We start from the raw sequence: 133,815 nt of genomic DNA on the forward strand, positions 1-133,815 counted from the left end.
TTCTTTACTCGTAACAACAAAAAGTAATCTGAGTACGTAATGAATGTTGCTTGTAATGCATTTCTTTACTCGTAACATCAAAAAGTAATCTGATTACGTAATGCACGTTATTGTAATGTGTTTCTTTACTCGTAACATCAAAAAGTAATCTGAGTACGTAATGCATGTTACTTGTAATGCGTTTCTTTACTCGTAACATCAAAAAGTAATCTGAGTACTTAATGCATGTTACTTGTAATGCGTTTTTTTACTCGTAACATCAAAAAGTAATCCGAGTACGTAATGCATGTTACTTGTAATGCGTTTCTTTACTCGTAACAACAAAAAGTAATCTGAGTACGTAATGCTTGTTACTTGTAATGCGTTTCTTTACTCGTAACAACAAAAAGTAATCCGAGTACGTAATGCTTGTTACTTGTAATGCGTTTCTTTACTCGTAACAACAAAAAGTAATCTGAGTACGTAATGCATGTTACTTGTAATGCGTTTCTTTACTCGTAACAACAAAACGTAATCTGAGTACGTAATGCTTGTTACTTGTAATGCGTTTCTTTACTCGTAACAACAAAAAGTAATCTGAGTACGTAATGCATGTTACTTGTAATGCGTTTCTTTACTCGTAACATCAAAAAGTAATCTGAGTACGTAATGCATGTTACTTGTAATGCGTTTCTTTACTCGTAACAACAAAAAGTAATCTGAGTACGTAATGCGTTACTTGTAATGCGTTTCTTTACTCGTAACATCAAAAAGTAATCTGAATACGTAATGCTTGTTACTTGTAATGCGTTTCTTTACTCGTAACAACAAAAAGTAATCTAATTACGTAATGCTTGTTACTTGTAATACATTACTTTACGTGTTAGATCAAAAAGTATTCTGAGTACGTAATGCATGTTACTTGTAATGCGTTTCTTTACTCGTAACATCAAAAAGTAATCCGAGTACGTAATGCTTGTTACTTGTAATACATTACTTTACGTGTTAGATCAAAAAGTAATCTGAGTACGTAATGCATGTTACTTGTAATGCGTTTCTTTACTCGTAACAACAAAAAGTAATCCGAGTACGTAATGCATGTTACTTGTAATGCGTTTCTTTACTCATAACATCAAAAAATAATCTGAGTACGTAATGCTTGTTACTTGTAATACATTACATGTTAGATCAACAAGTAATCTGATTTCGTAATGCACGTTATTGTAATGTGTTTCTTTACTTGTAACATCAAAAAGTAATCTGAATACGTAATGCTTGTTACTAGTAATGCGTTTCTTTACTCGTAACAACAAAAAGTAATCTAATTACGTAATGCTTGTTACTTGTAATACATTACTTTACGTGTTAGATCAAAAAGTAATCGGAGTACGTAATGCATGTTACTTGTAATGCGTTTCTTTACTCGTAACATCAAAAAGTAATCCGAGTACGTAATGCTTGTTACTTGTAATACATTACTTTACGTGTTAGATCAAAAAGTAATCTGAGTACGTAATGCATGTTACTTGTAATGCGTTTCTTTACTCGTAACAACAAAAAGTAATCTAATTACGTAATGCTTGTTACTTGTAATACATTACTTTACGTGTTAGATCAAAAAGTAATCTGAGTACGTAATGCATGTTACTTGTAATGCGTTTCTTTACTCGTAACAACAAAAAGTAATCTGAGTATGTAATGCATGTTACTTGTAATGCGTTTCTTTACTCGTAACATCAAAAAGTAATCTGAGTACGTAATGCATGTTACTTGTAATGCGTTTCTTTACTCGTAACAACAAAAAGTAATCCGAGTACGTAATGAATGTTACTTGTAATGCGTTACTTTACTCATAACATCAAAAAGCAATCTGAGTACGTAATGCTTGTTACTTGTAATGCGTTTCTTTACTCGTAACAACAAAAAGTAATCTGAGTACGTAATGCATGTTACTTGTAATGCGTTTCTTTACTCGTAACATCAAAAAGTAATCTGAGTACGTAATGCATGTTACTTGTAATGCGTTTCTTTACTCGTAACAACAAAAAGTAATCTGAGTACGTAATGCATGTTACTTGTAATGCGTTTCTTTACTCGTAACATCAAAAAGTAATCTGAGTACTTAATGCATGTTACTTGTAATGCGTTTCTTTACTCGTAACATCAAAAAGTAATCCGAGTACGTAATGCATGTTACTTGTAATGCGTTTCTTTACTCGTAACAACAAAAAGTAATCTGAGTACGTAATGCTTGTTACTTGTAATGCGTTTCTTTACTCGTAACAACAAAAAGTAATCTGAGTACGTAATGCTTGTTACTTGTAATGCGTTTCTTTACTCGTAACAACAAAAAGTAATCTGAGTACGTAATGCATGTTACTTGTAATGCGTTTCTTTACTCGTAACATCAAAAAGTAATCTGAGTACGTAATGCATGTTACTTGTAATGCGTTTCTTTACTCGTAACAACAAAAAGTAATCTGAGTACGTAATGCGTTACTTGTAATGCGTTTCTTTACTCGTAACATCAAAAAGTAATCTGAATACGTAATGCTTGTTACTTGTAATGCGTTTCTTTACTCGTAACAACAAAAAGTAATCTAATTACGTAATGCTTGTTACTTGTAATACATTACTTTACGTGTTAGATCAAAAAGTATTCTGAGTACGTAATGCATGTTACTTGTAATGCGTTTCTTTACTCGTAACATCAAAAAGTAATCCGAGTACGTAATGCTTGTTACTTGTAATACATTACTTTACGTGTTAGATCAAAAAGTAATCTGAGTACGTAATGCATGTTACTTGTAATGCGTTTCTTTACTCGTAACAACAAAAAGTAATCCGAGTACGTAATGCATGTTACTTGTAATGCGTTTCTTTACTCATAACATCAAAAAATAATCTGAGTACGTAATGCTTGTTACTTGTAATACATTACATGTTAGATCAACAAGTAATCTGATTTCGTAATGCACGTTATTGTAATGTGTTTCTTTACTTGTAACATCAAAAAGTAATCTGAATACGTAATGCTTGTTACTAGTAATGCGTTTCTTTACTCGTAACAACAAAAAGTAATCTAATTACGTAATGCTTGTTACTTGTAATACATTACTTTACGTGTTAGATCAAAAAGTAATCGGAGTACGTAATGCATGTTACTTGTAATGCGTTTCTTTACTCGTAACATCAAAAAGTAATCCGAGTACGTAATGCTTGTTACTTGTAATACATTACTTTACGTGTTAGATCAAAAAGTAATCTGAGTACGTAATGCATGTTACTTGTAATGCGTTTCTTTACTCGTAACAACAAAAAGTAATCTAATTACGTAATGCTTGTTACTTGTAATACATTACTTTACGTGTTAGATCAAAAAGTAATCTGAGTACGTAATGCATGTTACTTGTAATGCGTTTCTTTACTCGTAACAACAAAAAGTAATCTGAGTACGTAATGCATGTTACTTGTAATGCGTTTCTTTACTCGTAACATCAAAAAGTAATCTGAGTACGTAATGCATGTTACTTGTAATGCGTTTCTTTACTCGTAACAACAAAAAGTAATCCGAGTACGTAATGCATGTTACTTGTAATGCGTTTCTTTACTCATAACATCAAAAAATAATCTGAGTACGTAATGCTTGTTACTTGTAATACATTACATGTTAGATCAACAAGTAATCTGATTTCGTAATGCACGTTATTGTAATGTGTTTCTTTACTTGTAACATCAAAAAGTAATCTGAATACGTAATGCTTGTTACTAGTAATGCGTTTCTTTACTCGTAACAACAAAAAGTAATCTAATTACGTAATGCTTGTTACTTGTAATACATTACTTTACGTGTTAGATCAAAAAGTAATCGGAGTACGTAATGCATTTTACTTGTAATGCGTTTCTTTACTCGTAACATCAAAAAGTAATCCGAGTACGTAATGCTTGTTACTTGTAATACATTACTTTACGTGTTAGATCAAAAAGTAATCTGAGTACGTAATGCATGTTACTTGTAATGCGTTTCTTTACTCGTAACAACAAAAAGTAATCTAATTACGTAATGCTTGTTACTTGTAATACATTACTTTACGTGTTAGATCAAAAAGTAATCTGAGTACGTAATGCATGTTACTTGTAATGCGTTTCTTTACTCGTAACAACAAAAAGTAATCTGAGTACGTAATGCATGTTACTTGTAATGCGTTTCTTTACTCGTAACATCAAAAAGTAATCTGAGTACGTAATGCATGTTACTTGTAATGCGTTTCTTTACTCGTAACAACAAAAAGTAATCCGAGTACGTAATGAATGTTACTTGTAATGCGTTACTTTACTCATAACATCAAAAAGTAATCTGAGTACGTAATGCTTGTTACTTGTAATGCGTTTCTTTACTCGTAACAACAAAAAGTAATCTGAGTACGTAATGCATGTTACTTGTAATGCGTTTCTTTACTCGTAACATCAAAAAGTAATCTGAGTACGTAATGCATGTTACTTGTAATGCGTTTCTTTATTCGTAACAACAAAAAGTAATCTGAGTACGTAATGCTTGTTACTTGTAATGCGTTTCTATACTCGTAACATCAAAAAGTAATCGGAGTACGTAATGCATGTTACTTGTAATGCGTTTCTTTACTCGTAACAACAAAAAGTAATCCGAGTACGTAATGCATGTTACTTGTAATGCGTTACTTTACTCATAACATCCAAAAATAATCTGAATACATAATGCTTGTTACTTGTAATACATTACGTGTTAGATCAAAAAGTAATCTGATTTCGTAATGCACGTTATTGTAATGCGTTTCTTTACTCGTAACAACAAAAAGTAATCTAATTACGTAATGCTTGTTACTTGTAATACATTACTTTACGTGTTAGATCAAAAAGTAATCTGAGTACATAATGCTTGTTACTTGTAATGCGTTTCTTTACTCGTAACATCAAAAAGTAATTTGAGTACGTAATGCTTGTTACTTGTAATGCGTTTCTTTACTCGTAACAACAAAAGTAATCTGAGTACGTAATGCATGTTACTTGTAATGCGTTTCTTTACTCGTAACATCAAAAAGTAATCTGAGTACGTAATGCATGTTACTTGTAATGCGTTTCTTTACTCGTAACAACAAAAAGTAATCTGAGTACGTAATGCTTGTTACTTGTAATGCGTTTCTATACTCGTAACATCAAAAAGTAATCTGAGTACGTAATGCATGTTACTTGTAATGCGTTTCTTTACTCGTAACAACAAAAAGTAATCCGAGTACGTAATGCATGTTACTTGTAATGCGTTACTTTACTCATAACATCAAAAAATAATCTGAGTACGTAATGCTTGTTACTTGTAATACATTACGTGTTAGATCAAAAAGTAATCTGATTTCGTAATGCACGTTATTGTAATGCGTTTCTTTACTCGTAACAACAAAAAGTAATCTAATTACGTAATGCTTGTTACTTGTAATACATTACTTTACGTGTTAGATCAAAAAGTAATCTGAGTACGTAATGCATGTTACTTGTAATGCGTTTCTTTACTCGTAACATCAAAAAGTAATCCGAGTACGTAATGCTTGTTACTTGTAATACATTACTTTACGTGTTAGATCAAAAAGTAATCGGAGTACGTAATGCATGTTACTTGTAATGCGTGTCTTTACTCGTAACAACAAAAAGTAATCTGAGTACGTAATGCATGTTACTTGTAATGCGTTTCTTTACTCGTAACAACAAAAAATAATCTGAGTACGTAATGCTTGTTACTTGTAATGCATTTCTTTACTCGTAACATCAAAAAGTAATTGAGTACGTAATGCTTGTTACTTGTAATGCGTTTCTTTACTCGTAACAACAAAAAGTAATTGAGTACGTAATGCATGTTACTTGTAATGCGTTTCTTTACTCGTAACAACAAAAAGTAATCTGAGTACGTAATGCATGTTACTTGTAATGCGTTTCTTTACTCGTAACATCAAAAAAAAATCTGAGTACGTAATTTATGTTACTTGTAATGCGTTTCTTTACTCGTAACAACAAAAAGTAATCTGAGTACGTAATGCTTGTTACTTGTAATGCGTTTCTATACTCGTAACATCAAAAAGTAATCTGAGTACGTAATGCATGTTACTTGTAATGCGTTTCTTTACTCGTAACAACAAAAAGTAATCTGAGTACGTAATGCATGTTACTTGTAATGCGTTTCTTTACTCGTAACAACAAAAAGTAATCTGAGTACGTAATGCTTGTTACTTGTAATGCGTTTCTATACTCGTAACATCAAAAAGTAATCTGAGTACGTAATGCTTGTTACTTGTAATGCGTTTCTTTACTCGTAACAACAAAAAGTAATCCGAGTACGTAATGCATGTTACTTGTAATACATTACGTGTTAGATCAAAAAGTAATCTGATTTCGTAATGCACGTTATTGTAATGCGTTTCTTTACTCGTAACAACAAAAAGTAATCTAATTACGTAATGCTTGTTACTTGTAATACATTACTTTACGTGTTAGATCAAAAAGTAATCTGATTTCGTAATGCACGTTATTGTAATGTGTTTCTTTACTCGTAACATCAAAAAGTAATCTGATTACGTAATGCATGTTACTTGTAACACATTACTTTACTTGTAACATCAAAAAAGTAATCTGAATGCGTTATGCATGCCCCAACACTGCTCATTTCAGATGAGATTGAAAAAAAAACTTATTGCTAGGTTTTCTCAGAAGAGGGCTATGCTCGAAATGTGTCCATCTTGAACATAATCAGAATTATCAGCTAATAAGGGTAAATTAACATACTCTGGTACACTAGAGGGAGCGTCTGAGTGGTTTCCACAGTTGTACCTTGACAGGCTGTCGAAGATTCTGATGGAAGCACGTCCTCATGTTCTGATATCAAAGATACACGAAGTGCAACTTGTATGAAGTTTAATTGCCTTTGCAATATTTCAGATTTATATTTTGTGTATATATTTTATAGTTTTCACATGATTTGATAATTGTATTGATTAGTTTGTTAAATACACATACTTTATCTGTTTGGTTATTGTATTATGTTTAATATAGTATCTCTTCAGTTTAAACCATAAATGCATGCTGTCCACTCAAGTGGATATCTGGAAATCTCTTAGAAAATTTTGTAAAAATAAAATAAATCAAATCTTGTTTTTCATGCCCTAAGAGCAATAAAAACACAGGGAAAAAAATCCTGAATGAGGTTATCATAATTCATGCATGAAAGGGTTAAACATTGATGTCTATCTTTTCTCAGCCATCGACTCATTTTAACACGTGTATGGCATAGCAGCAGCATTACCACATTGAAGCAATACTGCCATCTGGTGATATGAAAACAGTTAAGTGGATATTACAGATCCATTGCATTAATTTCACCACATATAATGTGTAAGTTTGTAATGTATAAGTGGTTTCATAATGATTCCTGGAACGTATGCAATTGAACTATTCTTAAACGATTCTACTCTTATTTTTTACTAACAACATCCTTTTTAACTGATCCACGTCAACTCACTATTTCCTGGTGTCGGTGCACCAGTCCCCGGGCTTCCTTCCTTCCAGAAATCTTTTTCTCACGGCCCGCGCTTAAAAGGTGCGGTCTGTCTTCCCATCGTGAGAACTTTCACACGCGTTTGTCTGGCAGCCGTCCGCAACTTACTCTCGCGATGACAAGGATCTCTCTCTCATCCGCTCCCATAATAAGCGACCTGGAAATCTCGCGTGACTTCAGAACTTTCCCACGCCTGTGCCACCCCCCCCCCACCTTCCTGCTTTATTTCTCACAGTGCCCCTCCCCCTCGTCTAAAAGCAGTCTGTTGCAATGTGGTGTGGAACGGGGGGAAATCTCGCGATTGTTGACGTTATTAGAGAGAGTTGGTGAAGATGGCGCCTGTTGTGACAGGGTAAGCAGCGAAATTGTTAACGGACGGGGCATGGAAAAGTAACAGCTAAAATAAGTTTTGCCCGTCTAGTCAGGATAACTTGCTTTGGTTTATTTATCTACACCCTGGTCGAGTGTTTCTGCTCTGGTTCCCCGTTTCAGCGTACTTTTGTCTGATTTTTGAGGTTTTCAACGATGGTCTCTTTTATTCAGTTAGCCGCTTAGCTTTTAGTTAGCTGATAGATTTTCGGCAGTTTTCCCGTAAACACTGAATGTTACGGAGAGCTAATATTTAACTGTAAACACAGTAAGGTTGTATTGACTGCGTCTTTTGGAACTTTAACATACTTTAAGCTTAAAAAATACATGTATACAAATTGAGCCAACTTGTGAGTTGGTGTACTAGAGAGAGAGAGAGAGAGAGAGAGAGAGGTTAGCAGATGTTAGCCAGTCTAGTAAGTCCATAACAGAGATTTGGAGCTTTCAGGGGATTAAAAAAATGTGTCTTTGTTTCATGTCAGACTTTTCAGTTAAACTACTTTTAGCTTAAAAAGTGTGTATTTGTAGTATCCCGTCACTGCTATTTAAAATGCTAGTGTTTCTTTTAATTTTTTGTTTTATTTTGTATCTCTTTAAAAACCTAGTGGGCATCTTTTGCACGTTTAAACTCGTTTATCTTGCCAAATATGCTGTCTTGGTAGGCAGATGACCAGGCTGTGTTCACCAGCATTGTTTGATAGAGTAACGTTAAATAATAAGTGATTTTTGAATTGTGTCTTAACTGTGTTGTATTTTGTTTTGTAGGAAGTTTGGGGAGCTCCCTCAGCCAAAGCGTTTAACAAGGTAAATGCACCGTGAAGTCCATGTGTTAAGTTTATCAAATGCATTAGGAAACTACAACTTAAATAAACTTTTCTATTGTATTGTGTGGTTTTGCAGAGAGGCGATGCGCAACTACTTGAAGGAGAGAGGAGATCAGACAGTGCTCATACTGCATGCAAAAGTCGCACAGAAATCCTACGGCAATGAAAAAAGGTGAGTGATAAGTTGCAGCTGTAAACATACAGTATATATGATTAGCTGATGCGTTTTAGACTGTAAAGTAAGTAAACATGAAGGTTAATACACATTTCTGGTCTTATTGTGAGTGATAAATCAGTGCCCATTATTCATGTTGACTAAATTAAGTTTTGGTCAGGTCCAGTTAAAGGTGCAGTAAGCAATTTCTGGTAAACCCTGTTGATATTTAAAATCACCAAAACAAATACGCCCATCGATATAGGGGTGTGATCCCTTTGGGTAGATCACACCCCTATCTCAATGCCTCTATCTCCACATTCACGTACACACTATGCAACACAGGCAACGATTATGGTGGAATCTGCTGTGCCTGGCTGCTGCCCGAGGGTATGATGTCATTAATAAGTAAAGGCAATTTGTGTTACTATTATAATACAGGTTGAGTCTCTAATTGTTATTTGTCTCCTCTACTCCTTCGATGACAAAGTCATACCTTCCATCCCAAAAAACAAACTCAGTTTTCACGAACGGCTCTCCACATAACACGATAGTCCAAGTAACTTGAATATTACAAATGTGACAAGATTAAGGGGTTATGGCTATCACTAAAAGGGAAACCAAAAGAAAAAACATATATTAGGAATATGTTGTCTTACTTTTCAGGCACACTTTGGGAGAGCGATGCTTGAAACGGGCGGTGGAGGAGGTTTAGACGATACGGGCTTTTAATAATAATAATCCAAATGAACAAACAAGCGAAGGTTCTGCTAATGTCTGTCTTGTGCACTGAGCTCGCTCTGCTCCCCATCACGAGTGTATACGCCCCTTACTGCTGATTGACTACAAGCGTGTTTTGATGCTCGGTCCGATCCACTTTTCAACAGTCACTTACTGCACCATTAATGCATAACGTCTGCACATTAAATGTAAAGTAAGGTAGGGAGAGTTATGTAAAATCAGATTTCTTATGAGAAGTGAATTGTTCTTTAATCAGTTCAAACTCTCTTTGATTTTGTTAGATTCTTCTGTCCTCCACCATGTGTGTACCTTATGGGTTGTGGCTGGAAGAAAAAAAAGGAACAGATGGAGAGAGAGGGCTGCTCGGAGCAAGAGTCTCAGCCTTGTGCTTTCATCGGCATTGGAAACAGTGAACAAGAAATGCAGCAGCTCAACTTGGAGGGCAAGGTGCTTTATGGATTTTATTATTGCAATGCATGCATATATTGTAAATGCTCTTTAAAATAACTTCATCCTGTCATCATTATCCTTGTGCTTTTCTTCTGCAGAATTTTTGCACAGCAAAAACTTTGTACATTTCTGACTCGGACAAACGTAAGCACTTCATGCTGTCAGTGAAAATGTTTTACGGGAATAGCGCAGATATCGGTGTCTTCCTCAGCAAACGAATCAAGGTCATCTCCAAACCTTCCAAAAAGAAGCAGTCATTGAAGAATGCAGACCGTGAGTCAACAGAATTTCTCATTTATGTCACTAAATGAGATTTGACCATAATTTTTGCTCAGCTCATTTTTTAATTTCTCCTAGTATGCATAGCTTCTGGGACGAAGGTGGCTCTCTTCAACCGCTTGCGGTCTCAGACTGTCAGTACGCGGTACCTTCACGTGGAAGGGGGAAACTTTCATGCTAGTTCACAACAGTGGGGAGCCTTCTACATTCACCTATGTGAGTCATTCACCACAACTGTCTATTAAACACAATATACTATATTAAAAATGGCAACAAGGCTTGATATTGAGCCCTAGTTGCAAAGTTCATTATGTCTAATGAAAGAATGTGTTAAAGTTATCTGTCTTTTAATTTTTTGAACCTGCAGTTTTTCTTGTTTGTTAATTATGAATTGGTAATAATGTGTAATTTTTAATTTCAGTGGATGATGATGAGTCAGAGGGAGAAGAGTTTACAGTCAGAGACGGGTACATCCATTACGGTCAGACGGTGAAGCTGGTGTGCTCTGTGACAGGCATGGCTCTACCCCGATTGGTGAGCTATTATCCACTTTAATGTTCATGATCATTCATGATTAAAAGGGCTGGGCTAAGAAAGTGTGTCCTATTCAATCATGGAATTATGTAAAGTTGTGTCACTGAATTGACGTCATATAATTTCTTTGTGCAAATATGTTTGTCATGCTGTGTACATTGCAAGTATTTTTTAGAAGGTGAAATGTTGCGTGTTTGTGTGTAGGTTATTCGTAAAGTGGACAAGCAGACAGCACTAATGGATGCCGACGATCCTGTGTCCCAACTACATAAATGTGCCTTCTACCTTAAAGATACAGAGAGGATGTACCTCTGCCTGTCACAGGAGAGGATAATTCAGTTCCAGGTAAGTCCATTGTTACAGAAACTTTATTAGATTCATACAGTTTTAAAATCTTTTAACTCAATCTTTTTAGACTTGCTTGGTTTAAAAAAAAAAAAAAAAATTTTTAGAATGTTTGGATGTGAAATAATGCACTATAAATGAAAACATTACATCTGTCTGTTTTAGAATTGCAATGAAATAAAACTTCCTCTTTTCAAAATTAGTCTTTTGAATTTTCATAGTCTTAATTGTTTGGAGGCTCTATGATATTTTTTTAATGGTAAACAATTCAAATATTTTTCTCTTCACTGAACTACTCTCAGGCCACACCCTGTCCCAAAGAAACAAACAAAGAAATGATCAACGATGGGGCGTCATGGACAATCATCAGCACAGACAAAGCAGAGTACACTTTCTATGAGGGCATGGGCCCTGTACCCTCACCTGTCACACCCGTGCCTGTTGTTGAGAGTTTACAGGTAATGCACAGTCACAATCAAGGCTTTAAAGGTGCTGTGAGCAATTCCAGATGTTTTTTATAATATCAACACATAACGTTAATGGCTTCATTACATTACAATTGTTTTCTATTAAAAGAGCATGGCAAATCTGTCATGTTATCTTGTAACCTTGAACCCTAAATGTTCTAGCTGAATGGAGGAGGAGATGTTGCCATGCTGGAACTGACAGGACAGAACTTCACACCTAACCTCAGAGTCTGGTTTGGAGATGTGGAGGCAGACACTATGTACAGGTAAAACCAACACACCAATCACAGTGCTGTACAGTTCAGCAAATAACAAAATATTTACCGTTAAATCAGGGCTGCCATAATTGAGTTGGATTCATGCGGTTCTTGAGGTGTAATAGGATTAGTATTATAATAGTACTTCTATTCACCTCTAAGCGAAGAATGAAAAAGAACTTTGCTCCGAGTATGTCAGGGCCTTAAGAACATATTCAATGTATAGGTTTTACTAGTATCAGCACAATAATCTGTTTATTGTCCTTCTTTAAACCCATTATTATTGTATCAGCAAAATCTAATATCGTTTGACCTCTAATTCATAAGTATTGATCCACATACATAAAGGAATTTCAATACATATGTACATACAGGGCTCTAGAGTGTGACCAAAGTTTGTAAGGGTGCGACTAAAATTTTTCCTAGGTCACACCGGTGCACCTAACGTCCTCGCATCCGATGCCTCTCCACGAACGAAGCGCTTGTTCTCCTTTGACAGAACTCTCACTCATGGTTGGATCATATCGTGGTCTAAACCAATCAGAGACAGAGATGGGGCGGGTCTTTGCCTCTAATTGGCTGTGGTCCAGATATTCCTGTAGGCCTACACTGCTCGTGCTCCGTGCTGTGTGATTGAAATTGCGACCTGAGCACCAGGGAATCAGGCCTCGTTTAAACTGTCAGTGAAATGTGACCCAATTTCGATTTTTTGCTCATATGTGACAGATCGGATGTGTTCTATGACCGTGTAAACAGGAAAAAAAACGCATGCATTCGGATATTTCGAGATTGGTTTCAGGCCTCGTTCATATGTGGAAATAAATCAGATATAAATCAGATATGTGCCAATGCGACTGTCATGTAAACGGGCAGATCGGATTTTCTGAGGCATTAGGCTCCGTCTCCGCGCTTTAATGACGAGCAACCCCAACACGCATCTGCAAAGGGACGGATGGCTCGACGAAACGTTGTGTCGTCGTAGGAGAGGAATGTGGACAAACGTTGACACAACATATCAAAGGTTGGCTTGCTCATCCTAAAATTTCGGACCCACTGCTCCTCGTTAAAGCCCGCCACGATCTCATGAAACTGCGTCTATTGCACGAATTTTATTTATCGTGCCATTTAGGCCTACGCCAAAAATAGTTTTTGCGTGCGTATGATACGCACTTTATGGCGTTTAATACGCACATTTACAGTGCTTATCATATTCACGCAAAAACTATTTTTGGTGTGAGAAATAAAATTTGTGCTATAGATACTCACTTTCATGAGATCGTCCCGAGATCTCTCTCGCTGCGCGTTCGTCCATCTGTGCAAGAAGAACCCCCTTTAAACATGTGCAATGTTTCAGATCTATAGCAAGTGTAAACACATGAATCGGATATGGGTCACAATTTAAAGAACGTGTAAACGGACGGTCAAAAAAATCGGATATAGGCAACAAATCAGAATTGGGCATCAAGACATCCAGTGTAAACGAGGCCACGGCAATCAGCATCAGCAAAATAAACACAAGAAAACAAACGACGAACAATGAAAAGATATAGACGCATATTGAGTGTTTTTTCTTTATGAAAAGTAGGCCTGTTCCCCCCAACACTCTCCCCGGTCAATGCTCCGACAACAGCCCAGTCATGGCACTTTTAAACAGTAGTTATTTCTATTTTGAAATGTTTTATTTTGCTTAAAATGTTTTATTTTGGCAGCTCAGTGAAGATTTTTATTTTTATATACAGTATAATTGTGCTTCAAAAAAAAAAAAAAAGTATTTACCTACACCTTATTCTTGTTTAAAATCATTTACCCGTATTTTCCGCACTATAAGGCGCACCTTCAATGAATGACCTATTTTAGAACATTTTTCATATATAGACCAATTTTCAGTTGGTAAACATGGTGACGTTTTTATGTGGGCGGAGCTTAGGTGGTGGCAGAACGATCCCTCTGGCCGCTTCACTAACGTAAAGTCTGCAAGTTTTGTTAGCTTGTTTTTAACAATGACTGGAGAAAATCCGATTTTATCTTAATGTGCAAGGTCACTCACTGTCCAGGACCGCGATTGTTATTTGCAAAAGTTAATTTTAACGGACGGAACCAGATTGGCTGACCCGTACACTCATTGAGGATCTGACAGGATTAACGTTAACGCTACCTCCGGTTGAGTGGCCTGACTTCTACACCTACCTGATAGAGAAACGGAGGGCATATAAATCTTTAGATGCCTATAACTATGTGCTGAATGGTGATGTGCAAGACGTGTGTGTACGATCCGCAGTTCTGCTAGCCAGCGCCATGAAGACGACAATGTAAAGAGTGACATTACGGTGCAATTTTAACGAGGTGAATATTTTCTAGAAATAAAAAATTGCAGATAAAGCATATTAATGTTTCATTGATTCTTGCACCCAACAACACAACAAGATGACATTTAATAATAATAAGAATAATTTAAGATCCTTATTTTGTAGGCGAATTTGTGCTGGTTTGTATTCACCGCCTCCAGTTTTCCCTTTGTTCTGCCACCAGCTAGCGCTGTGACGTAACTGTGACGTCGGCTGGAAATTGGTCTATAGGGCGCACTGGATTATAAGGCGCATAAGATACTGCAGTCAAACGTTTGACTGGGTTTGCATTATGCATCCACTAGATCAGTGGTTCCCAAACCTGTCCTCACGGCACCCCAACACTGCACGTTTTCTTTATCTCCCTAATCAAACACACCTGATTCAACTCATCAGATAATGAGCTGATGAGTTGAATCAGGTGTGTTTGATTAGGGAGATAAAGAAAACGTGCAGTGTTGGGGTGCCGTGAGGACAGGTTTGGGAACCACTGCACTAGATGTGCTAAAGGGAATGTCAACAAAACAGTCAGACAAAGTCAAACTTTATTAAGCGTTCTGACAACTCTGTTCACTCCCATGGCTACGTTGTTCAAACGTTAAAGGAGAACTCCGGTCAATTTTAACATTGAGCTAATTTTTTTGTCAATTTGGAGTGCTGTCAGTACAGATAACAACGACAAAAACCGGTGTTGCCTACACCGTGTTATCCTCTTTTTAAAATTTGCACCCTGTTGACTTAAACGGGACAAGTTTTAAACCTGCTTTTAGCCTCTTAACAACCTTAATGTGTCATTACAAGTGCACAGCCATGTGAGTGAACATGGTGAATTTGACTGCAGTAAATGTGAAAGATATGAATAAAAATGATTTTTATTCAGCCAGCTCACATACCCGTATTTTCTTCCTGTTTTCGGTCGAAGTCCACAGTAGTCGATTGTCGAGTGCGCGCGCGCGATCATTGATAACTAAGCAACAGTGGAGACTCAGACTGTCAGCCGATGACGGTGCTGTGTGGTGTTCTGAGAGTATCAGCTCAAATGGATAGTTCATCCGAATCAGATGTTGAACACACGGAGGAGGTTTGATCGCGCGCGAACTCGACTGTGGACTTCGGCCGAAAACAGGAAGTAAATACGGGTATGTGAGCTGGCTGAATAAAGAGATTATTCCTGCCTTCGTGAAAGCTCGGATCACAGTTGAGACTGATATATTAGCCCAGGCATTCACGATCCATTGGCAGATAGTGGCGTAAGTCGCCCGGCGCTGTCTCCCCGTCTTGTTGAACGTGTGTTCACCATCCACATATAAGGCGCTCCGGATTATAAGGCGCACTGTCGTTTTTTGAGAAAATTAAAGGCTTTTAAGTGCGCCTTATAGTGCGGAAAATACGGTACATAATATATATGAATATGTATGGAGCGTGATAAAAAGGTGACCTAGAAATTGTGGCGTTAAGGGCGACACGAGCCGAGGAATAAATAAATAAAAAAGTTAGGCGCACCAGTGCAACCAAGGCAAAAAGTTAGTCTGGAGCCCTGACATATTGAATAAAACATATACTTAACATACATAAACTTGCAGTTAGTCTGTTTCACTGATAAGCAGTATAATACTGTCCTCATTGAATGTGAGCCTCAGCCAGTTTAATTAAGTAAAATAATCTGTGATGCATAAGGTATTAATTTAAATTTGTGCATGTCTTAAATTTGATTTTAAAAACTTTGCAGATACCCTGTAATATATATCTCCTTTTGTTTTCCTGACTGCGTGATGCATATTGGCAGAAAAAACGTTCCAGATATATTAAGAATATTCGATACATAATTGTCAGTAATTCATACGTACTCACAATACAATCATGTACCGTTTCCTGCAGGTGTGGCGAAAGCGTGCTCTGCGTGGTTCCTGACATCTCTGCGTTCCGTGAAGGGTGGCGTTGGGTTCGGCAGCCGGTGCAGGTTCCTGTGACTTTGGTCCGTAATGACGGCATCATCTACTCCACGGCTTTGACATTTACCTACACGCCGGAGCCGGGACCGCGTCCTCACTGCAGCGCTGCGGGAGCCATACTGCGGGCCAACAGCAACTCCTCCACCTCACCATCTTCATCCTCCAGCTTACTGCTGCAGTCAGCTGTCGACAGCCAGGCGGGATACGCAGCAGGGAGTGTGTCTTCATCTTCCTCCTCTTCAGCTATGTCCGTCTCCTAACCTGGGAATCTTGGTGCGCGTTTGCGTGTGCGAGTAAGTGAACCTTTGTGAGAGATGGTGATTCATCAGTTTGTAGACTTCCTGCGTAGGTTCATGGGATACTGATCACAAAAACGGATAATGGTGCCACAGAGAGAGAAGCAAAGGAGAGACAAGACTTCACTCAAAGACTGGACAAAACAAATGAAGGCATCTCTTTTCTTTTCTCTCTCTTTGTTGCGGTTCTTGTTAAATCTGTTTCCTCATGTCAGAGGAAGTGGCAACAGAAGTGATGTGTGCCGTGGATCAAGATGCCACAGGATCAATGCATAGCCTTACATGAAAACAAAAAAAACAATCAGTCAAAAAAACAACACAAACAAACAAAAAAACAACACCTCTTCAAAACAAAGCCTTTTCTAAGTAAGTGCAGGACGGAAATGGCTTTGCGAGATGTTGTTTTCTACTAAAGGGCTTAATGCACTGTTTCGCCAGGCTTGGAAGAAAAGTTATCATAGTAATATAGTTTTTACGGACCAAGGAATATTATTATTATTATTATTATTATTTTTATTGATATATAATTTTATAAGCTTTAGCTAAGGTACATTTTTCACCTTTTTAAGTTTTATAACATATAGTAAACTTTTGTTACCAAATAGTTTTGTATATTTCTTATGAGCATTTGGGCTCAGAAGGAAGAGGTTCATGTGTTTTGAAAGCCTGAACTTATAGCTGCCTTTATCCGTCTTGGCAAATGCCTTAAGTCTTCTGGAGTTTTTCACCAGACCCTTGTCTCTTTTGTAATATTTTTGTCATGTATATTAGTCCTTTTTTTTCCCATTCTTTTTTTTTTCTTCACTAAACCGGTGTAATATTGATGCCATTTTTTGCGTATTTGGGAGAAGGTGACTCTTCTGCTTTGTTAAACTTTTCTCATATGATGTCTTTAACACAAAAGCTTTAACTGACTTTGCTGGTAGGCCTTATGTGCCATATCGTACTCAACAGATAGCCATTGATCTGGCCCTTTTTCATTGGCTATATAGATGTTCAAACTGCCAACATAAAAATATCCCACACCAAATGGATTACCTTTAGTTGAACATAAGCGCACAAAATCCCTTTGTTGCTTTGTTTGGGGGTCGGCGATTTCTAATTAATTGGTTTATTCAAATCCTGTGGTAGGGAAGGACTGTACCGGTCTCGATTGCATATCATTCATGCTTACAGTGTCATGATTATTGTTAGTATCATACTAAAATCAGTGTGTAGGAAAATTGCTGCTTTGTTGTCATGTGGTTAAACCATATAGAGAAGGGATTGTGGGGATTCTGTAAGTACAGTTACAAGTAGCCCTGTCTGTTTTTGTCTAGGAATGAATGAAAGTTTGGACTCTCTGTGCTTCTAGAAAGGCGTGTGCAAAATTACTTCTTTTCAGAACCAGCCAATTAGTGGTTTACCTGACTGACTAGTTGACTAATTGGTCTTGTAAAGCCTTGTAATTTGGTTGGTTTCTCGTTCACCTTACCCTGATCAGACGTTTTTCTTAGGAGTTTACATAAGGTGCACTCGTGTTTGAAAACGGCTAGATGGAGCACAATCGGAACAATTTTTAATTTATGTAGTTAACCACTTTTGTATTAAATGTGACATTTAGTTAAAAACAACACTCATACTGGGATGCTCAAATGGATTTTTTTTAAATGTGAATGGTGGTTGTACTAGAAATCTAGATAAACTAGTCATCCTCACTAATTGACTAGTTTGTCTTTGCTTGTAGTCAACTAGCATATCGGTGTGAAGCTGAATGGAAATAACCGTAAAAAGCACTTATCGCATTGCTGCGTGAAGATGTTTGGTTTGTAGGGTACAGACAACAGAATCTTATCCTACCTTTCATATGTTTTGATTTATGAAACCGCAGAAGTGACCGGCCTTAATGTACATAAAAAATGACCCCTATTAAATTGACAACACCATGTGTAATTTTTTTTTTTTTTTTCAATGTTTAGTACCAAATGTTCTCTTCTGTAATAGCTGTATCTAAAGCAAACTAAAAATGAGGCCTTAAACCACTACTGCTTAATTACTGGATCTGGTGGTAAGATATTACACTACAAATTATGCTCTTTTGTAAAAAGGGCATGATTGTTTTTTTTTTATACCTTTTTCAATGTCACAGAAAAAAAGTCATCTCAAATCTGTCTATGTGCATCGTTTGAACAGAGAGGAAGAGACACCCATGAAATAGAGTGCTCTGGAATTTGCTTTCAATCGGTATGGACTGCATTTTGTTACTGTTTGGGATTTATATAGGAACAGAAGTAGTTCCTCAATGGTTTTGGTTTTTAATTTATCAGTTTCTTCCATGGCTAATATTAATATATGAGTTTGTCTAAAAATTATATTGATCATTTTATATAATTTTTTTTATTGTATAATGGTATGAAATTATAATAATGGTTATGTTAAAATTTCAAAATTTCTTCCATGATTGAGGGAAAATTACTATGAAAAGTCTTTTGTATGTCACTTTTAAAATGATTATTATTATTATTTTTACATCTCTTTTTTAAACTGTCAGGCCTTGAGAAATAAAAGCCAAAACCCAGTAGTTCTTGTAAAGCCATTAACTTGTATCTATTGTGAGCTATTTCATTCAATTCCTCAATCAGGGAAGAATGTTAAACCATATCATCACGTGGAAGTGCCGAAATGGAAACTGCCAAATCTAAAGGTCAAATTGTGAAAGTAACACAACCTTTCCATGTATGTCTTCAGTGTTATTTTTTTGTCTTGTATCCCGCTGTCTTCCAGAGTGTTCGAATCAGAGGATCTGAATGGTTAATTTCAAGACTAACCAATGTTGACTTTCATTATCACTATCGCATAAGTTAGTTGCCTGTCACATGTGCCACTGTGCTTACATTGAGCAGAAACTAGTGTATTAGATCACTGTTATCTTTGTCGGTTTTGTCTGTAGAAAAAAAGGATGAAAATGTATGTGTTCTCAACCGTTTTAACGGATTGTTTTACATTTTGGAAGTTACCAGCCTTTGCCAAATGGCTACCAGCCATTCTGGTTTTGAGTGCATGCTCTAGCAGATTTGAACTGTATTGGTGCTGTCTAACTCCTAAAGGGCCAGTGTATCTATTGCTTTTGGAATGGATCACTAAACACTGTAATAGATTCAAAAAGTGTCAAGTTGTTCATTTATTTTTGTCTTTACTGCGCTAAATTGAGTGTATGATACAAAACCATCAAGGAAGTGTGGTACGAAGATTGCAATACTGTCATGTGACCACTGTGTGCTTGAGGGATGGTTCAGCCAAAAACAAAAAATCTTGACACTTTCCTCACACTCATGCCATTGCAAGCACTGCAGTTTAAACTGCCCTAATCAAACACAACTGATGCAACTCATCAGCTTGGCTTGTTAGTAAAGATTCCAAGGTTGCATTTAACACCACTCCGCTCACAAACTTCCCTAAGCACTTCCATTTTGAAGTGCGTTCAACTTCAAGTGGACAAGGGAAGTTTATTTTGACCGAGGGAGCGAGTGTATGAGTCTGGAGTGTACACTTCAGGCAGATCCATAGACAACAATGTAAAACTACACTTAATTTACCCACACACTTTACATGATTCAAACAATGGAGGGAAAAGTAGTTTACAGCTGTAAGTTAAGTTAGGCCAATTCAGCAGTTTAGAAGAGTTACACTGAGATAAAACACTACAGCATAGCTCCATAGCAGATTCAAGTGATCAAGGGCTTAGGGTGTCCCATTGCAAGGGTTCTGCCAGTAGTGGACACTCATGCAACATAAGCAATGACGTACATTCGAGTGATCAAGATGGAGGGAAGTTAGCTAGGGAAGGGCATAAAAAAGTGGACTTGAACGCAGCTCAATACCTTAGATGGGTGTGTCAGATAAGAGAAATATCCAAAATGTGGGGTACTTTTGAAAAACCAGGGTTAGGTAACACTGTCCTACAGAATTGCTTTTTGGTGTGGGGAGAATCCTTGGTTTAATCATGCAGTGCTGGAAACACTGTAATAGTAGTATGGTGGTATACCATTCCGAACATACCCACTGTTTACCATTCTCATTGGTCGCAATATAAATTGAGATGCAAGTCTTTTACAGTAGGGAAGTGGATTGACTTACATTGTGGAGTGCCAACAACAAATTGGCCCTCATTACTGCTAAGACTCTTAAAATGATAGTACCTCTGAACTCTCTTTACTGGTTATCAGGGATTCTGCAGTAAATATGATGGAATCCCAATCCCATATATTCATCTCCAAACACTAACTGTTGGGACAGAAACATCAGCACCATAAAGGACGCACAGCAGCTCAGAGGTTTCAAGAAACTGGAGGACGCTACTCAACCTGTTCTCCTCAACAAGAAATGTTAGCTTATTACACGCATACAACCAGACCCAGATTTTAAAAGCAACAGGACAATTGTGTGCCAAATTGTACAGCATATGAGAATCAAAGCCTAGAGAATTATTTTTTTTACATAATAGATTGATGACATCTATGCTGGCCACCAGGGGCAGAAATGAGATGATGTTTCTCTCATTCACTTTGAAGTGAGTTTGCCCTGAATTACAATGAGAGACACCTGTCACTTGTGCATGCTTTAAGTGCCAAATGTTTCCCCCACTGCTTGGCATCCACTCGCTCATGCCTCAGTTTTATTTTTAGACCTTATGGGGTTGTTGAGATGTAACCTGAAGCTTTCTTTCTGTTGCTGTGTATGAGTCGTGTATGAGTCTTCGACCATGTTAATCTGATAGGGCTCTAAATTTAATTCAGAGACCAATATTAAGTGTGTACTGGACCTATATGAGAGAGTAAATGTGTAGGGTTTGTTTTATTCAATCCCTCCAAATTGAATGCTCTTGATGAATGATTATTAATTAAGATTGGTTAATATTGTCTAACTGTCATTTCATAATTCTAGAGTCGAGTGTAGATTTGCCATAGCCGTAATGACGTTTTCCAAGCGTTTTCTTTAAAGAGATGTCAAATAAAAAAAAAGTTGAATTATTTCAACTGATTTTGTTCATTCAAATGGGAGTCAGTAGGGTCCAAAACAACATTGGACCATAAATAAATAAATGGTAACAGTTATATAAATTACAATAAAATATATCATAGTAGTCAAAACTTCGTATCATTTTTCTATTTTAATTCCAACAAATTATTTATTTTGAAATTATTCACAAATTACACGGTCCATATGTTCAGTGGATTCAAGCACAATTTTTTTGTATGAATTTAATTTTTATTTAGTTTTAAATGCACGTCATTTAGCCGTTAATAAATATTTTATTATATAGTTGAATTTGTTAATGCTCAAGTTTCTTTCTTTTTATGCTTTATTTGAACATTCAGTTTACACGGTAGCCTACAACAAAATTAGAACATCACAATAGTTAAGAATAACACCAATAGAGAGAGTAATGCTCAAGTGTCTTTTTGTTTTTAATGCTCAAGTTTATTGGTAATGTTCTTGGAGCGTTCAATTACGTAAACAAATTAATATTCATAATTCAAGTCAACGTCTACCTCAGCAAATCAGTTTACTTGGCAAGCGCCACGCAAGCTAATTAATATTCATGAGTCAGACGCCGTTTAAGGATTAGTAAATTCGCGTTTGGCTTTGGAAGAGCAGACGCATGCTAAATACGAGCTTACAAAGTTTGTGACATTTAGTAACTGGGACACTTTTATGGACACGTATTATCCAAACGTTCCCAGAGAGAAGTATACTATCTGAACTTTATTCATATCCAGGAACCTGACTTTCAGAAGGACTTCTATTCTTGGTCATCGTATTTTCATTCCAACGCCGTATTTTAAAAGTGGAACGTTCTTTCTTTAGAATCCGTTTTTCAAAGTCATGTTATATTAATCTGTTTACTTTGTTCCGCCATTTCTTTGGAATGTAACAACAAAACGTCATTGGCAAAACCAGATGTTGGGATGTATCTACCCTTTTAAACGTTGTGACTTATTCTTTGGAGTTGTAAACAAACATTTTGAACAGTTTTTCGGGGGTTTTTTGTGTGTGTGATTATTTTTTTTTTTTTTAAATGCCCACACTGTTGCTTTTCTAACCGGCGGACGATACCTTTTCTTGGAGCTGGAGCTGGAGCTGTTTATAGCATCACTATCACGTAACGTTACATTTGGACGCACATGTGTTTTTTAAATCATAGACAGTAAGTGGCACTTGAAGCCTGCGATGCAGAAGTTCTGCCTCACCGTCCTGCTCGTACTGCGCGGGCTGATCATCTGCGTCTGTTCCAGCGATGAGCAGCAGCACACTGGACTGTACAGGGACACAACTGTGACCTCAACAGGCACGTGTGCACGACCAGATGATGTTAATATTCATAGATATTTTTTGCTAAGCCTCAGAATGCTCCCTACATTATGTGATTATTTACAGCAGAAATAATATCAAGAGCAATAGGCCTAATATCAAAAGTTCAGGTATACAAAATAATTGCATATCTGGTTTCACAGACAAGGTTTAAGCTAGTCTTAGACTAAAATGCATGTTTGACCTGTTTTAAATGAAAGCTACTTGCACTGACATATCTTAAATTATGCCAGTGCCATTGTTTTGTCTCAAGATGCACACCAGTAATGTTTTTTTTATAGGGCACATATATAAAAGCTACTAAAAATACCCTTATTTATGTAACTAAGGCCTAATCCTGGTTTAATCTAAGCCCTAAAACCGGGCCTTTATGTTCTAAATCAGTCTCTTTTGGGAGATTTCACTGAGTAATAGAATATTAACATTAAATAATATGTAACTATTTTATGATGCTTCACTGTATTATTGCTATGGTAAAAAAAAAGAATACTCATTTGAGTATTCTTAATTCAGAGGGGGATTAAAAATGGACACATTAGACAATTTAAACAGTCAAAGTATTGAACTAAAAAATTAAGGTGTTGTCAGATAATTTTGTAATGGAAGACATTGTTGACAGAATTCATACTGAATCTGTGATTTGGCAAATTTTAACCCATTTGGGACATTAAACAGAGAGCAAATTTGTAGAAATCTTTACAATTTTATTACTGTTTTGGAGAAAAAACAGAGAAATGAAAGAGATGTTGTTGTCACTGTTGATGTTTCTTTCCTGTGGGAAAAGATAATGATGCCTCTTGATAACATGTTGACATTGCAAGTGTTTATTGGATTGCTTAACTCCTCTGTCCTCCTTTCACCAACAGATCCATGTCTGCAAGTGAGCCCTCCATGTGTGACGGAGGCTGACCGCTTCAGTCTGGAGGCTCTTCAACACATACACAGAGAGATGGATGACGATCAGGATGGAGGCATTGAGGTGGAGGAGAGTGTCGAGGTAATCAACAGTCACAGATGTCACAATCACAAGTCCGAAAAAAGTTTCCTCACACCCTAATGTAAATCCTGCGGGGTTTCCACAACTTCTGGCCAATCATTTTCCCTGAACTTTGCAGTCAAGTGGATAACGAAAGAGCAGTTTCTAGCTGATGAAATGTTCTATAGCTGATCATTAGATTAAATAATTGTGAAGATCTATAGAATTTCCATGACTTTTCCAAGCCTTTAAACAAGGGCTCCACGATTAAATTGAAATAAAACTGAAATCACAATATGGCTTAGTGCGATTATCAAATGATCTAATAAATAAGTAAATAAATATATGTGCTGCATGTTTAATTTAAGTGTGATTTGAAATATTTGAAAATGAAAAAAACAAGACCGTCATAAATATTAGTATTTTCATTTTGCAGGTGCACAAAATTCTGGGTTGTTTCAACCCGTGTTTGGGTGACATATGAACAAAACCAACCGTTGGTATACATATATATATATATATATTTTTAAACCCAATGGTTGGGTTTGGCCATATTTGACCTAAACATGGGTTGAAACAACCCAGCATTTTTAGAGTGTGTAATACAATATAAAATTATTATCATAATTATCATTATTATGTTTCTTAAATACTAAATTTTTTTTATTTTACAGTTAAATATTGCAAGAGTACTGTTTCTTATTTTGTTTTAATTTAGCAATTTATATATTTTTATTTAATGATAAAATAATAAAATATTTTATTTAATAATTAAAAGTTTTGAACAGCCTTACAAACAAGCACAGCAAACCTGTAATTTTTTTTCCCGTCATAATCTCAATTTTTATCAGCAAAATCGCAATTAGATTTCTTCCCCAGATCATGCAGCCCTAGTTGAAGCCACACTTTTAAAATTTCCCTTAAATATATATTTCAGATATTCCACAATTGAGCACTTCATTTTCTTGTTTTGCTGCTTATTCTAACAGATGGTCGAGTAGCACAAATGTAGTAATTATCAAGTCTGAGGATGTGAACATTCTAAACTCACACTCAAGATCAGCTTTACATTTTGGTATGTTTGTGTGATGTTTGCGTAAGTGCTAGAGTGTTATTCCAAAGCACCCGGCCTTGAGTTCCTCCCCCAAGCCTGTTGGTCAATTTAGAAACACATGTTTCCATCCAACACCTAAGACAAACTGTTCAGGCTTGGCTTTGGGAGAACATAGCAGAGGGGGATGAGTTACTAAGTAATGTCCTGAAGTGTGTCCATGTCTCTAGCATTGGGTTTCTTTTCCTTGTTGCTATAGAAAAGGTTTAGATGGATCGAAGCAGCGAAGAAGCCTGGAATCACGTGGTGCATCTGATTACAGCAGAGACAGATTCCAAGACACATTCACAGACACTTGAGCTCTTTTGAACTTGAATGTTTACTCAGCTGTTGTTTTATGTGTGGTGAGATTTGTACTAGTATTTGTGTAGAGTTCAATTTAAATCGGCTACTCTTTTGCATCTGCATCTCTTCTTATTGTAGTTTATCATAGAAGATATGCAGCAGCAACAACAGGCAAACAAGCACAGTAAACTCCATCAAGAGGACCAGCATATCACTTTGGAGGAGCTTTGGAAGGGCTGGAAATCTTCCGAGGGTAAGATGGTCTCCATCCATGATTGTGTGTTTCTCTTTTGGTTCTTTTTTTTACTGCTTTCTATCTTTCTCTCAGTTCATAACTGGACTCAGGAGGATGTCTTGAGGTGGCTAAGAGAGTTTGTTGAGTTGCCTCAGTATGAAAAGAGCTTCAGAGAGCTGCGTGTCAGTGGAAACACCTTGCCCAGGTGAGACAAAAACACTATAGAATCATTTCTAAATTTTTTCGTCTATTTTGGCAAGTGCCCTCTCATATCAGCCTGATTTCACAAGTTATCATAGGTATTTGTACATAAAAAAGTTTGGATATATATTGAAACTGTATGACTGATGTTCTAATTGCATCTAAAATGTAAATGCACAGCTTTAGAAATGTAGAAATATTTACTAATCCTTTTTTATTCTATTTATAATATCAATAGAATACAAATAAATTACAAATATAGATCATTTAGAGGCTCTAATCCCACCTTTACACTAAACCAAAGCACTCAACATTAAAAACTTAATAGGCATTATAAATTGACAGTGATAATGATATTTTTAACAGCACCAGAAGTCACACAGGACAGAATGAAACTGTTGTAATGTAAACATTTGTAAATGTGTTAAATAAATGTGATTGCATTGAAAATACACAATCGTTCAGAAGTTTGGGGTTGGTAAGATTTTTTAATGCTTTTGAAAGAAGTCTCTTATGCTCCTTATTTGATAAAAAAAATCACATGATCCTTCAGAAATCATTCTAATATGCTGATTTGGTGCTCAAGAAGCATTTCATATTATTATCGATGCTGAAAACGTGTGGTGCTTCATATTTTTTGTGGAAACCATGCTAAAAAAAAAAAATTCCCCAAGATTATTTAATGAATATAAAGCTCAAAAGAACCTTTTCATTTATTTGAAATAAAAACCTTTTGTAACATTATAGATGCCTTTACTGTCACTAGTGATGCATCCTTGCTGAATTAAAGTATTCATTTATTTTAAAAAAAAATTACTGACCCCAAACTTTTGACCGGTTGTGTATTTAGTTAATGTTATTGATTAAATACTGCATGCTCCAGCTAACAGTTTCTTACTTTGAATTTACAGGATTGCTTCCAATGAGCCATCCTTTATGAGCGGTTTTCTGAAGATCCAGGACCAGCAACACAAACAAAAACTCAAGCTCAAAGCCCTGGATGTAGTGCTGTTTGGCCCACCTACACGTATGTATACACTTCATATATATTAATGTAATGATTTTTGTATCAAACTCTGTGTTTTTTCAGTCTCTGAGCTATTGTACGAAACAGTTGTAGTCCAGTGGCAGTGATTTAATTGTAAATAAGATCATTAAATAACTATAATGAATTCTAATGCGAAATCAAATATCCATGCACGCCTGTTGAGAACGCAACAAATTCTTCTCTCACACTGTAAAATATATTCAGCAGATATCAAGTCAGCATGCAATATAAACACTCAGATGTCACGTCACAAAATGTTTCATTGGCTGTGTGACTAATATCCCTGTGTACATTTGCTCCAGGACCTCCACACAACTGGATGAAAGACCTGCTTCTGATTGTGTCAATAGTAATGGGGATTGGTGGATGCTGGTTTGCACGAGTACAGAATAAGACATCTAAGATTCATATTTCAAAGATGATGAAGGACCTGGAAAGCTTGCAGAGAGCTGAACAAAGCCTCAGAGACTTACAGGGGCAGTGAGTACACCTTCTTCACAACCTCCACATTCAACATCAGTTTAAATCATGTTTATTCACCTATATAAATAAACTTGTTTGATTCACACCTGATCCAACAATCTATATAATATAAGCGATATTTAAAGGGATTGTTCACCCAAAAATGAAAATTCTGTCATAATTTACTCACCCTCAAGATGTTACAAACCTGTATGAATTTCTGTCTTCTGCTGAACACAAAATAACATATTTTGAAGAATATTGGTAACCAAGCAGTTGATGGACCCCATTGACTTCAATAGTATTTTTTTTTCTATACAATGGAAGTCAATGGGGTCCATCAACTGTTTTGTTACTCATATTCTTCAAAATATCTTCTTTTATGTTCAGTAGAAGAAAGAAATTCAAACAGGTTTGTAACAACTTGAGTGAGTAAATGATGACAGAATTTTCATTTTTGAGTGAACTATCAATTTAAATGTCAGAAATATATTTATTTGTTCAATAAACATTGTGTTCTTTGAAAAATAAAAAGGTGACAGCTATGATGTCAATGACAGCTATAAATAGACTTATATATGAATAATTACCTTAAAAATTAATAATTCATTTAAATATTTTATTTTCACAATATTTAAATCAGCTACATTTGCAACAACAATGTTCAATACATCACAACAAGCCAAAAGTTTGCAAGGCATAAAAATTCATTTATATGTGATTAACAAACTTGAGACAGTTGACAACATTATAGGAATGGTAAACTTAACTGGCACTAAAACAATGAGGGTCTCAATTGTGTGACCTCATTAAACTTTAACATACATAAATATACTAAATAAAAATATAATCATTCGTTTTTATATAATTACTTTTTAAACCAGGCATTTATATCAGAAGTAACTAAGTCACTAAAATTAGACTTCCCATCAAAAAATACAAGAGAGGGGGTGACATTGGAGAGCATTTTTTCAGCGTCTTATAGAACAAACACTGCATTTTTTATGTTTTTGTAAGGTTGGAAAAGGCCCAGGAAGAGAAGCGCACAGTGGCGGTAGAGAAAAAGAATTTAGAAGAAAAGATGAGGGATGAGATTCAAGGTGCTCAGGATGAGGCCAACCGCCTGCACAGACTCCGGGATGGAGCAGTGAGTGAACTCAGCCGTCTTTGGTATGCAGAGGAAGAGCTTGAACAGGTAAACATCTGCAGTTCTCCCTGTAAAACATCTCCCAACAAGACTCCACTACACCATGGTTCTCTGTGCTCTTGGTACAGGTACGTGATGCATTGAAGAGGGCAGAGAAAGACATGCAGTCCCTCTGGGCAGTTCCTGAAAATTTGCAGCTGTGGCTTCAGCTCACCTATGAGGTGGAGGTCCAGTACTACAACATCAAGAAGCAAAGTGCAGAACAACAACTACTCACGGCTAAAGAGGAGGTATTTTAGAGATGAATGAGTCACCCGTTTCAAACCCATTCCCATGCATGGAATCAAATACAGAGTGAATCATTGTTTTGCCTTTTGAGTTAATGTATAGAATCTGTATAACTAATGAGAGGGCTGTGGAGCGTCTTGCATGAACTTATTTAATCACTCTGTATTTTTTCACAGGCTGAGAAGATCAAGAAAAAAAGGAGTTCGTTGTTGGGTACACTACATGTTGCACACAGCTCCTCACTGGATCAAGTGGATCAGAGAATTCTTGAGGCCAAGTAATTTGTGTTCATTCTCATTTAAAACTGAATAAATAATGCAATGAAATTCATACTATTTTCAATGTGGATCCAAACAGTTTGGGGGCTAATGTTTAAATCACGAGTACTTACATTGACCTGCATTTGTATTTTGTTAAAGGAATGCACTAGCAGATGTCACCGCTTGTCTTCGGGAGCGTCTGCACCGGTGGCAGCAGATTGAGAGCTTGTGTGGGTTTCCTTTGATGAAAAATACGGGCCTATCCAATCTCACCGCTACACTCTACCCAGACCCCAACTGGATGCTAATGCCCCGGGCTGCAATACAGTCCTATCAAGTGCCTGTTTCAGTGGAGGACATGGAGGAAGAAATGCCACAGATTATACCACAGATTCCTGGTTGGTACTTTTATTTTCTTCTTTCCTAGTTGAATGTGTTTTCGTTCTTCTGTTTTTATATCCATTAAGCAGAGCCAATCAAACATATAAAAAGTAGGGCTGTCAAAATTAACTCGTTAACGCACATTTTTTCAGGTTAACGCATTAAAAATATTTAACGCAATTAACGCAGCATCCGTTTTTTCCCTTCATCACTTGGTTAGCGTTACATTATATGACCATGCTCTTATTCACGTAAATGCTTTTAATCCATTCAAACGCGATAAGACACAAAAGAGAACGCAGTGCAGTACAGGCACGCGTCTGTGAATCTCCTGTCTGTGACACACACACACGACTCGTGAGCACAGACAGTGCTTGAACGGACAAAAACACACAAAATGATGCCAAAATGAAAGTTTTATCAAGTATCCTCGCAAGCACAGTCTTAAATAAGTTAAATGTAGTCTTAAATGAATGTAGAGTTGGGATTCGTGTCAGATCTACGCCATGTGTGTCAGATCTTAAAGTGACACCAGCCTAATAAACATGCCACTGTTTGTCATTAAGGATAATCAAAGAACAAAAGAAAAAGAGAAAAGCACTCACTGCTCTTGACTGAATAACTTTTTTAGCTTTAATAAGGATTTTGACAGGGCAAGTAAAAATCTGAACTGGTCTGACTTGGCCAATGAAAAAAATTGATCCCTGATACTGTATTTTGAAGGACACAGGTAAAAGTGACATTTATTGTAATGGGTTTATGTAAAGATTGTTTTAAGTTCACAAATTAAAAGTTCTTATATTTTTTATAATTAATGGCTAAAATTGAGGAAAAAAAAACATCAATTTTATAGAGACATCAGTAGCTGTTTTGGTATCGGGGATACTGGACTTCTTTCATAAAAAGATGCCATTAAACAAATATTTAAAATATAGGCTACTGTCTTTATGTTGTTTCTACATTAATTTGGAGATTAAATGTGAAATTATTACAGTATAAAAAATATATAAAACTTTAATGTTAGGTGTGATTAATCGCAATTCATTACAGAAAAATGTGCGATTGACTTGTTACATTTTTTTAACCGATTTGCAGCACTAATAAAAAGCATTGACTGTTTTCTGACTGGGTAAAAAAGGCGCACTGTTCCGTCGCCCCATCGTCGAATGGGATTTTTGGTTGAATGTCTGTGGCTGGCTAACATAAGCTAGATATTTTCACATTTTATTCTACAACATAAAATACATCAGTAACAGCTAACAGGGAACGGGTATTACCTATTTAGTTGTGATGTTATATCCAGTCCACTAGGGGGACTCAATGAGTACTGAAAGCTATAGAGATAGCGTCAGACGAGTACAGAGAATGCTTATGTAAACAAATGCAGTTGTTCCGTGTGGTTCTTCAATAAACTAATCAGAGACGACTAATGCCTCCTTGCAGATGTATTCAAGACACCCACAACTTTCACTAACGTTTTGTTAAGGTTATGTAAATGTTAGAACAAAAGTTCTTTAAAAATATTTTTATAACATTATATACATTCTAGTAATGCTGAGAGAAAACGTTACTAGTAGCCTACAACGTTCATGGGACGTCGTATTGATGTTATTTTTACTTGATGAATGTTCTCATAACATTGAGAGAAACGTTCTTTTAACAACATTCTCAGAACATCCTTATGATATTATTCATATTTGCTGAATGTTTTCATAATGTTATCATTTAACGTTTTTATTACAAATTTCATGTAATGTCCTTTCAATGTTATTTGATGAATGTTCTCATACTGTTGAGAAAACATTCTTAAAGCAGCATTCTTGTAATGTCTTTTTGCTGAATGTTTTCAGAATGTTCGCATAACATTGTTAGGACGTTTTATGAACTTTGTTCTCCCAACATTTTATTTGTACTTGATGAACGTTCTCATAATCTTTAGAGAAAACATTCTTAGAGAAAAATTCTTGGAACATCTCTATGATGTTATTAATATTTGCTGGATGTTTTCAGAATGTTAACATAAAACATTGTTAGAATAAAGTTCAAGGAACTTCTTTATGATTTTATTTGAACTTGATGAATGTTCTTGTAATGTTAAGAGAAAATGTTCTTAGAACAACAAACTTTCGTAGAATGATGATGAAATCACTAAGGTTCTGTGCGCTATATTAAAAGAACATCCTTTTTGTAGTAACACTCCCATAATAATTTACATACATAATGTAATTTGTTATGTAAATCATTCTCAAAATACATTAGAAAGATAAGTAATATATTAAAGGGCATAGGGTTGGGTTTCTTAAAGGTGCAGTAAACAGTAAACACTGTTGAAAGTGAATCCGACCGAGCACCAAAACACACTTGTAGCCAATCAGCAGTAAGGGGCGTATACACTCATGATGGAATATGGAATATTTCAAATGTGGTTTATTCAGAACTACCCCTTTAAAAGCCAAGCCACTTTTGCGCGCATGCGTGTGAAGATCGGTCGGGAAGAACGGTTGAACCTCGCCTCAGAAATCACTTGAGGTAAGTGTGTAAATTAATTGGTTACATTTTTATTTAGTAAATTATTTATTTAGTTAACTATTTTCTTTGATTATTACCAAATTAGGTTTATGTATTTTGTAGGGATGCACCGATGAGAACATTTTGGCCGATACCGATAATTCTTTATATTTGAAGGCCGGTAACCGATATATTGGCTGATAAATCTAAATACATAAATGTATATATTTTTTGAGAGCCTGATTACAAAAACAAAAGTCATGACCAATAAAAGCCATGTCCCAAGCACGCAATTCTAAAGTTCTGTTCTCATTATAATTTTACGGAGCCTATATGACAGATTTGCGCTGCATTTACATGTTGCATTTAACCGTATTTTCTTTTTTGAAGTGATTTCAATCATATTTCAAGCAATTTAAAACCATCATGGTGAATCTGAAGTGTCTCAGCTGAAGTAAATAATCCATTATTTATCTGCCTTAATATATCGGCCAAATTTTCTTATCGGGCTGATAACGATAACATTCAAAATGAACATATATCGGCCAATACCAATATGGTGGCCGATATATCATGCATACTTAGTATAGTATTTTGTTGTCTTAATGTATATTTTAATGTTTTAAAGTATACCAGGGCTGCCAACTCTCACGCAGTCGGTCTTTGTCCATCATGTGTGTTTATTATGTGCACCGGCATAACGTTATTATTATAAAAACGGCATTAAATGCAATTGTATACAAACCGGATGTTAAACTTTAAAAGTAATGACAGGGTTCCTTGTGTAGTTTACAGCATTACTTGAGAGAGATTTTTCTTCACTGATTCACATCCAAATTCTCCAATAGGGTCTGGCCGACTTTCACTTGCACTCTCAGATAATATATTAATATATAATTTAATATATATTATATAATATAATGATATTAACAATTTAACCAGTTTCTTAAGTGAGTTGCAGGCAGCGGAGATTGCAGGTGTTTAGGAGAGTGAGAGTACGTAGTATGTAGCCAGACCCTTCTCCAATGAATTGATATTGAATCTAGATCGCAATCGAATCACAAGCATATGAATTGAAATCGAATCGTGATTTCATTTGATAAGCTCGAAAATGTTTTGATTAATCTCAAAGGATGCGTTCGGTTGCATTCACCCTCTACCAAAGTGCCTCTACGTTAAATGCAACGCCCGGCATTATTGACTGTGATTGGGCTATTTGAAATAATTACGTTGATGATGATGAATTATTGATAACTTGCAGTGTTATTTTTTCAAAAGGAAATTAAAAAAATATGTAAAACTGCCCATAACTAGTAGCTGTTTGAACATTAATTTTATTAATTTTTCAATTAATCCAAATTACTTAGAGAAGATGGCTTCCTTCATGGTTGGATACATTAACCTTACCTGAGAGGAAAGTGATGTTTATACAACACGGTCTGTTGTGTAACATTTTCATGCATCACCATCACCAGTAAATATTCTGTGTAAGCCTTAAAGTAACAACAGGTAACTTTTCAACCTTCATAATATATTTCCAAGTCTCTTGTGATGGTACATCGACTTACAATAGGTTGAATGACACGTCTGCCATAGCCTGACGGGGTCTGTAGCGTTTTTAATCGTACTTTTAAACTTCGGGTTTCGGGTAGTAACCGGCGAACAAAGAGAACTACAAAATTCGACTGCTTTACGGCATATACGTCATTTCCACCACCCCTTCCTTAAAATCGGACTTGTGAGCCAAATGTTATAGTCATGGCCGAAGCAGCACAGAAAAACAAGAAAGCAAAGGTTTTATCGGAGCAAAGCAAAAAGAGAAAAAGAGAAAGTGATCGCGTTAAAGGCAGAACGAGGATCAACATTGCAGAGCTGCCAACTCTCACGCATTGGCCGTGAGACACCCGCATTTGATTGGTTCCCTTATCGAGTCGGTCTCTCGACATTACGTATGGGGAAATCCATTTTCCTCGAATCATGAAGTCTGATAGAATAACTCTTTTGCTTGCAAATAGCCAATGGCAGTCCCGCCATCACCTGATTGGCTGACACTGCTCAATATAGGTGACGACGGGCGCCAAAAACCTCAGAATCTTTTTTCTTCACTCGAGTCTGTTTCACCGTTTGATTTACGCATTCAGAGCGGAGTAAAATTAGGAGTTTTTATCCCCTCTCGCGTTCCGGTGGATTATACTATGTCTCTTTGTCGCACGTGTGGTGGACCCATCGAATTCCCGGATGCACACAAACTTTGTGTGCTGTGCCTGGGTCGGGACCACGCTGAGGCGGCACTTGAGGGATCGGGATGTCCCGCCTGTGAGGAGCTTCCCATCAAGATCCTTCGTGCAAGGCTGGCCGTTACACGTAACGACGACCTTGTGTCTCCTGCCTCTCTCCAGTCTGCCGCCGTCGAGCCGCGGACCGGGAGACAGCAGAGATTTCCATCCGCGGGTTCTGTTGAGGCGCTGACGTCGGCCCAAGGCCCACGCCATCCTCACGTGGCAGAGCCCGTGACTTACTCTGAGGCCTCTTACCGCCCTCCTCAGGAAGCGCGGGAAATGGTCTCGTTTGGATACGACGATGACGACGCCATGTCCACCAATGCCTCCGACCCAGGAGCATGGTCCGAATCTCCGTCTGAAGGCGCCCTCGCCTCTTTGGATGCGGAGCTTATGGCCATTCTTTCAGAGGCGGTGGCAGATATGGAGCTGGAGTGGACGGCGCCCAAGGAGCTGCCGTCGAAAAGATGGATGGACGGTTCCTTCCTCGGCGCGGGCCGTCAAGCTGAAGCCCCGCGGAGACCCGCCCCCTTTTTCTCTGAGGTCCACGAGGAGCTCACCAGATCATGGCGCTCCCCTTACTCAGCCCGAGCCCATGCACAAGGTACCCAGCTGCTGACTACAGTGGAAGGGGCTGAGAAATTAGGGTACGCTCGGTTGCCTCCCGTCGAGGATGCCATCGCGGCTCATCTGGCGTCTTCTCCTGGCTGGAAGACCGCCCAACTGCCTTCCAGACCATGTCGCGCTACTGCCCACATGGCTGAGAAGGCTTACACTTCTGCTGGACATGCAGCATCTGCCCTCCATACGATGGCAATTCTGCAGGTTTTCCAGACGCGACTCCTAGGGTCCCTGGATGAGGGAAGCCCGGACCCTGAGTTGCTCAGGAAACTGCGCACGGCGGCAGATCTCGCTCTGGCGGCGTCTAAGAAGGTCGCTCAGGGAATCGGCCGCAATATGGGCAGTCTTGTGGCCCTGCATCGCCATCTGTGGCTAACGCTGTCGGGGATGCGCGATACTGACAAAAGGCAGTTCCTGGACGCTCCGGTAAGCCCCACGGGCCTTTTCGGTGTTGCGGTGGAATCGTTATCCGACAAGTACGCAGAGACCGTCAAGCAGTCTAGAATGATGCCGCATCTGCTGCCGAAACGGTCTCAAGCCCCCCCCCGGCGGCGAGATCCAGATCTTCCTCTGCGCAGCACCCAGCGGGACCTACCAGACGCGCGCCTCCGAGCGCGGCAGAACGTCGCGAGCCAGAGCCCCCCTTCCGCCAGAGGCAGTTCAGGAAGCAGCCCCGCTTCGGTGCGAAGCCGGCCTCTAGTAGCCAAGGACGCCCGGCGGGCAAAAAAGAGCGGCATTCCTGATGCGTGTGTCAGGGAGGAGAGAGTCCTTGTGCCCCGTGCGTGCCCTGCGTGCTTATGTGAACAGAACTAGCCATTTTCGTACTTCAGAGCAGCTCTTCGTCTGCTACGCGGGTGCCAAGAAAGGCGGCGCGCTGTCGAAACAGAGGCTATCACACTGGATAGTGGAGGCTGTGCGACTGGCTTATACTTCTCGGGGAGCTGTTTGCCCTATAGGGGTGCACGCCCACTCCACTAGGAGTTTGGCGTCATCATGGGCGTGGGCGAAAGGCATGTCTATCCAGGACATTTGTTTCGCGGCAGGCTGGTCGTCGCGTAATACGTTTGCGAGATTCTATAACTTGAATATTCCTTCATTCACACCACATGTACTGTCAGTACAGGGAGAGAAAGCTGAGCTGTCATTGGACTAGGCTAGACATGCCCCTAATGGCGCACACTCTAGCCGCGGTTCCGACTAAGCGTGAGTTATTAGCAATATAAAGCTATCTGTTCTCTATATTGTGTCCTTATTATTATGCCCGCATTCATAAGCCGGCAGTGTATTCCTAAGCACCAATCACCTTGCTGCAATTCCCCATTCATTCAGTTCAGCATTGCTTAACTGTGTGGGAGGGGCCACGTTGGTGCGGTTGCCGACTTGGCTCTGTGCCAAGAGGTGGTTTCAACCAGGTCCGGTGGCGGTTTCCTGAGCTGTATAGGGATTAGCGCTTGTGCTATCCTCAGCTCGTTCTAGCTGGGCGGGGTTTTTCCCACGCGGCGGGGGTTTTATTGCTCCCCATACGTAATGTCGAGAGACCGACTCGATAAGGGAACGTCTCTGGTTACTCACGTAACCGTAGTTCCCTGAGAGGAGGGAACGAGACATTACGTAACCTGACGTGTGGGAAGGGCTCACAGTTCCTTACTCTCGTTCAGCTAAGATTCTGAGGTTTTTGGCGCCCGCCGTCACCTATATTGAGCAGTGTCAGCCAATCAGGTGATGGCGGGACTGCCATTGGCTATTTGCAAGCAAAAGAGTTATTCTATCAGACTTCATGATTCGAGGAAAATGGATTTCCCCATACGTAATGTCTCGTTCCCTCCTCTCAGGGAACTACGGTTACGTGAGTAACCAGAGACGTTTCACACGCTCACACGCCACACCCCCGGTTTCTCACGCTAAATTGTCAACCCGGTCGGTCAAATGCCTGAAAGATGAGTTTATCTATAGATCTCTACCTGTTGAGCCACTCGTGATCGACAAGTTATACCGCAAATTAGTTCAAATCTCCCGGAATCTAGAGCGAGCGCGCACGCGAGACAGAGACTGTGCTCCAACGCGCGCGGACGGCAGAGAGAGAAAGCGAGCGAGAGACCTTGCGTGTGCAGGGAGCATCGAACCCCCCATCGAAAAAAGAATGCCTCTCTCTAACCTCTCTAATTCGCTAGAGTAGTAGCGAATTATCAATCTGGTAGCTAGTAAACAATATTCTAGTTTTTGATGGTTAGCTATCGCTAGTATTCTCGTTCTGATTTGAACTTTGCAATCGATGAAATGCCAATAGCAAATGTTTGACCTAAAAAGTGTAGTCTACTCAACATGTACAAAGAAAGGAGGAAGATTATTAATAAAATCATATTTTAGGATACCTAACATGTCTGTGATATTTGTTTATTTGTCTTGCCTCAAGCTATAATGCAAATCGATTTGTAAAATTTGCAGATTCATTTATGGTAGCTTGATATTATAATATTGACGAAATATGGTTATTATCAACCACTCAAACATTGCATTGAAGTATCATATAGATTCAGTAAAACGGTAACCAATAGACTAGGCTACTATAATGACGCTGGCTTGTAAACGTGAGCATCGCGATCATTTGTCGTTAGAAAAAAAAAAATAAAACCCATGAAATTATATTCATATGACATGCTGAAATATATGCCACTGTACCTGAGATGAAGACATTTCACACGCGACGCAAGCAGAACACCTGCATGTGACCTCCTCCTACAGTGTTCAGGGCTATCATGGTTGTCAACAATTGCACGTGCATGTAGGATGACAGAGTTTACGACAGTAGTAGAGGACAATACTGTTTCCCAACTGTAGGGGGACCCCGAGAGCAAAAGTTATCTGTTGTTACTTTAATAATAACTTTGAATACTCCATTGAGCCTGATATTATCTTGTGTTCTTGTGCCTTATGTGATTCAAGTTCAGGTGTCTGAAGTAGCCAAACTAAAAATCTCTCATGCTCATCTTATAATAACAGTGAACTGGTCTGTTAACTTTTGCAGGCGGAGCATTCACCTTCTTTGCCCCTCTCTGGTGGAATGAGCTGCCAACATCTTCCGAGACCATCACATCCTTCAAGAAGCAACTGAAGATACATCTCTTTTACAAGCACTAAAAGGGATAGTTTACCCAAAAACCACTCACCCTCATGTCGTTTCAAATCCATAAGAATTTTGTTCATCTTCGAAACAAAAATTAAGGTAATTTCAATAAATATTTTAATTTAATTTTATCTTTAGATCCAAAAGAGTGATCAAGCCATTGTAAAACTTATCCAAATGAATCAAGTGGTTTAATCCAAGTCTTCTGCAGAGGTAATTGACACATACACAGAGTGCTTCAAATATGGTAAACGGAAGCTCAAACATGCTTGCTTGACACGGCAGACCAAACCTCATAGGTTCTTGCTCATCATGCAGGCACATTTGAGTTTCTGTTTACCATATTTTTTGAATGGGCCTGGACTGGCAATGGAGGTACAGAAATCTCTCGTTTCATTAAAAATATTTTCATTTATGTTTCAAAGATGAGAAATGATGAGACAAAAGTCTTACGAGTTTGCATTGACATGAGTAAATGATAGAACTACAATTTTTGTGTGAACTATCCCACAACACACACACACACACACACACAAACACACACGCGCGCGTTTACTTAGCTATCTAAATGGGGACATTCCATAGACGTAATGGTTTTTATACAGTGCAAACTGTATATTCAATCCCCTTACACTAACCCTACCCCTAAACCTTAACCTACCCATCAGACAAAACTTTCTGCATTTTTACATAAAAAAAACACAACCTTTAATTACTTTATTTTTATACAAGATTTACAAATAAGGATGCCCTTAAAGGGTGGTTTTTGAAGATTTTGTCAGGTTTTGGTCTCTTCTGGGTACAAATTTGTCCCCAAAATAGAGTTAAGTTGGTAGGTACATACACACACACACACACAGAATTTTTCTTTGCATTTAACCTCTGGTCTAGATTTTTTTTTTAGTCTAGCTTTCTAATAAACCTGGCATTGTATTTGTACACTATGAATATTGTTGGCTATATTACGAATTGCTTTTGTACCTCTATTGTAACTGGCTTTGGATAAATGCATAAATGTAAGTGTTATTAATTAATTGTAAAATTGAATTAATTCCCCTTAGTTTATTTACAGATAAAATTGAGATAATACTGACAGAAATTGTATCTTAACTCTTGTTTGTTATGCTTAAAAAGTTCTGTTCATGTTATAAAATGTTACAAATAAACATTAAAGAACATTAATTTGTGAGGAAGGACATTTTTAATAATACTATTGTAACCTTTAAATAATGTTCTAATAGTGAAAAGAAAACTGGCCATTTGAACGTTTTTAGAATATTACAAATAAACGTTCAGACTCGGAGAATGATATTTTTTGAGTAAATATAAGGTTATGAGAATATAGTGCTGAGATTGTTGTAACCTTTAAATTATATTGTTGTAATAACAAGAAAACGACATTTTAACCTTTTTAGAATATTACAAATAAATGTTCAGAGAACGTTGTATTTTGAGCACAAATAAGGTTAGTAGAATGTTGTACTCACTACATTTTTACCTTTAAATAACATTCTAATAACTCTACGTTTATAGTCTCATTGTGTTAATACTTGCAAAATAACTCAAACTTTCCAACTTGTAGATTTTAAATAGATTAAAAGAGTTATCATAAACTTAGTAGTGGTGATGTTGAAGTCTTGCGGCTGTGATGTCATTTGTTTATAGCCTAACTATAGCTTTTTTCTTCTGCTGATTGTATATAGGCTTCAAAATTCATAAAAGTTGTGTTAATTTATGAAGATCATCTTGATTAACAAATGTGTAGTAGGGACATTTTATGCATGGTATTGAAAAAACAAACAGTTTACAACACATTTAAGTAATTTCAGTAAGTGTTATTTCTTTTCACAGGCATTCATTATTCAAATGTTTTACTTTTCAGTCACAGTTGCATCTCTGAAATGCTCTCCACGGTCTCTGGTTCGCTCTCGCCGATCTGGGCATATTGGGCCATCACCGGTCATCGTATCACCTGATCCAGACCTCCTGATTCCCATTCGAACTTCAATACGCCGATATGTGGATGAGGAAGAAGAGCATATCAAATTCTCCACACTTGTAAAACAGTATGTCAGCCTGGCATCTTGCCTTTTGTTTTTGCATGGTATAGATACGAGCAGCTCAAAAATACTTAAAAATATTAGTAACACATTGCAATAAGCTTCAATTCATTAACATTAGTTAATGCATTAAGGTATTGTGAACTAACAATGAAAAACAAATGTTAAAGAATGTATTGCTCTAGGTTATGTTAATTAACCACAATACATTAAATGTTAATATATACAATGTTAAAAATCGTGTAGTATTTAAAGGTTTGGGGTTTGTAAGATTTACATTGAAGGTTGCATTTGAAGAAAAAGACAGTAAAACTGTAATATTGTAAAATATTATTGCGATTTAAAATAACAGTTTAGATTTTTGATCAAATTTCAAATGTAATTTATTCCTGCGATGGCAAAGCTGAATATTCAACATTACTCCACTTTTCAGTGTCACATGATCCTTCAGAAATCATTCTAATTTGCTGATTTGGTGCTCAAGAAGCATTTCTTATTAACAATGTTGACAACGGTTGTGCTGCTTAATATTTTTGTGGAAACTGTGCTAAATTTTTTTCAGGATTCTTTCTTTCATGAGGAAGTTCAAAAAGCATTTAAAAGTCTGGTAACACTTTACTTGAAGGGGTGTGCATAAGACTGACACGACACCTTCATAATCATGACATGACACATGTCATAAATATGAAGGAGGTTTCATGCATGTTTATGACAACTGTCATTAAGTGTCATTCGCTCAATTATGACATTTTTAATGCAAATATGACATTGTTTGAGATGTCTTTGTAATGACACCTTGACATAAACCAATACATCATAACCTGTCAGTGTCTTTGCCATGACAACTTGACATTACTAAGACAACACAACCTGTCATAAATATGACATAGCAGATTAATTATCAAACTTAAGAAACCACTGGGCTTTATGGGTTAACATTACATTAAACTGTCATGTGGTTGGTTTTGACAATGGCTGTCATGAGGCTGTAATGACAAATTCAATGTGTACCACTGTAGTTGAGGTCAAGAAAAATATTCATAACACAGTTATAATGCCTCATGACAGCCAATGTCAAAACCAACCACATGACAGTTTAATGTAATGTTAACCCATAAAGCTAAGTGCTTTCTTAAGTTTGATAATTAATCTGCTATGTCATGTTTATGACATATTTATGACAGGTTGTGTTGTCTTAGTAATGTCAAGTTGTCATAAAGACATCTCAAACAATGTCATATTTGCATTCAAAATGTCATAATTGAGCGAATGACACTTAATGACAGTTGTCATAAACATGCATGAAACCTCCTTCATATTCATGACATGTGTCGTGTCATGATTATGAAGGTGTCATGTCAGTCTTATGCACACCCCTTCAAGTAAAGTGTTACCAAAAGTCTTTACTGTCACTTTATAAATTATGACAAAATGTAATTTTTTTTGGGAGGATATTTGCTAAGTGTCCCTCTCTCTGACAGGGAGTCCTTGGAAACATCCTCAGAGTCTACAGAGTCAATGGGGTCATCCATTGGCAGAATGTACAGCAGCCTTGATGTCCCTTCTCGGAGAAAATACATTTTCTCTGATAAAATGCCCCGAAAGATCTCTTTGGATGAACAAGAGGACAGTCCCTCTTCCAAGATCTCACAGGACGAGATGGATGAGTCTTTGATGGTGAACACCTCAAGGAAAGTATCGCGAGAGGAATTGGACATCAATACTCTGTCAAGAAAGACATCTATAGATGAATTAGAGGCCTCCATGGACCCTCCTAGACAATTGACTAGAGGAGAAACTGAAGCTAGCTTTGATTCAAGGAAATTACAGCGGGATCTCCCTTTAGATTCCACAATGAGGTACTGCTCTTCTGAAAAGATGTCCCCAGTGGCGATCGGCATGGACAGTCAAAGACAGCGATCATTCAGAGACAGAAAAGATCACATGGACAGCATTTCTAGAGTTATACCAAAATCAGAGCTTGATTTAGATACCACGACTGGAACTAGATATTCAGATGCCTTAATGAACACTTCCATTAAACACAAAGAAAACCTGGACTTTCCACCCAACATCCAGCGAGGAAGAATAATTAGGGAAAATTCCTTTGATGCCACTTTTGATAGCTCAGTGGAAAGCTCCAAAAAATTTAAGATGTTAGGCAAAACCGATTTATCCAAAGACATCCTTTCACGAATAATGCCGCAAGATGAATATGATGTGTCCACGGATTTCGAAAGACTAAAAATGAGAGACATTGCCATGGACACTGCTTCAAGGACCATGATAAGAGATGAGTTTGAGAGAAGCAAGTCCTTTAAAGAGAACAGGGAGAGCCGCATGGAAATTCCCTCAAAAAAACTCTCGGAGCAAGAGTTTGTGATGGATACACAACGGATACAACGCAAGTTAGACGGCTCTGTGGAAACTCCCATTGGTAAAATACAGAGAGAGACTGTGGGTCTATCTGTGGAGTCTCCAAGGCGCAAGATATCACAGGAGGAATTTGTGGTTACAAACCCAGGACAGTTTGGTCCACCTGACCTCACCGCGAGCTCCTTGATGCTCCGGAAACCAGCCTCAGATTCGCTTAGCACGCTAGTGTACGACGGCATTCTAGAAAAGTCCTACGAGAACCCTCTCGTGGCTAGTTCTTGCGATCTCAGTCACGCAACTTCGATGTCTGGCTCTTCTCAAAGCCTTCTGGGAAATGAAGGTCAATCTGCAAATTCGTCTTCTTTGGAATCTGGGGGTAAAGACAAAGGCAAGAAGTCTTCTAAGCTCAAGAATTTGTTCAAGAAGAAAAAGGATAAGGAGAAAGATAAAGACTCATAAATGTCGACAGCAAGTTGGAATTTAGACACTTTTAAAAGGCCCGAGGTTCTCTAAATCTGCCTTAGAAACTATAACATAAGCAAAGCTAAACATGCTGAATGGAGTGGCCTTGGATTTTCTTGCAAAAGGTTTTTTCTTAAATATGGCATGCAGGAAGAAATTGAATCTTAGCATTTGAAATGGACCCTCAGCTCAATGGATACAATCTTGTGAAACAAAGGAGCAGAATTGCACTTGTCCAGCTTGGATTCAGTGATACTGTATTACAGAAGCTGTGTGAATGAGATATTAATTGAACATTTTTCTTTCTTTCTTCATGCGGTTGTGTTCATCATTTGAAATAACTTGCAATGACATGGAGGTGCATAATTCTTGCTCTGATGAACTGATGAGACTTTTGCATATTGACAGATCATTGTAGCATTGAAGAGACATTCACAACACGGTTAACTTAATTCTTATTTATTTGATTTACTTGTTTGCACAAAAATTCAGGGACAAAATTTAAGGCAGACAAAACAAACCCAAATAATTACTTAAGGATAATATACTGTGTTTACTAAAGGATGAGCTTAATCGACGTGTGTGCCAATGTGTTGGATTTAATACCAATGGAGCTTTAAATAACTATTTAATACAGACATACTGAATCCAATTTGGAGTTAGGCATCAAATAGAATTATATTCGATTTTTAAATATTTTCCTAGTTCTCATCACTCAAGTTAAAAAGTTGCATTTCATTGAAGGATATTTGTATTTATATTTGTCATCAAACACTGACAGTTCTTTTCCAGACTTTACTGACACTTTTGGCCGTACACAGATTTTGTGATGCAAGTATTTAAATTTTTCTCAAGTGTCGGTCTCATTTTAATGGAAGCTTGTTTCCGCCACAGAATAAAAAATAAAAACGGTAATTGTGACTTCTTATCACAATTCTGACTTTCTTTTCCCTCACAATTTTGAGTTTACATCTTGCATAATTGTGAGAATTGCGTGATATAAAGTGGCAATTGCGAGTTATTTTTCTCACAATTGTGAGTTTATATCTCGCAATTCTGACTTTATAACACACATTTGCAAGTTTATACAGTATCTCACAATTCTGAGAAATAAAGTCAGAATTTCGAGATGTAAACACAGTTGTGAGATAAAAAGTCGCAATTATCTTTTAAAATGTTTATTCTGTGGCGGAACCATAGATTTGACTAAAATATTTCAAATATTTGTGTGATCCTGCCCTTTTTCATTCTATATGTTGTTGTGCAAATATAAAGTATAAACCACATTTAAAATGAATGTAAATCAAAATGCTTAACCTTGCTGAAAATGTACATTTCAGGAGTGTACAGATATTTATAAACAGTCATAAATTACCCGACTGCCACAATAAATGCTTCAGAAGCTAAATCGGTGTCTGGATTTGCCCACATTTGCATGATTCAATACAGCAAATACATGTGAATAGATTAGACAATGACTATTACTGAACAATTAGATCTGAAACAATAGAAAATAAACAAGATTCACAGACACATGTAGGCCTATTTTTGTTTCGAAAGATGCTAATATGGTCTAATTTGAGTGTGAAATTTTTGACAACATCTACATTTTAAATTCATTTCTTAGTTGTCTAATGACTGCTGTATTGTTTTGAATGAGAAACCACTTTGGCAGCATTGTTTTTTTTTTAAGTGTCATGAAACCATAATTTCAGCAGGTTTTTTTAAGTGTCATGAACCTTTACCTAAATGTCATGTATACAAAAACAAACTATGGTTTGTTGTTCATAGGTCAGATGATTCTGACTAATCTAAGTAGTTCTCTATGTAGCCTAACATTGAGCTTCAGTGTGATTTAAACTCAGTAAGCCGTGTCTCTCGAAGGTTGCGTTTGCATAAAGGCTGCTTCATTTCAGTAAAGTAACCATTACATTCCAAAGTCATAAGGAAATTACAACAATTTGCACTTCACAAGGAATAACAATCAGTTTTATAATGGTTACTTCTCTAAAATAGCACATCCTTGATGACGTATGCATCTGACACGCGTGACCTCCGGAGGGACACAGCCTTTTAAATGAGACACAGCTATAGTCAAAAGTCTTCTGCTTTTCTCTAACTCATTTTAGAAATGTTTGATACTATCAAAAAGGGGGTTTCCAGTATGTTTTGATGATTTAGTACTTCTCACAGGTTCTTGTAAAGTGGTTAATCATGCTTTGATGTTATTTTTAACCACAAATGTTTCCAGTGTTAACTGTTTTCTTGAGAATTTGTCTGTTTAACTATCTTTGTGTGTTAATAGCATGGACGTATGGACGTTCATATTAGTTTAGACACGTAATCAACTGCATATTTGAGGTTACATTTTTAACCTACAGAAATATTTTTTTTCAAGTAAGCATGTCAAATGTAATCATGTGGAAACAGGAAAACCATAACCTTTAGATGATCATATTGTACCAGTGACTGCGCTTATTTGTTTAGACGACAAACAGGAAAGGAAAAATATGTGGTTAGACGCTGTTTATGTGGGGGAAAAATGACATCTTATCAGGCTTTGCAACAGCAATACACGTCACAAGCAAATATATTCTTATAAAATACACACAAAATATTCAGAGGCATTTACAGGCCAAAACAAATGTGACCTTTTTTGAAGAAAGAGGTGAATAAAGTACACAGTGTGTTAGATGTAACAGGATGTGACAATAGGTTTCCTGTTATGGCCTGCTTAAATGTGATACCTCTGATTATCTTCTAAAGGCTTTTATAATGACAGTTAAACCTCAACATTTTGTCGCCAGTTATATATCAACTCACCTTCGCTTAGACACGAACTGTATGGCACAATTGATCGGTGATGTGCTGAAAATAACAACATACTTGGTAAAAATGGTAAACATTATCACTTTATATTAGAATTAAGGTGCACTTTGACAATTTGACAATATCAAACTTTCTCTGAGTTTACAACCAGATTAGAAACAATGCATGCTATAATTAAAATATTTTGATAAAACCCTCAATGAAAGTCCCCCACCATGAAAGCTTTTTAGATGGGAAATCCCTCCCATCACAGTCAGCCAGGCGACATGCGCATTGAAGACCCTCGCTCTTATCTTATCAGTCACTGAGATGGAGCGAGCAAGAGTTACAGTCGTCATATTTGCGTGTAAGTTCATTTGTGTGTTTTTGAAATGTTATTTTGCACTATTTATAACGTAGTATTGATTTGATCGATAATCTTTTATTCGTTTATTTGCTTTTGCAGGTGTTTTGTTCTGTGAACACCAGAGTGTGTTTGGGACAGAAGTGGACATGAGAGTTAAAACAGGAGCCAGCATCACTCTCTACTCTGACTGTGACATTCCTCTTGGATCACACATTGTTTGGTTGAGAAACTGCTCACATGAGCATCAACCATTGCTGTTAATAGACTCTTCAAAACTGTTCCTGTGGACGTTTCCACGTTTCAGTTTTGTGCAAAACAGCTCCAGTAACTCCTATGATCTACATATAGAGAATGTCAGTGTCTCTGATGAGGGAATATATTACTGTGCAATAGATGAAAGAAAAGTAAATGATGTACATGGCGTCATAGGCTCACAGTACCAGTATGGAAACAGAAGAACTCATCTGTCTGTCTTGGGTAAGAAAATATTTCTACTTTTATGCTTGTCAATTTTGGTAAACTTTGCAGAAACTGTATAGGCCATATTTTTCTATACCTGTCAAAATGTTATGCTGAATTGTCATTTATAATGGAAATTTTTGCATGAAATTGAAAACATGCAAAATAGAAGAAAAATCACTTAAATCACACTTAAAAATCTCTAAATGTCAATGCCATAAAAAACATCAAGCAGCATCTGCAAATATATATATATATATATATATATATATATATATATATATATATATATATATATATATATATATATATATATATACAATTTTACAAATCAGCAGAATTTGAAACAACAATGTAGAATATATCACAGAAAACCAAAAATGTGGATTAAATATTTTACATCAAAATTCAACAGCAACGAACATTTGTAACTTTCTGTAACTGTAATCTGATGTTTTACAAAGTGTAAGCTATGTTCCACATAATATACTTTATTTTTTAAATGAATTAAGAATGATAGTTTCCCATCTGCTCCTGAATGATTTTGACCATACACTGTGACTAAATTAATTATCTTAATTTAATAAATAAAAATATATTATATTCACTTTTCACCACACAGAGGAATGGATTATCTGGATATGGTTTAAAATCAAAGACACATTTCACAGAACAGTTAAAGGGATAGTTCACCCAAAAATAAAAATTTCATTTACTCACCCTCAAGTTGTTCCAAACCTCTATGAATTTCTTTTTTCTGCTGAACACAAAAGAAGATATTTTGAAAAATGTCAATGACCAAACATTTGACTTCCATAGTATTTCCACCCTATACTATGGAAGTCAATGGAGACCTTTGGTTAAACCATATTCTTCAAAATATATTCTTTTGTGTGCAGCAGAAGAAAGAAATTCATAGAGGTTTGGAAAAACTTGAGGGTGAGTAAATGACAGAATTTTCATTTTTGGGTGAAGCATCCCTTTAATGCACGGTGGTATAATTAATTAGTATATTAATGTGAGGCAGTACAAATGTACTTACACAGGATAGGAACAATCGCAGGAAACATTTTTTTTTGTGTGTGCTTTATGTGGCAACATCTAAATTAACTGGTTTCATCCAAGTAAAAAAATATTTAATTGACTATATTAACTGGTAATTAATGATGTTTGATTCTTGGACGAATCATTCTTTTTAACGGGTAACCGGTCGAGTCGGTTCACAGCCAATAAGCAGTCCAGTCTATTTATTGAACCAATGAATTTTGGTTCAATAAATTAGCAAATCAAACCTGCAGGCTAAATTACAAAGTCAGATTTTCGGTCATGTTGCCCAACTTAAAAAGAACTGAAGGAGCCAGTTATCCTTGGAAAACTCTGACAGTTATAATCAGCTCATTTGGTTCTTTTTGAGTCGGTTCTTTTATTATTCGTTAATTTTGAACCGGTTCTTTGGTACAATAACCCGTCTGGACCATAGACTGTAAAAAAAGACGTGCTTATTGGCTCATTTGGTGCTGCCAAGGAGTGTGCGTGCTACTTCGGATATGCGTCTTGCATCATCAACCCTAAACTAAAATTTGATTTAGTTTGATTCTGTGAACCGAACGTTCACAGAATCAAACTAAACCGAACGTTCACAGAACCACTGCCAATAGATAAAAAAACATTGCTGTAAACGCGTAAGATATGCTGCATGAATAGACAGATCTAGGCAACTAGCCGGAGAGTTTCATAAGAACCAGACTGTTAAGCGAGCAATCTCATTGGCTGCAGGATCAGCAGAGGCCAATCAGCTTGTGCCATGTGGTAATGGTGTGATTGCTTGCAGATGCAATAAGCAATCATGACTAAACTACAAGATCAATGAATGTAAATTTTTTGGTAGCAACACACATAGATATCCATAATAAAGGCTAGATGTCTTACGGCGGAGTCTCCATCGTCATCACCGGCGGCCATCTTGTCACAGGCAAGCTTTCTGGCGGGCTCTGTGGTACCTGATGTAAGATGAGTGATCAGCACGAACACAAATACTCTTATCTCGTTGAAATCTTGACGGATTTACAAACGGTTTGGTTTCTTACAAATGTTATTAACGTGGCTATAATTCTGGATGATTATTTATTTATACACTTATTATTCATAAGTATGCACTGTCATAGCTACATCTCTAACAAACCAAACCGTTTGAAAATCGGTAGAAAATTGAGCAAGTTATGGATATTTAAAAAGTACATGTACCATTAAAACACAATGTTACGAGTGAGCGAGATGCCTGTGACAAGATGGCCGCCAGGTGTGGACGTGGACCTCCATTGGCCAGCAGCGCGGATGAGACATCTAGCCTTTATTATGGATATCTATGGCAACACAGACCAGGGGACACCCTTGAAAATATATAAAAATATTAACTAAGTATATGTATATTCAAAAATGCGCAGGTGATGACTTTGGCAGTTACTTTTGCTTTCATTTCATTTAGAGTCAAAGTCTTTTCACACCGAGACGTTCAACATCACCTCCACATTTCCTGTATCAGACCTCTACTCAAAGCTGCTGTTCAGTGTGTGTCCTGTGTGTGTTCTTCTCTTCTCCATCAGTGTGTACTGCCTCTGTCAGAGGAAAACAACAGGTGATCATTCACTCCTGAACCCATTTCCTTCAACAGAGCTACACTCACCTAAAGGATTATAAGGAACACTTGTTCAATTTCTCATTAATGCAATTATCTAATCAACCAATCACACGGCAGTTGCTTCAATGCATTTAGGGGTGTGGTCCTGGTCAAGACAATCTCCTGAACTCCAAACTAAATGTCAGAATGGGAAAGAAAGGTGATTTAAAGGGTTAGTTCGCCCATTTAAGACATGAAGTTGTATGCAATCCTTACCAGCACTATAGTGCATACACACTGACCCACTCTGTTGTCACCTCCCTGGTCAGAGTTCTGGCCGCTGGAAGTTTTTCAATAAAGTACTCCCGGTTATTTTCCGGGGCCACAAAACTGTGCGTTTTTACGTGAAAAAATTATTTGCGTTTCAAAGCTTGATTAATTTACCTCACAAAAAACACGCCGGTCAAAATTCATACTTCAGTTTTAATCGCCACTATTTTCGATCCATTTCTATCAATCCGCGCTGCTGTCAACGTCAACAGTGCGCACGTTCCGATCAGCTGTTGATACACGTCACAAGCAAATATATTCTTATAAAATACACACAAAATATTCAGAGGCATTTACAGGCCAAAACAAATGTGACCTTTTTTGAAGAAAGAGGTGAATAAAGTACACAGTGTGTTAGATGTAACAGGATGTGACAATAGGTTTCCTGTTATGGCCTGCTTAAATGTGATACCTCTGTTTATCTTCTAAAGGCTTTTATAATGACAGTTAAACCTCAACATTTTGTCGCCAGTTATATATCAACTCACCTTCGCTTAGACACGAACTGTATGGCACAATTGATCGGTGATGTGCTGAAAATAACAACATACTTGGTAAAAATGGTAAACCGGGAGTACTTTATTGAAAAACTTCCAGCGGACAGAACTCTGACCAGGGAGGTGACAACAGAGTGGGTCAGTGTGTATGTACTATAGTGCTGGTAAGGATTGCATACAACTTCATGTCTTAAATGGGCGAACTAACCCTTTAAGCAATTTTTAGTGTGGCATGGTTGTTGGTGCCAGACGGGCCGGTCTGAGTATTTCACAATCTGCTCAATTACTGGGATTTTCACGCACAACCATTTCTAGGGTTTACAAAGAATGGTGTGAAAAGGGAAAAACATCCAGTATGCGGCAGTCCTGTGGGCGAAAATGCCTTGTTGATGCTAGAGGTCAGAGGAGAATGGGCCGACTGATTCAAGCTGATAGAAGAGCAACTTTGACTGAAATAACCACTCGTTACAACCGAGGTATGCAGCAAAGCATTTGTGAAGCCACAACACGCACAACCTTGAGGCGGATGGGCTACAACAGCAGAAGACCCCACCGGGTACCACTCATCTCCACTACAAATAGGAAAAAGAGGCTACAATTTGCAAGAGCTCACCAAAATTGGACAGTTGAAGACTGGAAAAATGTTGCCTGGTCTGATGAGTCTCGATTTCTGTTGAGACATTCAGATGGTAGAGTCAGAATTTGGCGTAAACAGAATGAGAACATGGATCCATCATGCCTTGTTACCACTGTGCAGGCTGGTGGTGGTGGTGTAATGGTGTGGGGGATGTTTTCTTGGCACACTTTAGGCCCCTTAGTGCCAATTGGGCATCGTTTAAATGCCACGGCCTACCTGAGCATTGTTTCTGACCATGTCCATCCCTTTATGGCCACCATGTACCCATCCTCTGATGGCTCCAGCAGGATAATGCACCATGTCACAAAGCTCGAATCATTTCAATTTGGTTTCTTGAACATGACAATGAGTTCACTGTACTAAAATGGCCCCCACAGTCACCAGATCTCAACCCAATAGAGCATTTGGGATGTGGTGGAACGGGAGCTTCGTGCCCTGGATGTGCATCCCACAAATCTCCATCAACTGCAAGATGCTATTCTATCAATATGGGCCAACATTTCTAAAGAATGCTTTCAGCACCTTGTTGAATCAATGCCACGTAGAATTAAGGCAGTTCTGAAGGCGAAAGGGGGTCAAACACAGTATTAGTATGGTGTTCCTAATAATCCTTTAGGTGAGTGTATGTTTGATTTTTCTGATGTCACAAGATTTGCTTTGAATCATCAGTGTTACAAAATGAACCATGTATAATATTACAATTAGTTATGCAACCATGCATAAAATGCCTTTGGCTCTCCAGTTGAGTTTTGTGAACAATTATATGTATTTTAAATGTCATGCTGATTATATTTTCTGAATCAAGTTCTCTTATTTTAATATTTTGTAGTTTCTGCAGCAACACAGACTGAGAATAGCTTTTTTGAGGTACTGCAATACTTGTGCACATCCTGACAACCCATATCTCAAACATTTATCACATCAGAACAAATTAAATAGTCTTCATCTACAATTTGTATTTTGTATATTAATGTTGTTGATATTTTCCAGCGAGAAGATGAAGTTTGTTACGCATCATTGAACACGCTGTCCATGCTGAAGAAAAAGAGATTGCAGAGTTCAGACTTTACTACTTACACCGAAGTCAGAACCAAAAGAACATAAAAGAGGATTCTGTTGTAATCCTCAAAGATGCAATACAAAGTCTTGCTATTTACTATCATATAACAGGCATTACTCAGGGCTATTGTAAATTGAAAGGGTTTGACTTTGGTTACCTGTTGTTGTTGTTATTATTTGACGCGCTTCTGTCTGCTGTTGTATATATACACTAAGGGTGGAACGGTACATGTATTCGTATCGAACCGAAACGGTACGGGCGTCACGGTTCGGTGCACGAATTTACACGGAGAATACACGGTATAAAAATAAATAAAACTGTAATGCGGAACTACTGTTAGATACGCGGGTTCTTTAGGGACACATAATCTGTACCATCGGCTTAGCTGCTTAGCTCTGAACGCGCGTTCACTTCAAACGTTGGCTTTATACGCTCGTCCTATTCGCTTTGGACTAGCGTCGAACTAGACGCGAATTTGACGCTCTATTCGCGTTTGGTGTGACCGTGACCGCATAATGGACAGGCTGTGATGTCAAGATTGCAATGCTGGAGTGTGTGTGTGTGTGTGTGTGCGTGCGAGAGAGAGAGAGAGAGAGAGAGAGAGAGGCGCGCGGGCGCGATCGAACTGTGTGTGTGAGAGAGAGAGAGAGAGAGAGAGAGAGAGAGAGAGAGAGAGAGAGAGAGAGAGAGAGAGAGAGAGAGAGAGAGAGAGAGAGAGAGAGAGAGAGAGAGAGAGAGAGAGAGAGAGAGAGAGAGAGAGAGAGAGAGAGAGAGAGGCGCGCGATCGAACAGTGGAAACATAAAAAACATACTCCGTCATTTTGTTCATACAGATCATTAAACCTGCAAAGTGTTTACTTATATTTGTCTACACTCGCAATAAAACACAACATTGTGCTTTTGTCACACTCTAAAGTCTTGTCAAACTGTAACCTACAACTGTCACCCAACCAAAATCACACACACTGTTTTAAAAGCAAAACATATTTATCCAACTCCATTTCAAAACAGTCTGTGGGTCCCATCTTTTGGACATTCGTCATATTGCATTGGTTTTCATTTCTTGTCCTCGGAGCACTAATCTTACACATTCTACATTGATTAAAAAAAGAAAATCGAATGTGTAATGGTAGTATTATTTTATACAGAAATCAATTATTTCTAATTCAAATGAGAATGTTACATTGTTAATTAATAATGTTAATTAAAATTAAGGAAAACAAATTTATTGATCTGAAATATAGCAAAATAATTTAAAATTAATTCAGGTACAATTACCAAACGTATCGCAAGGTCTTTTTGTCTTTTTATTAATTTAATTAATAAACTAATTATATAAAACTATTGTCAGTGCGCTACAAATAAACTGGTTCTATGCCTTTATTAATAAAACTTATTTAAAAAATACAATGCCTTCTGCATTTTTGTTTTGCTTTTCCCTCCATTGTACCGAAATCGTACCGAACCGTGATGTCTGAACCGAGGTATGAACCGAACCGTGACTTCTGTGTACCGTTCCACCCCTAATATACACAGTTCAATCTGAGAGCCAATCCTGACTGTGTAAATGTAGCCATCATCTTGTGTGCACATTAGGGTTAAGAATCACTGTCTTGTTAGACTGAATGAACTAGTGTTATTTTACTTTAGGGAGGGTAAAGCAATGATCAGAATGTACTTATTTTTTTACATTAAACAATTCTGTAATCATGATTATTGTTAAAATAAATATTCATATTGTTTTGATGCACTGTCTACTGTTGTTTTATCAATGGACAAAAATAGTTCCATAACAAACAATTTGATCTTCAAACTAAATAAAAGTCACGCTGGTTAGTGAAAAGGAAAATATGTGCAAAGGAAAAAGATCAAGCACATACTGTCTCCTCTCTCACACAGAAACACATAGAGCTGCATGTTGTCATTCTTAATTTTGATGGCAATGATATTATTAAAATATTTTTCATGCTCAGTCATATCACCCTGTAGCCCAAGACTGGTTGCCCACTGAAGCTAAGCAGGGTTGAGCCTGGTCAGTACCTGGATGGGATACCTCCTGGGAAAACTATTGCTGCTGGAAGAGGTGCTCATGTCTGTGTGGGTCCTAATGCCCCAGTAAAGTGACGGGGACGCTATACTGTAAAAAGTACCGGCCTTCGGATGAGAGGTTAAACCAAGGACCTGACTGTCTGTGGTCATTAAAAAAAGAAAAAAGAACTCACGCAGACAAGAACTAAAATGTCAGAAACTGTTCTGCCTTTTGTTTAAACTGTCGGACAATGATGGAGAGACTCAAGAAGAAGTGACATGTAGAATGCAGCAGGACGTTTCTGAATGGCTAGTTGATGAATTTATGTTGCTGATGTGGAGTTAACTATCTTCAAGTCTTTGATTAGCATATTCTGTCATGATAATCTATAAAATCGCTGGTGTGGGAACTGTTGTAAGATGCCTACAGAGTGACATGCTATTGCATTTGTGTTACGTACTATTGCATGTGAAAAGACGGATGCGACAGCTTGAGCACAGTCCCAAATGTGCTTTACTACTACAACTCTTCTTCTCAACATGGACTGCGTGTTCCCGAGGGCGGGGTTTATGTAAATTTTAGGGTTGGTGATGTCACTAACCCGGGAGGAATGTCGTGTAGTCCCTACCAGCCGTTTGTTGTAGTCCTTAAAAAGCGATTTCTTTAAAAGCAAATATCTTCCTTTGCTTTAAACGCTGTAACTTTGCAGATGTTGTTTATGCTCAAACAGCAACATTACACACCAACTAAAGTTAGAAAAGTGAAATCATTATAAACCACCCCTTTAAATTTGTAATCCCACAGGGGTCATACAAATATGTAATTTAACAAATGTGAAAACTGGTGGGACAAATAATCTGTACTTGTTTAATTTTGATTATTCTCTCTCAATGTATTATTGAGATTCACACTGCCGACAATAATGATAATAAAAAGAAATAAATGAAATGAGAGTCACACAGTATTAATGCATAGGCTACAACATTATATTTAGCATAAAATAAATAAATACTTTTATTCAGCAAGGACCCATTAAAATTGATCCACCGTTACAAAAGCTACAAGACAAGTAAATGCTGCTCTTTTTCATTTTTCAAAAGAACGAAGAAAGAATTACGCAGCACAACCATTATCAACACTAAATGTTTTTTGAGCACCAAATTAGCATATTAGAGTGATTTCTGAAGGGTCATGTGACACTGAAGACTGGAGTAATGGCTGCTGAAAATGTAGCTTTAAAATTGTAAAATTAAAATTTTAAATATATTAAAATAGAAAAAAAATATGTAAAAATATTGCACAATATTTTGTTTTTTTTTAAACTTCTTTCATATGCATCAAAAATCTTACTGACCCCAAACTTTTGAATGGTAGTGCCTCCTGACATTCCACGACACATTCGTGTCCTCCATGGACGGTTCCACTTACTATGTAGCAAAGGTAGACGAGTTTGCAGTACTGACTGTAAAAGTAGATAAAAAAAAAATACAACCCATATTTACTTCAATTTTAGAACAAAGGAATTTTATTTAATTATTCAAGTGAGCACCCTGAAAAAGTAGGAGAAACTTTCATTTACATACCTTGAACACAGTCATGAATCAAACACCTCGTTCATGCCAGTAATTAAAACAGTCACGCTTGGGTTGAAAGCACAGTGGCACTTCGCAAGTCGCACACATGATTGGAGTTTTCTGGTGGCAGAGCCTGCACTTACGTCTACCAGCGGTACTGTCCGACATGAAGTACTTGGGATTGTGGGATCCTTCAGTAACTGATGATTCAGGAGAAGCTGAGGAAGTCGCGGGAGGAGAAGACGAGGAAGGAGCTGGTGCAGAGCCAGACCTGTCCTCATCATCCATTTCAGTTAGCTCTAAAACAAGCTTCTCTAGGAATGCCTTTCGCGTCAGTGCTTTTTGTTTTTTTCTCTTTGCCACCAGTTCATACAAAATGAATGCATTCTCCACGGCGATGTCCAAAAGGTGATAAAAAACACACTGATACCACTTTTTTGGTTTATGTAGCACTCTGTAATGCCCAGTAACGGAACTGGATGGATCCACTGTCCTCACGTTCCTGGGTGGAGAGAAAAAGCTACTATTTTTAAACTCAAAAGATAACCATTCCTGTGAATAAATGCATATGAACAATATAATGACACAAATGGCCTTTTACACAAAGCTATTGGAGCAAACTCAGAGTAGGTTAAAGTAGACAAAACCAAACAAATCCAAGCCGGTTTAGGTTCACAACTCTCACTATAAACATTCTGTGTTTGATCTAAAGATTACAATTAACTCTGAAGCTCTTGAAAGTGTGTCATCTTCACCTCACCAATCACACTAAACACTGAGAGCATCAGTTTGATGTCTTATGAGAGAGTCGGCACAATTCACTTTTCTACAGAAGATTAAGACATCAGTATGAAAAATATCATGAATTTAAACGCATTTACAAAACATAAAAAAGCTTGAGAAGGTACCTGAAAGAATATATTAATTAATAATACTTTACTATTGCAAGTGAATCAACTGAGTACATTTAATTTATTTTGATTTACAAAGAGCTTAAAAGGGGAAAAAAAATACATTCAGCGATTTTTAAAAGCTTTAAGATTGTATTTGTATGTATTTATTTTAATTGAAATTAAAAGTTGGATATTAATTGTCAAAATATAGTTGCCTATCTGTGGTTATGCATTAAAGATATAATATATAAAATAAATATAATAAATAAGGACATTTCGTCTAAATTTCTTTCATTCTGAACTGCTTTCATTTGCAGCAAGAGATCCAGGGGGAGGGGCTTTATTGCATCAGATGTGTCACTTCGCTCACAGCTGATTTGCCCAGGTTAATTTGTGATCTCCAACCCAGAATAAAACCTGATCTGGAGCAGTTTAGCTGTGTAGAGTTTGCTTAAAGCAGCACTAAGTAGGAATTTTTGTCAAACAGCGACCCCTAGAGTCGCTGTGGAGTACTTGCACTGTCGTAAATAGCACTCACGCAGAGATGGCTCGCACTCACGGCCGGATCCCCTCCCCCTGTACACCGGTACCTGTTCAGTAAGATGGACGCTGTAACGAGTGGAAATAAGGTAAAGCAATTCGTTACCTCGCGAGACCTGATATCACACGATACTTCCTAACACTGAAGCCGGCGGCCCAAAGTTGCAAGGGTGGTTTTGCGGCTCACAGGCACCAGGGGGGTGCGAGACGACCACCATTCAACACAAAATCAGTAATACAAACATTACAATGACTCCAAAGCTGTTCGGTTAAGGTAAATAAGTTACTTAGTTCACCTTTAAACTAAACTTACCTGGGTAGCCTCTGAAACCGACTTCAAGAAATAGGCAAAGGAACATCACAGAAATTCTACTAACCTGTTGTAGTCCAACACCGCAGCTGGAATGGGGACCTGCACATGGGTCGGTTGAGTGTCACCCTTCACCTTCCTCTGCACAGTATCACCTTCATAGGCTTTATGGAAGGTGGAGCACATCTGCACTTCCTTTAAGTCTTTCCACTCAACAAACAGCAGTTCGTCATCCCTAATCCAACGCATGGTGCCGCGCGGAGCGTTCCGTCTCAGTCTGTTCACCGAATTTTTTGGGAAACCTTTCCTGGTCGGCAAAACAGGGCCGCAAGCCCAGACCTTTTTACCTAGAAGGTTCCTGAAGAGTGTGGGGCTGGTGTAAAATTTGTCTACGAACAGTTTGTACCCAGAACCCAACATATTTTCATCCACCAATGCAATAACGGACTCATAACTCAAGCCCTCGCTCTGTGAAGAACATGACTTCCCCTCGTAAATAAAGAAGTCCCACGTATAGCCAGAGGTGCAGTCTGTCAGTGCAAAGAGTTTGTATCCTCTATCTGTAGATTGGTTTTCGATGCGTCGTTTGAGTCCAGTTCTAGGCTGTGCTGCTACTATTCTTTCATCAATGGTGATGTTCTGAAAGGGATGAAAGTAAGTCTTGCAAGCCTCCCTAATGACTTGATATAGAGGTAGAATTTTACCCAACCGTTCATAGGCTGCTGTTCCCTTCTTCGAGTCATTTTTCTCATCCTCCTTGGTATTACTGAAATGAAGAGCATTGGCGATTGTCACAAATTTTTGATAAGACATGACTTGTGCAGGAAAGGATGGACTGAAGTAATGTGATTCCCTCCAATATTCTGTCAGCAAAGAGCACTTCACGAGACATGTGTAAATGACCAGTGCTATGTACGACTTCAAGTCTTTCAGAGAAATGTAGAGCCAATGATCACCCACATCTTTGCACTTGGTCCCATAGTCATTTGTGTGCGCTACAATAGATCGCATCATTGTCTTTGGAAACAACAGTTGCAAAAACTGCAGAGGACTTTTAAGCCTATTTGGTAAAAACTTTGGCCCAGGTTCTTGGACAGGAGTGAAATCCAGCTGAAGCGGTTCAACATCTGCTTCATCTGAGCTGTGCCACCTTTCTATTGATACAGAGAAACCATCATTTTCACTCTCTCTGCCATCCCTATCAGCAGTGGAAGATGTGAAGGACAGATGGGATCTCTTTCTCTGCTGTGGGTTGTCCTCTGAATCACAGTCCTCCTCTGGTGTGTAAATGTCACATGAAGGCCTATTGCATGATACAAGAAGAAAAACAAAACAGGATTAGTAATGTACTTTACAACTCTGTTGAATTCTGTTGAACACCAACACATTTTTTAATTTGATTTATCTGCTTAGACCAATGCATAAAAAATGGAAGAGAGGCTGAATGAACATGCCAATTCACTCTCTGACAGCAGGTGCCGCTTATAGAAAAGCAGATACACAGCCGTTACCCCACCCCATTCACTTCAAACAGCCGTTCAGGTTTTTTTATTGGCTTCAAACAAGGACAAGAGTTTGTTCTGGATTTTTTCTTTGCTATTCATTGTCGCTTAGCAAAACAGTTGTGAGCGCCACCGAGTCGTTAGTTTTATGTGACCCCCCCAGTGCCTCTAGGCATGTGACTAAAATCTTATTGGTTGGTTAACTTTCTTTACAGTGCAATGGAAAAGTGATAAGAACACATTAAAGGGATAGTTCACTTTGAAATTAATTTTTGGTATGTTTTAGCTTACCTCAAGGGCATCCAAGATGTAAGTGTCTTTGTTTCCGCAGTAATTTCAATTGTGATATTTTTAGGTCAAACCGTTCTTGTCTGTCAGTCATATAATGCAGGTCTATGGTAACTTCCTCAAAGAGCATGCACAGAGAAGTCCAAATTAAACATGATTTAATGACTCGTAAATGTAAGTACACATTAATGGCCTGACACGAAACGAGCGGTTTGTGTGAGAAAACGAACAGTATTTATATCGTTTTTACCTCTTGTAAACACAGCCACGTCCAAGTGATCTGATGGCGCCGGAAGTGATCTCTCGTGCGTGTACGTCACTCATTGTTTACACAGAACAGAGATTGTAGGTAAGACGGCTAATTAAAATGGTACTAATTTGCGCTTATCCGGGATGTTTAAACCGTCGTAAAAGAAAACAATTTAAAATTAAAATTAAAATAAAACAATTGTATGAGGGACGTACACGCGCCATCAGATCACTTGGACGTGGCTGTGTTTACAAGAGGTAAAAACTATATAAATACTGTTTGTTTTCTCACACAAACCGCTCGTTTCGTGTCTTAGGCCATCAATGTGTACTTACATTTACGAGTCATTAAATCATGTTTAATTTGGACTTCTCTGTGCATGCTCTTTGAGAAAGTTACCATAGACCTGCATTATATGACTAACAGACTAGAACGGTTTGACCTAAAAATATCAAAATTGAAACTGCGGAAACAAAGACACCTACATCTTGGATGCCCTTGAGGTAAGCTAAAACATGCCAAAAATTAATTCCAAAGTGAACTATCCCTTTAACAGCCGTTTAGTCAAATTAACATTTTAATCACATTTAATAGTAATCTGTTAATAGGCCTTTAAGTTTATATGTAATAAACCAACTTTTTATTTTATTTATTATATATTCCTCCGCCCAGGCGAGCAACCACCAAGAAAAGGTGTTAACACCAATTCTCGCCCAGGACAACTGGAAGCTGCTGGGGACTGGAAGATGCTGGCTGATTTTGATCAACGGCTTATTTTTCCACCTGAGATTGCCACCACTAACCTACGACCAGATATTGTTTTGTGGTCTGGATCAGCACGCATTGCTCAACTGATAGAGTAAACAGTGCCATGGGAGGATGCGGTAGATGAGGCATATGAGAGGAAGAAACTGCGGTATGCTCATCTGGCCACTGAAGCAGAACAGCGAGGATGGAGAGTCCAGGTTTATCCAGTGGAAGTGGGTTGTCGAGGTTTTGTGGCACACTCTACAACCCGGTTCCTCAGAGACGTCGGATTCAGTGGCCAAGAGTTGCGTCGCACAGTAAACAACTTATCTGAAGCAGCAGAAAGGAGCAGCAACTGGCTGTGGTTGAGACGGAAAGATTCTAGCTGGCTCTGTACAGGCCGCCACGCTACGGTTTCGTAGAATTCTTGAAAACTTGAAGAGTCTGTTGGTTTATTTGTATAGGTTGTAGTATTTACAGTCACTACGTTCCTGTGTATATTGTGTGAATGACGGGTGGTTGGGCAGATATTGTGTTTTTGCGGTAGGTGGTATGCCATACGGAACCGTTGCCACTGAAACTGCATTAACGCACCAGTGGGGCTCGACAGCCTTAGTCAAACGGGTTGGCGCGTAGGGATGGGACGGTATGAAAATTTCATATCACGATTATAGTGTCCAAAATTATCGTGATTATCAATATTATCACGGTTTTGTTAAAATTAGATGAAAGTGTTCAAAAAGAACTGATGCTCACACTGAAAACATTTCAACAAGTTTTATATTTGAAAATCAACAAACAACAAATAAAACAAGCAGCTCTATGCAGTTTTTTAAGCAAGATTCTATTTTGTGGCATTTCCTTCTTTATAATGCCCGTCGTCAATAGCAACGCATTATTACACAGCGCACATCCATGTATCACAACGGACGGGCGCTCGTTTCATTCAAATACAACTTGCCGTCTTGCGTCTCCCGTTTTATCGGAGTTGACTTATTGTTTACAGAGTTTGATAATATTGTTGTGATCATCTTGTCTGGACGATTGTTTTGTACGCTGTACAAAATGGATTTATAAACGGGTAAGATTTAAAACATTAATCTCAATTCAATATGTCCCCGTAATTATGTGGTAAAAATAAAATCGGTGTAACAAGTGTACAATGAAACTATACATTACTATCCCTTAAAATGTCACTCATAATAATAGTCTTGTTTGAAGTTGTTCGTTCGTCTTTGGCTCAAAGCCGCAAACTTTTCTTCGCGTAAGCTGCACGTTTATTTCAAGTGGGTGACAAAATATTTCAACTCAAAACAACATTGTGTGCCCAATTATTTCCCAGACGTAGTTTTGGTATTGAGGTCAAAGTTAACTTGCCTTGCGTTCGCTATACAACACTGGGTGATGGTCACACAAGACGACTCGGCAGATTTGAAGTGTTTCTATTGCAGCGACTTTTTGTTCAGCAGCAGGGTGACCATCCTCGATCAAGTTTCCCTCAGGACTTTTGTAAAAGCCAAAATATGACCACACCTCAGATTTCGTCCTCTTAAAAGGCTGAAAAATCTCCCGAACACGAAAAATCTCACTGCCTTCCGCCATTCCTTCTCGAATAAAAAAAAAAAACATTCCGCGCTGCACCTGCGTCAGACTGTTGCTGGCTTGACAGGATTTACAGTGAGTTATTAAAATCGCGATAATCAAACACGGTTTTAATGATGATTAATTTTTAAACGATAATACTAACCGTCAGAATATTTTATCGTGGTTTATCGTGAAACCGGTAATCGTCCCATCCCTATGCGTATGGTTGGGTTGGGGAGAGATTGTGAGATTGTGGTTAGGTCTCAGCAGCAGGAGGGATGTAGAGGTCAGTAAGCTGGGCTGAGTTGAGTGGGGAACGGAGGGGGGTGACTGGGGTGACGTGGGGTGACCCTCTTGAGGTGTCGTGGGCTAGTCGACGAAACACTGAGGACGGAAGGTGCCCACTTGAAGACCCTAGAGATGTCCCCTACTTGGCTCAATCCAGACGGTTGTCGTGCTGGTCCACTAGGGAGACCACACTGTAGTTGGTTGCAGCCGCCGTGTGTGCTAACGCGCCAAGTACACTGCAGCCGTTAACGCCGGACAGAAGGGGAGTCACACCACCATATGGAAAGAAGCGTAAATGGATGAAGCATAGTTTACTGTAAAGCTACGTCTTAGTGTTGCTTATCTTGGCGAAAGCAGAGTACAAATCAGCATGAAGTTTTAACATCTACTCTCGTGTAATGGAAATCAGTCAAATTTATAACTATGTCTTACTCTGTAGAGTAAAGGGATTGTACCTCTTCACAAGACTAGGATTGAACCGCTTGCTTCATATGGATTTGTTCAAAAATAATGCCTTCATGACTTCTTTTTTTTTTTTTTGGTTACCTGGACTTTAAATGGAGGGACAGAAAGTTCTCAGGTAATAAAAATATATGAATGAGTGTTCAGAATACAAAGCTTTATGGGTTTGGAATGACACGAGGGTGAGTAAACTCTGATGACATATCAAAAACGAATCCCATTAGGAATTGTGGCAGAAGACCCAGTGTGGCATGTTGTTTCTGGGGTTTTTTATTTATTTATTTGAAAACATGCTCTTAAACTATTATGACTATGGCTTTTATGACTATAAAAAAATTGGATTATTTACTATGGATCTGCAATGTTTCATACATTACAGTTGCTGTTACTAGTATAACAAAGCAATGTACATTTTTAGTAAAGGATGTCCATAAAATTAGATTTCTTTGCATCAAGCATAATATTTACCCCACATCATAAATGTAATCGCTAAAATACATAAAAAAAACTATCAAGAAAATGTGTCGAAAAACTCACCGATCTAAAACAGAGTCAAGGCCATCCATAAACATTTCCTCTGCTGTGCTGTCCACACTGCTGGCCACACTGTCCTGGTCACAAATATCAGTATCTTCATCACTACTTCCTGTACTGTCCTCCACACCATTCTCAGTACTTTTCTTTGGATCCATCGGGAGAGTACTGAAGATCAATCCTTGCGGATGTTTGCTGCTGAATAATCAGTGGCTAGTGTATGTGTAAGGTAAACAAACAAACCACAAGACATTATTGTCTATGCACCGCATAGTTGGCATTGTTTCGAACCGTTTCGAATATATGCCATAAAACTGACATAACTCACGTGCTAGGGTAAGAGGGATATCAGCAACAACGGTGCTCATTTCATAGACAGTAAAAGGCTCATTTGTTCTCCGCGCGAGAGTCCAGGAAGTGGCGTGATGAGTGAAAGGAAGTATTTCCCGCGAATCGGTTCAGGCTGTGTATGACAGGAACATTTCAAGACGTAAGCTCCACCCATTTGCTCTGCAGTGAGCAGCCTCTCAAACATTGGTCATTCATTTCACTTAATTTTACAAATATTTTAAATTTTGAAAACGTATAATAAAATGTTTCCCATTTGACTGCATTTATGCCTATTATGTGATGCAATTATTTCCTTCATGTTCATGTTGTAACAAATACTAGCTACTTAAAGACACAGAGTATAGGCATTCAATGTCAAATATACTTTATTTAATCCAAAGACTTGAACAAGTGAAACATGCATTTAAGCTAATAAGATATTTGACAACAGAACAATATATACGGTATATATATATATATATATATATATATATAAATTCATGTCACATTTACACTTAATGTCACATCTTCCTGGTTAAATAAACATTACATAAAATAGAGAAATTCTGTTTTGTATTTTACAATAACTACGTAATTAAAACGATATTAATTAAAACCAAGTATAAAACTAAAGTTAGTTTTTAAAGCATGTTTACATTGATTCCAGAATAATAACTAAAAGGCACAATTTAAACAACATATTTTACTTGTGAACTGATGTTCAGCTGTTCTTATTAATACTCAACTTATTATCATCAGTTATCAAGCTCGGTAAACACTGATCAGAGACGAAGATGTAGCCTATATACCTTTAATTTCACCAAGCTGATTGCTCACTAAAAAGTCCCTACAGTCATGTTTTCAGTCCATTTCAAGTTTGATTTGGGTGTTGTACGTACTTCTTAAAGAATATAAATGAGCGCTCAAGTTTTTTTTTGCATGTCAAAAGTAAATACATTATTCTTATTAATTAAGCTATATATTTTTTTATAAATGCCCTATTGGTTTCATGCAAAGAAATGCATGTTTTACTCAAGTCTCACCATTCTCAGTACTTTTCTTTGGATCCATCGGGAGAGTACTGAAGATCAATCCTTGCGGGTGTTTGCTGCTGAATATTTGGCTAAATTTTATATTGAATTTCATGATTACAATATATTTGGCATTAAATAGGCCTACGTCACATGCTGTGTCTTCAAGTAGTATTATTTGTAACAACATGAGCATCATGAAGGAAATACGATCACATATAATCAAATGGGAAACACTTTACAACCGGTTACACATTCATTAATAGTTTTAAAATAAAAGTCTGTCTTGTTGTAGCATATATCATTGAATTAACAATAAAACTATTGTTTTTGTATCCTTTAACATTAACAATGATTAATAGGCCAGATGCTTATTTTACATCATGATATCTTATGCAAGTATGACCAGAAACGTGACTTTTAATAAAGTATTGTTGTTAAATATTGATACGATCCAAATCCATGTGGAAATAGGGAACCATGTATCGCAACTTCACCCCTCACTTCCGCCCTGTGGCTGCAGTTTCTAATAAAACTGCTGGACATGCGGTTCTGCAGTTGTTTTTCAGCCAGTTAATAATATTATACATGAAACATACATAAAATTTAGATAATTTAATACGATTCAAAACATATTTATTCCAGTTTACAATTTTAAATTTATTTTAAATATTCTGATAATTGGAATCAAGCAATGCACCTAAAACAGTTAACATGGTACAAAAACGACTCTTAACATAGTAACATTCACTGAAGCCATAAATCAAAAGCCTTATTTTTCATGCCAATCATTGAAACCGTCCCTCTCAGACTGAAAGCACAACATCACAAGAGTTGTCTGGTTGCAGAACCTGCACTTCCTTCTACTCGTGTTGTCTGGTGTGATGTTCTTTGGCTTGTGGAAAGAAGAGGGAACTACTGAGGAGGAACTGCTAAAGAAGAAGTGGAGGAAACTGGTGCCAAATCCTAAGTACCAATTTCTGTAAGCTCTAAAATAAGCGTCTCCAAGAATGCCTTTCGAGTCAAAGGCATCATGTTCTTTCTCTTGGCCATTAGTTCCTGCATGATGAATGCATTCTCTACAGTGATGTCCAAAAAGTGATAAAAAACACATTGATACCACTTCTTCGGTTTATGTAGAGCTCTATAATGTCCAGTAACGCAATTAGATAGATCCACTGCCTCCATGGTCCTATGTGGAAATATAAAATGCATATTTCAAACTTTAAACAGTTAAATAGAGTAAAGTATGGAAGCTTATTTCTCACAATTGCAAGTTTATATCTGAATACGTTTTACTTACTTCTTGAAGTCCAACACCACAGCTGGAATGGGGACCTGCACATGGGTCGGTTGAGCGTCACCCTTCACCTTCTTCTGCACAGTATCACCTTCATAGGCTTTATGGAAGGTGGAGCACATCTGCACTTCCTTTGAGTCTTTCCACTCAACAAACAGCAGCTCGTCATCCCTAATCCAACGCATGGTGCCGCGCGGAGCGGTCCTTGACAGTCTGTTCACAGTTGTTTTAGGGAAACCTGCCCTGTTTGCCCATACAGGGCCACAAGCCCAGACCTTTTTACACAAGAGGTCACTGAAGAGTGTGGGGCTGGTGTAAAATTTGTCTACGAACAGTTTGTACCCAGAACCCAACATATTTTCATCCACCAATGCCATAACGGACTCATAACTCAAGCCCTCGCTCTGTGAAGAACATGACTTCCCCTCGTAAATAAAGAAGTCCCACGTATAGCCAGAGGTGCAGTCTGTCAGTGCAAAGAGTTTGTACCCCATGTTTGGAGATTCGTTTTTCATGCATCGCTTGAGTCCAGTTCTAGCCTGCGATGTCACCATTCTTTCAACAATGGTGATTCTCTGAAAAGGATGAAAAAATGTCTTGCAAGCCTCCCTAATAACTTGATACAGGGGTTGAATTTTACCCAGGCGTTCAAAGGCTGCTGTTCCCCTCCTAACGCGGTTCTTCTCATCCTCCCTGCTGTCGCTTAGATGAAGAGCTTTAGAGATTGACAGAAATTTCTGGTAAGACATGACTTTTGCAGGAAAGGACAGACTGAAGTGCTGGGAAACACTCCAATAGTCAGTCAGCGAAGAGCACTTGAACATACTCATGTAAATGACCAGGGCTATGTACGACTTCAAGTCGTTTTGACAAATATTTTCCCAGACCTTGCCCTTTCTCTCTTGGCACTTGGCTCCATAGTCATTTGTGTGCTCTACAATGGTCTGCAACATTGTTTTTGAAAACAACAGTTGAAAAAACTGCAAAGGATTGCTGCACCAACTCGGTAAAAACTTTGGCCCAGGTTCTTGGACAGGAGTGAAATCCAGCTGAAGTGGTTCAACATCTGCTTCATCTGAGCTGTGCCACCTTTCTGTTGATACAGAGAAACCATCCTTTTCACTCTCTCTGCCATCCCTATCAGCAGTGGAAGACAGACGGAATCTCTTTCTCTGCTGTGGGTTGTCCTCTGAATCACAGTCATCCTCTGGGGGGTAAATGTCACATGAAGGCCTATTGCATGATACAAGAAGTAAAAAAAGGAATTAGCAATGTACTTTACAACTCTAACAACTAGCAGTTAGTGCGAACTGACTAACGGCCAGTTCACACCAACACAAATATTTGGTTTGATTTTTGTATTTAATTTGACTGTTCAGACCAATGTGCAAAAAAATGGAAGGAAGGATTAATAAACATGCAAATTCTCACACAAATGAAGAGCTTTTTGATGAAATCTGAGTGAGTTCTGTCTCTCCATTGACAGCTACTTAACTACCACTTTGACACTTCAAAAATTTCATAAAGAAATCGTAAAACTAAAGAAAAATAAAAAAAACTAGGAGGTTTTGTACAAATTTTTTGAAGAGAAAGTTCACTTAATATGATGAACAGATTCAATTTAGGCTTTTATTAACATAATCTTTAATAAGCAAACAAACAGAAGCTCAACCGATCCTGCTTGTTGAGAGAGGACACACCTGATTAGTTCTTGCAGAAGCTCAAACACGCTGCGTTACACAAGAATGAACCTCATTGGTTCTCGCATGTCAAGCGAACATGTTTGAGCTTCCGTTTACCACAACTGATGTGCGCATTGATGAATGTTTATGGGAATCCATTCATCATATAAAACGTCATGTCTTCAGAAAATTTGAACTAAACCACTCAATTCATATGGATTCGTTTTACGATCTCTTCATGAACTTTTTGAAGCATCACAGTGGTAGTTGTGTAGCTGTCTATGGAGGGACAGAAAGCTCTCAGATTTCATCAAAATGATTTTCATTTGTGTTCCGAAGATGAGCGAAAGTCTTACCGGTTTGGAATGACATGAGGGTCAGTAATTAATGACAATTAAAAATTTTGGGGTGAACTATCCCTTTAAGACAAACATGCATTTTAGTCCGGGACTAGGCTTAAGCCTTGACTGAAACAAAAAGTCTCTGCTTCATGCAGTTCTATTTTTATTTTATATATATATATATATATGTATATCAACTTGTTAATGGGTGATTTGTGAACAGTAATGCACTGTAGATTAAAAAGTAGGACTGTTTTATTTTTTATCAAAGTGAAATCTTAAGAATTGTGTCAGAAGGCTTTAAGTGGCTGATGCTTATTTATATGAAAGTATATTTTGTTGCTATTAGGAGTATAGCAATTGGATTTGTGATGTAAAGCAGGCCGGGCAAGAGCTGTGGGAGCGTAGCGAGGCCGATGGAGCGAATGCTAAATGAGCGAACCTGCAACACACCCCAGGTTCGAGTCCCACAGAGGAGCTCCGGAAGGATATAAGGAGGAATGACAACAGTGAAAGGAGAAAAAGGACCCGGCCTATGACATTCAGAGCATATGAGCGGAGTGGAGCGGTGAGAATCTCAGCTCCTCGCTCACGGAACTGTTCACCCCTCCGCTCAAAGCCACATCAGGCCGCTTCGCTCATTATCGCTCAACGCAGTTTGCTTCGTGCTCCACTCAAAGGAATATAGGAATATAGCCTATACAAAAAGTCCTGTAAATTAAACGAATAAATTGACCTAATAATATGAATAAAAATGATATAAACAAAAATATACATAAAAGTTTTAAAAGTAAATTAACTATTAGGCCAGAATTTTGATAACTGAATTTTTGCGCATTGCGCACAATTAAAATTAATTGGCTTATAGCCTATCCATTGTACACACAAACTGCTGTAAAATTAAACGAATAAATGGGCCTAATAATATAAATAAAAATTATACAAACAAAAATATAAAAAAATATAGGCCTACATAAACGTTTTAAAAGTAAATGAACTATTAGGCCAACATTTTGATAACTAAACTTTTGCACAGCGTGCACGATGGCTTATATCAATTGTACAAAAAAATTGCTGTAAAATTAAACGAACCAATGGGCCTAATTATATAAATAAAAATATGCAGGTTATAGGCTACATCAAAGTTTTAAAAGTAGGCTAAATGAACTATTAGGCCAAAATTCGTATAACTGAACTTTTGCGCAGAGTGCACGTGGATTACAATTTAAATTGGCTTATGTTGTCAATCTAAAAAAAAAAGAAAGAAAATGAATTGCTTTCCTTATCTACAGTTCTTTTGAGTTCACCTTCAAGAACACAAGTTTGGACAATGTCTGAGGCTTCAGACTCATGCGGTGGTTGCGGAGAAAACCCTCTCTGCGCTCGCAGACCCGGTTGGGATGCTGAATACAATGCGAGCTTCTTTAGCCAGGCGGGGAAAAGACGTGGAGTCAGACTCGTGGTGTGAGCGGAGCGAAATTGGAGCGGGAAATAGGGCGACGCTCGGTCCTTTTAAAAATGCCGCTCTGCGCTCTGTCCAATATCCGCCCGCTCCCGCTCCACTCCGCTCACATGCTCTGATGACATTTACTTGGTTGTTTTTTACATTTACTTCAATTTTTTTTTTAATTTTTTTTTTTATTAAACTATGTTGAACATTCGCCAGTTCCTGCCTCCTTCCCTGACCTTTGATACATTGGTGCCGAAATCAGGGAGGAAGGATTCCGTCTCATCCTTCCGACTGCATCGACAGTTCTCGCCGCCTCCTTACCTGAACTAGGAACTTTGCTACATGATTATTTATCTATAAATCTACAACTTTCCATCAAACCCCCACACTTACTGTTATGATAGCAAAGCACATTTGTAATAAGTAAAAAAAAAAAAAAAAAAAAAAAATTTGTAAGAGATGCCAATACAATTGGATTTCAAACAATTTTCAACCCACATCATAAGTGCTAAAATATATATTTAAAACTATCAAGAAAATGTGTAGAAAAACTCACCGATCTAAAACAGAGTCAAGGCCATCCATAAACATTTCCTCTGCTGTGCTGTCCACACTACTGGCCACACTGTCCCGGTCACAAATATCTTCATCACTACTTCCTGTACTGTCCTTCACACCCTTCTTAGTACTTTTCTTTGGATCCATCGGAAAGTACTGAAGATCAATCCTTGCGGATTTTTGCTGCTGAATATTAGGGGAGTAAACTGATTCAGTGGCTAGTAATAGTATCCAGAAGCCAGTAGAGGTGTAAATCGAGCCTTAATGACGATTCGATACCGATTTCTTAAGCCAACGATTCGATTATTTTCGCTACTTCAGAATTTCCCACGATACGATTCAATACTCGATATTTTTTTTGTACATGATATCTAGTTTCAAATAAATCAACAAAAAAAAGATGATAATAGCCTTTTATTGAGAATACAGAAACAACATTTGTGGCGAGCAGGACGCGGTGAGAGAACGGCGCGAGGCCGGTGGCGTTTAATGAACGTCACCTGTGAGACGCACCGGTCTCTCGGTCTTCAGCTCGTCGCTCCTCTTTTTATGCTTCCGCTCCCCCGTGAGAGATGCGAGACCGGTGCGTCTCACAGGTGACGTTCATTAACACTCACACCACCGGCCTCGCGCCGTTCTTTCACACCACCGGCCTCGCGCCGTTTTCTCACGTCAGCCGCGTCCTGCTCGCCACAGTATTCCATTCACATAATGTGTATGTTACACTATAGCAGTCTTCTTTGCAAACGGCAACATCTCTTACCACTGCTCCATCTGTTTTCCTGAAGCCAAAATACTTCCACACCCATGACTTGACGCCGACTGGAGTGTGTAACATTTCACTTTCATTGCCAGCTCGCTCTGACGGTTTCATCGCTCTTGAAAGTCAGACTCAACAATGTGTGTGAACCATAGACAGTATAAGAAGTGGACAGAGCCATCTCATTGGAACTCAGTTGAGACAGTTGAAGCCCATTTTTAGCGATTTTTGAGCACTTCCGTTCCCGACGCGCAGACACAAACCGACTCAAACTAAGCTTGATGACGTGAGCAACCTGTCTGACAGACGTAAATCTTCTAGTAGCTGTGCGTGAAAATTGCCAACGTTAATCTTGCAGAGACGGGGAACTTGAGCAAAGAGTTCTTTGGCGTGAGTGAGCAGGAGTAAGTATTCCGTTGCTTTTATGGACTCATTATCTATGGGCTTCTCCCTTGACGGGACGTCCCCCCGATTGCCTGCGAGCTTCTCCTCCTGTCTGTACGGTCATTTCTGTACAGCGCGACAGAGAGTCGAGTGGTTATGACGCAATCGTTAGCCTATTTTTACAAAAACTGTTTCTACGGGGCTATAATGTAACATAGAAGGTAATGGAGCCCTTTATACATTGTCGTGTTTCTTTAGAAATAAATAATGGACAAATGGAGTCTTTAATTGCCTCAGATGTAAAGTTATTCTCTGTCAAAGTGACGCCAAAATGAATGGGAGTCAATGGAAATGCTAACGCAAGTGAAGTTCTGCTACAAGATGGTGGCACCCGGCCGGCTTCAACTTCCGGTCGATGGATTACCCCCTTGGTGTGAACATAGATAGACTGTGAAACGTAAGTAACGCTTGTGAAGCGGTGTGAAGTAGAAGACAATAATGAGGTTAGCGCCACCCGCAGTTTAGGAATAGGATGTACGCATATGTCGGAGCTGATGCTGAAAATAGACAGGCGGCAAAATAAACAATCGATACTCTTGCGGACGCATCGAATCGTCGGCTGTATAATCGATGGATCGATACGAATCGATTAATATTTACACCCCTAGAAGCCAGCAGTTTCAGACCAGCATCCACAGGAAGGAAATGAGGGGCGGGGCTTATATAGGTAATAGAGTAGCATTACCCACACATGTAATTTCCTTTTACTAAATATGAGCTATTTTCACATGGATTTTAAGCAGATCGATATCTACAATATTTAACAACAATACTTTTAAATAGTCACTTATTATGCTCATACAAGCATAAGACATGTACAACTACAGACAAACGTATTATCAACAAAGTACTTTAACTTGAAGTTTATAGTATGCAAGCTGACAGCACCGCAAATATTATAATATACAGTAGTTTCAAAAATTAGCCTAAAAACATACACAACTCACATGCTAGGGTAAGACAGCAAATTACAATTTGTTCTCGACGTGAGTCCCGTAGGGACGTATTTCCTGCGAATAGGTTTTTTCGAAAGGTTCGTTTTAAAGTCCCGCTGTAGTCAATTTTATTCCTTAAAACACATCTTTGACCACCCAAAATGACATTTAAATGTTTCCTTGAAAAACATTCTTGCCCTAATTAGCTTGAATGCAACACTACACCCTTGCCTTTAGTATGTACGGTTCTATGAATATGCAAATTAGCCCCGCCTCCACTCAATCCAGCTCAGAGATCCACGAACAATCACACGTTGACGTGATTGGTTACAAGATAGTTTGTGACGTCAGAAACACCAGCGATGTCTTTGGTTCACCACAGTTGTAAAGGGGTGGTAAAACACATTTTTTCGAAGGCTTGATTGTGTTTGTGGGGTGCACTGTAACGTGTTCATGCTTCGTTTTTAAAAAATTGCATTATTTTTCATATATTTTACCTTTATTCTACAATGCTCTGTCCCTCCTTGTAAAAACGGTCTGATGGTTTCCGGGTTCTATGAAATCAGTCCCTCAAAAATAGCAATGGGCTCATATTGGTTAGCTGGGCCAGTGTGTTGTAATTCGCTAACCGCCTAGTGCACGTTTTTCGGAAACGTCACGCCCCTTACCTTTACCGGTAGTTTGTGCTTTGGTGTATTATAGGCAAGCCAAGTTTATTTATATAGCACATTTCATACACAATGGTAATTCAAAGTGCTTTACATAGAAAACAATCGGACGAACAGTGCTCATTCAGTAAATGCACAGCTAAATAGATTTGTTTTGAGTCTGGATTTGAATGCGACTACTGTAGGAGGGATCTGATCTCCTCTGGAAGCTGGTTCCAGCTGCGGCTGGCATAATAGCTAAAAGCAGACTCTCCATGCTTAGAGTGAACCCTTGGTATTTCTAGCTGATGTGATCCTAATGATGTGCTTATATGATTATAAACAATGGCTTCAATAAAACCATACCAATTTGAGCCCGAATCGGACCCAGACAATGTTAGTGAAGATGATCGAGCAGAACCTGTTCAAGAACGGCTGTTAAACGACGTTTCAGAATGGTTTGTTTTTTGTTGATGTTGTCTCATTACTTTTAAGATACGCTGTTATTTAATTGTACTAATTATTATAGTTGATGTTTAATTTATAACAGTAACAAGTGTTTGTCTATTAACAAAAGTGTATTCAAGAACATTTTTTATTTAAAAAATATATTTTATTAGGTGTACGTAGTAACTGTGCAAAAATGCCAACTGAAGTGGAAAACAGTCCTCAAAGGGATTTTTTTTAGTAAAGACTGCGGATCTAATTATAGTGATCAATACTGACTGTAACGTTATGGCACCGTTACTTTTGTATTTTTAGAACGATTGTAGCCAAATATCTGTCGCCAGAACTATTATAACCCAAACCGAACACTAAACATTGGCTTTACTACAGTAGCCAAATCAAACACAGAACCATGTTTAGCATGCCTGTAGATAAACAAGCATGTAGATAAACATAAAAGCTCTAATCAAAGAATCATTTACTAATTCCAAGTTCGCTGTTGAGATAAAAAAAAAGGTTGTAACGTTAGGTGTTTGTATGAGCATTTAACAAACTTTGCAGAGCCAAACAGCGTTGTCATTTGTTTACTTCCTTGCTAGTACAATTAACAATACGAACTATTACAGGAAAACACACCGACGAAAAATAAATCATACTTACAGGTTGTGGCCCGTAAACAACAGCTTCTGTTCTTAAAGTTGGAACTGCTCCATCTTTCAGGACAAGCCGTTGTGCGAATCCTGCATTGAACTCGCGAAGATTGTGGAAGCTTTCCTCCGTAAAATGTGCAGCACAGAGAGCGAGATTTGGGTAATAATTATGAGGGACCGAGTTAAAAATACATTTTAACCATTGATCCCTAACTCCCCCGTCCCTAGGAAGGCTGAACAAAGTGGACCTGCAATCCGGATGAAAATAACAGCGTTTCGACGGCATTGCGGCAACAACACTTCCAGCCTATACCACAACAACAACTCTTCTCCAAAGCAATATAAAATGGCCTCGCCCCGCTTATTTAGTATTCTCGTAGGGGGGTTTATGTAAATATTGGGGTTAGTGATGTCAGCAACCCTGGAGGGACGGCCCTACCGGCCGTTTGCTGTAGTCCTTAGAAATGGATTTCTTTAAAAGCAAATATCTCCCTTTGCTTTGAACTTTGAGCGTTGTAACTTTGCAGATGTTGTTTATGCTCAAACAGCATTACATACTAGCTAAAGTAAAGTTAGAAAAGTGAAATCGTTTTACCACCCCTTTAAAGTTTTAATTGCATTTTGTACATGGTCTTAAAGCATTTTGAAAACACCACATAGACATATAAACAACATTAAAAGCTTGGTTTTCACCACAGTGAGACTTTAAAAGAGCACAGGCCCTAGGACAGAAAGGTTCAAACTCAAACATCCTATCCTGTTTCGTAACCATGGCAATTTCACATAACTTTTTAAAATCGGAAGTCAAATGTTAAGATAGGATGTTTCTGTAATACAGCCCCAACGTATCATAAGTTACAAGTGGCACGAACAAATGGCCACACAAGGTATTTTACGTTTGAACAGTCAATAGCAAACACTTCAACAAATAATCAAACATACTTACAAGTTTTGATGAAGAGGCGCCAGACTGTCTGACCAAAGTGGGAACTGCTCCATTTTTCAGGAGTAGCCTTTGTGTGTAGCCGGCGTTGTATTCTCCCAGGTTTAGGAAGCTGTCCTTTGTAAAATGCGCAGCACACAAGCGAACCTTTGGGCTGTAGCGCTCAGGAACAACATTATAAATAAATTGTAACCATTGATTCCTAATTTCATCCGTCTTCGGAAGGCCAAACAAATGACTTCTGCTTTCGCATCGGAACTCACAGCGTCCCCACGACATGATACAAACACTCCAACTGCTCACGGACTGCCTGAAGCCTGCCAGTGGCAAGTCTCCTTTCTGCGCATGATTTGGGTCCTTTCAAGCTGTGACGTATACGTTTGCGGAAGTAATATCTTTTTTTTTATTTATTGTTATTCATATGTGAGTGACCCTGGGTACATCACATGGGTCAATTTTTTAAATTGAGATTATACATCATCTGAAAGCTGAATGAATAAGCTTTCCATTGATGTATGGTTTGCTAGGATAGGACAATATTTGAAAATCTGGAATCTGAGGGAGCAAAAAAAAAAAATCGAAACACTGAGAAAATCGCCTTTAAAGTTGTCCATGTATGCTGCATTCTATGGAAGTAAAATAATGTCAAATGTTTTTGAAATAAAAAGCCTGTTGAATTGCACTACTTGAAAAAAAAATAGGCATTGCATTAACCATGCTTGCATTTTAATGCATTGTATTTTTAGGGCTTGCATTTTTATGGGCTGAAATTTAGCATGGTTGAATATTTAAGCTGTGAATATTTCAATTAAAAACATTTCAAACACATTTTCATTATTAAAAATTCAATAATCCATATTCACCATTCATATTTCATTTCCAAAATATTCAAACTGTTTAAAAATACAACCAATAATATTCAACAGGCAATTTTCGGTCCATTTCATTTCGCTTTGCGAATTCGCTTCCACAAATTCAGTGGTTCAAATTCGACAGTAAATTCAACATTGACGTCCAGGAACTGCAGGAAAAGCAGAAGATTGCCGAGCATCCTCTCCATCTGCTGTTAGTCGACCTCACCAGCAGATGGTGCAAAACCGCTTGTTGTTGACGAAGACATTCATTCATAAAATGGAAATGATTATCTGTGACAGTATATGCGGAAAAGATGATAAACACACAAAAGCTGTGTTTATGTTTCATTCAATAACTTCATTGTTACTTTCCCTGTGTATTCTACATGTCATCAGCTTTCTCTACCATGAACAGGATTATAATCGGTTTCCCTCAATACCTCATACTCAAGGATTCCCTTTCCGTTGGGACAAAACGCTTAACACATACAGTGATATGAAAGACCAATCTTGCACCTTATTGTGGATGTAGGCTGTAGGCTACTATATAGGCTACAGGCAAGAAGATGGACTCAGATAATAAACTTTACGCGCAAAGTTTCATGCTGAGCGTTTCGTGATATACTGGCATAAAATCAACACTTGATCAATTACTACTAACACTTTCTATTCTATTCTATTCTATTCTATTCTATTCTCCTCTCTCTCTCTCTCTCTCTCTCTCTCTCTCTCTCTCTCTCTCTCTCTCTCTCTCTCTCTCTCTCTCTCTCTCTCTCTCTATATATATATATATATACATATATATAATACATATATATATATATATAAAGTCCTAAACTCCTAAAATGCCTACGTGTATTGCATTAGCTTAAACTGGGATCATAGCACTTGCATATTGTTGTCCTCCTATTGTTAGTTTAACTGTAAATCGCTTTGGCAACATACAACATTGGCATGTACGTTTCTAACTTCAATAGCAAACTTAAATTTGAATAAATATAAGAAATCCAAAGGGTGCGCATTATGCCTGACACTACATGAACACTTTACAGTTGGTTTTATGTCTGTAAGTCGTTCTATTCAAATGCTATTGAAGTTAGAAACGTGTATACCAAAGTCGTATACACTTTAGAGACGGTCCCTAAATGTGCGAATGTCCAACTGGGAAACGCTTAGCTGTGCGCGTTACTCTGAGTCCTTCTGCTTGCCTTTGAGTTTGGACTTTTACATCACTAGTCCATTAAGCTACGTTAAGCATATATGTCCAGCAGGGGAATCCTGAAGTATTGAGGGAAACCCTAATAGCCTGCATGCAGCACATCGCCACAATTTAAAGTTAAGGCAACTAAACAACCAAGATAAATATATGTCAACCTCAAAAATGTAACATTGGATCTGTATATCCGCATCGGGGAATAAAATTATGATCTCGTTCACGGTAGAGAAATATGCATGTTGGCTACACGGGAAAAGTAACCGTGAAGGCACCGAATTTAACAAAAACAGCCGTCATAATAATCACAAATAAACTTACATTGCTGTAATGAGTTTTATGAATGAATGACTTGCTCTAATTTTGCTGGTCTTCGTCAACAACAAGCGGTTTTGCACCATCTGCTGGTGAGGTCGATTAACAGCAGATGGAGAGGATGCTCGGCAATCTTCTGCTTTTCCTGCAGTTCCTGGACGTCAATGTTGAATTTACTGTCGAATTTGAACCACTGAATTTGTGGAAGCGAATTTGCAAAGCGAAATAAAATGGACCGAAAATTGCCTGTGGAATATTATTGGTTGTATTTTTAAACAGTTTGAATATTTTGGAAATGAAATATGAATGGTGAATATGGATTATTGAATTTTTAATAATGAAAATGTGTTTGAAATGTTTTTAATTGAAATATTCACAGCTTAAATATTCAACCATGTTGAATTTCAGCCCATAAAAATGCAAGCCCTAAAAAAACAATGCTTTAAAATGCAAGCATGGTTAATGCAATGCCTATTTTTTTCAAGTAGTGCAATTCAACAGGCTTTTTATTTCAAAAACTTTTGACATTATTTTACTTCCATAGCATTCACTCACAAAAATAAATGTTTTATATATTTACAGTTGGAAATTTACAAAATATCTTCATGGAACATGTGTTGACTATATACACACACATAAAATCCTCTTTAAAAAACATTAATCTGGGAGGATTTGTGTACGTAAAATTTCAACAAAAGCAACAAATTATACCATAAGATAGCTTCTTATCCTTAATTAAAAAAACAAAAGTTTCCCACGAAAGTATCAGTCTTGCAGGTATTCGTTGTTGCATCCAGCTGAACGCGTTCCAGAACGCGTGCACTTACACCGAAAAAAGTGTTCAACAGTTTCTATTTCTAACTTGCATTTTTAAAATAAATTTGAATCCCCAACATTAAATCTTATTCGTAAAAAATATTTTGCAGGATGTATTTTAGGTTTTATCATTGAATATTTCAAATGTTCATTATTTAATTATCGGCATTAGAATACCCTTAATAATTTTCTCATACACTTCAGAGGAGCAACTTAGATTGTATCTGTTGATATTGAATTTCAAAGCTAAACCAGTTACAAATTATAATGTTAATATTTTATGGACATTGTTTATGATTAATATGATTTTGTATTCAATGTTGTGACCATAAACATTCATTCAGGTTTTTTTTAGTGGAAAAACAGCAACAGTGAACATAAAATGAGTGAATATACAGCAGCACACACACCTTGCTATTATATGCACACAATCATAATCAAGTGCACAAACACTATCACCTATCATCTTACTTTATCTACATACTGATTGCATTGCTCATTGTTACAGTGTGTTCTTTCAAAATCGTCAACAATAGTTCACATATGGTGTTATAGTTCACAAGTACCGGTATGGTTAAAATGGGAGGACTTTATGTTCCTTCAGTAATGGTTTCCATTTGCAGTGGACATGTAAAAATTCTGATAAAAAAAGTGAGTTGTCTTTTTTTACGATTCTTTTCAACACTGAAAGAGCAAATATCAATTAAGAAGAATTATTTTTACTTAGTGGAGAGAAAAAAAATCAGGTCTGAATGGGTTATTGTCATTTGAAGCCTGGATTCAGCCCATTAAAACATCATTTATAAACTAATTTGCAAACATTACATTTTAATTAAACCAAGCCCATTTCATATGCATGTTGATAAAACTCATGAAACAAAGTCGTAAATCCATTTCTAGTATGTTTTATTTGTAATATTTCAGCATCAGCTGTCATATGTGAAAAGTCAAACTTTCCACGTCCTTTACAAAACGTAACAAAACAAAACACATTTAGGCCCTTATGACCCTTAACATGGTAACATTCACTGAAGCCATAAATCAAAAGCCTTGTTTTTCATGCCAATCATTGAAACAGTCCCTCTCAGGCTGAAAGCACAACAACATATCACAAGTCACACACATGACTGGAGTTGTCTGGTTGCAGAGCCTGCACTTCCTTCCACCAATGTTGTCCGGTGTGATGTGCTTCGGCTTGTGGAAAGCAGGAACCGTTGAGGAAGAGCGAGCTGAGAAAACTGGTGCTGAATCCTGAGGACTGATCTCTGTAAGCTCTAAAATGAGCACCTCCAAGAATGCCTTTCGGGTCATAGGCCTCTTGTTCTTTCCCTTGGCCATTAGTTCCTGCATGATGAATGCATTCTCTACAGTGATGTCCAAAAAGTGATTAAAAACACATTGATACCACTTTTTTTGTTTATGTAGAGCTCTGTAATGTCCAGTAATGCAATTAGATAGATCCACTGCCTCCATGTTCCTAAGTGGAAATATAAAATGCATATTTCAAACTCTATACAGATAAATAGATTAAACTATGGAAGCTTGTTTTATCTCACAATTAAGACTTTCCGCACAATTTCTCTTTTTACATCTCGCAATTCTTTACTTTGTCTGTTTCCGCCACAATACAAAGAAAAGGTCCTTTCGAGTTTATATCTCACAATTCTGACTTTTTTCTCAGAATCGTGGAAAAGTCCAAATTGAGAGAACTTGGAATTGCAAAAAAATAAATTAAAAAAATTCAGGATTGCGATATAAAAAGTCACAATTAAATTTGTTTTCTCTGTGGTGAAAACAAACTTCCATAGTAAACGCATTGAAGACTGAATGCACAGGTACAATAAGATGGACAAGGAACATCTCTGAATAAAATGTACTTACTTCTTGTAGTCCAACACCACAGCTGGAATGGGGACCTGCACATGGGTCGGTTGAGCGTCACCCTTCACCTTCCTCTGCACAGTATCACCTTCATAGGCTTTATGGAAGGTGGAGCACATCTGCACTTCCTTTGAGTCTTTCCACTCAACAAACAGCAGCTCGTCATCCCTAATCCAACGCATGGTGCCGCGCGGAGCGGTCCTTGACAGTCTGTTCACAGTTGTTTTTGGGAAACCTGCCCGGTTTGCCCATACAGGTCCACAAGCCCAGACCTTTTTACACAAGAGGTCACTGAAGAGTGTGGGGCTGGTGTAAAATTTGTCTACGAACAGTTTGTACCCAGAACCCAACATATTTTCATCCACCAATGCCATAACGGACTCATAACTCAAGCCCTCGCTCTGTGAAGAACATGACTTCCCCTCGTAAATAAAGAAGTCCCACGTATAGCCAGAGGTGCAGTCTGTCAGTGCAAAGAGTTTGTACCCCATGTTTGGAGATTCGTTTTTCATGCATCGCTTGAGTCCAGTTCTAGCCTGCGATGTCACCATTTTTTCAACAATGGTGATTCTCTGAAAAGGATGAAAAAATGTCTTGCAAGCCTCCCTAATGACTTGATACAGGGGTTGAATTTTACCCAGGCGTTCAAAGGCTGCTGTTCCCCTCCTAACGCGGTTCTTCTCATCCTCCCTGCTGTCGCTTAGATGAAGAGCTTTAGAGATTGACAGAAATTTCTGGTAAGACATGACTTTTGCAGGAAAGGACAGACTGAAGTGCTGGGAAACACTCCAATAGTCAGTCAGCGAAGAGCACTTGAACATACTCATGTAAATGACCAGGGCTATGTACGACTTCAAGTCACTTAGATAAATATTTTCCCAGACCTTGCCGTTTCTCTTTTGGCGCTTGGCTCCATAGTCATTTGTGTGCCCTACAATGGTCTGCAATGTTGTTTTTGGGAACAACAGTTGAAAAAACTGCAGAGGACTGCTGCACCTATTCTGCAAAATCTGAGGTCCAGGTTCTTGGGCGGGTTTGAAGTCTATATGAGGTGGCTTAACATCTGCTTCATCTGAGCTGTGCCATCTTTCTGTTGATATAGCAGAGACATTATTTTCACTCTCCCTGCCATCCCTATCAGCAGTAGATGATGTGAAGGACAGACGGGGTCTCTTTCTCTGCTGTGGGTTGTCCTCTGAATCACAGTCCTCCTCTGGTGGGTAAAGGTCAGATGAAGGTCTATTGCATGACACAATAAAACAGAATAGGATTAGCAATGTACTACTTGGTGAGAAAAATTTAAATTTTTGGTCTGTCCCACCTCAGGTCAGGCAAAAAAAATAAAAATAAAAAAATCACAATTTTAATAAATAATTTAAAGAAACTATGTAGTTTTATGTATTTTTGTGACTTTAGAAGCCCTTCAGTTAAGCGAGTAGAATTCACTGTTGTACAGTAGATGGCTGTACATGTGCATTTGTTGAAAAGCAAATGCTTTCAAAAGCAAAGAAAAACATGTCGACTGATGAGATGAGCAGTAGTCCAATCATAACACAACACTCCAAGGAATAACAGAAATATTTTAGTTTTCCTGAAATTCTTGTAACGTTTACACAGACTCTAGGTGCGTCCCAATTTGCATACTTATGCACTATTCTATACCATTTTGTCATATAAATAGCAAATAGCATTTACATTAAAATACAAAAAAAGAAAAAGTGCACTTTAAATATCCGGATGATGCACTTACCTGAAAAAAGTGAAGAGTGAAATATTGGACACTTCAAGCACTCAACTATTGCAGCTGTCAGAGGGGCTTATCAGACTCAGAATTTGCATGACAAAATAACCTTATAAAATGTATAGCCTACACTTCACAGTTGTGTCCCAAATGATGAACTATAAACTTTGCACTTATACTAAGTGTTTGAATGTAAGCCACATTGCACACAATATACATTTGACAGTATAGACTATTACAATCTAGCAAGCTCATCTGACTGCCATGAGATGTATTTATTTGCATTCTATCCTAAGACGGAACTGTTAGACGACTTAACATTTCGGACCAATTATAAAACTCTGTGGGATGACACCAACAAAGGTTATAGCCTACGTTGTCATCTTTCATAAATAACACTGGCCACTTTTGTGTCAGATGTAGGTTTTTCCCCCTTCGTTGCGAGACAGACAACTACAACCAATGTCGAAAGTATAAACAGTTTGCAACCTTGAATTAGTTAGCTCAAAAAAAAAAAAAAGTCATGCATTGCTAATGGTGTATGAGGTTAGTATGTCTTATGGCCTACAGTGTTTTGCCACCAGGTGGCGTTGTTCTGTGTTCTGAAGTGAACGTCAGGAACAGGTGTAGTGGGTTACCAGTGATTGCGTTTGCATCAAGAGACAGCGATTACAAAAGGAATGATGGCCGTTCATCTTTCCTCTTCAGTTCCAGATTGTTTTTACTTATTTTTCTTTATTTCATTGAGTTGTGGTATTATTGATTTGACTTATTTTTCCATTAAATGTTTATTTGTTAAATTTAGTTCCATGTGTGGCCTCCCTGTTATTATGTTGCTTCACCTTGAGCCAGGTGGGCGTAACAGTCTTGTACTCTAAAGCAGTGGTTCTCAAAGTGGGGTCCGCGGACCCCTGGTGGTCCGTGAACTATAGCCAGGGGGTCCGCGAAATAATTTATAACAGCCTACCGTTTTTCCCGACTATAAGTCATGTTTTCTTTAGCATCTGAAAACTTGCTATTTATTCCAACGTGACTTATATAATGCATTTAATGTCAAATAATAAAAAAGTAGGCTCTTAAAGGTTTCTATAGATAGATAATCTATCTATATTTCTTATGTCTGTGCGTCAAGTATTCGCTGTGTTTTGGTCGATTTTTGGGCACGTGCGCCAGAAAGGAGACGGAGACGGCAGAACGCGCATCCTGTTGTGTTCTTTATTTTTAAAAGGCATGACATTTTGTAGTAATTTTTAATGTAGGCCTATACACAAATAAAAAAATAGACACTTTGCCGTTTTGAATGATGTACTCTTATCTGTATGACCATAAATAAGAGTATTCCTTTGTTTCCACTGCTGAGGAAAAATCCAAGTGTTCGCGCCGGCGTCTCGTGTGCGCGCACAATATGTCAGTTCTAGCACTGCTAATTTGACATCAAAACCTGTTCATTGTCAAAATAAAATACTTACCGAACTTATAAAAAGTTCTGCTTAATTTAATTTGTCTGTTGCAGTTGTACACTATGAAGGCAGTGACGGTCAATCATATACTGTCGACTTGCTATTGTTCCAATCTCATTTCTCCAAAATGTGAAGATGCTGATACGTGTAGGCCTATATTGGGACTGAAGCATGAAGCTTTCTTTACATAAATAGTTAAGCATCCAAATGTTAGGCTACATCGCAAATATGGAAACTTTGGACCGAATGAGAGATGCACGAGCCCAACGTCTGCAGTTTCAGTTTCGATTCAACTTAATTCGTTTAGAATTGATGTTTTAAATAAATGTTGTCTGTATACTACTATTATTATTATTTGTATTATTATCTATTAATAGTATAATTTTTCATTCTCGTTTTGTTCTGAATACCATTAATTTAAGGATTTGCTGTGGAGTGAGGGGAAGTAGGCCTACTACGCCTCAAGAGCGCAACAAAGTATTACACACTCAGGTGCAACTTATTTTCTGGAAAATACAGTAAATTATAAATTTGTGCATAGGGACAGTGTCGTATACCCACAATTGAGGTCCCTGAGGTCCGGGCCTCTGTAATTTTTCTATGTGTATAATGAAAGTTGTGAAATAATTGCCTAATATTAACTCTAATTTGGTGCTGCAAGGATATTAAACATCGCGATGATAACTGAGCTTCTCATCTGAGCTGCTTCAGCAGACTAACAGCGCTCGTCAATGTCAAAATGTTTGAGTCGGAGATTAAATCAAAGTAGGCTGGTTTATGTTCACAGAAGCTGCAAGCCGAGCGCGAATTTCCGCATGACGCTTCAGTTATTCGGTCATAAAGTGCGAGATAAGATGTAAATCGCTAAACTAAACAGCTGTTTAAGATAGAAGTTTTAAACCAACGACAGAAACAATCAGTTTGCAAAGTATCAACCGGGAAAGGAAATATAGGGGATAGCGGGGCACAACGTAAATCCCAGTTGTGCAAGTGGGTCATGTTGTCACACTGCGTTACAATGAATATGTTTTGAACTATGTTGTATATGTGTTCGTTGTCAAACTCAAAAATTAGTTTATTTTTAATTATTTTAAAATGCCATTATTTTATATGAAAAAGTTAATTGTATTTTATTGAGAAAATATTTTTGTTTGTCTTGTATATTTGTTTGATTAGATCAGATAACATTTTAATCTGTCATATGGTCATGTTACAATGTGCCCCACCTATGGGACATGTTGTCACATTGCACTTCCATTCTTTCTGGGTATATCAAGAATAAAAGTACAATTTTTGGCCTTAAAAACACCTTAAAATGCATGTGTAGATCAAGAAAATCTAAAATTCCTCAGGGGGGCATGCCCCCGGACCCCCCTAGCAAGATCACTTTTGGGACCTCAGTATGCTATTTAGAAAACCCTGCAAATGACCCTGGGTGGAGACTATTTGTGTCAAAATATTTAATTAACCGCTCCCACATTAACTTTAGGCTCAGTCACTGTTATAAATATGAGGGGGTCCTTGGAGATGTTTTTCCCCTGTAAGGGGTCCCTGGCTCCAAAATGTTTGAGAACCCCTGCTCTAAAGCTATGTTGGTGTGATGTATTGTGCGAAATGCTGCCATAAAGCAATACATAAAATGTGTCAAGTTTATAACAAACAAAATCATTTCGCCACTCTTTAATGTGCCATGACATTACTGAAGTGTCAATTGCGATAATTATGCAATTAAAAATAAATTAGTGTTATTCTAAAAACTTTTCCTTAAGAAAAATTGACATGCGCCTACTGTACTATCCAAATGAATCAATATTGAAAATACAATCTTGTGAATCGAAATTGTGAAGTGAAATTTGTGTCAATGCCAAGCCTTAGTTCTTAAGTACCAAATACAAATATGTCATAAAAAACTCACCGATCTAGAACAGGGTCAAGACCATCCATAAACATTTCCTCTGCTGTGCTGTCCACACTGCTGGCCACACTGTCCTGGTCACAAATATCAAGATCTTCATCACTACTGGCTGTAATGTCCACCACATCATTTGTGGTAATTTTCTTGGGATCCACAGCAGAAGTGAAGATCAAAAGAGAAGGCGATGCAGATGTTTGCTGTTGGATTTTAACAGGGAAAACAAAGAGTCAGTGAAATGTTTATTGCAAGATTATCACATGCATCTATAACTTATTATAAAATAAACAACAAACCAAAATACATAAAATGATTGGTTGAAAAATGGCATTTTCGGTTTTTAGCCGAAAGAGAAAAACGGACTGAAAATATATTCCACCCTGCCCCGCACCTCAGTGTTCAGCGCTCAGGTTTCACTCTTGCTCTAGCGTTATCATCAAGGTGCGCTCAATATTCCGCTCTATAAACATGCGCTCAGTTGCTCACGGCCCATGTGAATGCTCCACTCATGTACCGCTCATACATCGAAAAAGTCAGCTCAAATGATGCACTGGTTTCCAATAGCCCTACTGTGCTGTAACATGGTGTGGGATAGCGGTGTTGGACAACACTGGTAAAATGACACTACCCTCTCGTTCACTGATCCGCTCCCTGCTATCTGCTCAAATGCTCTGATATCAATAGCTTTGTAGGACTATACAGTATTTGGATAATTGGTCAAACAATTAAATGTTATTTCTGATTCTGTTGCATAGAACCGGAAAAAGGACAATATATTTATATTTAATAGTAATTTATTTATTTATTTGGTAAAATTGTGTTACTTTCAATAAAGATTGTGTGGTTATTTTATTTTAATGGCTAGTATTTTTTTAATTCAGTATCATTCAAATTATTTAATTTCATTAAAAGTCTAATATTAATACAATTACCCCAAAAACAAAAAGGTATTATAAAATAAGATTTTTTTTAAAGCCTTTTCGGTTTGAGACTAAGTGCTTCCAGAATTTTGGGTTTCGGCCCAGATTTGTCCATTTTGGTGCATCCCTACAAAATACAGTTTTATACATTTATAGCCTAACTATTTTCCTTAATAGGAAATCTGAGTTTTACTTTTCTAAGTTTCTAGTAATCTAAGTTTTATTTGGAATGGCATATTATAATTTCTTCCACATCGTATTTGTCCCAGATTCAGCACATAAAACAACTGAATTGAAGTAATTAAAAACCTAAATATAATTTATATTTACAAAAAAAACTATCATTTACATACTCTCAGCTAAAAAAAGTTCAAGTATTTTTTTTTTAAACAGCAGTTTATACTTTGCTTGTTATACAAAACTCTTTATATGAGAGTTGTCAAAACTGCCATTCAGTCAAGTCAACATTCACAGATGCCATTCACACTTCCAGTATAGTACTCGTTTAAAGAGGGAGCAGTGCTTTCCTTAGGTCATGAAACCGCATCTGGAGCTATTCATAACAAACCTAGACATGACATGTATTATAATAAAATAAAGAGTTGTTAAAACATTGGTAATGATCTGTAATCCTTATTAATAAACGATACCTTTATAAAAATGTACCATGAATTAACTGTAGTAACCATGCTTAGTAAGCACGACTCGGGTCGAGATCTACAATTTTTAACAATACTTTGAAATAAAGTCATACATGTTCTGTTCATTGTTCATACATACATAAGATATCATGATGTAGCCTAATGAGCAATAGCTGTCTTTTATAAATAATCATATTATTGGATAATACAAACATTTTGTAACAGTATTGTAAAATGTGTTTCCCATTTGACTACAAGTATGTAATATTTCCTTCATGTTCATGTTGTTACAAATAGCACTTTAAGAGACAGAGGTATGGGCACTTAATGTCAAATATAAACAGTATTTAATCATTTGAAATTCAAATTAAATATTTAATGCAAAGCCTTCTCTGTATGAAATCCAGTAAGACATGTGACAACAGAACAAGCATTGATAATACGGTGAGTTGTCTGTAATGTTTCTGTCATGTGGAAAACAAAAAATGCTGAATCTGTGCACGTCTTTCTCATTTTATTATCTAATTTGTTATCATACGTTGTATAGAATATTTTCCTGTGGTCAGATTGATTACTATTCAGATGGGTTTTGTAAATGGGCTTTGTACAATGAAGTTACTGTATGCTTTGTATTTAGTCATTTACATAATGACTAAACGTCATAAACAAATGAGCGCTCAGTTTTTTTTCTTCATTTGTCAAAGTAGAGATATTCAAATTAATCATTAATTTTGCTTTCAGTGATGACTGAGATCTAATGCAATGGGCTAATGTCATCCGTTTTTGGCCCTGTTTGACAGAAAATGCTTAGATTAAGTCAGGATTAGGCCTTAGTTCAATTAGGGCATTGAAATAGCTTTTATAAGCGTGCCTTAGAAAAAAACATTATCGTGTGCATCTTGAGACAAAATGGCACTAGCATATTTTAAGATAATGTTAGTGCAAGTTGCCTTCAGTTAAACCAGCTCAAACATGCGTTTTAGTCTGAGACTAGATTTAAGCCTTGTTTGTGAAACCGGCTATTTGTGTTTTAAGTTTATTTGTATGTAACTTTTTATAATATGAGCCATTCATACTTTTTTAATGATTATTTAGGCTATATTTAAAATATAGTATTGGTTTTCATATAGAAAAATGACAGTTTCACTTGTTCAAGGAGCTTTATAATAAATGTTTATTTTAAATTTAAATACAGTATATTTGACATGAAATGCGTCACACTCTGTGTCCAAGTATCATTTGTAATGACACGAACATAAATATCACAAAATAGTCAAATTAAAAACTTTACAACATTTATTAATATTTTTTTTTTTTTTAAAGGACCTATTATGCAAAATTCACTTTCATAAGTTGTTTGAACACCGATGTGTGTCTGCAGTGTGGGACCTATTATGCCTCTTTTTACAAGATGTAACGTGTGTCTTGGATAACCCAAGAGTGTGTATGTGAAGTTTTAGCTCAAAATACCCCACTGATAATTTATAGAATGTTAAAATTGCCAAACACCCCCTTAAATGCAAGTGAGCTGGTACTCCCGGCCCCCTTTCAAGAAGAGGGCGGAGCTTCAAGACCTCATGCTCCGGCCGGCATACCGGCAACAGGGGCAGCATCAGTGAACAGGCAGAGACAATGGTAGATTTTGCAAAGTTAGCCATACAGAGTGCCAACAAGCTCTTTTCAGAAAGGCACAACATATGACATGTGATACTTACTTTGTCTGGATCTGAAGTTTGCGCACGAAGCGTTGGTATTGACCCATCTTTCAGAATCAACCTTTTTGAAAATCCAGCGTTGACAAAACCCTTGTTTGTGAAGCAGTCGGGCGCAAAATGATTGCCGCAAACGTATAAGATTTTAGCAATGTTCTTTGGGATATTTCCTTTGAAAATGAAATTTAACCACGATATCCTCAGTGACTCAGATTGCGGTAGTCTATGGAGACTCTTATGTTCATTGGTACATCCCAAAACACAACACTTGTAATGCCTCTTTGGCGCAGACATCGTACAACTCCAGTTGCCTCTGTGCTTCTCACTCAGCGCTGTCTATGCTAATAGGGCAGATTGTCACCGGCTGTGGGTCTTCTCTCTACGATGACGTCACTGTAGGGGGGGAATCTGAATCAGCTCGTTTGAAGAGACTGCTTTTGATTTAGGGGAATTAAAAAAAAATGAGAGTGGATTTTTACCATTATAGGCTGGTTGTTCTAACACACTGTGAACACACATTTGGTGTGCAAACACCTTATAAAAGTGAATTTTGCATAATAGGTCCCCTTTAAGTATTATTTGTAATGACATGAACATATCACCACAAAATACAGTCAAATGGAAAACACTTTCACAACATGGTTGGTTACACATTTATTACTATTTTTTATTTTAATTAAATATAATTTGTATATGATATGTAATTGTTAACCTAACAATGAACTTTGTTTGTATCCATTAACTTTAAACATGATTTATAATATTGCTCATTGTATAGTGTCTATTTAAAATTATTGCTAAATATCAAAATCCATGTGAATATAGCTTATATCTAAAGAAAATAACGTGTTACCTCCGCCCCTCACTTCCGTCATGGCTCTGCTCTGAATAAGGTCTATTGGAGCAAATAAAGTTGAAGTAATTCTATTTTTTGTGTTCCAAATGACGCACTATACACATTTATTAAGGTATGATGCCATAAAGAATCAAATGCGCAGGGTAAGATTTGTGAAAGTGTACATAAGTTTGTAAGTGTAAATTAAATTTGCATGCATGTGCAAGAGAAGATTTGTAAAGGTGTAAATCACCTTACAAGTGTAAGAAAAAAATAATTGCAGCATTTTACTGTTATTCGTAAGTGTAATTCAGCTTATTAAGCAATCGTGATTTATTTATTAATTTAACATGTATGTGTGCATTAAAAGTACCATTTCGGCAACGAGAACGCTTCTGAACCAAATGAAGATAAAGATGTATTTTGGCGACTGGGGTGTTTATTGAACCAATCAGATAAAAGTAAAACGAGAGTCAGCGAGAAGCTCATTTGATTGGCTACTGTTCGCGCTTGCAGAAATCAATGAGTGAGAGAATCGTGCCAAAACTGTAAGCGCAGCTAAAAGACAGACGCAACTGTACAAATCGGGTTATTTCGGGACTTTTTTAGCCGCATGCACACAAGTTATTCAGACATTTACAACAGTTTATTTCTTTACACAAAGGTTAGTTTTACACGGTCAATCTGTTTTGTAGTTCCTGACTCTGTTGTTTTCGCTTGCAAATTGCTGTTCACAGGCCTGCAATGCTTTTGGCCGTATGTGTGTGCAAAAAATGTGGCAAAAGTGTAAGCGCGGAAAAATGAAAGTCAGAGGAATACAGATCCTATTTATTTTGCGTTAGCATGAAGCTGCAGCTTCACATTACATGAATTACACTTACGGATAACAGTAAAATGCTGCAAATATTTTTTTCTTACCTTTACAAATCTTCTCTTGCGCATTCGATTCTTGCATCATATTACCTTCATACACATTATGCAATCAACCGTGTCACGGATGAATTTTAAAGGGGTCATGAACTGGCCTTTTGAAAATTGTTATACTGTTGTCTGAGGTCAACTTAAGAAATTCACGTGGTTTTTACTTTCAAAAACATCATAACCTGATGTTCTACCCTGGTTTTGCCACTAGCTCCTGAAATGCTCGGTTTTATGGGCGTGCTGCATTGAAGACTTGGAAGTAAACACCCACTGCTATGATTGGATAACAGTTTTGCATATTATTATGAGTTTCGACTCCCCTGTCCCCGGGAATTGTTTTGAAAACTTCCAATGTGGAAAAAAGGCAACCGGAATGATTCACCCATACATGTTCGACACGTTCACATAATCAGTACCAAACGATCTGTAACAATGCAATACTAGCACATATAAAAAACTTTTTTACTCACATAAATGTGTTGCGCCATTCCTGTCGGATCCAATACAGAAGGCACAGCATCGTTTTTTAATCTCATTCTGTCTGCAAATCCAGCCTCGACCTGTGTCTTGTTTGCAAAAGAATCCGCGGTGAAATGAAGCGAACAAACGCGCAATGTTTTACCCACGTGAGCTGGAACTTCATTAAAAATAAAGTTCAACCACGCATTCCTAAAATTGGAATCCGAAGGAAGCTTATGCAGCGACTGTGTTCTTCCACAACCAGGCACTGCACAATATTTTGTAATCTTCAGCGGCATTTTTATTGCTTGGTAGCTCGATCCAGTTTAACACCACATAGGCCTTATGCTATTTACCTATTACATGTCATGAGCAAATCGGTGGGCGGGGCTACAGAATTAGGCGGTGGTCTTCTGTTGAGGCGGTGTTTCACTGCTCTCTGACGTCACAGGTAGGCCAATTTGCAGATCCCTCGTTTGATGAGGCAGCTGTAAAAGCTTTTATTTGACTAAGGAAGTTTTCAGCAGGATATTCTTATATTACGATGACCTTTTATATATCAAAAGCTCAAGGAAAAGTTGATTTCTCAATTCATGACCCTTTTAAGGTTTTGACATTCTGCATTGAGTCTGATCCTAGCTCCTCCCCCTCTTCTACGTAATTAAAGCTGCGACAGATGAGTGCATTCCAAACATTCCACATTTATTAGTTTTTTTCGGTTAATTAAATGCATAATCCGCGTATTTAAAGTGTACTTTTTCTGTTTGGAATTATCAATGTGAACACTTCGCTATAAAACGCCATAGACTAATAATGCATAAGAACGCTAATTGGGAAGCACGTTTTGTTTTGAGTTACCACAGTTCACAAAGGGATTCCGGTGTTTCGTGTAAACGAATGATGAATGAATGTAACATCGTTTGTCGCGCTGTTGCTCTTATATTTATCGCTCACCATTTTAAGTAAAGTGGAAAACGTATAACGTTACGCTTACGCGTTTAAATATAACGAAAGACTAATTTCTATCAGTATCTGCATCTATGGAAACTGATAGGCCATTGGCGAAAACCGTATAACTAACTTACTCATATCAAACGATCTGTAACAAAGCAATAGTGACGCTTGGTAAAAAAACAAAACATTGTTACTCACACGTGTGTGTTGCGAGATTACGGTCGGCTTCAGTATAGTCGGCACTGCATCATCTTTTATTTTCAGTCTCTCTGAAAAGCCTGCGTCGAACTGCGTCTTGTTTGTAAACGAATCCGCAGTAAAATGAAGCGAACAGACAAACAGTGTCTTATTGACGCGATCTGGAACCTCGTTAAAAATAAAGTTCATCCACGCTTTACTAATGTTAGGATCACGCGGAAGGACATGCAAAGATTGCGCTTTTCCACAACTCAGCACTGCACAACGTCTTGTAATCCTCAGAGGCATCTCGATCGTTTTGTTGCTGTGTTTGCGTCTCTTGGGCGGGGCTAAAGACACAGTGATGTAGAAGTAGGCGTTGATCTTCTGCCGAGGCGGTCTTTCTCTTAGCAGCTTGGTTTCAATAATACAATAATGGTTTCGGATTAACAAGAAGTTTGAGTTCTGCAACTTACATGATGTTTTAGTGCGTCCTCTTATGTCAAACGATCGAAAGGAAAATGGTATCACAATCACACCCCTACAATGTTTTTGAGTAGGGTTTTGAATAGCATAGGGGCTAGTTTTTGTGAACCTGGCAACCCTGCACGGTCTTCCCCTCCTTTCTGCTCGGGTTGGTCAGATAGCCATAGCCTTTTGAATTTCAGTTCCGGAGGCGTCCCCATCGTATACTGTTCGAATCACTGATTTAGCAGAACTATTTCATGACAATAACGTGAGATAGCAGGTTAGCAGAGGCCTATAGCAGTGCACTGGGTGTAAAACACAAAACCTCGCATTCTAAGCAATCCGTACAAAATATAGGCTGCAGAATCATACTTACAGGTTGTGATCCTTTACATGTCGAAGCGCAAGAAGGCCCAAATAATGTGGGTACTTTCCCATCTTTAATGAATAAACGTTTTGCAAATCCCGCATTGACCTCGGAAAGATTTGAAAAGCAGTCGTCAGTAAAATGACGGGAACACAACAAAAGGTTGGCGTTAAACTGTTGTGGTATCATTGTAAAAATGAATTTCAACCACTGACTCTTCACATCCTCATCCTTTGGAAGTCCATGCAACGTGGATTTGATTTCGCAGCGCAGAAAACAGCGTCTTCTCGACATGTCGACAACACGAACCAACAACTCTTCCAGCTACAACTACAAGCAGTTCACAATAGCTTCCCTCTTTTGGGATACATCTATCATGCACTTTTAGACAGTGCAGACCAGAGGCACGTCAAATGCAAATGAGCTGCTGCTGCTCTCCACCCCCTTTCACTCACTGCTGCTGCTACTGTGAATACTGGAGTTCAGCAGCTCTATGAACTATAGAGTCGGACACTGAAGGAGGAAAACTCCGACAGAAATGCTACACAAAGACGTATACCTACATCCTTAGTTGACGAATTTATGTTGTTATTGTACAGCCGTTTCGTAACGACGGATGAGCAACACACACTAACTGCAACCCCAGCTAACACATGACGCTGGATATGAGACTGAGTAGTATTACTTTTTTGGGAGGTTATATTGCGTCATGCTCATTTATTAAGTATTGCAATCAGAAAGACGACTTGGACAGGTAAACAAAATCTCGATACTTACGTATTCTGGACATGCAGTTGGATAACGGACAGTTGGTATTGATCCATCCTTAATTAATAACTTTAATGCAAACCCTGCCTTGTACTGACCCTCGTTTACAAAGCAGTCTGATGTAAAATGGTTAGCACAGACATATACGTATTTACCTACTTTTTCTGGCGCATTCCCTTTAAAAATAAAACTAACCCACCGCATCTTCAGTGGCATAGATGACGGAAGTAAATGAACACTCTTATGCTCATTCCTACAGCCAACTACAGAACATCTACCACGTTGCTGGGTCATTTTTGTGTAAGCACTAGCTGCTCTAGCAAGGAAATAAACATAGGTTATGGGGCATATGTGTAGGGGCAAAAACTTTAGATATACCAGATAGCGCTCCCAAGAAGTGCGCTTTTTCTTCTTGATTTGTAGCGGTCCGCAACACCAAGTACTTTGCCGCCACCTATCGATCGACTGGACCATTACAGTCAAGTCCCTGTTCCTACATTGAATCACTGCTTATTCAGCCCTTATGGTTTTATGGATGATTTAATATCATCTAATTTCTCAAATTATTCGTTCTAAGCAGTTAGAAGATCCAGTCTGAAATATAAAACACAAAACTATATGCATTTTGAACACTTATTAATCATACTTACAGGTTGTGATTCAGAGGAGCAAGTTGGTCCAAATAAACCAGTGGTCACCAACCTTTTCAAGCCTAAGATCACATCCCAAGTCCAAATGTAAACCAAGATCTACCACTTGCCGAAAATTATGAAAAAACAAGGCCACAATGTAGTTCTACTTTGACATTCCTTGTTGCATGTTAGTCACTAGGAAAATATTTATTTAACTATACAAATAGTATATAACCATACAAACTGTCAACTATAATTCAACATTTTCAACAGTAATATAACATTAAGTATATATCCACAGGCTTATTACTCATATATAAACACAATAATCAGTCAATTACAGGCCTAAGCCAATAATGTACTGTTTCATTTTCCCTTTTAAAACATCAAAATGGTAAGTGCAACTAGCATACAAAATATTATGACAACAGTCATCCTTCAATTCTTCAATAATATTTTCACACAAATTACAGACCTACTACTATTCATTACCTAGATAATCAATCAATTACAGGCCTAAAACAGTCATCTACAGCACTGATTCTCTTTCCCTTTTCCAACAACATAAAACACAGATCTCCTTTTAACAATAGCCAATACAGGTTTTTTCCTGGCTCAAAATGAGGCGGAGGTGGTAAAATCGTAACACTAGGGGGGTCCGGGGGCATGCCCCCCCCCCCCCCCCCCGGGAGAAAAATTAGTACATTTTAAAGATAAATTCATTAATCTGGTGCACTTTGAGTCACTCGAATCTGTTGTTAAAAATATAAAATAATCCACCCGCCAACCACCCATATTCTTTGATTTAGATATCTGCATCTGATCATCACATTACAATTATTCAATTAACTCTCTGGGGTCGGCGGTCTCGCCGGCGATACCAGCTCACTTTTTTCCTTATCAGTGCAAAAGAGACTCAAATTACTCTGTTAATTTTGATCTTACATATAAGTGTTGTACATCATTCGATCCTGTTAAGTTTGTATTTTTTTTGTGGAACCTCATAATAAAAACAAAGTGTTGTGCTTTTCGCCTAATAAAGAAAAATAAACATGATGCGCGTTCTGCGTTCTCTCTGTCAGTGAAGTCCATTCTGAAACGCGTCCGAAAAATCATCTGTAACTCTGCAAATACTCAGTCAAACAGTTATACAGGCACACAGGCATGAAGCCTGAATTATCTTCTTTTAAATGAAGTAATTTATATAAAAAAAAAAAATTCTCATTTTATGTAATCTGTACGAAAAGAGAGAGATGATAGTCGTTCTCGTCTCAGCTCATTAAAGTTAATTTGACCACGCCCACGGAGCGCGCGCTCTATTCAAACACAAATGCTCTGAGGCGATCCACGCCCACATCAGCTGGATAACCACCGAAAGAGACTCAGATTTACGACGCTGTGAGGAATAATAGTACTATCTTAATAATAATCCTGGAAAAAATTACCTCAGAAGTAGGCTACAGGTAGTTTCATTTGGAGGAGCAACGGATCCAGCCGAGGAAATAGGTACATTCTTTATTTTCAAGTGCTTTGTGCTAATCGCGATATGGAAAAGTGTCTGTAAACAAAAAGACTGTTTGAATCGCGTTTTTGTGTGTGAATGAATGAACAGCTTTTACCTAACTATATTCCAATACTGAGATGAGTAAAAATCGACTGAAATATGTTGAAATAAATTATTTTTGTATAAGCAACGGATTAAACTGCAAATGAACATTTATATGTCCTAATCATAAAAACGATATGTTACATATGAAAGACAAGATGTCGTTTTTACTGTAAAATACTGCCACATCAAATAAGCTTGTTTGCTAAGATGTTATTATAGTATTTGTTCGATTGTAAGCTATATTCAAACTAATTAATCCGCAACTGTGAAATATGTATGATAAAATGTATACTTTAGTATATAATACAAAGAAAGATTACATTTGAAATATAGTTAAAATTTTAATTGTTGTTGTAATTGTAACCTTTTTATTAAAATAGCAAAAATATATGTAGGCTACATATAAATAAATCTTAGGTAAATCTTAAAAGCTCAATATAAGCCTCCTCTTTAAATTATTTGTATTGTGTTTTATTAGTGACACATTTGGGATACATTCCCAAACTTTCTGTAAAAACAGTATGATAATTAACTGCACAATTACTATACAGTTTTACATTTGATATTATACAATTTGCAAGCACAATTTGAAAAATAAATAAATAATTGGAACTGTGAACCAATTTTGTATTATATAGGCATATATATATATATATATATATATATATATATAGTCATTGCATTCTTGTGGCTCAGTGACACACCTGAATGAAAGGCTCATTAGTATGCAGCCCCATTATGCGCTCATTATGCGGGCCCATTGTCTTCTCAGGTGTGAATCACAGGTCACACCCCAGCGCATATTGCCTTTCCAAACAAAAAGTGTCATTTTTAAATTTAAACCAATCTATTGTGTTATGTGAATGATAAGGCAGGATGATTTTCAGATCATTTTGAAGAAAAAACTCTAGGCCACAACATCCATTAGTCAAAAGTCTTGTGGACACATATTTAGTATGTCTTTTGTGGCCTTATTTCAGAAACTTTAAGTTTTAGTTTTTTCAATAACCACGCATAAACAATATTCTCTCAAAAATACAAAAATGTACATACATGTTGATAACACATTATGGTAGCCCTGTGTGTGCTAAATAGAGTGTAATTACACCTTTGCCAGTAATATGTTTATAAGCAACTGAAAAAAGCACAAATGTCAGAGTATGTCAAAACATCTCAAGGACCCCAAAAACACCTTGGACCCCAGAGGGTTAAGCATGATAATATGGTAACATATCACACTGAAGTAGGCTGATTTAAAATTAACATTTATTTAAATTAAAAGTTCTTCTTTTGGCAAAATTACATTTCCTTTATCGCCTAAACAGAGGCTTTAGCCTACTCCCTTTAAACTTAAATTGTCAATGTTTCATTTTTGAAAACACTCTTATCGAAATAATTTTTTGTACATTTATAAAGGGCATTTCCCCCCTAATTTTATTTAATGTACTGGTATGCTCTAAATTTTAGAGCATACCAGTACATTAAATAAAATTAGGGTAAATTTCATTTCAAATTCTTACATTTTATCAATACATTCAATTAAAATAATAAGACAGGGCTGTTACCAATCAAATTTAATAATTTACATTGAAAAATTATAACTGTGTTAAATGAGATTATGAGATTGTTTTGAATATTTTTTTAATATACAAATAAGGAATGTTGAAAAGAATGATACTTTGAAACTAAACCGCCAGTAGAAGCGGCAGGCGGCCGTCTTAATGAGCGAGTCATTGAGTCATTCATTCAAACGATTCGTTCAAACGGCTGATTGATTCAGAATGAGGCGGTTTAATAATGGGTAACGTTAATTGAATCTTTGACTCGAGCGATTAGGTCAAAACGCTGAATCATTCAGTAATGAATAATGGATGAGTGTTGCTGTGAGATGCGCTAGTTCTGTTGTTTGGAACTATTTTCGCTGCTGAAACAGAACAAAAACAGTAATTACGTCTAAAAATGTAAGTAACTTAATTTTAACTATTTGTTTATTGAACTGTTATGAAATCAATATCTTGGTTTCAATCGTGCTTGCATTCAGGAAAACAGCACTCTGGTCGTCTATAACGTTATATTGTTTCTTAAAGGAGCTGTATGTAAGATTGTGGCCAAAACTGGTACTGCAATCACTTTCAAATTACTGTAGAGTGGTGTATCCCCTCCCCCTCCCCCCTGACTCAAGGTTGCCAGATAGGCTGTAGGATCCAGCAGGAACGTGATGAGCTGCAGCTGTGGTAACTAGAGCAGAGCTGGCAACCCGGATGCCGCAACACTACTGACTTCATGATTGGTAGATAGGTGGAGGGTGGAGCATCAGACCAAAACACAACATGACAACATCAACATCAGTTGAGGGCTGCAACTGCACTTTTTAAATGACAATATCCTGGCCGGACTACTGTTGTCAGTGATATAAGTATTTGAAATGTACATGATTTCTTAATGTCTCGTGATATATCAGGGCCATTTTATGATTAATTGAAATAAATTTCTTACATACAGCTCCTTTAACTGTAAATTTGACGGAGGCGGCCGCCTCATAATTTTCTATGCAGGAAAACCCCTGCAGATTTCAAACTAGCAATAGCCTACTCCCTCACCGTTGTGCCATCGTTTCGTTAGCTTGCGTATCGTTAGCTTGAAGAGCTTGATGTGAGCGTAGTGTGAAGTGGCTAGCTGGTTAAAGCGTGAAGCCTTGTTTATACTCGACGCGTCCGCATGAGCCAAAAATGACGTCATTGTACGGCGCGCGCGCCTCCGCGTCCCCTAGACACCATTTACTACACACAGTAGGCTCACACATGGTGCATTTTTAATTAATAAATAATAATGAATACAAATATTGGTGTTTTTTTCTCTGATTTTGAAAACTCTTCGCGATCGACTTAAAATGCTTCCAAGATCGACTTGTCGATCGCGATCGACGGGTTGGTGACTCCTGAAATAAACTGTACTGCCCCATCTTTCATGGACAAGCGTTTTATGTATCCTGCGTTAAACTCGCCGAGATTTAGAAAGCAGTCGTCAGTAAAATGACGGGAATACAACACATGGTTGGGAGCAGGGGCGGATTGGCCATCGGGAATACCGGGAGCAATCCCGAACGGCCGGTCCATTTCAGGCCGAAGACCGGCCGGTGGTCAAAGATTTTATTTTTATTTTTATTTTTTTAAATGATACGCGACCGGCCTAACCGGCCGCTCAGCTGCAGCATGTGTGTGTGTGTGTGTGTGTGTTCAGACCGGGCCACGGCAATACTTTCAATCTGAGGGGGGATACGAGCGGCCCCTCCCAACTTGGACTGATCCTCGTTTTTCCTGACATCCGATTGGCTCAAACTAGGTGCCGATCAAAGGAGTTTACTTTTGGTCATGTTTTGCGGGTTTGTGTGAATGCAACAGAGACGGACGGTAAACATGGCGAAAAGAAGGAAAGAAGAGAACGAAATGGGTGGGGCCGAAACGTGCACAATTAGTGAAATATTAGTGATTTATTATACACTGAAATTGCTTATATTTGCATTTAAATATAGGTATTTATTACATGGCTTGGTAGAATTCCAATGTAGAATGCGGTCGGTTTCTTGATAACAGATAATTATCCCTTACATATGTTATATTTTTATAGATATATATTATATACTGACTGTACACGTGACATACTGTGACTTGATTTATGTATTCGAGATTAGGTTTTGCTGACCTGGTTGCGTAAGTGCAGTGGTGACTTGCTTATATACAATCTGAAGAGGCAGGTGTCATCCTAAAATTTCATGAATTTCTTCAGTGTAATCTGAATATCTTTATACCATAAAACACTATTAGAATTAAAATAACTGCAAAAAAATCCTTCTGCTCGTGCACCAAGGTCACTCGCATAAAAGGCCTCTCCATCTTAAAGTCCCGGGCTGAATTTCAGTCCCAGTACATCCCTGGTTGGGAGTATACTGCTGTGGTATAGTTGTAAAAATGAATTCTAACCAGTGGCGTCATGCCCATTCAAAGTGAGGGGGCACGTGCCCCCTCAGATTTTTCCTTTCCTAGGGTGACCAGAAGGACAATTAAGTCCCCAAATCTAAGCTGTTGTCCCGAATCCCGAAACCGGCCTTAATTGTCCCGAAAATTATACTAAAGCAAAATCTTGATATAAAATATTAAAAACTGTCCGTGGAAGTTGAGTCGTCCTGCAGCCAGCCCCTTCCAATTGCAGCAGCCGCAGCCGCAGCCGCGAGGACAGTGAATGTGCAGGCAGCCAGTCTAAACTTTAGTTTTTTTACGCGCGTCATTTGCTCTTGACGCGCGAATGGATTCAAAGTGTTCACGCGTAGGCTATAACTAGACGCGGTAGGCGCGAATTTGACGCGCTATTCGCGTGTGGTGTGAACGCAGCATTAAAGGAGTGATTGATTGGTCGCGTCACTGTGTGCAAAAAAAAAACTTCGTCCGGGCCTTATAATCTGATGTCGGGTTAGGCCTACACAAAGCAAATCATCTACAAAATTATTTAGTTTTCCTATTTAATGACCGACAATTTAGTTTGTAATAATAATTTTGCCATAAGGCTTATTAGCGTTAGGCTATAGCCTGAAAGGTCTGATTTAGCCTACACACTGTTACAACAGTAACACATTTTTTTTTCACAATGACATATGAGTTCATGATTTTAATGGTTTTTTTTTTTTTTGGCAGACTAAAGACTAATGACAGACTTTGATCTTTGAATTAAAAAATATGTTTGGTTCAGGTTTGAATTTCATTATCTTTTAATGTAGTCTAATATCATAGTAGGACTATACCCCCCAAATCCCTACAGCATAGTTGTTATACAGATCGCTATACATATTGCATTTGATTTGATTACTTTTTTACATTTCTGTCAAATATTAACCATTTTCAAATTAACGGGGTAGTGTTAACCTTATTCAGCACTGAAATCTGTCAAACTTTTTTTAAAGTCCTTCATCACATATTAATATTAAAATAACTTAATTTCAGAGCACCACAAAGTCAGACCTCAGCACTTTTATGTAGGCTACCTTTAATGTAAGATCGTTCTTAGGTCACATACCAATTTAAAATCATAACATAAAAACTGCAATGTGTTTTTAAAATCATGTGTAGTAGGCCTAAGTGTACAGTAAGTGTGTGTGTAAACATGCTTTAATGAAGTAGACTTGAAAAGCTTTTGAATTTGAGCTTACAGTTCTTTCATCAACCTGTCTTTTACATAAACTTACAAAATAGATATTTTAACTTAGTCCTCAGATAGAGGAGGGTTGCTGCTAGCTCCGTTAAGGTATTTCTGTCCCTCCCAAACTGCATTGAAATGGTATGTTTAGCAGCCAGAATTTAATTTTTTTTAAATTTTAAAGAAAAAAATAAAGTATTTGTTTGTATGCACCATCTGGTCCATTTCCTCGTGATCTTTAAATCACATTACTGATTTATAATAAACACATTGGTCTCAACTAGATCACTGGAATTTAACTGTATTAAGCCAATTTAAAAAAGGCAAAAATACAGTAATTCCCCAGCATAAACAAATAATACCCCTCCTAACATGATCCATATCACCCGTCAGAAAACAATTGCAACGTCTCAGATTGTGGCCCCCCCCCCCAGAATTTTGGCTGCTTCTTCACACCCTCATCCTTTGGAAGTCCATGCAACGTGGATTTGCTTTCGCAGCGCAGAAAACAGCGTCTTCTCGACATGTCGACAACACGAACCAACAACTCTTCCAGCTACAACTACAAGCAGTTCACAATAGGTTCCTTCTTTTGGGAGACATTTGTCGTGCACTTTTACATAACACACTTTTTCACACAGCACAGCATCTTCTTGACATTATGTAAAACACACAGGCAGCTACAGTGTTTGAGGGCGAGTCAAAAGTGTGCGCTGTTCCCGAGCAGCCAATAAAGATCATAGGCGGGCATTATGCAAATGTCTTGCCGCGTTACTCATGAAGGTCACGGAAGTGAGACTGACTGGAATTAATCATTTATTAACCACTAGTCATCTATTTCTTTATCTATAATTTACTTTAATGTATTTTTATTTATTCTCCTTTATCTTATGTTATGGTTGTCTGTTGTCTGATTAAGACATTTCACATTTTGTACCATGGTTGTTAACAAGTTTATAGTGTTCAATAAAGTTCTTGAAAAAAAAAAAACATTTACATTGTATATTAAAGTCATGGCTTAAATTATGTTAAGCTTCAAAGAAAATACTATAATAAAATATTTTAAAAGCAAAAAAAAAAAAAAAAAAAAAAGAGAGAGAGAGAGAGAGATAGAGACTGGAATTGACCCTTTTCACATTTCCGGGTTTCTCAGAACCAGGAGTCATCATTGTTGGGTAAACTTATATAACGGCGAATGAGAGATTACATTAAATATAGTTTTTGTAAATATACTCCACAATAGTGTTTTCACAACTTTCAAAAAGAGTAAAAAAATAGAGAGATTGATAACAGCAGTCAGAAAAGAGAAGTGTGTCAATTTGACCCGTCACTCCCACAACAGCGTTAACTAGTTTTATTTTGTAATTTGCAACCACAAACTGTTATATTACTGTGCTGTAATGAATTTAAGCCATGAATAATCTCTATTATCATGTCCTGTCTTGTGTGTCTGACTTCTGATCTTTAAGACTGATCTTTCAGCTAAACAGAATCTTAATCTGCCCTGTCAATCATCTTTGACAGTTAACATCTACCAAATTTCATTTTATTTCCTATTGGAAAGAAATGAAGTAGCACTTTAATCCATCATTGGTTATATATCATACTGTGATGAACAATGCATATTCCTTTACAATGAGTTGTGATTCCGTCAAAACAAATTCTACAAACATTTCCTTTGCTTACACATAATAGGCTTCATTACTTTGGTGAAATTTAAATATTTAATACCTAACAACATGTAACAGACAAAGTAATTTGACATGGCAACTAACCACTCACGGTTGTGTGTTGCAATAATATTGTCTGGTCCAATAGTTGGCACGGCATCCTGTTTTATTAAAAGTCTCTTTGCAAATCCTTTGTCAAACTGTGCCTTGTTTATAAAAGACTCCACTGTAAAATGTACAGAACAAATAAAAAGTGACTTACTGACATGATCCGGCACTTCATTGAAAATAAATGTCAGCCACTCTTTCCTTAGGTTTGGGATTATTGGGATTATTAGGAAGGCAATGCAAAGACGACAACCTGGAACTACACAAAAAAGTCTCCACCTAGGCATCTCAATCTTTACTCAAATGATCCTGTGTTTGTCGTTTCTACTCTTCAGCAATAACCTGTGGGGGTTGAAAGTAATAAAAGAAGAAGAAGAAAAAATCATTTTAACATAATTGTTTAACAAAAAGCTATTTTTAGACAAGGAAGTGAGTTTTTGTAGGCTATTGGGTATATTAGACAACTGTATTTAAATGCAGTTGTCACTCCTAAAACTTTACAATGTGTATGTGCGCTAAATGTCAAAAGACCTATAGCAAAACCTAATTTCTCAATGTAATTTACTTTTCATTGCATTACTTAGATCCTTGTTTCACTCAAACCGCCCCTATCACTCTCGAATGCTGGGAGAGCTGTTGACTCGAGAACCGCTCGGCCCGATTCGTGAATCAGATGCAGACTGGTTTTGTGAAGGTCCGACTCAAAAGACCGATTTGTTTGTACTGATTTTAACCCAACAGTAACGGTAACAGTAACGACTGTAAGCAACCAGTCGTGATCAGGGCCATTTGAACGCTTTAATTGGGATAGAATTATCTAAAACGACAATCCGTGTGAATGGGATTGTTTTGACAACTTGTCTTCTGTACGTGACATCAACATCACAGCAGAAGACTGAATGGATGCAGAGAAGAACAGATACATTCTCATCTTTTTCCACCGATTTACTCTGGTCCAAAACTGGTTTCATGAGCATCCGCAATTTTCACTCCAATACCTCCTACCATACTCTCCCCTACTTAAAGGGTTAGTTCACCCGAAAATGAAAAATATGTCATTAATGACTCACCCTCATGTCGTTCCAAGCCCGTAAGACCTCAGTTCATCTTCGGAACACAGTTTAAGATATTTTAGATTTAGTCCGAGAGTTTTCTGTCCCTCCATTGAAAATGTATGTACGGTATACTGTCCTTGTGCAGAAAGGAAATATAGACATCATCAAAGTAGTCCATGTGACACCAGTGGGTTAGTTAGAATGTTTTGAAGCATCGAAAATACATTTTGGTCCAAAAATAACAAAAACTACGACTTTATTCAGCATTGTATTGTCTTCCGGTTCTGTTGTCAATCCGCGTTCACGAGTCCGCAGTGACGCTGATGACCTAAGACGCTGCTGACGTGTTATCTGGTGCGTCCGTGTATTAGGGTTCAAATAAATATGGCTGGGCAAAAAAATGCAAGTCTTTCTCTGTGTCGAAATCCTTAGACATGTTTGCGAAGATTGTTTTGTTTACAGCGTGCGTCTCCCTCAGAGACTGTAAACGAAGCTCGGGGGCACTGATAACACGTCAGCAGCGTCTTACGTCATCAGCATCACTGAACACGGCCTGACAACAGAACCGGAAGAACCTCCATTCAAAATATTTAACAAACACTCTTCTTGTTCGGGCTTCAGTTTGCAAATGCCGGGAATATTCTCCACAACAGAGCGAATTGCATCCCGTATCTCCATATCCGCGGTCGTTTTCGATTTCCCTAACCTAAAATACAATCTTAAACCTGGCGCTTAGCGTCTACGTCACGGCTCTCAGCCCGCCCTCTGTTCGTTGATTGGCCGGCTGTTTTCAGGCTGGAGGAAAACAGAGAGATAGGTCGCTATCTCAGACTGAGTACAGAAGCGAACTGAAATTCCCCTTTGGCTAAGCCACACCCTAGAATGTAGATTGACCAATCACAGCGCAGCCAAGAACGAGCTCCCACAGAGGTCCGACACTTTTTCACAGCGCTCCATTGACTTTAACCAGAGACTATTTATATAGAGACATGCCACTTCCTCAATCCTTAATACAACTATATAGGGAAAACCCGTAACGCCAAAGATGGCGGTTGTCTGCACATGACCCGCCCCTCCCGCTGGAAAGCCAATCGTCTGCTTTTAACAGTCAAGCCGGGAAACATTTAAGCCTATCGTCTGGTTCCACTGACGCATGCGCACAGTTGAGGTTTGCAACAGCGGAAAATACGTTACTGTTTGAAAAGGCGGCAGATTTGATATGCAGTGTATGTGAGAGTTGTGTAAATATCAGACATCCCAAGTCTCCCGGAAGCTCCGGGAGTCTCCAGCAGATTGATAGCGGCTCCCTGATGCCCGCAAATTAGTTCAAATCTCCCGGAATCTAGAGCGAGCGAGCAAGAGCGCGCACATACTGTGCTTCAAACTGTGTAGCGCGCGCACGACCGAGGGAGAGAACCCTTGCGCATGCGTAGTAAACGTATAACCTGTGGGGGAAAAGGCGTTTTAAACCTTATTTTGGGGCAAAGTCATCAAACTTTTTCAGCGATTTTTATCATATTTTACTGCTGTTTCTATACATGCAGTGCAGTTCTGACTCTCTGGCCATTCATTTAGATTGGAGCCTGGTCTTGTTAGTCCGAAATAGGCTAGCTGCCCGGAGGCGTTGCCAAGATGGCGGCCGAGTGGCATGACTTGCCTAAAAGGACTTTGCTTTAACACAGGCGTCTCATATTTTTGGTCTCGGCAGGCTATTAGCGTCGTAGTTTTATCAAAAATATGGTTAAACCTTGTGCCTGGGGCATTTGTAACACAGATACACGTTTCCCAGAGAGGTTGGAGGGGGGTGTCCGTTTTTTTCCCTTCCCAAACCGAAGTCAAATCCTGACAAGTGTCGTCTAGCACACGCTGCTAAAAAATACAACGTTATACTCGCGTAGTCCGTTTGCTTTGTAATAACGATTATAGAAGTGAATAGAGACCTACCCAGCTTTGCATGAACAGTGTTGCTCCTTGATATTGTTAGTCCCAGCCTCCGTCTTGATTAGTAGGATATGCGGTGGTTCATTTTTTGACTGCGACCGGTATGCTTTTGCCTCTATTTGGATGCCTTGTTGTTCCTTGCGTTTCACATGTATGTTGTGAATATAGCCTTCGAACGTATATTGCAGCCCCTTTTGCCTACTTCTATCGGACACTTTATTTGCTGCTTTATAAAAGTTTGATAAAATTTCAGCAGGAAGAGCTGTCACAGCATAAGCCATGTTGATACCAGAGCCCAGATGAAGTTTGTTTGTCGGACGTAGCAACAGTAACTAAGGGGGGGCGGGGCTTAGCCAAAGGCGAATTGAGCGGAAGTATGAAGTCTGACGTAATCAGGCTAATGATTTCCTATGTCCAGACACATCGACTCCTGTTCTGAGAATGAGTTTTAAGCCAATTCAACACATCCAGAATCAGCCTATTCTCTCTGGAGTTGAATCCACTCGTCAATTAGATATTGCACATAGATGCACAGTTATCATAAGAACTATTATTGCACATCTATTAAAATCAAACATTTGTGGAAACCAAAGCCAGTTAATATGAAATTACACAATTTTCACTATGCATTCACAGCTATGACAAAGAACATGTGTGGATTGGGGTCTTTGAAAAGACACACCACAAATGCACAGGCTGAAGTCTGGAACGCCCAAAGACATGCAGAGTGACGAAAACAGTGAAGTCCCGTTTGGACTGAATAATAAGCACTCTTGAACTGTGCTCGAGCCAATCAAATCCGAGGAATAAATACTATATATTAACTGACATTAATTGTTTCTTTTATAGCAGACAGAGAGTGCATTTTTATAACAATTAAAACAATATAACAACTGTTTTACGGCAGTAGAGCATTTACTGCTTTATGCAAGCTACACAAAACCACATAGGCCTGTAATGGAGACATTAATGATTGGTGAGAGATGAACTAGAAGATAATGAACTGTTTATCTCAGATAATAGATTCATGTGCATGCAGAGTGGTCGTTCTGAACGAAAAGGTTGTGTTTCCTGTTTTGTTACGTTTTTCATTATTTTCTTTTTAAGACACACAACTGTTAATCAAATAAACTCATGAATTTGACTCTTGCCCAGTGATTCTCAATCTGTTCACAATCTCACTGTGTCCTTACCTGATTCAACAACTAGTACATGGCCTGAATTGTGTATGAGAATTTTGATTTACAAGGTCAGTTTACATTTTCACAACAAATGTTCTTCTGGATAAATGTATGAAAAGTATTGCTTGATTCAACCAAATTAGGAAACTGTTGACTGTTCTTATTTTAACTCCAAACCCCTTCGTCTCAAGGTATTAAAACTTTCCATTGACGTGAATAGATCAGATAAGAGCAGATGTCTGTAAGACCCTCGCAGTGTCAGTTATTCGTAATCACGAGATGGAGAGATCAAGAAATGCTTTCATCGTGCTTTTATGTAAGAAAGATTATATTATTGTTATATTTTATTTAGATTGCTTCTTTTTTTTCAAAGCAAGTCAATGTCAGTACTTTTGTGGAAGCACATAATGCAATTTTAAATGCTTTAAAAAGTTATTTTGCTCGTTTACAGGTGTTGTTCTGTTCAGTCAGAACAGTATCTATGGAGCAGAAGTGGAGATGAAAGTCAGACCAGGAGACAACATCACTCTCTACTGTGATCGCTCTGTAACTCTTGGTTTCATCATTGCATGGATAAGAAACTGCTCTCACGAAAACCAACCCTCTCTCGTAATAGATTTTAGGAAATGGGATCTAGAGATATTTAAGCGTTTCAGCTTTGTCCACAACCGCTCCAGTAATTCTCATGATCTACATATTACTAACATCAGTGTCTCTGATCTGGGACTGTATTACTGTGCAGAAGTAGAGAATAAGGTAAATTATGAAAAAGGCTTCATCTCCTCATCTAAAGTGTACTATTATGGAAACCGAACAACTCGTCTCTCTCTTGCAGGTAACCCCCCCCCATATATTAACTGTTAATTTATTATTATTATTATTATTATTATGTAAGTCTGTAGAACTTTCACTTTACTTTTCTCTTGAAAAGAAACAAAAAGAGTATATGAGTTTGTTTAGAGTCTCCTGTAAAAATGACATATGCTTATGTTTCTTTTAGAGTCAGTGTCTCCTCATGCTGAGCAGTTCAACATCACCTCCACTCTTCCTCTATCAGACTGTGTTCTCTGCTGGACGCTGCTGTTCAGTGTGTGTCCGGTGTGTGTTCTGCTCTCCTCACTCCTGTCCTCCATGTGTGTGTACTGCCTCTGTCAGGCTCAAACTGGAGGTATCTTGCTCACTGTTCATTTCCTTAATACTTTTATTATGATTTTCCCACTCAGCATTCAAAGCTGAAAACAAAATTTAAAGCAGGTCATTTAAAAAAAATGCTGTGACTCTTGTGTGGTATACAACATTAAATACTCTATAAAAGTATTTTATGATTTTGCATATGTTCTGTCAGAAAATAATTTATGTTCCCAGTTTTTTTTATTATTATTTTTTATTTATGTTGTTGAGCTTCTTCAATTTTAAGATTTAAAGTTTGTTATTGGCCAGACTGATCTCATGAAATGGCGTATGTATGACACGCCAATTAGTATTTCCATTTTTGGCGTGCTATCAACACGCATAATCGCTTTTCAGCGTGTTTATCAACGCCTTTGACTTAACGTTATATTACTGTATTATGTATATATAGATATATGACCTACCCCCAACCCCGTCCCTAAACCTACCCGTCACTGGGGTTAATACCATTTATGAGTCTTCTCCTATAGAGGGGTTTCACCAACGTCACGTTCTGGGCGGTAACCCGGATGCGCGGCCATTATGGAGGCACTCGGATGTAAACAACAGCATGGATTGCACTGTTTATGTACTACTGAACACATTGTTACACTAATAAACCACGAAAAAAAACACGTGGTAGGTGCGAAATCATATAGAGAAGGACTTGGGAAGCAGGAGAGAGCGCAACATTTTGACAAACTAAAGTTAATATGTGGTAAAGATCCGAACGAGTTAGCTTCTCTAGCACGTAACATTACTGCACTTCTTCCATCTATTTATTATCCCGACATAAGATACGTTCAGATTGTCAGTCCAAAAAAGCACATGAAATCCGTTTCAAGTTACATCCATATGTGGTTTGAAATCCTATTCAAATCACATATCAGGACATCAGCCTCAGTCTGAACGATCGGATTTCGCGTGGTATGTCTTAAAATGCAAACGTCATTTATAGGAAACATGCTGAAAGTCACTGCCGAAACAATGCTGTGTTGTTGCAAATTGCCGGACGAGCAGAAAAGTAACGTTATTATTTCTGAAACCGGCGCAGACGAGCGTGGGGAAAGAGCAGTAGGCTACATACCAGCCTCCAGTAGTCCAGCGCGCCAGTAGCTGATGCTGTACCTCTCTCAACCACAAACGCCTTCTTTCTCTCAGTTTTTGCACTCTTTTTTTTAACTTTTGACAGTCTATAGCACTCAACATGTTTTTCCCCGATGTGACTGATTGGTACAGACCAAAACTCGACCATTTTTTACCAGCAATAATCACCCAAATTTGCGAGTCCATTCAGTTCAGCGGCATTATTTACGTTCTGTGCCTCCAAAATGGCCGACTTCCGGATTGATGACGCGTCGTGAAACCCCTCTATCCTAGGAAAAGAAATATCGCTCCACAGATGCAGATATAGATTTTGCTTCGTTTCGCTCGGACATTTAACTGCGTACACGTACACGCGGAATCACTCGGACGGTTAATGGCGTAGACATACACGCAAAAGATTTCGGCGTGGACATACACGCGGATAGCTCAAAATGCGTATAGATAACACGCCACTTGACTTGAAAGTGGCGTGTATGTTTACGCAAAGTCATGATGTGTTGCATTGGCTTAATGTGAGCTTTTTTAGGAAGGAACATGAAGCTGATTCTGATATGAAAGTTCTGTTTCACATATTTAATGATAATATAGGTTAAAATGACATTTATATAATCAGAAATTACTAATTATAAAGAAATCTGCATAGAACAGTAGCATTTACACGATACTGACATTTTTATGTATAGCATACATAAAGTTACTATGTTTTTATTCATTTATGTTTATAATATTTTCTTACTACTGGCATATTTTCACACGATCTTTAGGTTCTGAGAGTGCAGAGATACTCACAGCGAATTTTATTAAGGTACTATCTATATTGTTTCAGTAATTAGTTTTAAGCTTTGCCATGTCAAAGACTATAGCTAGTTTGTTTCATCTGCATCTCCAAATCGTTTCAGGGGGATCCAGAGAAACATCAGTGTGAGACGAGTAAAACTGGAAAGATCTGCCTCCACACTGAAGTCTCCTATAGACTGCTGACATCTTCATATCCCTATGCCAAGATGTGATTCTATTTGCTCACTTTAAACAACTCACTGAAACTTGTTGCTTTCTATTGCTCACTGTTTCTGTACACAGCAACGTCAGCTATGATTTTGAACCTGCTTTTTCTCAAGCATGCTTTCACCACATTTACATGCACACACACGCAGCAAACTTGCAGCACATTTTTATATACAAACACAATTATGCATGATACAAAACACATTTACAATAAAAAAAAAAAAACGTATCTGCACTTTAAAAACATAATTAATTTGATTTATTTTATTGGAACGAACAAAATAATAATAATAAAACAGGCTTCAAATAATTGTTTTTTGTCAATATGTCCTTCTGTGCCATTAAACAAATGCAAACTTTTAAAGTAAGAAACAGCAACTTAATGCAGATCTCAATTTGCCTTTAAGAGGCATCATTTTTCGGTAGATTAAATTAAGTCAATAGAACAGGAAATAATTATAAAAGGATATACAAAAACTCACAGGCTCCATCTAGTGTCTCCATTTAACTTAATCTGGTCTTTCAGGTGCACCCAATTATTTCTCCTCATTCAAACGTTTTAATTAATAAAGAATCCACGAAGAAATAATGATGAAAAAGTGTAAAATGCTTTCAAAATGACAAAATATGCTTAAACACTCAATATGACTTCAGTCATGTCAATAGCCTAATAAAAGCTGTTTTATTCTACAAGTAGCAGGTCATCATGGAAAGTGGAGAGAGTGGGTTTGGCAGAATGTTCATAAATATAATGAATAGTTTTTGTGCCTATGGTCTAGCTTTACTGAGGATTGTTCTTGTCACCTATACTGTGACAGCTGCCGTTGATAAGTCATAGTAATGTTTGTGTTAGAGTTATATATTAAACTGTCTGAAATCAAAACAGGGTTAAAAAAAAACGTTCTAAATATGTTCACCATGGTCCATTTCTGTATAAAGAGTATAAACTACATTTAATCACATCTTAGAAATAAGTCAACATTTGAACCGCTTTACACTTTTTATTTTTACATTTGTATCATTAGATATTTGAGTAAGCTGAAACCCAATACTTATGTTTAAAGGGTTAATTCAGCAATTTCTCTCCCAAAAATCCTGTTGTCACTGGCGAACAATGAATTCTGGGGTAGGCAAGGCTGCGAAGGATCCATCTGTTGTATCCTTCATTTCACGGGAAACGAAGGACACATTTGGAGGCCAAATTTGAAGGAACCTTTGAATTGGGACCTTCGCTGTCCTTTCGAATGCGCCCGCCCATGGAAGGATGCAGCCTCTGAATTGGGACGCAGCAGCACACTTCAGAATCTCACCTGAAAAAGTAGGCCATCCCTTTTATGAGTACTATGAATTCGGACATACTACTTTTGTCGCATACTGTTTTTTATTTGCCTATTATAGTAGGGAAGTAGGTATTATACGTTATTTTCAAAGACAGAAAACGTACGTTTTTGGATGGATGCTGAAACGTATAATATGGACGTATTTGCAAAATTTAAACGTAACATTATTACGTTTTTACAGCTACAAAACGTTAACTATTTACGTATATTTCATATCACAAAGATATCTGTATACTTTCACTTTTAAAGATAAATGTAATTAAGATCCCTTAATCCTACTCCCAAAACCTATCCATTTTATACAGAATATAAAAAGGATAAAATGTAATGGACAGAGGTAAATGGCAGTTTTATTAACAATATAGCATTAAAATATATTTTGAGCCACTAATCCTATACTCATACCCCTAAACCTACCCATAACCATTCCTTAAAACAACGTAGGCTAACACAATTATGAAGAGGAAAAAAAAAAACATAACAGACAGACGAATATATACATTTCACAATCATTTATTTATTGCGAAAATGTCAAAACCGGTACCAAAAGTCGTTCACATGATGATGCGTTGCAGTCGCAGTCCTCTCTGGCAGTAGGCTATTTAAAGTAGTTGTGTATGAGGTACAGATCAGAATTTAAGTTATTAACGTTAATCCATGAAAATGTTAATCCGATTTCGGTTCGCTCTGTGACGGCGCGCGCGCTTCTCCTCAGGGTTGCCAGATGCCAGCAAGGTTTTCCAGCCCAAAACCTCGTCAAAAACCGCGAGAATGCACAAAAAACCGCCCAAATTTGGTTTTGGCTTGTTTCTCATTTAAACGCATTGAAATTATCAAACAAGCTTTAAAATTAGGCTCCCCATTGGTCCGTGTACTTTTGCGTCCATTCGTTTTTCCTTTTTAAACCTGTAATGGATAATCTCAAATAAACGGTTGTTGTATTTTTAAAATGCAAAGTTGAACACCAATTTAATTTGAACTGTATACACTAAATGCTGCGCAAAAAAATTAATTTGGACGTTTTTTATTATTTTTGTATATGACTTCTTGCCCCTTTATTAAACATTTAAAATATTCACAAATTAATATGGAAAAAAATGTATACCTTGAGAGAAATTCATATGGATTACATAATCAGACGGTATTTGCTTTCGATTCGAATTGGTTCTTTAAAAGTGGACATTTCAAGCTTTATTGGGTAGGCTAGTCTATATTTTGTTTCAGTTCATTTTTGAGACGCGCTCCAGTTCACGGAGATCATGAAAGCGCGCCTGATTGTTTATTTTATTTTACAAAAGCACAACGTTTTCTTGTTATAATAATAATAATAATAATAATAATAATTAATCACATTTATATAGCGCTTTTTCTGGACACTCAAAGCGCTTCATATAGAAGGGGGAATCTCCTTATTGTGAGTTTACACAAATAAAAGTAGTTGCGAATGATGTATTATTATTTTCTGTATGACCAGAAATGATAGAGTATTTTAAGTTGTTTCCACAGGAAAATGCAAGTGTTCGCGCTCGCGCCTCCGTGCCATGCAGTGCGCGCTCCACACTCCCACACACACACTTGGATATGCGTCAAAATCTTGTTTATTTGTGATAATCTTTGCCCTGCCTGTATTATTATTGTCTAACCTGTATTATGACTGACATTTGGCGAATTGCTTTGTTCCTTTTTTGGATAAAACCATCTTCTAGCTTAAATATAGGCCTAATAATAATAATAATAATGACAATTATTAATTGCGTTTATAACTATAAATGAGTTAACTTAAGATAGTAATATGTTTATCATAAAATAATTTATTAATGTTTTATTTTTTATATAACCTAACATTTTACAGTTTTTGTTTTATATTTCTTTTTTATATGTGAAGTTTTTCATAAAGTTAAAACACAAGGAATCCCGTGCATCCTGCACCTAAACAGCTGGCCTGGTTGAATCAGCCGGCATAGACAAACGAGGAGTAGGCCTACAGTTTACAGCCTAGGGTTTATAAACTGATTGCAATTACATTGTATAAGGAAAATAACCCCGCGAAATAGTGTGTTTGAGGGGAGGGCTGTGCCGGTGAGCTGAAGGTAGTGGAGGGAGTGTCTGTTTTGAGTTTAGGGGGCACGTGCGTCAGCCAGAGCTGTGAGTGAGTGAGATTGCTGCCTGCTGAACAGAGGGTCGCAGAAAGAAGTGTCTGAAGTGCCGGTGGTTCGGCTACAAAAACCCGCCGAACTGATCCGAAACCAGCCCAAATTTTATCCACCCGCCCAAACCCATTTTTGCCCGCAAAATAGATTGCAAAACCGCCCAATCTGGCAACCCTGAATGTACTACACCGGATTGAAACACGGCATGTCGCAATCTGTGACGAAGCAGGCGAGAGCCAATGGGCGTTTGATATCACGGCCGTAAAACATGTCGGAACGCTTCTTGAAGGCGCATTTTTTGAATTTGAATTCATCACCAGCGCGGGATTTGATGTTTGCGGTCGCTGCTGAAAAATGGAGATGAAGATTACTGGATAAAAGGCTGAATTTGGATCTGTTTCTTCTTGCAAACAACGTATGGATTCTAGGATTTGGATTACATCAAGCTAATAAAATGTATGTCTTTTGTGAATGTATCAGTATGTTGTGTTTTATTGGCGAAAACACTTTTTGTGTAACTTAAATAAACTAAAAAATGGTTAAACGATTAAACAAGGTATTATTAATAAAAGTGTAACGTTATTCTTGTTTAACACCACGCAGGCTAATTCCCCGAAACTAGTTTGCTGCAGAAGGCACGAACAGAGCAAAATGTTATGTATGAGTAACGAAATTTCTACGTCGGTAGATTTGTTCATACGTAAATACATTACGTTTTTGTGCCGTCAATACGTAAATATTTTACGTTTTAGTGCTGTAAATATTGGTGCGTTCAAGTCCTCCTGGGGAAGTTCGTACGTACGAGGTGGGAAGTCGTGTTTACGACGACAGTGCGTTCAAGTCACTTTCGTCGGAGGAAGATGGCGGAGTACTTTCTCTTAATTAATTACACAAAAACACAGTAAGGTTCTTAAACTCTTGTTCTAGAAAATGAAGAACAAAGAAATGTGCATCGGATGTACTTTGTTTTTTATGTTTTTAATTAATTTATGAAGCCACTGCCAACTTTATCGTTACATGTTGCACTGTTATATTATAATGCCATCATATTCTGTGCAGGCAATTCGCTTAACTGCGCTGTAAATAAGAAAACCTTGACGATATCACTGCATAATATTTAAGTATTGTGGTATTCCGCCATGTTTCTCAGTGACACGCCCACAACTAGGAAAGATCGGGGCTTAGAGAAAATCCCGAACTCCCCACTGGTATTTACGACATTGTGGTGGCGTTCAAGTGCGTTCAACTCGTAAATACGATCTATACGAGATGACTTAAACGCACCATACGTCAGTATTATACGTTTCTGCGTGTATAAAACGTACATAAATGTACGTGTGATAGAACTACACTTTACGTAAAAATACACACGTATTCTCATGAGATCACGTTGAAGTATGTGATTTCTGATGCAGCCATGGTCTTTTGTGTTGTTAGTTGTTCGAGACTCAGTTCACATTTATTTTAATTTCACCTTGTTATAAGCTGCACTTTGATCCTCAACCCCTTGTTGTTATGTTAGAATGCAAGAAAAAAAATAATAATTGTAAAATTGTACTTTTTAACTTTTAAGTTAGTCAGTGACTGTGTTGCAGATTGTTTCAAATTCTTGTTCTTTTTTTCAATAATTTTTTTTTTTTTTATCACAGAGATCTTAAGAACTATTAATTGCTATTGATTAAAACATTTGTGGATAGCAAAGCCAGGTAATATGAAATTACACAATCTTCACGGCATAGATGCATTCGCAGTATCACAGCTATGACCAAAAAAAAAGGGTCACGAAAAAAACCACCACTAATAATGAACTTGTGAAGTGATATTTAAAGTCCCAGTACTCTTACTGTATATGAGAGCTGTATATGTTTGTATGTATATTCCTTGTTCCAATCAATTTTGAGGGATTAACAATTTGAACAATGTATATAGTGGAGGTTAAAATAACAAAATAACAATAAAAAAAACACACAAAACTGTTTATTCACAATAGAGCATATACTGCTCTTAGCAAGCTACCTCTTTTGAAAAAAACACAAAACCACATAGGCCTATATGCTAATGGAAACATTTGTTCTTGGTGAGTGATGAACAAGGTCAGAAGATGCTTTCATGCACTCATGTGCATTCAGAGTGGTCTGAATGAAAAGGTTGTGGGTTTCCTGTTTTGTCATGTTCAGATTCTCTTTAGAAGACCCACGACTATTAATCAAAGAATCTCATGAATTTGGCCCAGTGATTCTTTGTTTATGTGTCCTTAGCTGATTTAGCTCATCATAGATTAGTAGAGGAGCTCTATGGCCTGAATTATGTATGAGCACTTTGATTTGCAAGATCAGTTCACGTTTTCCTCAATAAATGATCTTCTGGAATAAATACGAGCAGTTGCTTAATAAACTCAAATGAAAGGAAACTGGTGACTGGTTGACACAGTCAAGACTTGCTTTCATCCAGCTTTTATGCAAGAAAGATTGTACTATTTATATATTTTATTTAGATTGCTATTTTTTTCTTCAAAGCCAATGTCAGTACTTTTCGTAAGTACATAATGTAATTTCAAATGTTTTATAAAGTTTTGTAGCACTTTTACAGGTGTTTTATCATTGTATGGATAAGAAACTGCTCTCATGAAGATCAACACTCTCTCGTAATAGATTTAAAGAAATGGGATCTAGAGATATTTAAGCAGTTCAGCTTTGTCCACAACCGCTCCAGTAATTCTCATGATCTACATATTACTAACATCAGTGTCTCTGATCTGGGACTGTATTACTCTGCAGAAGTAGAGAATAAGATATATAAAGATAAAAAAGGCATCATCACCTCATAAGAAGTGTACTATTATGGAAACCGAACTAGTCTCTCTTTTGCAGGTAAGAAACATTTCTGCTAGTTCTTATTATGTAATTGCTTGATTAATTCTGGAAAACTTTACATTTCTCTGTGAAGAAGCAAAAAGACATAAATATTTTTTATCAGCACTATGTGTAGCCTATGTTTATTGTATATAGAGCAAGTGAATTCCTATTCTGAGCTCTTGAACATCACCTCCACTCTTCCTCTATCAGACTGTGTTCTCTGCTGGACGCTGCTGTTCAGTGTGTGTCCGGTGTGTGTTCTCCTCTCCTCACTCCTGTCCTCCATCTGTGTGTACTGCCTCTGTCGGGCTCAAACTGCAGGTATCTCGATCACTGTTCATTTCCTTGATACTTTTATTATGATTTTTCCAAGCAAAATATTTTTAATGTTTAAAATACTAACAAAACAAAATACTAACAAAATAAAAAAAGGCTTAAAGTGTTGCTATTACATGATATTTGTATGTTTTCTGGTCGTAAATCATTTTATTGGATTAAACAAAATATTAAATAATATCGAAGTACAAATAATATAACTGTTTATAAGCCATAGTTTGTGTTTTTGTCAAAATGTCCTTCTATGACATAAATGACAAATACAGACTGCTCAGAAAACATTTAAAGTGAGTAGCAGCAACTTTAATGCAGATCTTATTTTTCCTTTTCAGTCCAGAATCTTAATTTGTTTGCCATAAGGGACTAGAAAAATAGGACTAAACTTTACTGTCCTCACACATCAACAGGATGTTAAAATGAGTTTCCTGTGTGTGTTTGTCTACCACTCGCTCAGTTTTTCTTTTTATCTCTTCTTGTGGTCAGCTAAGTGCCATCCACAAACGTTTCCACTGGAACCTATCAACAGAAATACACAGTAGAATTAAAATGCGATGCATTCCTTGCATAAAGCGAATGCACACATGTAATAAAAGACAGCTAGTATTTGCCACGGATCTCTGAGGGAAGACTCAAATGCAGAATGAGTGTTCAGGGGGTTTATTGACAAAACAGCAGATAAGCAAGATAGTGAGGAAGAGGAGAGGTGATAAAAGTCCAAACAGTGGGCAGTGGACGAGGCACGATGACAGGTGAGCAGGAAGAGCAATCGCTGTAACTAGCTCAAGATGACGGTAGGCTGGAGAGCTGTCCTGGCAGGGCAGAACAAGACCAGTGGATACCAGCAATGGCCAGGCAGGAACTCCAAGTACAACAGCCAATGCACTCCGATATCTCAGGCTCTGCAACAGGCTTGCTGGTAAGGAGTGCAAGTGGCCAGGGAAGCTCTGGTTGCTGGACAGGACAGGAACTAGAGACGTAGGGAAAGATAAGACAGACAGGACTGATGGCAGAACGAATGCTAGTGATGTTACATTTGACACTGAAGCTTCAAAGCGTGTATCGATGAACAATAATTGTTTTCATAGAAACACGTTTTCAACGAAAAACGAAGCCTCACTTTCTTTCCAGTCTGGTGAATGCTTCACTTTGCGTGTCGGAATGTTTGAACCCAGACCACTCTCTACAGGTTTTTGGAAGTTTAAAGGGATAGTTCACCCAAAAATGAAAATTAAGTCATTAATTACTCACCCTCATATTGTTCCAACCCCGTAAGACATTCGTTCATCTTCGGAACACAAATTAAGATATTTTTGATTAAATTTGAGAGCTGGATCACTGCTACATAGGCTTCCTAAGGGAGTGAAACTTGACGGCCCAGAAAGTCATTGAAGAAAATGTTTCAATATTCCATGTGACTACAGTGGCTCAACTATAAGTTTATCAAGCGACGAGAATACTTTTTGTGCGGAAAACTAAACAAAAATAACGACTTTATTCGACTATTCCTTTTCTTCCTTGTGGGCCTGAGATGAGAGTTCAAGTGATTTCCACGACGCATGCGCGAGAACTGAACAAGAAGTAGTAGAAGAAGAACGTCCTCTTCTCAGTTCTCGTGCATGCGGTGGTCCAGCTCTCAAATTTAATCAAAAATATCTTCATTTGTGTTCCGAAGATGAACGAAGGTCTTACGGGGTTGGAAAAACATGAGGGTGTCACATTCACCTCCTTCATCTGTGTCTTCACTACACTTCCCAGCATTCCCGGTCGTCATCATCACCTGCACCTGCACCTCATCATGATCACCATCACCTGTGTCCCATCACCAGCATGGACTATAAAACACTCACTCTCCCTGCAGTCACTGGCCGTTTCTCAATACCAAGTACGCAAACTTCGGACTTGCGTCCTTGGTAGTTCGGACTTGCCAAGTTCGACTCAGGAGAACGAACTCCCGAGGACGAGAGGACGCGAGTCCGGTTATTCTGCAAATGGAACAGTGCGTTCTTGATCGGGTCACTCAGCACGCTCTACTCCGGTTATCTTTATGTATATTTTAGGCAAGAATAAAACGAAATGCTACAACTCTGCCTCTTTTCGTCAACAATAAAACGAAATATGTTATAAAACACCACCCTGCCTCTTTTCATTTAAAAATCTTAAACATAGTAGCCTAATGACCATGTGGTTCAGGCAACGCGTATTATCTTTACTGCATATATTTATAACAACATGAACATGATCTTTTTGTTTTCATTTTAAAAATATGAAACTATTTATTTTTATTGACATTTAACAAACAGAGACAGGGTTGTGTCATTTTATTTTATTGTACATATAGTGAAGAGAATGTTAAAATAAATATAAAAAAATATATATTTTAAAGTATATAAAATAAAATTACTGTCTCTTTTTGTTAAATGTCAGTTTTAATGATCAATATCTACAATGATAAATAAGGCAAACAATTCAAACATAAGTAAGCTCTCTAATAGGCTACAAAGTTAAAGATAAATAGCCTAAATATATAAAGTTATGAAACTTCACTTTGCCCTCAGCCAAAACGATTTTTTGCCAAGGAACAAACAATAGTTTAATGAGACCAAAGATCGACTTATACACAAGACGAATTATACTAATTAATTTGATTCATGTTTATATTTGTTTTGTAGGGTTTGTATTCCGACGCTTAAGAAGCGTACGGATGGTGAGTAATTTTATTGCTCTATTATTCATTTTTATTTTTATTTTATTTTTTTATTTATTATTTATTGTCCTTGGAAGTACAACGAAATTACATCAGAGCAACAATCGACAGTGGTTTTCATGAAGTGCAGATGATCACCGATAAAAACAGTTTGTTTACAGGGCACCGCAACAGACAGCTACCAAGACAAGGGAATATCAAGTTGAATCACCTATAGAGCTACACAGTCCAGTTCCAATTGTTGGAATGATAAAGTCCATACTACCACCACAAATAGGGCCATAGTGACACATAAACAGAGAAGGGGGGTATAGGCTGGATTGCTACCAATCAATGAAAAAGTATAATTATGTGTGCTGCAACAATGCAGAGTCCAGTTCACAGTTATTGCAGTTATTGGGTAATGTTAAATAATGATAGATGTGTAAATTAAGTAACGGAAGGAGGAAGTCCGGAATGGTGCTCATTCAGCAGTCGAACTGCCTGAGGGTAGAGGCAGTTAGCCATTCTAGTGGTTCTAGCTGGAAGAGACCTGTACCTCCTGCCCGACGGCAGCAGGCGGAACAAGCCGTGTGCTGGATGGAACCGGTCCCTTATGATGTTGTGTGCTTTACGCAGACAGCGGGTGGTGTACACAGATGAAATCTCCGGGAGGGTAGTCCCGATGATTTTGCCTACAGTCTTCACCACCTTCTGAAGTAACTGTCGTTCAGCTGTGGTGCAGCTAGAAAACCACACCAGCAGCCCATAAGTCAGCACACTTTGGATCGCACAGTTGTAAAAATTTATCATAAGCCTCTGGGGGAGTTTCACTCTTCTCAGCTTCCTCAGGTAAAAGAGCCGCTGCTGGGCCTTCCCTACCGCTGTACTAATGCTCCTGCCCCAGGACAGATCCTCCGACATAGTAACACCCAGAAATTTGAAGTGTTTCACCCTCTCGACTGCCTCTCCATTGATGTTTAGGGGTGAGTGACCTAGATTGTTTGATTTACGAAAGTCAACTATGATTTCCTTTGTCTTTCTGATGTTTAGTAACAGGTTATGGTTCTTACACCACTCTGTTAACAGATCGATCTCCGCCCTGTATGCCTTCTCATTGCTGGCTGTAATGAGGCCGAGCACAGTTGTGTCGTCAGCAAATTTAATGACATGATTAGTGGAAAAAAAAGCGGAACAGTCATGTGTGTAGAGTGTGTAAAGTAGGGGACTGAGCACACATCCTTGAGGTGCACCAGTGTTGATGTATATGGTGTCAGAAACGTGCTCGCCTATTTTCACACATTGGGAGCGGTTGGTTAGAAAATCCAGTATCCAGTAACATAGTGACTTGTTCAATCCAAGATTACACAATTTCAGCAGAAGTGTATTTGGCTGTATTGTGTTGAAGGCTGAACTAAAGTCAATGAAGAGCAGCCGTGCATAGGTGTTTTTATGCTCTAGATGTTCCAACAGTAGGTGAAGCACAATAGCAATGGCATCCTCCGTTGATCTATTTGCCTTATATGCAAACTGGTACCGGTCTAAAGCTGGTGGTATGGCCTTTTTTAGGTGTTTCATGACCAGCCGCTCCAAGCACTTTGCAGGGATGGATGTAAGTGCAACAGGCCTATTGTCATTCAGGCATGTGACATTGGCTTGTTTAGGGACAGGAATAATTGTTGCTGCTTTAAAACATAATGGAACCCATGACCTGGACAGTGACAAGTTGAAGATGCTGGTAAAAACTTCTGCTAGTTCGGATGCACAGTCCTTTAGCACCCGTCCCAGTACTCCATCCGGACCAGATGCTTTCCTCGGATTGATGTTACCTAGGCAAAGTCTCACTTCATGAAGGCTCAGGACTGGTGACATATCGTCGTGGGAGGGCAAGTGGGGGCACAAAGCATCCTTGTTCTCCCTATCAAAGCGTGCATAGAATTGATTTAATTCAGCCGCCACAGTGGATGAACCATTCACAAAGGCTGATGTTGTTCCCTTGTAATCCGAAAGTGCCCTTATTCCCTCCCACACCTGTCGTGAGTCAGTGTAGGTGTTAAAATGAGCTTCAATCTTCCTTTTATAGATTTGCTTGGCAGACTTGATGCCCCTTTTAAGAGCCCTCCTGGCTGTGCTGTAGGCCCTACTGTCACCGGACCTATAGGCTGCATCCCTGTCTTTAATCAACAGTCGCACCTCTTGTGTCACCCATGGCTTTTGGTTAGGAAAGATATGGATCGTTTTCCAATATGTAACCCTGTCTACACAAAAATTTATATAGTCCATAACTGTACCAGTATACTCATCAAGGGCCTGCCGTGTTGATAATTCCTGGTCTCTAAAAACATCCCAGTCTGTGTGATAGAAACAGTCCTGTAGCTCAGAGACGGCATTTTTGGGCCAGATTCTAACGAGTTTCACCTCGGGCCCAGCAGACTTAATGATGGGAGTGTACCGGGGATGAAGCATAAGTGAAACATGATCACTCAAACCCAGATGAGGATATGCATTGACTTTGTAAGCCTTAGCTACATTGGTATACACCTGATCTAGTGTTTTATCTCCTCTGGTTGCACAATTCACATTATGATGGAATTTATGTAGTACAGTCTTTAAGTCAGCATGGTTAAAATCCCCCGCTGCTATAAAGACACTATCAGGATGCGCATCCAGGCTGTTATTCATATTGTCGTGTAGCTGTGCTAGAGCCTGTTTGGCATTAGCATCTGGGGGGATATACACAGCACAGATATACACAACAGAAAATTCTCATATCAATTAAAAGGAGGTTTATTTGTTTACCCGCCTATCTGCTGTTCGCAGCTGAGGGGACTTTGTCACCTGTTTTGTTCCGTGCGTTCGCGCATAGATAGGTGTTTGAAAAAAAAAAAAAAATCATTTTTTCTTTTTTACACTGACTCCACTGTTCGCAGCGGCTCAGTGAAATTAAGTATTCTGGTTTATTACTATATGTTTTTGATTGTGTATACACACATTTACATATTATTTGGCAAACTCCTGTGCGCAGGAGTAGAGTATTCATATTTTTGTGTGTTATCCGAGCTACAACTGTACGCAGCTGTCTTACAATCATGAGTCAACCTCTGTGACATTATTGTCATGCTACCATGCATCCTCGGGATGGACACCGGGAGTGTCCATCATGTCTGGGTATGGCCCATTTGCTGGAGGACATTGAAAAACCATGTCCGGCCGCAGCTGAGTTCTCCCTACAAGAGAGGGTGCAAAGAGCTAGCCTTTTTGAACGGGCAACTCATGATAAAGGAGCATCAGGATCAACAGCTGATGCATGCTCCCTTAAACGGAGACGGGAACATTCTCCTGTTGAAGTTCATGATGGACCTAGCGGTTCTGATGGAAGAAGGTCAAGGGCTTCAGACCCTCAAGCTGATACCCAAATGCAAATTTTAGCAACTTTACGGGATTTGGCTGGCAAGATGGATCATTTTAGGCCACAGAATATGGGGTTAAACACACAACAGCATGCAGTTCCATCTGTTGTCTCTGAAGACGATATCCCTCCAAATCAGGGGGGAAGAGGTAACATTCCTGACACTATTTCTCTCCATGCTCATGACTCTCTTTTTGGAAGTAATGATCAGGATATGGGTGAGGAAGATCAAGGAGCTGAGTCTAGATCTTCTGCTAATGATAGAGACAGTACACAACCTGACATTCTTACCAGAATTCTAAGCGCTGCAAGAATTTTAGGTCTGGAAACACCGGCTGAGACATCAACGGCATCAGTGGTGCAAGGAATGTGGGCTGGGGTCTCCCAGTCCCAACCATCTGTTTCGATCCCTGTTACTGAGGACTATGTACAAATGCTAAGTAAAGCTTGGAATAACCCCAAAGCTGCACCCCAATTCAATGCTGGTTGCAGACGTTTTGCTAACATACATTATGCTGCAGAAATGGGCATGGGAGGTATGCCAGCGGTGGAGCGTGAAATGGCATCTTTAACACCCTTGGGTCTAGACCGGGTTACTGATGACCCACGGTGTCCCCGGAAAGAGTGTGAGAAGACCGATAACTTAGTGTGTCGAACTTACAACTCAGCCACACGTGCAGCCCGATCTGGTAATGCCTTAGCCATAATTCTGGCTTCTTTACGGAAACTTATAAATCCGGATGATCAGGACATTATGGGGCTGGTCGATGCAGCCCTGGTTACGCACGCCCAGCTTACTAGAGACATTGGGGCCTCTATGTCATCTGCAATACTTTCTCGTAGACAGATTTGGTTGGCACAGACCTCCCTGCCTGATACTATCAGGAAGGAACTGACCTACATGCCTGTCACGCCAGGCCGTGTGTTTAATCCAGATTCTCAGTCTACACTTGATAAAGCGGAGCAAGCGCGGCGTAGAAGAGAATCAGTGCAACGCACGTTTGGTCCTGCTAAGGCAACTAGGCAGTCATATCGAGGCTATCAGCACCCTCATCCTCCTCATTTTAGTCGACCAGGGCCATGGGAGTTTAGTGGAAGACAAAATTCTCATTCTCTGAGGTTTGATAACAGCCGAAGTGCCGGACAAGCGCCACGACATTCACAAATGGCTCAGTCTCGTACTTCAGTAAGTGATGCACCGCAAAAGAAGCGGAACCCCAGGGGCTCAGGCCCATATGAGGGAAATGCGTAGCAATCCTGGAGGAGCTGCCGGAATCTGTCCCCAGCTATGCCTGGACAGCTGGGAGAAGAAAATCTCAGATCGTTGGGTACTCACTACGATAAAAAACGGATACAGAATCCAGTTCCGGCGGCGACCACCTCCGTTTTCAGGTATCCACTTAACTGTTGTCTGTGGCAAAAATTTTATCCAAAGAAATAGCAACCCTTCTGAGGAAGAAGGCAATTACTCAGCTACAGCCCAACGAACAGCACACTGGGTTTTATTCGAACTATTTCCTCGTGCCCAAAAAAGATGGTGGTCTCCGACCCATCTTGGACCTAAGACGTCTGAATGCATACAATAAAAGTGTTGCCATTCAAGATGCTGACCACTGCCCAAATTTTGGAGGTTATAGAACCAAACGAGTGGTTTACAACACTGGACCTCAAAGATGCATACTTCCATGTGCCTATTCATCCAGATCACAGGAAGTTCCTTCGCTTTGCTTTTCAAGGCCAAGCATTTCAATTCAAGCTCCTCCCCTTTGGGCTTTCCCTCTCTCCCCGTGTATTTACCAGAGTGGTGTCAGCCGCCCTTTACCCTCTTCAGGCTGTGGGTATAAAGATCCTCCCATACCTGGACGACTGGTTGATCTGTGCACCAAGCCGTCAACAGGTTTTAAGAGATACAGAGGCCGTTATCAACCATATACAAGTACTCGGGTTCTTACAAGCATACAAGCATGTCCTTGTAAGGACTGACAATACGTCGGCAGTTTATCACATCAATCATCAGGGAGGCACCAGGTCGTTGCGCTGCCTCCAGGAAACCAGGTGACTTCTTTTTTGGGTCTACCCGAGACTCGCCTCTCTCAGGGCAATCTACATACCCGGAGTACTGAACCGGGCAGCCGATCTCCTTTCCCGAACTGGACCTCTCCCGGGGGAATGGCGACTACACCCGGAGGTGGTGAATCTGACATGGGCCCGGTTTGGGAAAGCCCACATCGACCTGTTTGCATCAGCCGAGACGACCCATTGCAAGATGTGGTTCTCTCTGAACGGCCAGGGGGGGCCTTTGGGACTGGATGCACTGTCTCACGAGTGGCCGGGAGGTTTATTATACGCTTTTCCTCCCCTACCATTGATTCCTCATGTGCTCAAACGGGTGGATCTGGGACATTGCAGGATCTTACTGATCGCCCCGAAATGGCCAAAGAGTCATTGGTTCCCACTTCTCCTACGTCTGGTGCAGGGCCATCCCTGGCCATTACCTATCAGAGCAGACCTTCTCTCTCAAGTGGAGGGTCAGATCTGGCACCCGAACCCAGACAGGTTACAACTCTGGGTTTGGCCCCTACTCAGCCCCTCTCTTGTCAGCTGGAGGAGGCAGTAAGGAAAACCATAAGCAATGCTAAAGCGCCTTCCACTTGGGATAACTACTCGAGCAAGTGGCGTGTGTTCTCTAACTGGTGTCAGGACAAAAACTTGGACCCCACGAATTGTGGTCTTGATTCTATTTTATGCTTTCTTCAGTCACTTTTAGACTCAGGAAGGAAAGTCAACACAGTAAGGGTTTATGTTGCGGCTATTTCTTATTTTCACATTATTGTGGAAGGTTTGTCTGTTGGCAAACACATGTTGGTTACTCAATTTCTCAAGGGAGCACGTCGCCTCTATCCAGAAAAAAGGCTAAGATCACCATCCTGGGATCTTCCCATGGTTCTACAATCATTGACTAGAGCCCCGTTTGAACCATTGGCCCAAGCAGATCTTAAATCACTAACATGGAAAACAGTTTTCCTTCTTGCTATCTGTTCAGCAAAAAGAGTGGGCGAGTTACATTCTTTAACAGTTAGTGAAGATTGTCTGAGATGGAAAGCAGACTATTCAGGTGTCTCTCTTTGGCCGAACCCGGCTTTCCTGCCTAAAGTTCTCAATACTTGCACGATCAATCAAGTAATCGAACTTGCAGCATTTCAACCTGATCCTGATCTCTCTTGTACAGAGCTTGATCTTGCTACCTTGTGTCCAGTTCGAACACTTCGCACATACATTGAGTGCACACAGTCATTACGACATTCACACACTCAGTTGTTTTTGTGTTATGATAAGAAAAGTGTCGGAAAACCAGCCTCGAAACAGCGTCTATCACATTGGATAGTAGACACTATTGCACAAGCATACTCCAGTCAGAGTTTACCAGTCCCAGCGAACCTGGTAGCTCATTCTACCAGGAGTCTGGCCACATCCTGGGCAGCACTGAAGGGGGTGGCACTAACGGACATATGCGCAGCGGCATCATGGAGTTCACCTTGTACCTTTGCCAGGTATTACAGGGTTAATGTGGCGGACCCAGGTACGCTTGGGTCCACAATTCTGCTTTCGGCCGCTAAGCAGGGATGTAAAGAAGGAGAGGCTTCCATCCCTCGTGACCTTGATGGTACTAGTCATCCAAGGTAAGACCGTGGTGACGGTCTGAGTGAGGTCGAAATAGATCGTAAGTTATGACTATACCTACGGATCTATGAGACCGAATGATGACCGTCACCATTTCTTGTCACTCGGGATGAACTGAGGCATTCCAGGCAAGAGGAAGTGTTCGGTTCATCCGGATGTTTTATAGGGAACCAACCACTTGGGGTCAGTCATCTGACATTGTTTACATAAGGTCTCGAGGAGAGTTAGCAGAATGGCGTCATTCAAGGTAAGACCGTGGTGACGGTCATCATTCGGTCTCATAGATCCATAGTTATAGTCATAACTTACGTTCCAGTCGGGTTGATGAGCGTTGAACACCCGCGGTGAACGGCTGGATGTCACAACTCCGAAAACGTCAGAGACATTTTTTAAATAGGCGCTATCTTTATAAATAAACCAGAGATTTGAGTTTTAAAAAAACACATTCTCGCCTGAAACACTCTTAAAATTACATTTCATGACGACACAATAACAGTAGTATTTTGATATTACGCGGGTTTTCTCCTCTGCTATTGACGCTTGCTGGTTGGTGCGAGATGCATTCTGGGATACCTGGCTGTCTCAAGTCCGCACAAGTCACCTCTAGATGCATCCTCGGTAAACGGGGCGGATCAAGAACACATCCGGGGATTTGAACTGGACTTGGCTAGATGTGAACTTTGAATTGGAACAGTACTTGGGCAGTGACTGATGACGTTTCACAAGTCCACAAGAACACAAGTAAAGACAAGAACGCATATGAAGAGCTCTTTTCCAAAACGCTATATATCCATTTTGATTGTTTTGAGATAAAGGACAATTATTTACCCAGACCTACATATTTTGTAAGTATTTAATTTATATAGTTAAAAATCCTGTTTGGGTCAGTCTGAACACCATCAACAATAATTGAGAAATCAAACAAGAATGTTAATGATCATAAATCCAAAGTTTATTTTATTTCTTTTCAAAACGCTATATATCCACTCTCCACTACATATCCACCATGTGTTCTTTGCTCAAAAATGTTATAAAACCATTCATTTTTTTCAGTCTGTTTTTAAAATAAGTTAACATACAATATCATGAGCTCTATATGAGACTATAGAGCGCTCGCTATTCACAGTAAAGACACAGTAAAACATAACACACATACAAAACAAATGGCCAATTAGTGCAATATTAAGTGCGAAACCAATTAAAATGTTGTTGCTTGAAGTGCATAACCTTTATAACAATAAAACAAAGCTAAAATTTAATACTGCATTCCATACTGCATTACATTCATTCACTACACTGTAGGAATTTATTCTGGGTCTTCGTCACTCTGGTGAGCGTTTTCATTCACATCAGATAGTGCATCACTATAAAATGCGCTCACTGCCTCAGACACACCTATTGCTTTCAGGAGTGCAACCACATCTTGCTTCTTTGCTTTCTTCACTGTGGTTTGGCTTTCAAGAATGGCAGGTTTCAGGTCAGCCCACCGTTTGCCCCGTTTCAGCACACTGTGGAAGCAGTACTCCCCATTGTATGCCACCTTTATACCAACCTTGTTGGTACTCAAATCCAGCATGCGTGCTTCACTGATCTTGAAGCTTCTCTGCGCCTTCACGCACTCTTTTGTAGCTGACTTGTAATCAAAAGCCTTCCAGTCTGTGCCGTAAATGTACACATTACCAAACTGCTGCAGGAGGGCATGGTATTCTTGTGGCAGGAGAATTGTGTCGATCCTTCTGATTTTCTGCTCAATCCTGCCAAAAACTCTATCTGCGGGGAGATAGCTGTGCCCCCTGACTGGAAATGTGTGCTCGATGCAAAGATTGGGGAAGGTTTGCCTTAGCTTCATGAGCATGGAGACCATGGTCATATTTTTGTTTTGTCCATAGCACGAGTCACTGAAGAGCTGAAGCCCCTTGGATCTGCGAATTTGACTGGCAAGGCGAACTGTGAAGCAGTCATTCAAAGCAGATGCAATCATGTTGCTGTTCTTGGGACCCTGATTTTCCTGCCACACATAGAGATGGACATCCTCTTTTGGCTGCCGACTATTCTCTCCATGGTGTCTTACAACACCAAACAGGTAGAGATACAGCTGACGAGAGTAGTAGGCCTGCCCTATTGGAGTTTTGGGAAGGATCAGATTCTGCATCATGTCAAAGCAGACAGACACAGAATCCTTCGCAACTCTGCCTAGTAGGTCATAGAAAACACGAGCTCTACGACGATGCAAAATGAATGATGCAGATTCTATCTGCCTCTCTGCTTCTGTCATATTTGGATCTGTGATTCTGAATTTGTATTTGGCACAATCAGAACATGCATCAGTTGCTGGGTGGCCGAAGCCAAGATTGAAATTTTTGGCAAAAACAGAGTAGTAGAGGGAGTAGCTTGTGTGTGCGTGGTTTAGAGCCTCAAAGAGCCCATGCATCCTGCGCACACTGAGGTCAGCTGGCAGATACCTGCGCCCAGGTGCTCCCCTCCGCCCATAGTGGCTGGCCCTGCACGTGAAGGTCTTGATGTGATTTATGATCAGTTGCCTTCTACTGTCGTTCCCCTCGATGTTTCTCGCACCACCTCTTCTCTCCGGACGAGCCTCTGCAGTCTCAGCATAATACCGGGCAACCCGGGAGGCCCGGTCTTTGCTGATTCCTGTGGTAAAGTGAAGGTAAATTAATGAATTAGATCGATTCAATGTAAAACCAACATGCATACACATCATTACACACACTATACACATAGTCCAGTACAGAATCAACTTAAAACACTTCTTTTGATCAGTGTTGTTTTCGTCAACGATGACGATAACGAAATGATTTCGTTGACGCACTTTTTTTTATGACGATAACGCGACGATGACTAGCTAAAAATGTCTCTAAGGTGACTAAAACATGACGAGACGTTTTCGAGTTTTCGTTGACAAGACGAGACGGAACGAAAATGATTATAAGTCTGACGTTCACAATCACAAGCATGTCATTTCCGCCTATTTTGCGTCAATTGTGCCTATTTTGAGCTAAAAAAAAGTATCAGCAATGCTGCCGCTTCCTTGTTTTGGGTAGGCTACCCATGCCGCCGCGCGCACCAGATTCCACACAACACACCTGCGGCTAGTCACTCACCACACATCTTCGAAGGACCACGGCAGCGATCGAAGCCAATAGACGGGCATGGTGGTCGGAAATGACGAGATGATTTATGGACATACTTTCAGTTTCAGTATAATCCAGCGGTTCTCAAAGTGTGGGGCGCGCCCCACTGCCGTGACAGGTCTCCTCCAAACGGGAGGAAATTTTCCGTTTTATGCCTTTGTATCTTTATTCGCTCATGGCGTCCGCATCGTCAACTTCATCTTTGCTGCGACACCGAAAACTCCAGTTTATTAATAAACAATTAAATGTCTCCTTGCTATTTTTTTACACATTCATAATCATTACTTTTGCCGGTTATTTGTGGCAAGCTTTATGCGTGCGGTCGTGCGCTCGAGTGCGGCTATAACGCTCATTATCCTGTATAGCCTATTTAAGTAATTAAATTAATATAAAGGGGCGATTTGTCCACTAATGGCTTAAATGAACAACTACTAGTCGACTAGAATAAAAACTTTAGTCGGAGGCAGCCCTTATTCCACATATTCTCGAACCAGCAGGCCATTCTGGGTTGAGCGCGCGAGCCTGAGCTGAATGAGCGAGCGGAGGGATATTCAGAAATGCGCTCTCCGCTCACATGCTCTGATCGGAATAAAGGAATATTACAATAATTAATCATTAGTTTATATCTTATACACTGCCCATACACTACCCATCATTTTAATCCCATATCAAACACAGTATGTTATGTCTATTTTATCTATTTAAAAAAAAAAAAAACGTTTTTATGTATAGGCTAAAGGCAGAGAGCTGTGTGCATTCTTCTTCCCTTTGCCACATCATATCTCTGTGAGATGGGCTTTTCAGCTTCACTGAAAACAAAGTATAGATCTCAGCTGAACATTGAGCATGACTTTTGAGAAATTGTGCAATGCAAAACAGGCTCATTGCAGCCACTAATGCAGGGATAAATAGACCTGTCTTGCCAAATGGATTTCTATTCTTTTCTCTTTTTTTAACAGATTGCAAAGTGGCACTTTTATTTCTTTTCCATTTTTGAACTTGATACAAATTGACACAGCTGCACTTTTATTTTCTCTATTTTTTAAAGACTAATTTTTTTTTTTTTACTAAAATTGACTAAAACTTGACTAAAACCTTTTTTTGTTTTCGTCGACTAATACTTGACTAAAACTATTAAGTTTATAAGTGACTAAAATGTGACTAAAACTAAAAAGCATTTTCGTCCAAAAGACTAAGACTAAAACTAAAAGGGCTGCCAAAAACAACACTGGTCTAGAAATGGCTTTAGCCATCCACTACACAAATAAAGGGTTGTGTATCATCATTACTTTTCTCTGATAAGTAGCCAAAAAACAATCCTTCTAATAGTATAAAACATGACGCCCATCAGTGTAACTACAAAGGAAAATCACATACAAAACGGATTTCAACTATTCCAAACATGAAAACTTTACTCACCCAAAACTGACAGGAATGTGGCCTTGCAAACTGGCAATTTGTTGGGGTGCTCATCCCACAGCAGGCTGTATTTCACGTTGACATTCCTCCCCTTCTGTCGGTTTTCGTCGTTCTGACGCTGCCGTTTTACCTCAGATACGCTCATCAGGTGAAGAAGTGCCGCGTCCTGATCCACCTTATTAGGTTTGTCATGAAACTTCTGAAAATTCATGACAAGGTCATCGGGTGTCAATCTATCTGCTTGGCAAAAGCATTTAGCTGAGGTGTGTTTACATCCAATGGTGGGGATCCGTCCTCCACCAGAGTAGCGCATCTTCTTAGTTTTTTGACGTTCGTGGTTGTCTTCGTTTAAACGCCGTCGTCTTCCACCTGGCGCGGGCTTAACAGCTTCTTCGGACCCATCAAAAGTGTTTATCACAGTCAACACATTCATTTTTCCGACGTATTTAATTCACACTGACGATGTTTACCTCACGCCTCACGTACACCTCACGCATGACAGCTATTCGAAGACTCCGATTGGCCGAGAGAATATATCGCACTTTGACTCGAAACGAGTGTAGCGGCTGTCGCGGTTTGGAGTAAAACGACACCATTCAGTACAATTTAAACAGGGATATGTAGCGATTTGGTTAGAAACATTTATGGAGCAGTGAGTAGGCTCGGTATACAACAGAATGACGTGACAAACTCATTTTTTTTTAAATGGCGTTTATCGCGTTTTGGAAAAGAGCTCTTCATATTGAGAAACGGCCACTGTCTGGTCTCGTCATTTCATGGCTCACAGACTTCCTGATCACCTACCTGCTTTCCATCCATCAAAGACCTGTCCACCTGAACCGATCCACCGTCAAGTCACCTGCGAGAGAGAGAGAGAGAAAAGGACATTAACCACAGCTAAGCTTCCTTTATGTTTCTATGTCATTGTTTTCTCACCTGTTATCTCCAACTACGATCCTTCTGCACAAATAAAGCAGTAAACTTACCATCTTGTCTGATTCGTCTGTGATCCCTGACAGAGGGTGAGTAATTAATGACTTAATTTTCATTTTTGGGTGAACTATCCCTTTAAGTCCATTTACTAACATTTATTTTTATAAATAAGCCTATGTTACATGATCATATATTCTGACACATAAACAGCATAGAAACCATAAAATAATTAGACCAACATTTACTTGCATCAAGCAACTCTGTTGGTATTTTTATAATTAGTATTAATTATTGTTACATTTAATTTATTGCCACACTTTATATATGTGAATTATATTATCAGAAAACTGAATATTTAGCGTTGTCAGGCTTTTATTTGAGCAGTGTTTAATGGATAAAACAACTGCGCAATCAGCTGCTCATAAACATGGCTGCTATAAATTTGACCTGCCACAAGATGGCGCTGTTTTCGACACTCTTGATGCTTCGAATCTTTTCCCAAAACATTCAGGGGAAAGCCTCGGTGCTTCACGAGGCTTCATTTGCCCATCCTTAACGAATGCACAGCAAAGTAACTGGTACAAACAACACCAAAGACTATAGCAACAAGAAAAGTAGCCTACTAGGTAGTACAGAAGCACAAAGGGTGCTTCTCAATATCCCTCCTCGTCTCCTCGATCCTCCGTCCTCCATCCTATGACCCGGAAACCGATCGAGCTCAGCCATCTTGAAGGACATCTCAATTCTCTAATTGCACCGCGAGGAGGCGAGGATCGAGGAGTGAGGAGGCTTCCAGAGGAGCTATGAGCGAGGATACACAGGTGTACCCTTTGAGGAAGAGTTTTATCGACTAAACATGAAGCACGTATCAATTCACGTATCATCTGTCACAATCATTTGAATTTATACTTTACTTTTGTAGTTTACATAAACCACACAACTCACATATTTCAACAAGGTATCTTGCTTTATTATTATTTATTATGAATTTCTTAAATAAACAAACTTTAACAACATAAGGGCAGATCCTTTGAGCACTGCTGATGACGCTGTGAAGTGACGTTCGAGTGATCAAGTATTCCAATGTATAAAAAAAGGTTTCATTCAATTACTCCGTCCTCATTTTTTTTCCTTGCAGCCTTCCCTCGCGTCCTACAGGGGGTGGAGCTGAGACGCGAGGAAAGGAAGCGAGGAAAGGAAACGAGGATGCACAAATAAGAAATGAGAAGCACCCCAAGTATTCCAAAGTATAAAAAAAACTTTCCTTCGATTCCTCCGTCCTCCTTTTCTTTCCTTGCAGCCTTCCCTCGCATCCTGCAGGGGGTGGAGCTGAGACGCGAGGAAAGGAAGCGAGGAAAGGAAACGAGGATGCACAAATAAGAAATGAGAAGCACCCAATGTTTAATGAACCGGAAAAACAGGGAAACAGCCACAGGTGAACCCACTCACACAAACGAGGAGCTGAGAATAGGAGGAAAGGGTGAGCACACTCAAACAAGGAACAGGTGAGCACACTCAGACAAACAAAGACTAATCAAACAACGACTAAACAAGAGGGCATGGGAATTGGAAACAAGGAGGCAGTAACACAGGAGCACATTTATTTCCTTATTTTATTTATAATGTAATGTTTCGTAATTCCATATTTTGAACAGATTTCATAGCCTTAATCCATAGATATCTTTGCAGCATTAAACAATAAATACATAGTTTTGTTTCGTAGTGATTAATTAAAAAATAGTCATTTGAATAAGAAATACTCATAAAAGTAAAGCAATATTTGAGGTGCAGTCAATACTTTCTCCTCATTAAAGAAAAAAAGAAATACACATAAAACGAATGGTATAGGCTACTTTCAGAAGTACAAAATATGCTTAAACACGAGATGCCATTGGCAGTCATATCAATAGCCTAATAAACATTATAGCTGTTTTCAGAGGTGGGCACAAATACATCAAAAACTATTTTGTTACAAAATACAAATACTGGCTCATGAAATGTAACAAAATAAAATACAAAATACTGATGTGAAAAATATATTTAAATAAAATACAAGTAATTAGTATTTTGAAAATACAAAAATACTCCCACAATAATCTTAAGTCTTTTTTTTTTATTACTGAAAGGTCAATATCACAAATAGTAGCAATAACACAAATATGATAAATGTGTAAATTCAAAATGGCGAAGTAGCAAAATAAACAAGTATGGGCATTTCACTAAATCTCTACAGAGCCTGAAATAGCTCCCTCTGACGTAAATGGCATGTATAGCTAAGTTCACATCAATGGTGTGGTAGTTTTATACAAAATCAATATTTCTCATATGTAATACGTTTATATTGTGAACGCTTGCTTAGCATGGAGATTTCAGTGGAGTTACGACAGACGCGCTGTTTCATAATAGGTAGGGCATATGATGTCCTTTTATGAATGACAACACAGTGCATTGATCTCATAAGGCACAATTATTTTCTCTATAATGCCATTCAGTGTGCAATATGTGTGTGTGTAGACTGTATATTTTTCACAAAACACTTTACCTTAAAGCAGTGGCGTAGGTTTGATTTTGAAATTGGTGGGGACGGGGACATCAATGTATAAATATATATTACGTTTTGATCGAAATTATTGCTACGGATATATCAGTGTCACTGGATATTGGTAGGGACACGTCCCTATAGCGTAGCGTCCCTACTAAATTCTACGCCCCTGCCTTAAAAGTGCTATCAGCGATTTCAG

The 133,815-nt window shown here is 38.3% G+C and overlaps 7 protein-coding genes across 13 annotated transcripts; 3 read left to right on the forward strand and 4 right to left on the reverse strand.

The window, feature by feature from the left end:
* Positions 1-7,300: 7,300 nt before the first annotated feature.
* rbpja (recombination signal binding protein for immunoglobulin kappa J region a) lies at positions 7,301-16,906 on the forward strand. 2 transcript variants are annotated; one of them, XM_056236181.1, is made up of 11 exons: positions 7,301-7,342; positions 8,690-8,728; positions 8,825-8,920; positions 9,925-10,090; positions 10,192-10,366; positions 10,451-10,588; positions 10,794-10,906; positions 11,111-11,251; positions 11,554-11,709; positions 11,881-11,984; positions 16,199-16,906. In XM_056236181.1, exons 3-11 carry the CDS (start codon positions 8,832-8,834, stop codon positions 16,530-16,532), a joined length of 1,416 nt encoding a protein of 471 aa, XP_056092156.1. In that variant the 5' UTR covers positions 7,301-7,342; positions 8,690-8,728; positions 8,825-8,831; the 3' UTR covers positions 16,533-16,906. The 2 variants fall into 2 exon arrangements, with proteins under 2 accessions (XP_056092156.1, XP_056092155.1); XM_056236180.1 differs by lacking the exon at positions 7,301-7,342 and adding an exon at positions 7,562-7,907.
* Positions 16,907-22,628: 5,722 nt separating this feature from the next.
* On the forward strand, positions 22,629-43,094 carry stim2a (tromal interaction molecule 2a). 2 transcript variants are annotated; one of them, XM_056236190.1, is made up of 12 exons: positions 22,629-22,896; positions 23,786-23,916; positions 25,430-25,544; positions 25,620-25,731; positions 26,639-26,754; positions 27,078-27,255; positions 28,255-28,432; positions 28,513-28,674; positions 28,849-28,949; positions 29,092-29,330; positions 39,728-39,911; positions 41,387-43,094. In XM_056236190.1, the coding sequence occupies exons 1-12, from the start codon at positions 22,779-22,781 to the stop codon at positions 42,738-42,740; spliced, it is 2,988 nt and encodes a 995-aa protein (XP_056092165.1). In that variant the 5' UTR covers positions 22,629-22,778; the 3' UTR covers positions 42,741-43,094. The 2 variants fall into 2 exon arrangements, with proteins under 2 accessions (XP_056092165.1, XP_056092166.1); XM_056236191.1 differs by lacking the exons at positions 39,728-39,911; positions 41,387-43,094 and adding an exon at positions 37,747-38,086 and having other exon boundaries at positions 22,630-22,896.
* Positions 43,095-45,812: 2,718 nt separating this feature from the next.
* LOC130071392 (uncharacterized) lies at positions 45,813-51,722 on the forward strand. The gene is made up of 5 exons (XM_056236183.1): positions 45,813-45,918; positions 46,018-46,395; positions 48,863-49,012; positions 51,288-51,325; positions 51,449-51,722. Exons 1-5 carry the CDS (start codon positions 45,882-45,884, stop codon positions 51,560-51,562), a joined length of 717 nt encoding a protein of 238 aa, XP_056092158.1. The 5' UTR covers positions 45,813-45,881; the 3' UTR covers positions 51,563-51,722.
* Positions 51,723-55,034: 3,312 nt separating this feature from the next.
* On the reverse strand, positions 55,035-62,765 carry LOC130071414 (piggyBac transposable element-derived protein 4-like). Of its 2 annotated transcripts, XM_056236220.1 has the most exons (4): positions 62,523-62,765; positions 58,122-58,167; positions 56,932-58,088; positions 55,035-55,623 (listed from the first exon to the last, which is right to left on the reverse strand). In XM_056236220.1, exons 1-4 carry the CDS (start codon positions 62,675-62,677, stop codon positions 55,149-55,151), a joined length of 1,833 nt encoding a protein of 610 aa, XP_056092195.1. In that variant the 5' UTR covers positions 62,678-62,765; the 3' UTR covers positions 55,035-55,148. The 2 variants fall into 2 exon arrangements, with proteins under 2 accessions (XP_056092195.1, XP_056092194.1); XM_056236219.1 differs by having other exon boundaries at positions 56,932-58,167.
* A 1,715-nt stretch (positions 62,766-64,480) lies between these two features.
* Positions 64,481-74,320, reverse strand: LOC130071413 (piggyBac transposable element-derived protein 4-like). 4 transcript variants are annotated; one of them, XM_056236217.1, is made up of 4 exons: positions 74,041-74,320; positions 69,210-69,394; positions 65,184-66,413; positions 64,481-65,072 (listed from the first exon to the last, which is right to left on the reverse strand). In XM_056236217.1, the coding sequence occupies exons 1-4, from the start codon at positions 74,314-74,316 to the stop codon at positions 64,847-64,849; spliced, it is 1,917 nt and encodes a 638-aa protein (XP_056092192.1). In that variant the 5' UTR covers positions 74,317-74,320; the 3' UTR covers positions 64,481-64,846. The 4 variants fall into 4 exon arrangements, with proteins under 4 accessions (XP_056092192.1, XP_056092190.1, XP_056092193.1 ...); XM_056236215.1 differs by having other exon boundaries at positions 69,210-69,397; XM_056236218.1 differs by lacking the exon at positions 74,041-74,320 and adding an exon at positions 73,105-73,407.
* Positions 74,321-78,124: 3,804 nt separating this feature from the next.
* LOC130071412 (piggyBac transposable element-derived protein 4-like) lies at positions 78,125-87,901 on the reverse strand. The gene is made up of 4 exons (XM_056236214.1): positions 87,506-87,901; positions 84,233-84,429; positions 79,117-80,355; positions 78,125-78,712 (listed from the first exon to the last, which is right to left on the reverse strand). The coding sequence occupies exons 1-4, from the start codon at positions 87,794-87,796 to the stop codon at positions 78,277-78,279; spliced, it is 2,163 nt and encodes a 720-aa protein (XP_056092189.1). The 5' UTR covers positions 87,797-87,901; the 3' UTR covers positions 78,125-78,276.
* Positions 87,902-126,876: 38,975 nt separating this feature from the next.
* LOC130071408 (uncharacterized) lies at positions 126,877-130,574 on the reverse strand. Its single transcript, XM_056236208.1, has 2 exons — positions 130,142-130,574; positions 126,877-128,222 (listed from the first exon to the last, which is right to left on the reverse strand). The coding sequence occupies exons 1-2, from the start codon at positions 130,572-130,574 to the stop codon at positions 126,877-126,879; spliced, it is 1,779 nt and encodes a 592-aa protein (XP_056092183.1).
* Between the last annotated feature and the right edge of the window lie 3,241 nt (positions 130,575-133,815).

Source organism: Rhinichthys klamathensis, unplaced genomic scaffold (genome assembly GCF_029890125.1).
Source record: "Rhinichthys klamathensis goyatoka isolate OS25496 unplaced genomic scaffold, OSU_Roscu_1.1 h1tg000440l_1, whole genome shotgun sequence".
In the NCBI taxonomy this organism is placed as follows: Eukaryota; Metazoa; Chordata; class Actinopteri; order Cypriniformes; family Leuciscidae; genus Rhinichthys; species Rhinichthys klamathensis.

What these genes read in the sequence shown, in the direction of transcription:
- LOC130071408 (XM_056236208.1), bottom strand. Translation starts at nt 130,574, where the DNA reads ATGAATGTGTTGACTGTGATAAACACTTTTGATGGGTCCGAAGAAGCT. An exon ending in CACATTCCTGTCAGTTTTGG is followed by an intron (nt 128,223 to 130,141) that starts GTGAGTAAAGTT and finishes ACTTTACCACAG; the next exon opens with GAATCAGCAAAGACCGGGCC.
- LOC130071392 (XM_056236183.1), top strand. Translation starts at nt 45,882, where the DNA reads ATGGAGCGAGCAAGAGTTACAGTCGTCATATTTGCGT. An exon ending in AACTCATCTGTCTGTCTTGG is followed by an intron (nt 46,396 to 48,862) that starts GTAAGAAAATAT and finishes CATTTCATTTAG; the next exon opens with AGTCAAAGTCTTTTCACACC. An exon ending in CTGTCAGAGGAAAACAACAG is followed by an intron (nt 49,013 to 51,287) that starts GTGATCATTCAC and finishes AATATTTTGTAG; the next exon opens with TTTCTGCAGCAACACAGACT.
- rbpja (XM_056236180.1), top strand. Translation starts at nt 7,888, where the DNA reads ATGGCGCCTGTTGTGACAGG. An exon ending in TCCTACGGCAATGAAAAAAG is followed by an intron (nt 8,921 to 9,924) that starts GTGAGTGATAAG and finishes TGATTTTGTTAG; the next exon opens with ATTCTTCTGTCCTCCACCAT. An exon ending in GAGGCAGACACTATGTACAG is followed by an intron (nt 11,985 to 16,198) that starts GTAAAACCAACA and finishes CGTTTCCTGCAG; the next exon opens with GTGTGGCGAAAGCGTGCTCT.
- LOC130071413 (XM_056236215.1), bottom strand. Translation starts at nt 74,316, where the DNA reads ATGTCGTGGGGACGCTGTGAGTTCCGATGCGAAAGCAGAAGTCATTTG. An exon ending in GCGCCTCTTCATCAAAACTT is followed by an intron (nt 69,398 to 74,040) that starts GTAAGTATGTTT and finishes CCTAATATTCAG; the next exon opens with CAGCAAAAATCCGCAAGGAT. An exon ending in CTTGACTCTGTTTTAGATCG is followed by an intron (nt 66,414 to 69,209) that starts GTGAGTTTTTCT and finishes ATCATGCAATAG; the next exon opens with GCCTTCATGTGACATTTACC.
- stim2a (XM_056236190.1), top strand. Translation starts at nt 22,779, where the DNA reads ATGCAGAAGTTCTGCCTCACCGTCCTGCTCGTACTGCGCGGGCTGATC. An exon ending in GGGCTGGAAATCTTCCGAGG is followed by an intron (nt 25,545 to 25,619) that starts GTAAGATGGTCT and finishes TCTTTCTCTCAG; the next exon opens with TTCATAACTGGACTCAGGAG. An exon ending in TACTCACGGCTAAAGAGGAG is followed by an intron (nt 28,675 to 28,848) that starts GTATTTTAGAGA and finishes ATTTTTTCACAG; the next exon opens with GCTGAGAAGATCAAGAAAAA.
- LOC130071412 (XM_056236214.1), bottom strand. Translation starts at nt 87,796, where the DNA reads ATGTCTGCGCCAAAGAGGCATTACAAGTGTTGTGTTTTGGGATGTACC. An exon ending in CTTGACCCTGTTCTAGATCG is followed by an intron (nt 80,356 to 84,232) that starts GTGAGTTTTTTA and finishes GTCATGCAATAG; the next exon opens with ACCTTCATCTGACCTTTACC. An exon ending in GTGGTGTTGGACTACAAGAA is followed by an intron (nt 78,713 to 79,116) that starts GTAAGTACATTT and finishes ATTTCCACTTAG; the next exon opens with GAACATGGAGGCAGTGGATC.
- LOC130071414 (XM_056236219.1), bottom strand. Translation starts at nt 62,677, where the DNA reads ATGGATCCAAAGAAAAGTACTGAGAATGGTGTGGAGGACAGTACAGGA. An exon ending in CTTGACTCTGTTTTAGATCG is followed by an intron (nt 58,168 to 62,522) that starts GTGAGTTTTTCG and finishes ATCATGCAATAG; the next exon opens with GCCTTCATGTGACATTTACA. An exon ending in GCGGTGTTGGACTACAACAG is followed by an intron (nt 55,624 to 56,931) that starts GTTAGTAGAATT and finishes CTCTCCACCCAG; the next exon opens with GAACGTGAGGACAGTGGATC.